Raw genomic sequence first — 115,241 nt, 5'->3', positions numbered from 1 at the left:
ATATCCTGAAGATTCTTGCAGTCCTTGGGTGTGTTTCTTTGGGACAGCTTGGGGAAGAAAAACAGGCAAACGAAATCTCATATGTACATTCTGGGAATTTTAGAGACAATCTCCCATGTTCTTTTGGAGAAATGTACAGAAACAAAGCACTTTTATGTTGTAAATACCAACTTGGAATACAGATGGGGAGAAGGACTTTTCTTTCCTTGTCTTTTTTTTTTTTTTAACAAGGATGAAAACAATTTGTTTTTACTTCTTTATTTTTTAAAGTCTAATTGATTCACAATGTTGCACCAATTTCTGCTGTATAGCATAGCGGTCCAGCCATGTGTGTGTGTATATATATATGTGTGTGTGTATATATATATATGTATATGTATATATTTATGTATATACACACACACATATATGTATGTGTGTATATATATATACACATTCTTTTTCTCATACTATCTTCCATCATGGTCTATCCCAAGAGACTGGATATATCCAATCCCTGTGCTGTGCAGTAGGAACTTACTGCTTATCCATTCTAAATGTAATAGTTTGCATCTACCAACCCCAAACCCCCAGTCCATCTCACTCCCTCCCCCATTCCCCTTGGCAACCACAAGTCTGTTCTCTGTCTGTGAGTCTGTTTCTGTTTTGTAAATAAGTTCATTTGTATAATTTTTTTTAGATATCCTATATCTGCCTCTTTCTTTCTGATTTACTTCACTTAGTATGATCATCTCCAGGTCCATCCATGTCACTGCAAATGGCATTATTTCATGCATTTTAATGGCAAAGTGGTATTCCATCGTGTATGTACACCGCATCTTCTTTATCCATTCACCTGCTGATGGACATTGAGGTCGCTTCCATGTCTTGGCTACTGTAAACAGTGCTGCTGTGAACATCGAGGTGCATGCATCTTTTCAAATTAGGTTTTCATCTTTTTTGAATATAGGACCAGGAGTGAGATTGCTGGATAATGTGCTAACTCTTTTTTTTTTTTAAGGAACCTCCATACTCTTCTCCATCATGGCTGCATCAATTTGCATTCCCTCCAACAGTACAGGAAGGTTCCCTTTTCTCCGCATCCTCTCCAGTACTTATTATCTGTAGGCTTTGATGACAGACATTCTGACTGGTATGAGGTGAGAGATACTTCATTGTAGTTTTGATTTGCATTTCCCTAATAATTAGGGATACTGGGCACCCTTTCGTGCGCCTGTTGGCCATCTGTGTATCTTCTTTGAAGCAATGTCTGTTTAGATCTTCTGCCCATTTTAAAAATTGAGTTGTTTGTTTTTTTCATATTGAACCGTATGAGCTGTTTGTGTATTTTGGAAGTTAATCCCTCGTTGGCCACATCATTTGCAAATATTTTCTCCCATTCCGTAAGCTGCCTTTTCATTTTGTTTATGGTTTCTTTGCTGTACAAACACTGGATTCCAGTCTTGACTTTAGAACCCTTTGTTTATAGGACTCCTGTTTATCATCTTGTGAAATGCAAGTATGGAATGATTTCGGACAGATCCAGCTCTAGAATCCAAGGGGTCCCACCCAAACTCCAGGGGTCTCTTCTTTCCAGACATTCTCCCTCATTCTTAGACATAGGCTATTTGCAAAATTCATTAGCCATTTCCTTCCTGTAATTTGAGTTTGGGATGCAAAGAGTCAATGAGGTTTCAGCATTCTCTATTACAACAATAATCACAAAGATCAGTGTAAGCCTTGACCACTCTCTGAAGATTATTATCAGTGCCTCAGACATCTAAAATATGTTTCGTGGAGTTCTCTCCCAGCCACAGAAACTCTATCCTTTAAGCGTAGCCAACATAATCAAGAAGGTTGCCTCTTCGGAGAAAGCCAGGTGAACTGCGGGACGTGTTCCTTCCACCCCAGCCATTCTGCTTTGGTCCCTCCGCAGAAGGTGGGGCTAAATGCTCCACCCAAGCTCCAAGCCCTGGGGCTCTCACGCTACCCAACACGCATGACATTTTGAACTAGTGCACCTGGGTGTGCAGGGTCATGGCAAAGGAAACATGGAGTTCCCATGTGAGTCTGCATCACCTTCACTACGGAGAATTCTGCGGTCTTAACTCTGCTCCTCCCTTGAGAGAGCCCATCAGGCAGGACCGTGTGGTCCTGGGATCCGTCTTACAGGAAGAAGAGAGAGCCAGAGCAGTGCACTTTGGAGAACTTCGTCAAATTAGGGGGATCGCTCTGTTTCCCTGCTCTTTCCATCCCCACCCACTGGGTCAGAGTCCCAGGACCAGACTCCCTCCCTGACCCCTCCAGGACCAGAGCCCAGTTCTACCCATCTGCTGATACAAAAAGTCTTCTTCCCGAGTATTCCCAACGTGCTGCACCCGGGTCTCCCCGCTCCTCAGCCAAGGTCGGGGGTTCTATGCCAGCAACCCCGCTGGGCTGAGTCTAACCTCGAACTTAATGCTGCACTTCATAGAGAGGTGTTTCCAGTGGCCCTTTAATGCTTAGTCCCTCAATAGTGGGCATCCTGGTCCCCGAGTCTTCCCTGATCAATGTCAGTTTCTTGATCATGATCTTGCCTTATCTTTTACCCTAGAAGACAAGGACATACAATTGCACCCACAGAGCACACCCAGGATTTTATGAGATGGTAAAACACAGAGGTTTTATCCATTTTTTTTTTTTTTTTTTTTTAAGGTTCTTACCTGTGGCACATGGAAGTTCCCGGGCTAGGGGTCAAATCAGAGCTGCAGCTGCCGGTCTACACCACAGCCACAGCAACAAAGGCTCTGAGCCACATCTGCAACCTGTGCCACAAGTTATGGCAATGCTGGATCCTTAACCTACAGAGCAAGACCAGGGATAGAACCCTCATTGTCATGGATACTAGTTGAGTTCTTAACCCGCTGAGCCACAACAGGAACTCTGGAAATATTTTTTAATTGCTGAACTCACAGTCTAATGGAAGTTCCCAGGCCAGGGATGGAATCCAAGCTGCAGCTTCAGCCTATGCCACAGTTGTGGCAACACTGGATCCTTTATCCCACCGCACCCAGCCAAGTATTAAACCCACTGTAGGAACCCAAGCAGCTGCAGCCAGGTTCTTAACCCACTGTTCCACATTGGGAACTCCAAAACATGGAGATTTTTACACAGACTCTGGCATCAGACTGCTTTGGTTCTGATTCAGCCTCTGATGCTCAATACTTAGTGACCCCTGGCATGTTACCTAGGCTCCCCAAGTTTTGATGTCCTCATTAGGAATATAAAAGAGCAAACTTATACAATAGGGTAATCTTTAAAAGAGGCTAATTGTGAAGATTAAGTATTACACTTAAAGGGATTAACACAGTGCCTAGCACAAAATACGTCCTCAATAAAATTTTAAAAGGAGGCATCAAAGAACAGGGCTTTTGGCATCCCCTTCTCTTGCCTAGGGTCTGAGCTCACAGACGCCTGAAAACAGGTTTACTGTCAATAACATCAAATGCCAGCCTTCCATTAGATCAGGGTTTCTCCAGCCTGGATGTGATGATATTTTGACCAGGCTAATTATTATTATTTTTTTAATTGGACATGGTTGCTTCCATGTCTTGGCTATTGTCGTTAGTGCTGCTAAGAACATAGGGTGCTGGTATCTTTTTGAATTATAGTTTTGTCTGAATATATGCCTAGGAGTGGGACTGTTGGATCATATGGTAGCTCTTTATTTATTTATTTATTTATCTTATTTGTTGTCTTTTTAGGGCCACACCTGTGGCATATGGAGATTCCCAGGCTAGGGGTCAAATTGAGGCTGCGGCTGCTGCCCTTCACTACAGCCACAGCAATGCCAAATCTGAGGGGCATCTGTGACCTACGCCACAGCTCACGGCAACGCCAGATCCTTAACCCACTGAGTGAGGCCAGGGATTGAACTCACATCCTCATGGATACTAATCGGGTTCGTTACTGCTGAGCCACAGCAGAAACTCCATGGTTGCTCTATTTGTCGTTTTTTTGAGGAAGCTGCATACTGTTTTTCATAGAGTTGCACCAGTTTACCCCCCACTCACAGTGTAGAAGGGTTCTCTTTTCTCCACACCCTTTCCAGCAATTACGGCTTGAAGACTTTTTGATAATAGCCATTCTGACTGGTGTGAGGTGGCACCTAGTTTTGATTTGCATTTCTCTCATAATTAGTGATGCTGAGCATCTTTTTATGTCCTTTTTGGCCCCCTGTCTATCTTCTTTGGAGCTATGTCTGTTTAGGTCTTCGAGGTATTCTGCCCATTTTTTGAATTTTTTTTTTTTTTTTTTTTTTTGTATAGAGCTGCATGAGCTGTTTGTATATTTTGGAGAGTAATCCCTTGTCACTGACCTGGCTAATTCTTTGATGTGGGTGGCTGTTCTGTTTAACAGTGTCACTGGCTCAGGGGGGTTCCCGTTGTGGCTCAGTGGTTAACGAATCCAACTAGGAACCATGAGGTTGTGGGTTCGATCCCTGGCCTTGCTCAGTGGGTTAAGGATCTGGCATTGCTGTGAGCTGTGATGAAGATTGCAGACTTGGCTCGGATCCCACGTTGCAGTGGCTGTGGCGTAGGCTGGTGGCTACAGCTCTGATTCAACCCCTGGTCTGGGAACCTCCATATGCCTCGGGAGTGGCCCTAGAAATGGCAAAAAGACATAAAATAAAAAACTGAAAAACAGCGTCACTGGCCTCGGTGTACCAGACGTCAGGAGCACCACCCTTCTGCAAGTTGTGATAAGAAAAAATATTTCCAGACATGTCCAAATGTTCCCCAGGGGACAAAACCCCTCCCAGCTGCGAGCTGCTTCACTAGAGCAGAATCAGATTGCTGAAGCTCAGACAACTGGAACCCACACATTATGATATATTTATCATCTGGCCATGTGTTTACAGAACAACCCCGTTTTTTCAATCCGTTTTTTTTTTGTCCCTTAACTGCCACAGTATTGAAAAACACTCATCACATATCAGTATAGGAACCTGTATTTACTAAGAATATTACATGTTTAATAATAACAGTAAAAGTATATATTGAATGAGAATTTTGAAGATACTTGATATTGTGAATTGATCCTAGAATTATAAAATAGTTACAGTGATTTACGGAATACTGAATTTTTAAGAAATTTTGTCATTTGTTGTTTACATTGAAATCTTCAGTGTAACTGATTTTGTATCAAGTATTGGGATGTGGATTAGCCTTATTATTTTTTCCAGATGGATAAAGATAAATTTTGCCCCAACACTATTTACTGAGTAATCTGTATTTTCTTTCCTGAACTGAAACGGTGTCGTCTCTGGTTTAAAAAAAAAAAAAAAAATGACCCCTTTTCACTGGTCTGTGTCTGGACTTTCTGGTCCATTCTGCTGCTGTCTCTTTATGGGCCATTTCAGTTGGTGACCCCTGATTTGGAGGTTTATTGAGCACTCCTGTTCTATGTTTTTAAATTTTTTTGCAATTCAAGAAATTCAGATAGGTGTTCCCATTGTGGCTTGGCGGGTTAAGAACCCCACATAGTATTGGTGAGGATGTGGGTTGGATCCCTGGCCTCGCTCAGTGGGTTAAGGATCCGGCATTGCTGTGGCTGTGGTGTTGACTAGTAGCTGCAGCTTCCACTGGATCCCTAGCCCCAGAACTTACCTATGCCACAGGTGCGGCCTTAAAATGAAAAAAAAAATTAAGGCATAATTCACGTAACACAACATTTCACCATTTGTAAGGACGCATTTTTAGTGGGTTTTAGTAAACGCAAAATGTGCCATCGTCACCGTGTCCTTCCAGAACATTTCCATCACCCAAGAAGGAAACCCGTTGTGGCTCAGTGGTCGTAGACCCGAGCAGTATCCATGAGGACAAGGGTTCGATCCCTGGCCTCGCTCAGTGGGTTAAGGATCTGGCATTGCTGTGGCTGTGGTGTAGGCCAGCAGCTGCAGCTCCAATTCGACAACTGGATTGGGAACTTACACATGCCTTGGGTGCGGCCCTAAAAAAAAAAAAAAAAAAAAAAAATAGCACTTTGGGCTAAAATGTTCATTCACCCCCAACCTTCGTCCAATAAATGAGGTTACTAAAGTAAAAAACCAGGCTCTGAGAATGAAGCAATTATTGCGAAGTAGGAGGCTCATGATCAAAATTAAAAAAAAAAAAAAATGGAGACCCAGACTCCAGCAAAGGTGAAGCAAATTTAAATGTTCATCATGCAAATCAGCATTTCCTTCCCCAGGAACACGTGCAATATACCAAAATCTCCTTTCCAACCGTCCGAAAAACAAAGCCCAAGACCTATTCTGTGCAGATCACATTAGACCTTTGATTCCAACTACCATTTATTTATTTATTTATTTATATTTATTTATTTATTTTTGTCTTTTTTGCCATTTCTTGGGCCGCTCCTGCGGCACATGGAGGTTCCCAGACCAGGGGTCGAATCAGAGCTGTAGCCACCAGCCTACGCCAGAGCCACAGCAACGCGGGATCCGAGCTGCGCCTGCGACCTACACCACAGCTCACGGCAACACCGGATCGCCAACCCACTGAGCAAGGGCAGGGATCGAACCCGCAACCTCATGGCTCCTAGTCGGATTCATTAACCACTGTGCCACGACGGGAACTCCCATTTATTTTTAATATATGAACCAAGGGGAGTCAGCTTTTCTTTATGTAAGTTTCTCTTAGGCCTTACAATTTGATATTCTGTGCCGGAATTCACTGCTCTCAAGCCACATGTGGCTAAAGGTAATGTTTATTATTTATCCACCTTATTACATGCAGCTTGAAATGCTTCCCTCCCTTTCTGGGGTTCTGCTTCCCTCCACTTAACTCCCATAGATTCATTAAATTAAATCGCAGTGAATGAAAAGCACCTGGCAGTGAAAAAAATCAACTTGGGACCGTTGGCCCGCAGTACCATTTTGGTGCTGTGTCGTCATAATGATGTTTCCAGAGGAAAAACTTTAAGTGTCTGAATTGCCATGACTTGTTCAAATGTCAGGTGAAGCTCGTGGTCAGGCTTCTGCAGACATGTATTGAGTGCTTACCGAGAGCCAAGAATATGGTTAATGACAGGCTTTCTGGTTGTTATCCGACTTAATCATTGTGATTAGCAGGTAGGTGCTCTATTAGTCATCTGTTACACACAAGGAAACAGGCTGGATGGCCTCGGGAACGTGACCCAAATTGCCCAGGGAGTCAATGATGGGGCCAGGTAGTCTCAAGTCAGGGCCTGACCATTGAACCACTGATTCCTTATGGATTCGACCCTCGAGTTTGTATAATGCTCTCTTCTTTCATTATGCACTTAACGAAGGACAATATTTGGCATTTTGTAAGCAAACAGTGGTGACCGGAAACCACATGAGCATTTACCAATCCAACTACTACAGAAAAGGAATCATTTCAATAAGCCGTTAACTCTCTACTAGCTGAGCTTGATCTGTGTGGGACCAAGTATGGAGGTCCTGCCAACATCTAGCAGCTGCCTTTGCCAGGATGGCAGGAAACCAAACTGGACTGGAGCTGGACAATGTCAGCGCGACATTGGCTTGTTAGCCACGTCTTGTAGAACTAGAAGTCATTCAACGGCGGTTGCGTTTGAGGGGAGGAGTGGGCCGACCAGGCTAGGCTAAGCTTTGGTTCCATGTTTAGAAGTATGTCCGGGTATCTGGAGGGAGCACTAGTACCAGGCTCATGGCTCTCATCCAATCCGGGCTTGAATGTGAGTGTGTGAGGAAGACACCTCCACAGCCCCGGAGACTGAGACTTCCAGGGATCGCCTGCAGAGCTCCAGTTCTGCCAGCAGGTGGCGCTCCTTCCCAGTCCCTGGGGGTTTTGGTCTCCAAAACCCAGCAGGGGCAAAACACACAGGTATATATCTTTTTCTCTTCTCTTCTCCTCTCCTCTTTTCTTTTCCTCTTCCCTCCTTTCTCCCTCCCTCCCTCCTTCTTCTCTCCTTTCTTTCTGTTCTCTCTCCCTCCCTCCCCTTATTTTTTCAGTCAAAGGATCCTAGACTTTGGAGCCAGACAGCTCTCCATTCGTCTCAGGCTCAGGCACTCGTGAACTACCTACTTTCCTTCCTTGAGCTTTAGTTTCCTTATTTGCAAAATGCGGAATTACTCCACTACCTCACTAAGCCGTCAAAGAACAGGACAGGACAGCTCTTGGTGCATCAGTTGCGTTTCTTACTTATGCTTTTCCTAAGAAAGACTTTATCCGTGTTAAACCCTAAGCCAACAGCACAGGGAACTCTCGTAGAGCACAGGGAACTCTATCCAATCTCCTGGCAGAGACCATGATGGAAAAGAATTTTATATTCTTTGTCATAAAGAATGTGTATATGACTGGGTCATTCTGCTCTACAGGAGAAACTGGCCAACTACATTTTAATTAAAAAAAGGAAAAAAAGCACGTTAATAGCAAACCCCTTGCTTTCCAATGAGGATCATTTGGTTAAACACTTACAGAGGTGTCCACAGAGGATGAGATACCCTGTTACAGGCAGCAGATCATCAGTGGAGAGGGACACGGGGACAGAGAGGATCTCAGGTGACCTGCCCAGCGTGTGAGAGGCAGCGGGGCCCAGGGGCCTGGGCTGAAGCCCGTCTGAAGGATCAGGGATGCCTGCTGCGGTGTGAGGCGTGGAGGATGGGCCGGAGTAGACGGAGAATGGGAAGAGGATGGGGAGAAGGGGGAGGAGGCAGCCAGGTGGAGGGAAGTGGCGGCAGGTGTGAAGCAGCGTGTTGCCAGCTGGGAATCCTGGTGAAAGTGCTACCCCAGAGCAAAATGTGGCCCAAGGGTGATCACACAGACAAAGGTGGTACAGACAAAGGTGGCTTTCCAGCCAGAAGGGAGCTCAGGAGCAATGAAGATGGGCCTCGTCAGAGAGAAATAGGCAGAGGGTAGATGAAGCCAGATGCTGGGCTTGGGACAGGCAGCTATGCAGGCAAGGGCAGCTGGCAGCCGGCTGAAGAGCACCCTGCTATGGTAGCTCAGTGGTACCAGGAAATTGGGGTTCATCGTCCCGTGTTGCCTGTCCATTTAATGAAATGCTCCAACATGGGGTTTAGCTCTTCTTGGACCTAAAGTGTCGGCTGTGGAAGCCCCGGAACTTGGCACAAGCAGACAGATCAAAAGTCAACCCATGAATGTCCTCAACTTCTGCTCGCAAGAGCCCAAACCCGTCGCAGAACCAGCCCTACCACCAGCCCCCCTCCCTCTAGAGGAGGAGGAGCTCTCCATCCATCCCGGGAGACGTGTCGGGTCTGTGATGAGGGCCTTCGCCTTTGCCGCTTCCCTCGTGAAAGCCGAGAGTGGAAGAGGATCTCGGAGAGACTCCTTAGGACAGACGAACGGGTGGGAGGGCGCGGGCCAGAAGGGAGCACTTGCCTTCCATTTCCCAGTTGGATTCCTGACCAGACACCGCACTTGCCGATCTGTTCAGAGGGGAGGAGAGAACGGGAGAGAGCTGGTGGCGGGGGATGGGGGGGCGATGGGAGAGGCAGCCGCACTCACATCCATTTAGTGTCAGATAGGCACGGAGTTCCTGGGGCCAAGTGCTGGGCCGCCAAGGAAGGTGCCTGGGCTGGCGCCCTCTGGGATCCCAAAGGGGGCCCTCAGGATGAGGGGTCCCCAGAAGTACAAGGCTGTGGGCTACACCGCCAATGGCAGAAATTGGATTGGACATTGTATCTTTTATGTTAAGGACCTGGACAATGGGGCCGGCTCTATGGAATTAGGAGGTTTCAAAGACAGCCAGCTCTTCTAAACCCGCCTCTCAGACAGCAAGGCGGGACAAGCAAAGAAGACGAAAGATGCATCGCCCACCACTGACGGAAGGAGAGCAGTAGAGATGCTCATCCTCCCCCAGCTGCATCCGTCCCTTCCCCAGGAGTGTGGTTCGGAGGGAGAGGGGAGAGGAGGCATTTTAGAGCTGACTCCCGCTTGGAGCAGGCAAAACCCTCCTTCAGTCCTGGGTTTGGGGTGGAAGATCTTCAAGCTTATGGAAGAAATGGCGCAATGACTGGAGGCCTTCCTATTCAGAGCTGGAAATAGTTGGACAAGGACGACTGGTGGACTGGAAAGGGGACAGTTGGACTCCTGGGCACCCTCATGGGGTACAGACTGGGATACTCACTGGGCGTCGAGTTAGGACAGCTGTGTCCTCCTGCTGTGCCGGGGACCTTTCCATCTTCAAAACATAAAGTCCTGGGTCCTGGGAGTGCCTCCTGTTGGGGGCGATCCCAGCTGGTGGCTCACCCCGTCCGTCAGCCATCCTAGAGTGACCCTTGCCAAAGGGAGCTTTGGCCCTCGGCATGTGACATCTCCGAGGGGTCGAAATGGGCCAGAGACCTCAGCCGGTGGGGCAATCACACGTGGGCCCCTGAACGCCACACCGGGACGTGGCCAGCGAAGAGATGAGAGGAAACGCTGCTTTGGGGCTTTTCGTCGCCAAAGTTATAGATGTATCAACAGCGGCCGGAAATCAGCGAACAACACCAAACATCTACCTAAAAAGTCCAGGCTGGACAAAGTGTACAAAATACTCAATCTGAAGTTCAACAGAGAGATTCTAGCAAGCAGGTATAAAGAAAGTGGACTCATTAGCAATTGCTGGGCCATGTCGTGAACTTGTCTTCACTCGCCGATGAGTAGGAAATTCCATGTTATTCGTGATTGATATTTTTGAGGCTCAACTGAGGCATTGCACAATACAAGACGTTTTATGGGGCAGTAGGGGAGCCAACGGCTTCTGCTGTATTTTCCTATCCTTTCTCCCTCATTTCAAGACAAGCATGTTAATATCACTCCAAGGGTCGTAGCAGCTGGTTGAGTAATGTGAGAGTCGAGTAATATTAGGAAAAAGTGGATCAGTAATGGCCAGACAACGAGGGGCAGAGGGAGAGAGAGAATGAATAATGAAGCCTAGCTATGGGGGTGTTATAGAATTTACAGATATTTTTTCTATTTTTCTCCCACAGAGTTAGGAGGAGAAAGGGTAGAAAGGTGGGGGAAGAAAAGGTAAAAGCAGCGAGGAAGAGTCATCAGCAGCCAAGCACCTCATCTACGTAGAATTTAAATATATGGCAGTTGGAACACTCAGAATACACATAAGAATAAGAAGCAAGCAAATACGCTTTTCCCCGTACGCTACGTTGTTATAAATAACAGCAAGTGGCAACTTTTGTATTGTAATTTCCATAAACTTGTCCACAAAGGTTTTCATATGTAATTAGAAACACACCAGAGGACTGGGTATTTCCCTTTTGTGGTTTACAGACCACTGGACAAATTTATCTTCATGATAAGTCTTAGAGGAAAACCAAAATTTTAACCATAACGTTTTGCCATTTTCTTCCCTTGCATAAATCAGAGTTGACACAAATAATTGACACTATACACGTTGTTAATTTCTCTGCATTCTTGGGTGTGGGGCAATTCTATGATGCAACCCTGGACAGTTCATTCGATTTTATAGTTCCTCCTCCCTCAAATTTTCCAGTAACAGCAAGAAAAGCATAATAAATCAAAGTTACAAAGGGCAGCTATTCTATGGACCTAGTCTCAGTACTGAGTAGCTCATGCTCACTGGAAAAAACCATGTCTCAGTATCTTCACCGCTATTCGCCACAACCAAAGGTCAGGTAACGCTCTTCGAGCCCTAGAACCTCTTTTGTGGGTCCCGCTGCAGCTGGTGTTGACCACATGGTGCCCTCCTAGCACTGGGTAGTCCATCGTTCTATGCTACAGCCACTGACTAATGCTAGAGTCCAAGATGAAGCGAAAGTCAACCTTCAAATTACATGCTGAAGGAAGAAAGATTTAATTTCGGGCTGGAAATCAAGGCCCCCCCCCCCATTTTTTTTGCTTTTTAGGGCTGCACCCACTGCATATGGAGGTTCCCAGGTCAGGGGTTGAATCTGAGCTACAGCTGCCAGCCTCCACCACAGCTACAGCGACGCCAGACCCGAGCCACGTTTGCGACCTACACCACAGCTCACGGCAACGCCAGATCATTAACCCACGAGGCCAGGGATCGAACCCACAACCCACAACCTCGTGGTTCCTAGTCAGATTCTGTTTCTGTTGTGCCATGATGGGAACCCTGGAAATCAAGCTTTTTTTTTTTTTTTTTTTTTTTTTTTTTTACCCTTCACTTATCGCTGGGTTTTGGACAGTGATGACTGGAGTAAAACAGACATCTGAATATTATTACTAACTGTAAGAATAAATGATAAAGTGAAAGTTTCTTTTTTTCTAAAATTAAAAGAAAGAAGGTAAATGTGAAACCTCTTGATTGCCTTTCCACAGGAAGACACTGAAATATTGAGGGCTGTTTTTAAAAACAAAACAAATCTCCCCCCTTGGGGCATGACATTCAAGCACATACAATACTGATGTTTTTTTTGGTTGCACCCACGGGGTGTAGAAGTTCCTGGGCCAGGGGTCAAACTCAAGCCACAGCAGTGACAAGACTGGACTTTTAACTGCTAGACCACCAGGGAATTCCCTGATTTATTTTCTAGGAGATAGCAAAGGTCCGTGCACCAGAGCTTCTTTCTCCTGCATGTAGAAATTTTTTTCTCCTGAGTATTTCTCAAGAGCAGTGTGGGTCGTTATGGATTCTGGCTGCAAAGGGTACAGAGCATCCCAGTAAGAATAGGTTTTTTAAAAAATGTACCAACACTGTAAGAGTTCCCCGTCCCTCGGTCCCAAATCACTTAGGTTGACCAGAAGGCCACAACATGGGCTCCACCTAAGTTACTGGATTCATATGTGAGATCTTCAGGTTGAAAATTGGCCGTGCTGAGCTCAAAAGTGAAGACCCCAATGATGTGCTTGGAAATGTTTAGAAAGTGAAAATGGGGAGTTCCTGTTGTGATGGAGTGGAAACAAATCCGTCTAGGAACCATGAGGTTGCAGGTTCGATCCCTGGCCTTGCTCAGTGGGTGAAGGATCTGGCTTTGCCGTGAGCTGTGGTCGCTGATGTGGCTCAGGTCTGACGTTGCTGTGGCTGTGGTGCAGGCCAGCAGCTACAGCTCCAATTAGACCCCTAGCCTGGGAACCCCCCTATGCCTCAGGGGTGTGGCCCTAAAAAAGACAAAAAAAAAAAAATTCAAGGGGGAATGCAACTGAAAAACAGAAATATGAATAATACCATTCAAAGCGACTTGTATTCTGGACAGTTTGGGTCCAGGTCATGGGGCCTGTGGACCTGGGTTGTTTGAGCAGTTTCAGGGCTTTGCACACAAGTCATTGCAGATCTCTGACTCAGAGCACAATGAATTATTTGAAGCCTACAGAACTAGAAACTAACTACCAGGAAACTGGCCACTTGTGTCATATCCCAACAACACTGAGCCCCAGCGGCCACCACCGCTGTGGACATTCCCTCTTAATGCAAGGGGGTCACTACCTTTGAAAAGTCCCTGTATCTTCCCCCCAGGATTTCAGTAAATCAAGCTCCTATGAGTGATGAACTTTCTTCTGATTCGTTACTTCATTTAAATCGAGGATTTTTCTTGGATGTGCAGAGTGGCCAAAGAAAGAACACTTGCTTAAAGTTGACAGAAGAGGGAGCCATTGCGCCTTTGGCATAACAAAAACTCTAGTTCTCCCTTTATGTAACAGGGCTTTTTGTCTATTTTTTTTTGTTTGGTTTGGTTTTTAAACAGCTCTTAAAAAATTTTTTTTTTATTAAAGTATAGTTGATTTACAATGTGGTGCTAATTTCTGCTGTACAGCAAAATGACCCCGTCATTCCTACACACACACACACACACACACGTATATACATATATACATTCCTCATCTTATCTTCCATCATAGTCTGTCCCAGGAGACTGGCCAGAGTTCCCTGTGCGCTACAGTAGGACCTCCTTGCTTCTCCATTCTAAATGTACGAGTTCGCCTCTACTGTCCCAAACTCCCAGTCCACCCCCCGGCCTCCCCCCTCTCCCTTGGCAACCACCAGTCTGTTCTCTGTGAGTCTGTTTCTGAAAAAAACAGCTCTTTCTACAGCTGCGCGTAGCAGCAGATGTTCTCGCTGTGAGGTTTGGGCACAGAAAGCCCTCTGAGGCCCAAGCACGTCTTGTCTCCAAAACGCCCACCTACTCCCTTTTTCCATATTAATTACACAGAACAATCCATGATTCTTATCACCAGGCACCCTGGAAGCCTGCATCATCCCTTAAGGGTAGAAAAGAGAAACACAGGCAAACTAGAAAGAACGTCATGGAAATAAGGTCAAGAGCCGGTAAATCCAAAAGTTGGAAAGGAAGCAACCTGTGAAGAAGGTGGAAACAGGGCGGAGGGAGGAAGATAATTGGCTGAAAAGTAAAAGAACAAACGAACCGATTTCCCCATATCCTAACGGTTCATGTACTCTCATTCCATATGCAAAACATTAAGTCTGATGGGCTTTATTTTTTCCATCAAAACAACTTATTTACAGCTTACAGATGCAAGGCCAAAGGGAAAAGACCCCAGAAAGCACCTCACAGCTTTTGGGTATTTTCTTTTTCTTTCTTTCTTTTTTTTTAGCATGCATAAGTTTGCCTTAGGAGAAAAGCTGGATACACATAGAGCTCGCCTAGCGTGTGTGTCCTTTCTTTCAAGGGTCATCCTCTACCCAGTTTTTGTCAGCTTTGGTTGTTCTTATAAATATTGTTATCAAGAGGGTTCCTCTGGCATAAAACTATGTTGTCATGATTAGATCTGGCCCACACTTGCATGGATTTAAGTTGTACACTGAACTCAGAAGAATAAGACAGGACTTTAAAATTGGCATGATAAATTATTTAGTGACAAATATAAAAGGACATCGCAATATTTTGTGTTGGAATAAGCCTCAGAGTCCAGGACTGATGCCGTTTTGCATATGCACGAGGAGATGCAAAGCGCATGGCGTGTGGACTTTTGGTTACTTTGGCAGGAAAGAGCACCACGGGGCAGCAAATTGTCCCTAGTGTAGAGCCTACGTGTATTTGTAAGCCATAATGGTGACACTGTAAAGCGCCTTCAAATCTGCAGTCATCACACTTTTGCAGTGCTCATGCGGTTGGAATGCACTTCCACCTCTGGCTTGTTGAGAAGCTTGGATCAGATTCTCAGAGAACTTGAGACATTTGCTGCCACCCAGGTGGCTGGAAATAGAAAGCAAATATTTCTGTATGAGTACAGGACCAGTGCATAGTAAGCTTCTAGAAGCATTCTAAATGGGACATCCATAAATATTTAAAAAACCAAACCAAGAGATGGCACCCTTTGAAAATTTAGCTTGGCAGACAAAAGGCAGGAACACAGAAAGTGCTCATTATTCAATTCCAAAATGCAATGCAAGCTGGGAAAAGAACCAGCATTTTACTAATGACCTTAAATGACATCTTAGTGATGGTTCGTGGGATTTTTCTTGTTAAATTGTTTTCAGTTTTGAAAAATTGGCAACAGAATCTCATGTGCTTTCTGGGAAAGTGGAAGACATGTGACAATGTTCTAAAGAAAGTTTTAAACGGAACTTTTTTTGTTGATATAAAGAACAGGATGGAATCGGAAGTGCTTTTTTAATTCTGTCTTTACTAGATTAAGAATGGCTACTGGCTAGAGAGGCAGGAAGTAAAATTAAGGCTGTAAGCCCTGAGACTTCCTGCGCCAGTATTACAGGTGGTGTAACTGACTTTCCAATACCTAGCATTAAGGTTAACGCCTTCTTCCCATCAGAACCAAGGGCGCCCGGTATGAGAACTTACTTAAAATCTTGCTATGTTTAGAAGCTGTAGCATGTGGACCTATCTTTTGCTCTCACACAGATAATCTTCATAATTTGCATCCATATCTTGAAAACACAACTGGTCGCAAACACAGGCACACAACATTTTAACAGTTACTTGGGTTGTTGTTATAGAAAATTGGGGAATTTTTTTCTCTCTTCCACATTTCCATATTCCTAGCCTTAAGGGTGCTTTTTGTTGATTTGAGATTTTTTTTTTTTTTTTTTTTGTCTTTCTAGGGAGGCACATGAAAGTTCCCAGGCTAGGGGTCCAATCGGAGCTGTGGCCACCGACCTACACCACAGCCACAGCAGCACGGGATCTGAGCCGCATCTGCAACCTACACCACAGATCATGGCAATGCCAGATCCTTAACCCACTGAGTAGGGCCAGAGATTGAACCCGAAACCTCATGGTTAGGTTTGTTACCACTGAGCCACGACAGAACTCCAACCTGAGATCATTTCTCCTTTTTTTTTTTTCCGTTTTTGTTGTTGTTGTTGCTGCTATTTCTTGGGCCGCTCCCGCGGCATATGGAGGTTCCCAGGCTAGGGGTCAAATTGGAGCTGTAGCCGCCGGCCTACGCCAGAGCCACAGCAACGCAGGATCCGAGCCGCGTCTGCAACCTACACCACAGCTCACGGCAACGCCACTGAGCAGGGGCAGGGACCGAACCCGCCACCTCATGGTTCCTAGTCAGATTCGTTAACCACTGCGCCACGACGGGAACTCCTGAGATCATTTCTAACGGTAGGGGTTCATCTTTTAGGGCACTCCACCTCACCAACCATTCTCCTGGGACCTGAGAGAAAATTTTTAAAAGTAATGTGCTCTTCCCCAATTTTGGGAACCCACCACCTCAGCTTATCATCTTGAGATACTTGTCTTTGCTCCAGAAATCCCTCTGGCTTTACTTGGAATATTATCGGCATATTGGGAAGAAGAATCTTGGCTTCATTATTATTTCTTCTCCAAATAAATTCATGTCCCTTTCACCCAAATATCTACATTTGTTTGTTGCCCGGGAGCAAAGAGTTATTTGCTCATGGTCCATAGTATGGGTGTTGAGAAAGAAGGGAATAAATGTGAAGTGCCACCCCTCCCCCCCATAAAAACCCCCAAGTTAGCCAAAACATCATTTGAACATGTAACCACTATAAAAATTGAGATTTTTACATGCTTATTTTCTACTAAGCCTTCAAAATCCAGTATTTCATACTTATAAGCAAATCTTAAATTATATCTTAAATCGTACTCAGGGTATCGTGAGAAGAAACCAAAATAGGAGTTCCCGTTGTGGCTCAGTGGGTTAAGAACCCAACAGAGTGTCGGTGAGGATGAAGGTTTACTCTAAAGATAGCATTTGCTGGGAAGAGAGTGGGGAATACTTTTTTCTTTCCCATGCATCATCAGGCAATTTTCCCAGGCTCTGGTTACTGTGTCTTTCAAACTATTCTTGCTCAGATCTCAAAGGAGGAGTTCAGTTTTGCATCCTTGAGACTTTCCGAGTATTGTTCACACGCCAGTGTCAGTGCCAGCTTGCTGCATTAGGGCTTGGACGCTCCGGTGATGCTGCATTCCATCCCGAGTCCAAGTCCAAGTGCTTACAGCCCGCCTCTCCTCCTGCAGCTTCTCTGACCTCAGCTCCTGCTTCTGTCTCCACTGCTCCCTCCGTTTCTGTCTCCCCTCGTTGTCTTTTTGTTCCTTGCATGAGCCGGGCATGCTCCCGCGACAGCATCCTCCCCTGGCTCTGGTTTCTTCCACCTGGGAGATTCCTGCACGTGATCGACTTCCTCACCTTCATCACGCCTCGGCCAAGACCGCGCTGGATTCTCTACCGCTCTGTTTAAAAACCGTGACTCCCTCTCTCTTTGCCCTTCACTCTCAATCCCCCTTAACTCGGCTTCCTGTTTTCCCCTTACACATATCACCAGCCAAGGTTCCCTTTCCTGATGACGCTTATTCAATTGACTCTCTGAAATAATTATAAAATGGTGGCAGTAATTATCCTTTTTTTAAAGTTTGATTGTAGTTGATGTATAATGCTGTGATCATGCCTGCTGTGCAACAAAGTGATTGTTATACATGTACACACATCCTTGTGTGTGTGTGTGTCCTAGGACCCCTATCACTCAGTCAACCTGAATCAAGGCAAAGCCTGCTACAGATGTGCCCAAGGCAGTAAAGGGGGCCTCCTGCAAAGACTGGCACAGTCCAAATGCCAGGGCAGACACAGACACACACAGATGCACACACAGATCACAGCATACTAGTTAAACACCCAGAGCAAGTCCTCTAAACTTTCTATCCATCTTTGAGCCCAGCACTTAGTATCATATCACATAGCAAAGCATCCCTTTACACCAAACCAGTGGCACTGGTCCATTCTTCAAGCTGCTTCTCCTTCTCTTCTCCAATTGCCCAGGTTCTGACCTTCATGCTCTTTCTTCTATTTTATACTTTGGATTTAGAGCCCATCTGTCTTTTCCTATAACTTAGAGGTATATATATATAGATAGATATATATATAGATATATAATACACTCTTTTATCATTATATTAAGTATATATATGTATCTGTATTTATATAATATAATATACAAATCATAATTATATAAAATTATAAATATATAACATACAAATATAGTATAAATTATATAAATTATATTATTTGTAGTTATATGTGTATTATTATATTATATTATATATAATTCTAAATTATATAGGAAATATATACTAGGAAAAAAGAGACGGGTATCTAAGTCCGAAGAATAAAATATAATTTATACATTTTATATATAAGTATGTATATATAGACTCAACATAATGAGCATAAAACAAGGATAACCTTTATTTGTGTCTTATATATTTATTATGATTTACCTCTAAAGGTATCTGGATCTGGGGATTTGGGGAGTGCAAGTTTTAATTATCATTTTAATATCATTAATTATTATTGTTCTATCCATTTGTTTTATTGATTTTTATGTATGTCGATTTTGGTATTTTAGATAACTTAAAATTTATGTATTTAATCCAGGGTTTCATGCTTTTCTCTTTGCTAAGAAATTAGCAATAACTCAAGATGACTCATACCTATATTTATTTTTCACTAGAGTTAAGTTTAACATTTTTATGTTCTCTCCTAAAAAAAAAAACCATCTTGACCTACTTGTACCTGGTCTCTCCTGCTCCTCCCCCTTCATTGGCACCTTGCATTTACTTCTGCAGTCTTATGAATAAACCTGCTGGGGTGAAGGTGTCAGTGTGTATTTAAATTAAAATGTCACAACAATGTGTTTAAATGGGATCTCACTTTTCATCTATCTCCTGTTTAGTGCTTTATGCACTTTAATTTTGAATCTTACATCTTTCCTTAATTCTAGAAAATTTCATCTAGTATTTGCTCAAATATTTTCTCCCTTCTCTTTTCTTTTGTTCCCCCCACCCCGCCCCCGCCGGGCTGCACCTGCAGCATGTGGAAGTTCCCAGGCCAGGGATGGACCTTGCGCCACAGCAGAGACCTAAAAGCCTGGAAGTCTGAGGTCCCGGGTACCAGCATGGATGGCTCTGGTGAGGCTCTCTTCCTGGCTTGCAGAAAGCCGCCTTTCCTCTGTGGGTCTAGGTGACCTTTCCTTGGTGCCTCCCTCTTTCTCTCCTCATTAGACCACCGGTGCTATCTGGTTAGGACCCCCTCCTTATGACCTCATCCAATCTTAGTTACCTCTTAAAAGCCCTGTCCTCAAATACATGGCATGGAGGGGGGAGGTTAGAGCTTTCACATAAGAATTTGGGGCAGGGGGACACAATTCAGCCCACAGTGCTACCTTCTACAACACGTGCAACTGGAGCCAGTACGGACAGTAAATATCTTTACAAATCACACTATATTCATTCTGTTAACCACTCTTAAGTGGTGGTATAGATCTGCCAAGTGTCATTAGTTCGAAAATTGACATATTTTGAATTGAGCTTTTTTTTTTTTCCACTTAAGATCACAACTTCATTTGTTCTTGATGTTACTTGGGATTTGGAACAGTAAAACTATGTCATTGGCAGAGAGAATCATGTTTATCTTCGTATTTGCTAGGGCAGGGTTCATGGTTTACATGTTGCAACATCTGTGCAACATCTGTGAAGCTCAGGAAATGTGAAGGGATTTGAAACTAAACAACACCCAAGTGTGCCTCTGTCACTGGGCTTTTGACTATAGGGAAAACTTGAGTGAAAACTGGTTAAGCCGAGCCTTGGTTTACTCATTGATAAAGGAGAAATATTACTCTTGCTTATTAGGTAATGCTGGTGATCAAGTACTGTAAGATGTTCTTAATAAAATATAAGCTATTTTACATTTCAGTTGATAAGAGTAGGGATCATACTTCCTGTAACATGAGAAACGAAAGGCTTCTAGCTGTGTTGACTTCCTTCATTCTTAATCAGATGTTTGTCCCTTTCCAAATCCAAACAGAGGCTGTACGACCCCTTGCTAAAGTTTTGCCATGTAGTTTAAGCTGGATTGCAGGAACCGGGCTAATAGCCTAGGACAGCCTATTGCATCATTCTAGGTTTCTTATAAGCTTATTCCATTGTTGTGCAGCCACCACCACCAACCATTCCCTGGACTCTTTTCATCTTGTGAAACTGAAACTCTGCACCCATTAAACACCAATTCCCCATTTCTCTTCCCGAGTCTTGAAGCCCAGGGGATTCAGATCCCGGACCACCGGAGACTGGCTTCTTTTTAGCTTTGTGGTCCTGAGTAAATCCACCACCCTTGCCAAACCTCAGTTACCTCTCCCATCCTCCTCGCCTGCCTGCTGGTTGCTATGGGACCCATAGCGCTGCCTTAGGAGCTCTTGGGATCCCTAGCATTCTTCACACACAGTGCTTGTAGAAGCAGTGATGGAAATGGACTAAACAAAGACTCATAAAATCTAGACTTTACTGTCAATCAAGCTATAGCTAAAAGTTTGAATGCCTACTGTGCAGATTTCAGACATGGACTGGTTGATTGATGGCCTGATTGATTGATTTATTCTTCCAGAAGAGTAAATCAATGTTCAAAGAAGATTAATAATGCAACCAAGTTCATACAACTACTAATTAGCCCAGCCAGGATTAAAACTCAGGTTGAGCCACTGCCCCCAAGCTTCCTGAGCACTCATGAAATACTGAATAAGAACACATTGGACCTGACAACCCCTGTGGAAAGCAGTACGGAGGTTCCCCAGAAAACTAAATACAGAACTACATATGATCCAGCAATCCCACTCCTGGGCATATATCTGGACAAAACTACAATTTAAAAAGGTACCTGGGAGTTCCTGTCATGGCGCAGTAGAAACGAATCTGACTAGGAACCATGAGGTTGCAGGTGGGATCCCTGGCCTCGATCAGTGGGTTAAGGATTCAGCATCGCTGTGAGCTGTGGTGTAGGTTGCAGACACGGCTCAGATCTGGTGTTGCTGTGACTGGGGTGTAGGCCGGCAGCTACAGCTCCGATTAGACCCCTAGCCTGGGAACCTTCAAATGCCGTGGGTGCAGGCAGCCCTAAAAGGACAAAAGACAAAAATAAAAATAAAGATAAAAATAAAAATAAAAAGGTGCCTGCACCCTATATTCACTGCAGCACTGTTCACAATAGCCAAGACATGGAAACAACCTAAATGCGTATTAACAGAGGAATGAATGGATTAAGAAGACGTACATACAATGGAATTCTACTTGGCCATAAAAAAGAATGAAAAATGCCATTTGCAGCAACATGAATGCAGCTACAGATTATCATACTACGTGAAGTAAGTCGGAAAGAGAAAGACCAATACCATATGATATCACTTATATGTAGAATCTAAAACATGGCACAAATCAACCTAACTACAAAAGAGAAACAGACTCAAAAGCACAGAGAACAGACTGGTGGTTACCAAGGGGGATAGGGGCTAGAGAGGGCTAGACTGGGAGTAGGAGGTAAGTAGATGCAGACTATTACATTTAGAATGGAGAGGCAGTGAGGTCCTGTCCTACAGCGCAGGGAATTCTACCCAGTCTCTTGGGAGAGACCATGATAGAAGATAATATAAGAAAGGAAACGTGTATATATGCATGATTGGGACACTTTACAGCAGAAACTTGCACACTGTCAATCAACTATACTTTAACAAAAAATAAACAATGAGAGAACACAGGGGACCTAGAAAAACCCAGCTCTTCTCCTCACTTTCCTCACGATGTTATCAAGAAGACAAATTTTAGATACTTAGCGTACATGAGGGAAGAGAGAGAGCAGGACGACACACCGTGAAATGCTTTACTGCCCACTCTCAACAAGCATGAAGTCAGCGAGAATCTAAGGAAGAAAATGCCATCATGACCCAAGCAGAACCGACAAAGCTCTGTGATAGCTAGTGAGACCTTTGAGCTGACTCTGAGGACAAGGCACAACGGGGTGGGGAAAAGAAAAAGATAATCCAGCTAAAGAGAAGCCCAAGAGCAGGTAGGAATTCCGCAGTAATAGGAAGGAAGATTTTCTCTGAGTCAACAGCAAAGCCAAAACAGAAAACATGATTCTTAGGCTAATGAGGTTGTAATCCAGGTAAGAAAAAAGGTCTTTTCGGAGTAATTCAGGATCCCATTATATCACTGAGCATATTTCTTAGATGAATGAAGTCCAGTTCCTGGTTGCACCTCTCAAAAAAAAAAAAAAAAAAAAAAAAAAAGAAGAGGCAGCTCCGGTCCTAGAACAACCTTCTAAAGATAATTGATAGAACATCTATGGAGACAATACAGTCTCAAAATCCTGCCTAAGGTAGTTGCCGCCCCGCTCCCTCTTTCTTCCACTCTCTGACCACACCCATTCGGGAGAGGCTCCAGCTGGGAGGTCTAAAGAGGCTTGTTGTGCATGAGAAAAGAGCAGTCAGAGCTTGTGCGAGGGTCTGGGTGAGGTGATGGGAGACAGAAAGTTGTCCTGGGGGGTGGGGCGATGATATGATGAGTGAGAGTCAGTCTCACATCAGATCACTGTCAGCATCCCCTTCCCTTTTTTTCTTTTTTTAGGGCCACACCTGTGGCACATGGAAGTTCCCAGGCTAGGGGTCCAATCGGAGGTACAGCTGCAGGCCTACACCACAGCCACAGCCACGTGGGATCCCAGCCGTATCTGCAATCTGAGCTGCAGCTGTGGCAACGCCGGATCCTTAACCCACTGAGTGAGGCCAGGCGTTGAACTTGCAACCTCATGGTTGCTAGTCGGATTCGTTAACCACTGAGCCATGATGGGAACACTGCAAAACTTTCTTAATGTTAATTTTGAAGCAAAATGGGGCTGTCGTTTTGTTTCACTACCTTGTTTAATCAGAGTGACACAAATTTGGATCTGCAAACTTTCAAATGGCCAGGCCGGCTGCGAGGTTAAGTTTCCTTATTACTTTCCTGTAGCACCGAGATGCAAAATATCGAGGCCGGCCAGACCTCTGGTTATTTCTTGCCAGTGTCAATGAGAAATTTTTTCAACAGCTGCAGGAAGTCAACAACTTAATAAGAAACATCACAAATATTTAATCTGTCCAGGGTGACTGCAGCACTAAATTCCCACACCAGAAAGCAGACCAACAAAATGTTTTTTGACTCAAGCATTGTGAATCAAAGCAGATGCTGGCCTCTGCCTTTCAATTCATTCAGAGATTTAGGCCTCAGGGCCAAGCTGAGGCGACTCTTGGTTGTATATCCATCTTGCCAAGTGAGAGAGGCCAAGGAGTTCATTTTTTTCTTGCAAGATGGAAGCAAAATTTAACCCTAACCAATTTCTGAATCTAATGAGCCATAGAATCTTGTGTTCCCTGTACTTCCTCCTCTTTCTCTCTCTCTCTCTTTTTTTAAGCTCTGCCGCCACGGCATGCGGTTCCCCGGCCAGGGATTGAACCTGGGCCACAGCAGGACAACACCAGTTCCTTAACCTGCTAGGCCAAGAGAGGAACTAGTCTTCCTTCTCTTAAGCAAATACTTCATCATATCCCAAAGCTCAACTATAACTGGATTCACATTTTATTTTTTTATTTTTATTTTTTTCATTTTTTATTTTTTTGGCTTTTGGGGCCGCACCCAAAGCATTATGGAGGTTCCCAGGCTGGGGGTCTAATCAGAGCTACACTACCAGCCTATGCCACAGCCACAGCAATGCCAGATCCGAGCCAAGTCTGCGACCTACACGACAGCTCACGGCAACACCAGATCCTTAACCCACGAGGCCTGGAAAGGAACCTGCATCCTCATGCTAGTCACATTCGTTTCTGCTGCACCACGATGGGAACTCCCTGGATTCACATATTAGTAGAGAATATTCATTGTGGATGGAGTGAGAGGAAGTATTTTCTGTGCAACAAAGTATCAGGTAGCGTTAGCTTAGTGCTTCAAAAGAGAAAGAATAAGTTACTAAGAAAGAATGAGTTAATAGGCGAATGAAAAATATTAAAAAAATAGGAATTATTATAAAAGATAGCTTATAATAATTGAAGTACCTATATTTCATGGGAGCTGGTAGGTAACTTTTTAGGCAAAAACTACAGATAAAATTTCAGAATGATCATATCTGGTAGTAAAATTATTTTACCTATTTGCCCCAAATGATGTGGTGATTTAAAAAAAAAAAATCCTGAGTTCCTGTTGTGGCACAGCAGAAACAAATCCAACTAGGAACTATAAGGTTGTAGGTTCGATCCCTGGCCTTGCTCAGTGGGTTAAGGATCTGGCATTGCCATGAGCTGTGGTGTAGGTCGCAGATGTGGCTCGGATCTGGTGTTGCTGTGGCTGTGCTGTAGGCTGGCAGCTGTAGCTCTGGTTAGACCCCTAGCCTGGGAAGCTCCATATGCCATGGATGCAGCCCTAAAAGGACAAAAGACAAAACAAACAAACAAAACCTAGGTGAATAGTTCTCAAAAATACTTGCATAAATAAAAAGTAACCTTTGAATTCACCTTTTCTTTTACTTTGGATTATTATAAAATTGTATTTAAGAAGAGAACATGTAATCAGATTGACACTCTCCTTCGATACTGTGGCCACTTATGGGAAAGAGAGGGTGGGTGGAGGGTGGAAGCGGACAGGCTCCCAGGAGGAATTACTGGCTTCTTCTCTGTGTTCGCAACACACTAGATGCACGTTAATTATGGCATCCATTCTATTTTTCTGGAATCATCTAATTTGTCTCTGTCTCTCCCATTCCGCTGAGTTTCTTGAGGGAACGTAGCATATCGTATTCATCTTTATGTCCCCAGAATAGTGACCCAGTAAAAATTAATTGAGCAGATGAAGGAAATGATTGAAACACTGAAGTAGAAATATTGGCAGATGTGCTTATAAGCATAAGTAGAGAGAGCCGCAATAGGAAGAGAAGCTTTCATGGACTAAAAAAAGCATAAACGTTTCTTGATATATAAGACAGCAAGGCTTTTATTTTACTTTTGTCTTTTTAGGGCCACACTCGCAGCACATGGAGGTACCCAGGCGAGGGGTCTAATCAGAGCTACAGCTGCCAGTCTACACCACAGCCACAGCAACACCAGATCCGAGCCACATCTGCGACCTACACCACAGCTCATGGCAATGCCAGATCCTTAACCCACTGAGCAAGGTCAGGGATCGAACCCGCAACCTCATGGGGGTTCCACTGAGCCACGACGGGAACTCCCCACCAAGGCTTTTAAAACCGTGCTCTGGTTTTGCAAAAGTAGGCATAGCTGACATTTATATACTGTACAAAGACTGAGGCTGCTTTATGTGGTGTGGTTTCCCTCTCCCAGATTTGTTAGGAAGCTCGTGAAAGTTAAGGCATCATGTGGACCCTCGGCACTGTCCCCAGTGCTGTCCAAGGTCCCCCAAGGATTGCTAATTCTCTGTCTTTCTGGGCCTCCATTGTTTATTTAGATGCTGAAATAAAATCGCTGCATATACAATTGGACTATTAAAATTGGTAAATATTTTCAAATGACTATAATTATTTGATAAAGTTATTAAAAATTAAATTCTCTTTGCCACTGTAAAGAAAAAAAAATCTTTATTCATAGTCTAAAAGACAAAATGAGGATAATATTCTTTTAGGAAGGGACCCAGAAAACTTTTGATGTGTTTTAAATACTTAACTAAACTACAGCATTGGATATTATAATATATAATTTATATTTTACTAAAATTCAAGTTCTTCTATAAACCACACACTAAGACAGCCTAAGGCAATTCATTAAAACCTAAAGAATATTTGGCCATGCTAATGTGGTCACTTAATATTCCACAACCTAAATGGTTTCAAAACAAGTGAAGGGCTCAAATTCTTTTTTTTTTTTTTTTTTTTTTTCAGGGCCACACACAGAGCATATGGAAATTTCCAGGCTAGGGGTTGAATTGGAGCTACAGCTGCCAGCCTATGCCAGAGCCACAGCAACACAGGATCTGAGCTGCATCTGTGACCTCCACAGCTCATGGCAACACAGGATCCCTGACCCACTGAGCAAGGCCAGGGATTGAAACTGCATCCTCATAGATACTAATCAGATTCATTTGCACTGTGCCACAATGAGAACTCCCAAAGGGGCTCAAAATTCTTGATGAAGCTAAGATAATGCTTAGACTGTATCTGTGTAGACACAGAACATGAGTTTAATTTTTTTTTTTTTTTTTGGTCTTTTTGTCGTTTTAGGGCTGTGCCCTCGGCATGTGGCGGTTCCCAGGCTTAGGGTCTAATCAGAGCTGCAGCTGCCAGCCTACCTCACAGCCACAGCCACACCAGATCTGAGCCGTATCTGCGACCTACACCACAGCTCACAGCAATGCCGGACCCTTAACCCATTGAGTGAGGCCAGGGATCGAACCTGCAACCTTGTGGTTCCTAGTCGGATTCGTTTCCTCTGCGCCACCACGAGAACTCCGAGTTTACTTTTTATAATTAAAAGAAAAACTACTCACCAAGTTCAGTTATGGTGCATGGGATCAGCAGTGTCTCTGAAGCCCTGGGACCTAGGTTTGCTCTCTGCCCGGTACTGGGGGTCACAGGGTCAGGCGCTGTGTTGTAGGTCACAACCGTGGCTCAGATTTGATCTCTGGCAAGGGAGCTCCATATGCTGCTGGGCAGCCAAGGGGAAACAAAATAAAACAAAACCACCTCACAATTTAACTCTAACAGCTCTAATCTCAGAAATCAGTTCCTCTTTGATCAGGATACTTTTTTACATCCTCAGGAAAACCAGCTTTTAAATTATTCTTCAACTGCGCAGGGTATGGATTACGTTTATTATGAACTCTAGATTGCCATAATTCTAACCTTTTTTTTTTCTTTATCTTTTTTAGGGCTGCATCCGTGGCATATGGAAATTCCTAGGCTAGGGGTCCAATTGGAGCTATAGCTGTCGGCCTACACCACAGCCACAGCAACCCAGGATCCGAGCCGCATCTGCCACCTACACCACAGCTCACGGCAACACTGGATCCTTAACCCACTGAGCGAGGCCAGGGATGGAACCCTTGTCCTCATGGCTACTAGTTGGGTTTGTTTTTCACTGAGCCATGATGGGAACTCCTCAAATCTCTTTTTAAATGTCACAATTGATATACTAACTGAAGCGAATGCATTTGATCCAAATACTGCATCTGCTATAAGTGATTTCTTTTTTTAGCATAGCTTTGAAATCACATCCAGTGCCACAGTTGACACTGGGTCTTTGCAGCTCATTCCTCTCCTCTCTGTATATCCCTATAGTTACCATGTTTCAATCTGTACCCTTGTGTTTCCTGAGTCTGTTAGGTATAAAGGATTCCAATCCCCGGGAATTAACTTCCTGGGAATTTGCACTGTTGAAATAGGAGGCAGAGATGCATGGCAGAGAGTGTGAGCCACTGGGGACAGCAAAGCCAGAGATACTGGCAGGCAAAATGGTACTCCGTGAGGTCAACAAGTCCAGGGCAGGAAGTGGTGTGTCCTGAGTTGCCTCCTTAGAGAAATCCAAGGCTGGACCATCCCTGATGAATCAAACATCCTTGATAAATCAGACCTGATTTAGCTAAAAGGAGAGAGAATTCGGCTGGGGAGAGAATTAATGACAAAGCTTAATGACTTCCATGGGGAAGAATTTATTGCTGACGTAGCATCAATGACCCACTGTTGTGGAGAACAGATGTCGCTTCTTTTAAGCAAGTACCGAAGGAAGTGAGACGCTCTCAGGAAGATGTGTTCAGGACTCGTCTATTAGAAACATAGTTCGGGTCCCAGTATATCCTTCCATTTCAGTCTTATTTTACTATCCGTTGCCTTTTTTTCTTGACTAGTCCCCAGCCATATTGGACAAACACTGTTGATCCAAACACAGGGTGTTATACAGGGTCACGGTTGCAGAAAATCGTCTGTAATTTGGCCTCGGGCCCCTGTTACTCCCAATACTCACCCCCCGCGAAGTGTGGCGTCTGTATGACTCCCACCTTTCTCATAGTCCTTTATCTGCACTTTGGGGTGAGTTTCCTTTTTCAATGTGCTCTCGAGAGCTTTTGTGCCCCCCAGTCATTCTTCCTAGTTTTGGGTCCACCACATGCCTTTCTCGCTTTCATACTCCTTATGCATTTGTTTTTCTCATTTTTTCTCACAATCTCTTAAGTTCAGGAGGGAGAAGGATGTATTTATCTTGAAACAGAAACCTTCCATTTAAGGATGAGATAGAAAATAACACGGAAACAAGCTTCCTTCCTTTCTCCCCTTCTCGCTCACACAAGCATGTTGGAGAAAGGATGGGTAGGTTACTCTACCTAATGACGTCACTGACCACTGGGGCAGCCCGGGAGAGGAGAGTGGCACTGCCCCTGCCCTGTTGAAGCAAAGCCTTGAGTATGTGGGAAGAGTTCTTCGAGTCGGCATAGGGTGGGGTGGTGAAAACTGGATGTACTCGCACCAAAGTCTCAGAAACAAGCAAAAAGGTGAGATGCACTTTATCTTCATTGATCCTTTAAAAAAAGATAATTTATGTGAGAGTCCAAGTTGTTTTGTTTTCTTGCCAGCATGTATCAAAGATAAATAGGTTCAGAGATGAGCCGATTCTTCTGACTTGGAAAAGACACGAAATCAGTCATACTCAGTCCTGCGGGACGTGCCTCCTGACTTTCCCAGTCAGCAAGTTTAAAGCAAACGGTACTGTGAAGATTTCCTTTCATCAGTCTCTAATATGATCCAAAGTTTGTGCAATTTTGAGTTCCTCTCTTGACCTTGAATAGCTTCACTTGACAAACTGCCCAAACTGTAGAACACCCCTCGTTGAAGAAAACACTCATTAGTTGACTAAAAAATGGACAGACACTGCCAGTTTGGATTTGATAAGAGGGAAAAGCCCCGGGGTACAGCTTAAACAGAAAGTTGGAATCCAATAAAATTTTTGGTGGGTTCTGGAGAGTCTCAGCTCTGTCATTATTGTTTCAGGAAAGAGTGGCTCAGGAGCGGAACCAAGGGGTCATCAATCTTGTCGACATACAGGGAGTTATTTAAAATCTTTGGGATGCTTCAAAAGCAACTAGCAAAATGGTTTACAACTATTAAAAGCAGGTGTAACTACTGACGTGGGTCTTGTGGTCAGTGTTTCGGGAACTATCAATCAGCCCAAGGAGTCAACCACCGACATGATTTTGTAATTCTCATCATTTTACATGTAGGTACACGCACACACACACACACACACGTATGTATGTATATAGGTATTAAACTAGGAAGGTATCTGAGACTAAAAGACTATGTTTAGTAAGAATTTTGTCCAGGGTTTTTAACATTTATTTATTTTTCTTGCTTTTTAGGGCCACACCCTCGGCATATGGAGGTTCCCAGGCTAGGGATCTAATCGGAGTTTTAGCTGCTGGCCTACACCACAGCCACAGAAACACCAGATCTGAGCCATGTCTGTGACCTACACCACAGCTCATGCAATGCTGGATCCTTAACCCACTGAGTGAGGCCAAGGATGGAACCTGCAACCTCATGGTTTCAAGTCAGATTCGTCTCTGCTGAGCCATGATGGGAACTCCCAGGATATTTTATTTGGACATGGAAGTAAATCTCATATGGAATCCAAATAGATATATATTTAGGGCTACGCCTGTGGCATCTGGAAGTTCCCTGGCTAGGGAGTAAATCAGAGCTACACTGCTGGCCTCCACAGCTCATGGTAACGCCAGATCCTTAACCCACTGAGCAGGGCCAGGGATCCAACCTGCATCCTCATGGATACTAGTTGGGTTCATTTTTGCTGAACCACAGCAGGAACTCCTGGAATCCAAATATTTAAAAGATTTAAATTTAAGATAGATAATGATTGATGAATATCAAGAGGCGTGTTCTTGGTGCAGTGACAAAAAACAACCCAAAAAACCCAACCCAATAAATCATCAACAAAAACACAACAAAGGATAGAATAAGAAAATCCTGTGATACATCTGATTTTGTTGGTGTGTCACTGAGTGATCTCTCTCCTCTTATGCGTCCATGGCTCCCCATCTTCCTGATGTTCTCTCTGCTGAAGCTTTGTCTTTTTACAGGTACACATGCTTTCCATGATGAGTCGGTGCTTTCCATTCCCCAGAGCATTGCTTGCTCAAACCAAGCCATTGTTCTAATCTTCATACAACCTTTCGCAGACTGAGTACAGCTCTTTCAAACACTAAATTGAGCAACTGATAAAGATTAGGCTTCGGCGGAAGGCCAAATTTGGCCGCCCACTCACTATGGAGGCCAAATAGACCCATCTTCCCTCTCAGCCCATCCAGCTTGAGTCTTTGAGCCCAGAGTGAATAAAGATGAAGAGCCAGCAGAGACGTCCTCATGGGGGAAGTGCATGGAGTCCAGCAGGAGCAACAGTGACCTGGGACCACTGCTGCTGGCATCAACAATCTTGCAGTAATGGTGCTGGTATGGTGACCCCAATCCCCAGATGGTTTCTGAGGTGTGACACCTACATTTTCCTGTTGCCTGGCTTCTTCTTGTTCCTGTCCATTTCCTGGGACCAGGTCTTTAGCTTTTCCAGCATTTCTGTGAGTTCCCCAATCTCTTGACAATAGAGCCTTGTACAGTTGCCAGATTTGACCTCTGTTATTTCAAAGGCTGTTAGATTATCTTCAGAACAACTCCCTGAGGCTTTGGCTTGTGAGTGGGACCCTTCTTGAGTTTCTCATGGTGGCACAAAGCTGTGTATGTATTTATCCATGGGTCATCACAAAATAGGAGTTGGAAGAGAATAGAGGAAAGGAGATCAGATGTGTCCGTGTAATTGGTTGTCTCAGTTGAGGTCTTTTTTCTATGAATTTCAGTACTTTGGTTCAAGGGCATTTGGGAAGGCAGGCTTTTGCTGGTACCTGACTCCAACCAGGAGCTCTTCAGGTTTAAAGAGTCCTCTGCCTTTTTCTTTCCAAATTCCTCAGCAGACACAGTTACACATTCCTCTCTGTAGGGTGAGAACTTATCTTGCTTTATTCTCTGTGGCGCCTACTGAATGCATTTTTTTCTGACGCATGTCCATTGCTACCCGATCCCCAGCTCCTGCTTAGGCTACGGAGCTGTGGTTTATAATAAATGACGCTGTTCCTCGTCCCCGAGGGCCCCAAAGATACCTGAAAACCAGTGGTGACCTAGGACCGAGGGAGCAGTGGGTCCCAGGACAGGGGAAAGCAGACGTGTAGACTATGACTGGCTTCTTAGGGGTCTCCTGGCTTCTCTGCACTGAGATCAGATGATGACTTGGGCAGAGACTGTGCCCTAGACCCTCAGAGCCTGTAAGCTTTCCTCCTTCTGCCTGAGGAACGCAGAGTTGAAGAACTCATCCTGAGACCTAGCAAGTTCTCAAATCTCCCTTAGCTTTCAAGTTTTGGCCAGGTTTTCATGACATTTGGAAGTCTGCAGACAGTCTTGCCCATCTGTGAGGCGTTTGTTTTCTTGATATTTCTGAGACTTGCTAACTTCTAGGATCTCTCCATTGAATTTCTAGCTGCCCTGAACTGAGTTCTCTGCTCTTAACAGAGTTGCAGGTCTTTGCTGGCAACTCCGAACTGAGCTCACCACCTCCTTTCTCAGGAAATGTAGTGGGTTCTGCTGCCGGAGTATGTGTGGAAGGGACAGAAACACTTCCAGGCAAGGATGCCGCCCTACGCATCACTGTTCTACCAGACACAGGAACACTTTTTTTGGTCTTTTTGTGGCCGATCCTGTGACATATGAAGAGTTCCTGGGTTAGGGGTCGAATCAGCCACAGCCACAGCTACAGCAACTTGGGGTCTGAGCCTCATGTGTAACCTTCACTGCAGCTGGTGGCAACACCGGAGCCTTAACCCACTGAACGAGACCAGGTATCGGAACCTGCATCCCCACAGACACTATGCTGGGTTCTTAACCTGCTGAGCTACAAGGGAACTCCCAGGAACAATTCTTAATGAGGAAAATCTTCACAATTTGTTGTTTTCTCTTGGCCATTTTTCAGCACCTTGAAATGGTTGTTTTCTGCAATTCTGTCCAGTTTTATACTTGTTTTCTATGAAGGTGAGACATCTGATTGCTCCATGATGTTTTTCCTGGAAGTCATCATCCAGTATCTCTTGGGTTCGTGAAACAAGACAGATAAATTTTTATGTGATTTCAGTTTTCGTACATGAGTGTTTATGCATTTTATAGATAAAAGTAAGTTTTTCTTAATAGAATGTCACCATTAAGGAGTTATTGTTTTATTACCTGTGGAGGCTATTTTTTTTCTTTCTCCTTTGTTTTGTGAAATATTCTGAACTGATAGATAGCTCACTCTCTTTCCCAGAGGGCTTCTGCAGCTGCAGTATTGTCAAGTGTTCGTTTATTGTGAAATCTGGCTGGCTAGATTGGACTAATTCCTTTGAGATACAGCTGTGGTCATTTTAATCATGAAAAATAATTTCATTCTCTTTTAAAGTCATTCTCATAAATGGTGTATCATTTTACACGTCCCTAAATTTTTATCCATGTTTTTCTTCTTCTCGATCATGTGTCTTCTTGGTATTGTTTTTGTTTTCATTCTTCTGTTCTTTCATCCATGTCCTAATAGTCTGGTTCTACTTTATTTTTATTGTAAAAAAAAACCCTTTAATCAAGATGAGATGGTATGAATAATAAATGAAAATATAATATGCAGTAATTTAGCTATTTTCTTTTAAAATCCCTGTACATTTAAAGAGCACCCATTGTAGCTCAGAGGGTTAAAGACCCAATCTTGCTTTCATGAGGATGTGAGTTCAATCCCTAGCCTAGCACAGTGGGTTAAGGATTCAGCGTTACCACAAGCTGGGTACAGAAGTGGCTTGGATCCGGTGTTGCCATGGCTGTGGCATAGGCTGCAGCTGCAGTTTGGATTCAGCCCCTAGCCCAGGAACTTCCATATGCTGCAGGTGCAACTGAAAAAAAATCCTTGTATGTTTAAGCTAAGAGGCATGTTCATTATATGGGGGAAGTGAAATCTAACGAATAACCCACGTTATGCTTTCTGCATCTGATTCTTACAAAAATCCCAGGAGAAGGGATGCATGGGAAGGAAGCCAGTGATCCCCTTGAAGGGGTTCAGGACAAAGCTCCCTGAAACATGCCTCCTTGGCACGCGGAATATCTTGAGCGGAAGGCAACTGAGACCCTGTGGTCTCAAGAGACATGTCTGCTCCTCCCTCAACTGCCTAGAAGAATTTAAAAAGAGGGTCTTTCCAGGATGAGAATAATTACCAGAGATATTTTTTTTTTCCGAGAAAGACCCTCCTGTGTGGCAGGGCAAATCTAATCATCCAACATCGGCTCTTCCTCAGTCGTCCTGAGCCTTGCCCTGCCCCCCTTCGAAGCCCTGCACCCCCATTCCTTAGCTCAGGAAGGCGTCTCTCCCTCCTTTTACCCTCTGTCTTTGAACCTCTCATGTATGTGAAATTCTCATACGAATACAATTAAACTTGTTTTTCTCCTGTTGATCTGTCTCACATCAATTTATCAGACCAGCTGAAAGACTTTGAAGGGTAGAGGAAAATTCTTTCTCCCCAACAGCACCACCCTTGTCATCACAGAACTCAGGTCCGCCTTCTCTCTGTCCTTTGCCCTGCGGGGATTTCTTAAAGGAGCCGCGCTCTTCGACTTTGGGAAACACAGAGCATGTCTTCTTCATAACGTCTCTCTCTCTCTCTTTTTTTAAATATAGTAGATATGCAGCATAGAGTGTCAGAAATCTGTGTTTATCTGGAAATAGCAATCTCCCTGTATTTGTTTTTAAGGATCTCTGCTATTCAAAATCCGTTGTCAGAGGAAAGAAAGGATATGGTCATTTACAAAGGAGCCCACAGACTGTACAACGAGCAGGAACTGGATGTGACATTGCTTAGACAGCTGCAACTAAACGCTCAGCAGCTGCAGTTTGCATTTTGCAATAAGTTCAATAGCCTCTCCCATTGAATGGCCACAAACCACGGCCATACGCATTATATAAAAATGGTTCGGGTGACAGTTCTGAAAAGTAGGGGCTCTGGGAAGTTTTTTTGGTGTCCACCCCCCCATCCCCCATCCTCTGATTCTCTAGGCAGTTAAAATAATGATCTTACAGTTTGTCGGTCTTGGACTTCTCCAAATTGGACTGGGAATTGGTTTAGGTGTTCTCATGCCTCCCTACCTCTCCACCTGCTTTTCATACTTTCCCCTTGGTGGATTTTGCATATTCCTACCCGTCCTGTGGGACCTACATTCAAGGAAACCTACTGCTGAAGTCTTTGCTTCAAACTTGACACTCACTACCAGAAAGAACCAAGAGTCAGTTACTCGAATCTGCTACCATTGGTGTATTATGTAATTATGCTTGCACTCAGTTTTCCTGGGTATCTCCCATGTACATATGCATTATTACACTTCTGATTGTTTTTCTCCTGTTAAATATGTCCTTTATTACTACAAGGGCAGGGAGAAAATTACTTTTCATCTCCTATACCTCAAGAAGTGATCGTCTCAACAGAGAAAAAATATGACACAGTAGTAAGTGTTAGAACAAAGAGAAGCAGGGGTTGTATTTAGTTAGTTAATTAATTCAGTAACTGTTAGCTGGTTGCCATTATGAGACAAAGACTGTTCCAGTCCAGGGGAAAACTATGGGTAACAAGACAGACAAGACCTCTGCTCTCAAGAAGACCGCCTTTAATTAGGGGGAGACGAGGCATGCACAAATAAACGAATAAACTAGAAAACTGGAGAAGAACAGGCAGGGCAAAGAGAGGGATGGGGAGCTACTTCTGACTGGGTGGTCACGGTGATATTTTTGAAGAGGAGACATTTAAGCCAAGACCTGAAGGATAATCGGGAGCCAAGCAGATGAATGTCCGGGGGAAGGAAGTTGTTGGCAGAGGCAATGCGGATGAAAAGATCCTGTGGTAGAAGCAATCTTAGTGCATTTAAGAAACAGAAAGAAGATCCATGTGGCTGGCGTCTCGAGAGATGGGCAGAGGCCGCATCATATAAGGATCTGTGAGCCTGCACAGCACAGGGAGTTTGAATTTTCTTTTCATGCAATGGTAGGATTTGCAAAGGATGCTGGAGGACGTGATAGGACTGTGGCTGCCACACGGAGCATGAAACACAGGGTGTACGAGTGGTACAGGAACAACCCAGGGGAGGCTGATGCAGAAATCTGGATGAGAGACAGTGGCAGGCTTGGGCTCTGGTGACATCTGTAGATGGAAAGAAGTGGATGGACTGGGGGTGTAATTTAGGAGTAGAGTCAATCAGCTGAGGGGAAGGAGGGAAGAGAGAAAGCAAGGCAGCCCATAGGCTGACAACTGAGCTGGAGAAGGCTATGGGCAATATTAAGTGCTGATCTGAGACACGTTTTGTTTGAGATGCCAGTTAGGCATTGAACCAGAGAAATTAAGCAAGTGGTTGGATACGTGAGTGGAGCTCAGTGGAGAAGCAGGGGCTGAAGATATTTGAAAGACTGGATTCCAACGTTTATTCCACCCTCTTTCCATGTGCCCATCAGTACTGGAGAGGCTAGGAGTCTAAAACGCTACCTTCTCCTCTCCTTCATCTCAGAACCATCCCAACCAGACTGGCGAGCCGTGTTTCAAATAACCAGGGTCAGAAGAACTCCTCGCACTTTTTGATGTTCTGATCTCATTGATTCGTTTGCAACAGCTCAGCAGCAACCTACTTAAAACCTGGAGACGGGCTCCCTCTCAATTCCAAATCTAAGACACACCCCTCAGGTTCCCAAAGGCGAAGATCTCACCTCTAGAACCTCCATTTAGTTAGGTCTTGTGGGTTTTGTTTGTTTGTTTTTTAGGGCCGCACCTGTGGCATATGGAAGTTCCCAGACTAGAGGCTGAATCGGAGCTGCAGCTGCCAGTCTACACCACAGCCAGAGCAACACCAGATCTGAGCTGCATCTGCAACCTATGCTGCAGCTTGCGGCAAAGGCAATGCTGGATACTTAACCCACTGAGCAAGGCCAGGGATCGAACCCACATCCTCATAGATGCTATGTTGGGATCTTGACCTGCTGTGTCACAATGGGAACTACAGGTTCACAGTGTTGTTTTGTTTTGTTTTTCTTGGATGTGAAGAGAAGAAGGAAGACCCAAATTCTAAATGACTACAAAAAACAAGGAAATTCTGGGAGTTCCTATTGTGGCTCAGTGGTAACCAACCTGACTAGTATCCATGAGGACACAGGTTTTATCCCTGGCTTCACGCAGTGGGTGAAGGATCTGGCAGCCAGCTGCAGTGTGAGTCGCAGATGCTGCTGGGATCTGATGTTGCTGTGGCCGTGACATAGGCCAACACCTGCAGCTTGGATTTGACCCCTAGCCTGGGAACTTCCATATACAGCAGGTGTGGCCCTAAAAAGCAAATAAAATAAAATAAAACAAAGTAATTTTTTTTAAAAAGAGGAAATTCTAGAATTTATAAAAAGACTATTCTAAATATAACAATGTTCATAATGTGGCTGTTTGCTCCGTGTTCTGAGATGGGGAGGGTCTGACCTCTCCCTCGATTCTTCCACAGCTGCAGTGTTCTCCTGCTGTGGTGTAGATGCAGGATGTCTCTTGAGATACTCGGCTCCCGGCATGTTAAAGAGGTTTCATGTTGTCCCTGGTCCCTCAGTCTCTTGTTCAGTGTAACTTATTACTTTAGCCTCTCTGGGGTCTTGGAGGACTGCACATTTTTTTTCTTTCTAAATTATGGAGGGAAATCTCCCCCATATATTTGTTCAACAAGGTCTTTGAAAAAGTTTTCAAAGTGGCATGGGTCTAAAGAAGAGGAGAGATAACAAGCATGTGAGCATAAAATGAATCAAAAGCCTAGAAACTGGAATATGAAGGGAACTGGGATGGGGTAAAGAGTCATGTTCCCCTGACACTGTAAATGGGGTTGAAAAATGAAGATGCTGGTCACTAATTAGTAGAGAAATGCAAATCAAAACTACAATGAGGTACCACCTCACACCAGTCAAAATGGCCATTATGAATAGTCTACAGATACCAGATACTGGAGAGGGTGTGGAGAAAAGGGAACCCCCCTCCTTCACTGTGGGTGGGAATGTAAATTGGTACAACCACTATGGAAAATAGGATGGAGCTTCCTCAGGAAATTAAAAATAGAACTACCATAAGATCCAGCAATCCCACTCCTGGGCATATATCTGAACAAAACCGTAATTCAAAAAATACATGCACGTCTATGTTCATTGCAGTACTACTGACAATAGCCAAGACAAGGAAACAACCTAAAGGTCCACTGACAGATGAATGGATAAAGAAGATGTGGTACGTGTATACAATGGAATACTACTCAGCCATAAAAAAGAATGAAATATAATGCCATTTACAGCCACATGGTTGCAACTAGAGAGCATCATACTAAGTGAAGTAAGTTCTGATTTAACTTTAGAGAAAGACAAATATCATGTGGTGTCACTTACATGTGGAGTCTAAGATATGGCAGAAATGAACCTATCTATGAAACAGAAACAGACTCCAGATGTAGAGAACAGACATGTGACTCTCAAGGGGGAAGGAGAGTGGGGGAGGGATGCACTGGGAATTTGGGGTTCGTAGAAGCAGACCATTACATATAGAATGGACAAACAACAGATGATACTATATAAGACAGGGAACTATATTCAGTATCCTGGAATAAACTGTAATGGAAGAGAATATTAAAAGGAATGCATATGTGTGTATAACAGAGTCACTCTGCTGTACAGCAGAAATTAACACAATATTGTAAATCAACTAAACATCAATACAACATAAATTCAAAAAATCAAGATGCTGGTGCAGTAGTCAGAAGGATGGTTTCTACTATGCCAACAAGTTTATTTAATGGAATGTCTTCCCTGAATACAATTTTGTCAGGTCTCCATATAATGAGAGAAAAGGCAAAACAAAGGAGAGTTAGAAGAATATTATAGAACATAAGTGAGATGAGGAGAAAAGGAAAGATGGCTACAGTGAGATTGATCACAAGGAGCAAAACGAATTACCTTTTGCACAGCAATAACACAGCTGACTGTGACATGCTCAGGGTAAAATCTGCAGAGCTGATCTATTCCTTTAGTCCCAGGTTTACTCACTGGCCTCAGAAATGCCACCATTTGCCACCTGGTCATCAAACACACAGTTCCCTATGCTTTGTGTGTGGCACAGGGTTTGTGATGATGGATTTCCTTTGCAGGTACATCGGATGAAAGCAACACCAGACTGTGGTCCCACATGAAGCCGCATGAAGAGCTGGCCAAACTTTTCCTTGCAAAAGAGCAGGTGTAATTTTTTTTCTTCCCATACCTGCAGCGTGTGGAAGTTCTGGGCCAGGGGTTGAACCTGCACCACAGCAGTGACAATGCTGGATCCTGAACCCTCTAGGCCACCAGGTAACTTGAGAAGGAATAAAACTAAAGCCAGTTTTGACACAGTTGCCAGTTTAATTTTTTCCAAAGACCCAGTTGTCTATGATGTCAGAGCTGGTCTGGTCCATAGGCTGAGTAAAAAGCCACTTGGGTGCAAAAACTCTGCTTGCCCAAGACAGCTATCACACGGATCTGTCCTGTAACTTCAAATAAGAACTGACCTAGTTTGTATCAATCCTTTGGGTCACGATGGAAGTCTTCTATTGAAATAAATACGTTCAGTGTATTATTTGCAGACGCTTCAGCCTGGTCCTTGAGAAATTTGGTAAAAACAGGTACCTTTTGATGTGTCAGTGAGAAGTAAAAAGACACAAACAAGAAGGGAGCTGGCCAGGGTATGGGAGGTTCTTGGAGTCACTTGGCTCTGATAATAGCCAGGCAGCAGCTTGGTGTCCTTCAGTGCCTTTGTCACTTGCGGTTGCCATGGTAACTCTCTGACGTGGGTACCAATATCTCCATTTTACAGACGAGGAAACAGGTTCTTCACTGACAGTAAATGGTAGGTCCAAGATTGAATTTAGGTCAAGCTCTGAATCACTGTGGGGGCACAGAAGTATTTGCTGAAGGTAGGAACAGAATTTCACTCATCTTTTTGTCCCCAGCAGATGAATGAATGGACCTCTGGACATCCTGGGCTGCAGAAGGGGGTCAGGGGAGGGCTGCCCTCCAGAGCAGAATTTTCTGGGCCACTAAGAATGATTGGCGGCCGAGAGGGGCAGGGATTTCAAAAGAGAAGAAAGAATATGCAAAGAATTTTCAGGGAAAGCGCCGAGGATTATCTTCACAGCTCAGAAAACTCAAGTTTAACCTACAATATATTTTATTTTATTTTATTTTTTGTCTTTTCTAGGGCCACACCTGCAGCATATGGAGGTTCCCAGGCGAGGGGTCGAATTGGAGCTGTAGCCACCAGCCTACGCCAGAGCCACAGCAATGCCAGATCCGAGCTGTGTCTGCGACCCACACCATAGCTCACAGCAACACTGGATCCTTAACCCACTGAGCAAGGCGAGGGATCAAACCTGCAACCTCATGGTTCCTAATTGGATTCATTAACCACTGAGCCACAACGGGAACTGCTTAACCTACATTTTAGACATGATAAGCACAGCTGGTATTTCTAGAAGATTGGTCTAGAAAATATCTCTGCCAGCCCCCACTTTTTCTTCCTTGATTATGGCATGGTGTTCTCTGTCTTGACATTTTGACATAAGGTCGATTAAAGCAGCAAACTAGCTCTCATTAGAAATTATTTCCTGGTTCTGTTTGGCTCAGTGGTAATGAACCCAACTAGTATACATGAGGATGGGGGTTTGATCCCTGGCCTCGCTCAGGGTGCTAAGGATCTGGCATTGCCGTCAGCCATGGTGTAGGTCGCAGACACGGCTTGGATCCTGCGTTGCTGCAGCTGTGGTGTGAGCCAGCTGCTGCAGCTCCAATGTGACCCCTAGCCTGGGAACTTCCACATGCTGTGGGTGCGGCCCTAAAAAGCAAAACATCTTTGAAAATTACACTGTAAGATTTATTTTATATTTTCCACCTCCTTGGTCACTGGACCTGTTATTACATTTATCTATTTTGAGACCAAGTGGCAAATATCCACAAAAGATCAGTTATAATACAGTCATCTCTAAAGCCTAAATTTAAAAATACAATGGCTATGGGACTCCATTGGTTTACAAATTTAAATAGTACAGTAAATTTCCTAATAGCAAGTTTTTACTTTTCATTCTCTGGTTATATTATTGAGGGTGTAACTAGTGGCTATATTATCAAATATATTGATATCGGTGTAATGGCCAATGGTATTTTCACTATTTTTAGCCATAAGAAAATACATTAAAATCTATTTCAAAACGTATAACACTTCTTGATTTGGTCACTTAAATTCTTTTTTTTTTTTTTTTTTTTTTAATAGCTGCACCTGCGGCAAATGGAATAGGAGTCAAGCTGGAGCTGCAGCTGAGGCCTATGCCACAGCTTACGGCAACACTAGACTCCTAAGCTACTGAGTGAACCCGCATCCTCACAGAGACAATGTTGGGCCCTTAACCCTTTGAGCCACAATGGAAACTCCACTGGGTACTTAAATTCTTACTAAAATATCAGCTTTATAAATATATCAAACTTCCAGAAGAGTAACTCTATGGACTTTTCAGTCTAGGTTAGAAAAAAATGTTTCAAGGTTTTAATAAAAGAAAAAAAAATTGAACAAAATTTATCACACAGAAACTGAGTTTTGTGAAAGTACCTTTATTCAGTATTATACAGAAAAATGGAATCAGGATGCCCTGCAGAGACACAGAGGCTGTGCCTGGGACATGGGCTCAGCCACGTGCCTCTATCCACATTGTCACTGCACCTGCCCAACACTCGCGCCTCCTCTCCACCAAGCTGAGAGCCACACCAGTGTCAACAATATACTCTTTAACGATATGACATCGATGCTATAAAAACAAACGTCTTGAAAAACAACAAGCGTGCATCGGAATGTAGGTTATTTGGGGCTTCACGGCTCTTCCTGAGGAAGGAGCTTCCACTTCACTGAGGGGTGAAGTTCCTCTTTTAAGTCATCCAGCTCCTGCTCCTTGGAAAGCTCCAGGAAAACCTGAAAGTGGGGCCGGAAATAAAGAGACAGGGCTGTCCCACTGCCTCCTGTGGCTCCAAGTGCGTGCAAAGCGTAGGCACACATTGTACCTTTCTAGTCCTAGGATGCTAGAGAATCCCTAACGGACCCACCTGCTCCAGGGTGGACTGTGAGAGGCTGTACTCCTCCAGGTCGAAGCGCTGCTTAACTGCACAAGGACAGATGTACGTCAAGGGCTCATATATTTTTATATTCAGATGGTCTAAGTCAGCATATGATACAAATAAATTTTTTTAAAAAACAACTAAAAAGGTTAAGATAGACAATCATCCTTCATGGTTTAAGCACAGCGCTCGGTTAGAAATACACCAAATGCATTCGCTTAGGTTTGGGGCAAAAGCTAAGTGCTGGTGTTATGCTTGTATGTTGTGCAGTTACTGAGATGTGTGTTTAAGGGAGAAATGATGCTGAGAAGGCTTCCTTCCCTGCATGGGAGCCAGGAAGAAGGAGGTGGAAGCAAGTCACCTTTTGAAAAGGGTCATATCAGAAGAATATAGAGAAAGATGTTTGTAGTTTTCTAGGGAAGAGACATCCCTGCCCACTTGCCAGAAACCATGGTGGCCCACCCCTGACTGGGTGGAAAACCCTTCTTGTTGGCCAAAGTAGACCGAGAAGGGTAGAGAGAGCTCTGATAGATGCCCAGCAGCCCAGCAGTATCTCACCAGCAGCCCCAGGCCAGTACTGGCCACGGTGCCCAGCAGAGGAGAGCTGTGCATGACCACAGCCCATAACACTGGGGTACACAGCTCAGAGAATGGAAAGCGAAGGCATCCCGGACCATGGATGCTGTGAACAGGAGGAAGAGTGTTCCAGGACCTGGAGGGAGATTCAAATCTCTTCCTCCGGAAGGCTGAGAAGCAAGCGAAGATGATCTCGGTGCAGCGATGGTGAAGAGAGCATGAGAGGGACTCTGGCCAGTGCAGTTCAGAGCAGCAGCGTTAACGGGCTCGGATGAAAGGGAAGCCTGGGCCTGGGGGACCGCAGATGCGGTGTGGTCAGGTTTAAAGTGAGACGGATGAAAAAAGAAAAAAGGAGTTTCCGTCGTGGCTCAGCAGAAATGAATCTGACTAGTACCTGTGGGAACGTGGGTTCAATGCCTGGCCTTGCTCAGTGGGTTAAGGATCCGGCATTGCCGTAAGTTGTGGTGTAGGTCGCACACACAGCTTGGATCTGGCGTCAGCCGGTGGCTACAGCTCTGATTCAACCCCTAGCCTGGGAACCTCCATGTGCCATGGGTACCGCCCTAAAAGATTAAAAAAAAAAAAAGTGTGATGGACAGATTGTTTTAGTGACCAGACAGGAGGTCAGTTCCTTAATATACAACCTAAGGCAATAAAATATTATGCAAATCCACTTAAAATTTAATGTGAAATACATACGCATCCATGTTTCAAAAGGAAGCATTCTCCTTAAATGCATGTATAAATGAGTTTTGACCTGGGTTGTATTATCTATCTATCTATCTATCTATCTATCTATCCATCCGTCTGTCTGTCTGTCTACCTACCTATCTATCTATATGATACATGAAAAATCCCCACAAAGCAAAAAGTAAAACTCACTCCCATAGACCCCCAAAGACACACACAGCACCCCCAACCCTTGATTTGGTGCTCCTACAATTTGATTTGAGAGTTTAGCTTTTAAATTGATCGTGTTACCTCATATCGCATTTCTTGTCACGCTGATGGTTTATTTTATGATTTGGAAGATCTGCTTTCTAGAATCTTATTTCAAAGCTTCAAGCGCTTACCATTCTCTAATTTGAAGAAAGCCTGGGCTAAAGGTCGCACATCTTCCACTGGCAACTTGTAGACCATCAGAGACGAGAACCTGAGAGGAGAGGAGGAGAGAGTGAAGCTGGTGCCCTGTGGCAGATGGAAACCAAACTGCGACCATCGTGCTGGTGTAGCTGAAATGAATGAAGAAATGAAGGAAGGAAGGAAGGAAGGTGAATCCACAGTAATAAAAAGAGGCAGATTACAGGAGAAGCAGGGGACAGGAGAGTAGGACTCAGACCTTTTACTGTCCTTGTCTCCTTGGATGGAGAGCAGCAGGTGCAAAGGAAATGTTGAGATTTGTGCAAATTAACCTCCCACCTATTTTTCTAAGCTGAACACCTGCTCCTCAACTTCAGCCTCCAACCAGGCGCTGCCACCATATAGTTTCCTAAAGTTTCCCAAGTTGGGCGGAAACCTAGGTCTACCCTCCAGGGAATCCATGCCTCTCCCACCTTCCTCCATCCTGCTCAGGTGCCCTCCTAACTCAGGGTAATACAGTGGAGTCTCTGGCTGGGAGACCAGAAATCTCTAGGAATTCAAATAATATTCAGCAAGACTATTTTGAAAACATAATTTGTTTCTCGGGTAGATGTTTGTCTTTCCATCATTTGAAAATCAGGGAGATTTGGATTTCGACTATTTCTGGGGCTCCCACTCCCATCCAGCTTGCTCATTCCCTGTACCTTCATGAAATATCTGAACTGTTTGTAGTCAGCCATGGGCCACACAGGGAGTCACAGCATTGGTTTGATATTTCCATTCCACTGTGGAAATATATTTTCCTGCCTCGTCATTATGACCCATTTCTCCTTACTATCTGCTTTCTCCCCTAAATCCTAAATCATTTGTCTTTTGCTGTACATTCTAGGTGTTAAAAACGACTCTATAGTTAATCTTTGATTTTTACGGCATTGCTTGCAGGAGAACTGTGCCATTTTCAGACTTTATGTAAAACTGGAAAAAATAATAGACTTAAAATAATCAGCTTCACATCCTACATCTGCTGCTGGTTAGCTCCTCCACGGCATCTAACCTATCTATCGATTTATTCTTATTAAAAATAATCAATTCTATCTGTAGGGCTCTGGTAAAGGTCAGATTCTCACCGTGCTTTTTTTGCTATTTTATTTTTCACTGGCGTGATGGCAACTACTTTGGAAAGTCTTGGTGAGGATTAAATACGATGAGATGAAACGAGACCAGAACAGTCCCCAGCCCTTAGTAGGACCACAACACAGGCTATATCAGCTTTCGCATCAGCTCCCTCTCTTCTAGTTTACTGCCTGCTGCATCGCCGACAAATCCTGTCTTTCTTCGAGGTTTCCTTTGGGGCTAAAGGTGGACTCAAATGACTACAAATCAGTGAAGCTGTCGGGAAAAGAGACGTTTGGTTTCAGGTGAGAATCAGCAACCACCTTTACCTTTCCTGCCGTGCGGCCTGGGGGAAAAGCCTGAGAATTTCGCTGTGGAGAGTCTCTTCCTGTGTGGGGGTCTTCACTTTCATCTCCAGCAGGTAGTCCTTGCCAAACTTGTTCTTTAGGTGCTGGATGGCCCCAATACATCTGGGGGAGGGGGGGAGGGGGTGGTAAGAGGAAGGAGAAAAAGACTCCGCATGCGCTGTTGTTGCCTCCAGGGCCTCCCTGTTGGACTCAGATGCTTTCACAGCCACAAACTCTGCCAGCTGTGCCCCGGGGGAACCAGCGTGGGCCTGGACGGGCACCCACCTCAGCCTTCCGGACACCATGATGGCCACGCGGTCACACACGGCCTCGGCCTCGGCCATGTAGTGCGTGGTCAGGAGGGCGCCCCTCTCCGTGTTTTTGAAGGTGGCCCGGATCGCCTGCCTAAAGTGTCAAGAGAATGTTTGCAATTGAGGACGGCTTCTCATCAGTCAGAGGTGGACAGCACGAAGGTGAGTAAATAGCAAAAAGAGACCAAGCAAGGGAGGACGCTTGAGAGGGCAGCGGGGTTAAGGAAGGGCAAGCCAGGTGAGAGCTGCGGGACAGGGGCAGGCGTCGGAGGAGGGGCGGGTGCAGGATGCAGGTGATGACAAGGCTGTACTGAGGGAGAGGCTGATCCGGAGATAAGCTGGGGAAAGGCTGTGCGAAGGGGAACAGAATGACACAGGTTTCCACAACACAGGGGTCACAGCCCTAAGAGGAAGATAAATGCACAATAAACACGCAGGGCATCCAGAATCCACCCCCCGCCCCACCTTTACTGCCTAATGAGAATTACCAGTCTCATGGACACCATGGGGTCCGTAGAGACCCCTAAAGATCACTCGAGCCATTAAGATGCTCAGTGAGTACATTTGGGCCCTGGCTATCCTTATTTTTTCCTTCCATGAGGCATGGTTAGGAAATATTATCAGGGAATAATTTTCCTTTTCTGCAAAGTATTGGTTTTATTAATGATATTAAGAGTTTTTTTCGTTTCTACAGTTAAAAGCAGCTCAAGGGACAATTTTTACAGAAGTTACACAAGTCAAAGATTTCCTGCAAGCTTCTGCAGGGCCCTGACCAAGAGGCACCCCTCACCACATCTGCTGCTGCCCCTCAGGGTCCATCCCCGTGGACGGCTCGTCCAGAAGCACCACTGACGGGTTTCCCAGGATGCTCAGCGCGAAGCACAGCTGGAACCAGAGGAACCACGTCGGGCACCGAGTTGTGGGGGCGCAGAGGAGCCCCAAGCCCCGCCCCTACCTTCCTCTTTATTCCCTCGGACAAGGCCTTCGTGGGGAGCTTCAGCTGGTCCTGCAGCTTGAGCGCATCCACCAACCTGAGGGATACACAATGGAGCCCTACAAGGTTTCTAGAAGCAAGGAAAGCTGATGGGAAGAGCGGCCACGCGGGACAAGCCTGGGGACTGGAGTTCAGAGACGCGGTTCTAAAACAGGTGCCGGGCGGCCTTTAATTGGCCGAAAGATAATTTTTCCTCTTGATAGAACAGAAACACATTTCATGATACCTAAATAGTTGTCCTGTGATCGTTTATATTTAAATTTTAGTATTTTTATGTTTGCTTAATAAATCCTTTTTTTCCCCTATATTTAATATGCAAAAAACCAACTCCTTGAAATCTGGGAAACTAGTTTCTAGTTGTAGGTCTACCCGACGTGGCCTGGGTTTGTATTCACAGCACTTCACCCGGAGTTTCCCAGAGGGCCTCACTCCCAGCCTCTCCCTGCCCCCTCAGGTAAGAACAGGTGCGGCTGGCTCCTCCATGTACCGCGCGATGGCCGCGGCAGCGTCCGCTTTCCTCAGCCCCTTCACGGCGGCGAACACCTCCAGATGCTCCTTCACCGTCAGGCTGGGCCACAGCGCGTCCTCCTGGGGACAGTACCCCAGGAAGCCCAGGGGGTCCCCTCCGCTGCTCCCTTTCAGGAGCACCTGCAGAAAAAAGTTGCCTCTCAGAGCCTTCGCTCTGGTTTTATTTTTATTCCCTGTGTCTTTCTCTTTACAGACCTACAAAAGCTACACAATCTCTAGTCCCTGGTTGAGTGTAATAATCTGCACTCACTTTGCACTTGCAGAAAGGTCGTCAGAGAGTAGAAACATGAAAACTGTATGCACCACCAAAATCTAAGCTGAAAAATCAAATACCTCATAAATGTGGGGTCTTGCCGTCGAAGCCAACAGTTTTTCTTTTTCTTTCTTTCTTTCTTATTTTTTTTTTTTTTTATCTTTTTGCCTATTTCTAGGGCCACTCCCGAGGCATATGAAGGTTCCCAGGCCAGGGGTCTAATCGGAGCTGTAGCTGCCGGCCTCCGCCACAGCCACTGCAACATGGGATCCGAGCCGAGTCTGCAGTCTTCATCACAGCTCACAGCAATGCCGGATCCTTAACCCATGGAGCAAGGCCAGGGATCGAACCCGCAACCTCATGGTTCCTAGTTGGATTCGTTAACCACTGAGCCACGATGGGAACTCCGAGGCCAACAGTTTCTATCCATTTTCCCCCACTATTGTCAGAAAGAAGTATGTTAATTTAATTACTCTCTACTGAACTCTGGCTCATGGATCCAAAGTGTTTTGAGAGCTGCCTGCATAACAAATGCGGCTCTGCCTGCTTTGAATACAATGAGCAATGGATTAGCCAGCAGCCCTGTTAACCGAGAGTTTTCATTGCACTGAGTGGATCAGGTAACCAGCAAGCAGAAGACCGAGCCAGGAGCATACAGACAGATCACACTTAAAATGGGGCCCTTGGGGGGGCTGGGCTGCAGAATACAGAACTCCACGTGGGGTGATTGGAGGAAGTCTGTCTGCTGAGGGGCCCTTTCAGCAGAAGAGCAGGAGGGCACCTGCTGTGGCAGGACCCAGAGGAAAGGAATTTGGGGCAGAAAACCGGAGACAAGCCCCAGGGGAGGGGCGAAGCCTCGTGGTTCTTGACCCAAGGCCAAGGCAGAGTGAGGAAGGAGAGCCAGTCGGTGATGTCAGGAGGGCCTTGGAAATGAGCTCCCACAGCTGCCTGAGGGTGAGATGGGGAGGCCGCCTTCCAGTCACAGTGCAGTGAGAGGTCTTGAAAGTTTTTAAGCAGGAAAAGACATGGTTTATCAAGAGGAGTTCTTAGGCTTCCGATCTTCTGTCAAGCAATTTGGTGAAGAATGCTTTTTAAGTCTGAACTCTTTTCTGTTGACCTAACCACCTTGTACAATTAAACTGCATGTACTCAAGTGGTTCAGTTTTGAGCCATTCCTTGAAAACACTCCCAAGAAAGAGTATATCTGTACAAACAACATATGTCCCAGGAGCTAAGCACTTTGTGAAGGACAATCAATAAAATTGCTTAACAAAGGTTTTTTTTTTTTTTTTTTTAAGAAACTGTTTTTCATTCAAGATCAAAGCATTATGTACTGAGCAGATAATGCTGATTCAAAGTGCAAATCCATGTGTTTCCGGCACTATAAATAAAATCTGTATGGAATCTGATACTGATTTCTGATCTGACACTGAACAGTCCCTCTGAATGCTTTTAAAGGCATAAATAATTATCCCCTCTCAGTGACTCATTTTTGTGTGTATTAATGTATTCATTTGTGAAGGTATTACTCTGCCTCATTAATCATTTCAGTCACCTAATGACTGAACGGCATTTTGCTGTTTACAAAGTTTTGATGTCTTATAAACTTATTTTGAGCATCACTAGATAATACATCTTTCACATAACTCACCTACCTGCCCAGCAGTTGGTTTTGTGTCTCCAGTTATCACTTTAATGGATGTACTTTTACCAGCTCCATTGTGTCCTAATAATCCTAAAACCTCACCTGAAAAAAAAAAAGTTACTGTTACTTGATTTTTGTAGTAAAACTGAGAACAAAACCTAATCTGAAGTCTTGCTACCTGACAAGCATTGTGCCATGTGCTTTATATATGGTATCTCATTTCATTGTCCCCGCCACACCTGCTCCCAAGGTTAGCATAATCCCTTCTTATGTGTCTGGGGACAGAAGCTTCCAGGGATGAGGTTAGTTGCCTACAGTCACATTGATGGGAAGGGGAAAGGCCACTTTTGGGACCCAGGTGCCTCAGCCTGTCTCCTGTGGTCCTAAGCCCTGCGTGACAATGACACAAAGTGAGGTCACCTTCACCTTGCCAGTCAAGCCTTGAGCTATGTACTGGCACTTCCCCAGTTAGTTCTCTTGTGAAAAATAATGAACATTAGACAATCCATCATCTTCATTAAGTAGAAATATCATGGTTTCACTAGTTCATTTTAAGAGAGAGCTTTGGCGTTCCTGTCGTGACACAGCAGAAACGAATCCAACTAGGAACCATGAGGTTGCAGGTTTGATCCCTGGTCTCACTCAGTGGGTTAAGGATCTGGCATTGCCATGAACTGTGGTGTAGGTTGCAGATGCGGCTGGGATCTGGTGTTGCTGTGGCTCTGGCGTAGGCTGACAGCTGTAGCTCCGATGAGACCCCCAGCCTGGGGTCCATATGTCCACGGACCTCCACATGCCTCAAGTGCGGCCCTAAAAAGAAAATAATAATAATAATAAATTAAAAAAAAATAAGAGCGGGCTTCTGGTTTCTGTGTAGTTGGGACCATGCGCCCATCCATGGGGCGAGTTGATGAATTTCATTAAGAAGTGAGACATGGAGACGGTCCCGGTCACCCTGCCGACGGGTCTGTGCAAACCCAAGGGCGGTGCCTCCAAGATGCTCCTCAAGAACCATGACGCTCTGAGGGGGGCCCTGAATCGACAGAGGAAAAGCCACTGGGTCCAACCTTTCCTAACACAGAAAGAGACATGTCTTGCGGCTATTTTCTTCTTCCTCTTGGACAAGCAGCGTTTCCTTTTCCCTGTGTACTCCTTGCGTAGACAGCTGGCGATAATGACAGGTTTCTGTAAATGGCAGATACATCATGTCGTCAGACCTTAGCTCACTCCATGAACTCTGCAAAGCTCTGTCCTCCCACTGGGCTGGCCCCTCACTGCACGCGCCATGCATCGAAGAAGACCTTCGGCTAGGGGACGCGTTTACCGTCCACTCTCCACCCCAGCACTTCGTCTTGGAGAGAAGAGACCGTCCTTTTCCTTCCCCTAAAGGCACTTGCTCAGGAGCCCATTATTTTCTGCAGCCAGCCCTTCTCTCAAAACAGGAGCAAAGAGACTTGAAGAAGCACCAAATCGTCCTTAACAAGCTGTGGACCAGACTTGGGCCTGACTTTTGTACAGGGCACTTTCCCCAAGAACAGGGATTTGCTTCACCACTTTGCTCTGTTTCTAAAATTCACAAGTTCTTTCTTGACGTTTGCAATTTCAAGTACACTCCACTTTTTTTCCCTCTTCAAATAGACCACGTGAGGGAGTTCCCGTCATGGCTCAGTGGTTAATGAACCCGACTAGTATCCAGGAGGACGCAGGTTCAATTCCTGGCCTCACTCAGTGGGTTAAGGAGCCAGTGTTGCTGTGAGCTGTGGTGTAGGTCGCAGACTTGGCTTGGATCCTGCGTTGCTGTGGCTCTGGTGTAGGCCCCGCAGCTACAGCTCTGATTTGACCCCTGGCCTGGGAACCTCCATATGCTGCGGGTGAGGCCCTAAAAAGACAAAAGACAGAAATAAAAAATAAAAATAACAGACAAAGCAAATTAACGTGACTTTTAATCTGTTCATTTCGATGTAAAAAAGACATTGAAATTTAGATCTAAATGACCTAAATTAGGTCTACCTGCTAAAATAGTGATCCTCATTTGTATGGACTAGAGAAGCCCAAAATCATTTAAGAATCAGACTTACAGCCTAGCCCCTTTCTTATGTGATGAAATTCCTACTTTGCGAGTTTTACCTCATCGAAATTCGTGGAATTCAGGGCATCTGCTGTTCTCCTTCTTTCCATCTGAACATCTTCATCTTCCCCTTCTGGCTCTTCTGGATTTGGACACACATCGCTCCTTCTTGGAGAAATTCTAGAGTCAAAGCCATCCATTAATAATTGACTGTGGGTTTTCATCCTTGGGTCAGAATACCGTATTCTGTAACTCTTACCCTTGAGTAGACTGGGTAATGAGGTCATGACAATCTCCCCCAGGGCAGCCAGCCTTTCTCCCTTCCCAACCTCCTTGTGATATTTAGTGAGCATTGCTTTTTATGTACCTTTTATTCTACTTGCCTATAGAAACACTTTTTCAAGATCAGTGGGCAACTTAATACCATGTACCTAGAATCTTTATATCACAGCTTAACGAAGTCATTTTCCTGGGAATGCTAGCTTTAACACCAACACAGCATTATTAGATTTTTATATTTTTAAGGGGTGAAAGGGCCAGAATGTTTGGAAGCAGGATGGCCTCAGAAAATACAGGTTAGATGCTTGTTCTCCTATTAAGCCTGGCCATTTCTTTGCCATATGTATCATATTCACTCTTTTTCTTCTGAGTCTGGCCCTTGATACTTACAATATATCTCATTCTTTTCTCTTCTCTTGACCTTAGCCCCCACTACTGCTCTGAGATGACTTTTTTTTTTTTTTTTTTTTTTTTTTTTTTTGCTTCTTAGGGCCACACCTGCAGCATATGGAGGATCCCAGGCTATGGGTCTCATCGGAGCTGCAGCCACCAGCCTACACCAGAGCCACAGCAACGCCAGATCCAAGCCGAGTCTGTGGCCTACACCACAGCTCACGGCAACACTGGATCCTTAATCCACTGAGCGAGGCCAGGGATCGAACCTGCAACCTCATGGTTCCTAGTCCGATTCGTTTCTGCTGTGCCACGATGGGAACTCCTTAGAGGATTTCTTAAAGGTCTTCTTTCATCTGAGAAGTCTCTAGCTACCTGTAATCACTAAAGATGGAGCTGGTGCGGAAGGGGAGACGAAGAGGGAACAAGATGCTTATGGTTGCATCCTCGTGTGGTGCAAAAAAAGGTCTCGGCTTTTATATCTCATTAAAAACTGAAACAGTCTGTGATCCCAGTTGGGCTTCTCACTACTACACACACACACACACACACACCCCACACACAAAAAAAAACACAGTTATTACTGTCTTTGGCCTCTTGATCATTTTATTCTTCCTCCTGGACCAGGAGCTTCCCTTCCACTGCCAACCTCTTCAAACTGACTGCTATTTAAACAGAACTAGCTGCACGTAACTTTCCCTAGTCCTCCCTTGCACACGGTGTCAGACAGCGCCCTTAATTTTCAATGTTTCAGGTCTGCTTCCTCCACCATTCACAATTTTCTTTGATGTAGGCACTTAGATCTCTATTATTTACATTGGCATATGGTTCCTACCCCAGCCTATCCTGGCACATGGTACCTCTCCATTAATAGATTAGTTTATGCATGAAAAACTATCTTACAATATTGATCACTGAAATAAAAAGAGAATCTGATTTCTCCCAACCTAAAGAAGGGATCCTTTCTCATTGACGTCTTCCCAAACTTCCATTCCAGACATCGAAGAATAAAAAGAAAGGTGATAAAATGAAGGAAAGGCTAGGAACAAAGAGAGAGATGTACCATTAGAAACACCGAAAGAAAACTGTCCAGCATCTGAAGTGAATTACAAGTAACTGGACTTTCGCAAAGCTGTCTCTGGCAAAATCATCACAAAGTTCCAATAAGCTACTTGTCGCCTTATGAAAATATCAAATTCACTTTCAAATCCTGTTTAGAGAAACCTTGGAAACAAATATAATTATGTGATGCCATTCCTTTATGCCATGTCCCCTACCAGCTGTGCACCGTTCTTAACATTTGGGAAGCATATTATCTGATCAGTTGATCCTGACCAAAAAAAAAAATTCCTTATTTAACACGTATTACAGCTCCCTGGGCTACAGGGATCCACATATTCACCATAATGAAAAGCATCACCAGTGTACAGGATTAAAATGCTTGATTATACAGCCATAAAAAAAGAATGAAATGATGCCATTTGCAGCAATACGGATGGAGCCAGACATGACCAAAGTAAGTGAAGTCAGTCCGACAAAGACAAATATATCACTTACATGTGGAATCTGAAAAAAAAAAAGGTTCAAATGACATTATTTACAAAACAGAAACAGACTCACAGACTTCAAAAAGAAACTTATGGTTGACAAAGTATGGTGGGGGGGGGCGCCGAGGGGGCTTTGGGATTGGCGTCTGCGCACCGCGGTGTGTGGAGTGGGTGGTCCGCGGAAACCTGCACAGGGAACATTACTCAGTGTTCCGGGATAACCTACGTGGGAAAGGATACGTATACAGGTCTGGCTGAATCACTATGAATCTGGCTGAATCACTTTGCTGTACAGCAGAAATGAACACAACAGTGTAAATCAACTATTCTTCAAGAAGGTTAAAGTAAAAATCATACAATGGTCGAGCATAGTAAATGAGACAATTATGATTAAAGAAGAGTGTGTTCTTACGATCAGGGATACCAAAAATGGCTCAATGGTTCTTGATTCTTCATCAAGGTAATAAAACATGGAAAACTGCAAAAAGGAAAGACAATGGTTAAATAGGAAGCGATTTTGTTTCATAAATGTTAACCACATAAATGTGAACTGGCCCACCAAACAGCCCTTCTAACATGTCCCCTGAATTCCCTGTGAGCTGCAAGGGAATGTCCATTCCAAAATGTGTCGCAAGGGGCTGTCTTCCTTCCTTTAAGAGGCTACAGGCCACTGTGCTTTTATTTGAAGCCACAGATTTTAGCAATTATTCATCTTCTGGTAGGAGATCTTGAGGACTGGTGCTAGCTTCCCCACATGATGAGAGAGAGAGAGACTGGGTTTATCCTTATTACGCAGGGCTTTATACACCTTCCTGGGCCCATTATTTCTTTCAAAAGGCCCCTTTCTCCCTCTTCCCTTCTCATGGGTACCTCTTCACTCATGTACTCCAGTTTCCTTCCTTTCATAGAAGTATAGGTATCAGTTAGCTAGGAAGAAAGGGCTGTTCAATCCCACTCCTGGGCATATATCTGGAGAAAACTCTAATTCAAATACATACACCTCCAATGTTCATTGCAGCACAACATACAATAGCCAAGACATGGAAACACTCTAAATGTCCACTGACAGAGGAATGGATTAAGAAGATGTGGTGCATATATACAATGGAATATTACTCGGCCATAAAAAAGAATGACATAATGCTGTTTGCAGCAACGTGGATGGACCTAGAGATTATCATCTAAATTGAAGTCAGTCAGACAGCGAAAGACAAACATCATATGGTATTATTTATACGTGGAATCTAAAAAAGTTATATAAATGAATTTATTTACAAAGTAGAAACAGACTTATGGGCTTCCAAAATAAACTTAAGGTTACCAAAGGGAACAGGCTTGTGGCCGGAGGTGGGGGGGAAGATGCGTTGGGGGTTTGGAATTGGCATACACAAACTATTGCATATGGAATAGATGGTCAACAAGGACCTGCTATATAGCACTGGGAACTCTACCCAAAATTCTGTGATAACCTATAAGGGAAAAGAATCTGAAAAAGAATGGATATGCTTATAACAGAGTCATTGAAATGATCAGCAGGAATGAGCATAACATTGTAAATCACCTATAAAACTTTAAAAAGTGAAAAAATGGCTGTTATTCATACCAAGAGCTTGTCTAAAACCCTGAAATCCTAAAGATGAGGGACATTTCACGAGTCTCCTTCTAAAGCTGAGCATGCCTAGGGGTACGTACAGGCTTCTCTAATTCTCCCCATCCATTACCCTTCCTTCCCACACACTAACCAAAACCAGAAAACCGAAGCCAGGTTTTCTCTTACACATCATCTGTGTGTGTTGTCTAACTGGGGAGAAGTGCAACTGGAGCCCACGACGTAGAAATCCTCACGAGTCACGCACAGTCAACCTGATGCAGAGTCCCAACCCTACGCAAAGCTCTATTTCCAGGACACGGGACAGATGGTGGCACTACTTACATGGAAAACTAAGAACAGGTAGCCAATTAATGTGGCCTGCGGTATTAAAAAGGCAACGGCGTACAAGGCACTGTGCTCACTGTCATCAAACAGAAGTCCAAGCACAGCGAGGATGGTGATCTAAAGAAAACACAAACGTGCACATTAACCACTCCGCACTTCAGTCTGTGTTCCGTGGACACGGCTTGCCTTGGACAAGGCCCCAATTTCAACTCCAACCTCAGAAGCCAAGTGGAAATCAGCATCTCCGCTGACATTCTCTCTTGGTGATTTAGCCAAATTCCTAAGGCCTGGAGTAGACAGCACTTGATAGAATAATCTAGGACCCAATATATAGAATATTTTAATTTTGGAAAAGGAACAAAATTGGCACACATTTTGTTTTGGGGGGAGCAGTATTCAGAATAGTAGATAAGCAATAATCATAGGGAAAAATTAAAAATGACGTCTAATAGGAATAAAACAACAACTGCAATGTAAAGAGACTTCTGTTCATCACACCTATGGAGAAACAGAAGCATTTAACAGCCTGGAGTAACTTAAGCAGAAGTATTAAAATACAAAATTCAGGAATAAGACATAGATCTAGATATACCTGAAACCCTCAGACTTTCTGTTTTAAACAAATGAAATGACTTCCTAAACAGTGCATTTCTAATCTGCACTTCTAATTTCTCTGTATTACAAACCATCATTTTTGTTGCTTGCAGAACATTCTCCTAGAAATGTATCTCTAATTATATTTCTCTTCGGCACTATAACATTCTATGGCTCCTTACATCCTATGGAATAAACTCTTAAGCACATCATTGAAAAGCAGCATGGTTCCAGCCACTTTTTTTTTTTAACCTTATTAAGTGGACATTGTTTTCCATCCATATCCATGCCAGACTGTTATCGGTTCCTAGGAGAAGCCTGGGCTTTCCCCACTCTGCATTTCTATTTATCCATCATTTCTTATGTGCATCATCATTCTTCTCTAGCTTTTGAAATCTTTTTTTTTTTCCCCCCTCTTTTTGCCATTTCTTGGGCCGCTCCCACGGCATATGGAGGTTCCCAGGCTAGGGGTCGAATCGGAGCTGTTAGCTGCTGGCCTACGCCAGAACCACAGCAACGTGGGATCCGAGCCACGTCTGCAACCCACACCACAGCTCACAGCAACCGGATCCTTAACCCACTGAGCAAGGCCAGGGATCGAACCCGAAACCTAATGGTTCCTAGTCGGATTCGTTAACCACTAGGCCACGATGGGAACTCCTAGCTTTTGAAATCTTACTCTTCTTTATGTTTTCCTTCCTAGAGGAAATCTCTGCTTTCATTTTCATTTATGAATCTCTCCCTTCTCTGGTTTTCATACACGTTTTTATACCCAGTTTTATAATCGACTTTTTAAAAAGATTTTTATTTTATCTATTATAGTTGATTTACAATGTTCTGTCAATTTCTGATGTACAGAAAAATGACCCAGTCGTGTGTGTGTGTGTGTGTGTGTGTGTATATATACATATATACATATATATATATATATATATATAATATACACATATTCTTCTTCTCACATTATCCTCCATCATGTTCCATCACAAGTGACTAGATATAAACGACTTTTAATGATAGATGATTCCTCAACAATCTTTTCCATATCACTCTGTTTTAATAAGTAGTTGTTTTACTTATCTGTTTACCCTCTGGGCTGCCTTTCGAGGTTGAAACTATTTCTCTCCACTGTCAATCTTAGTTTATGACACATGGACGCCACCATATGTTTGCTGAATTAATAATCTACCTTTTGGCATTTTGAAATGACAGTAACTTAGAATAGAATCACATAAATTGCACATATTTTCCCCTCTAATTTGTATAAGTGTTGCTTTGCGGAAATAATTATCAGTAGAGTCTGGAGAAGTATCTTCTAATTTTAAGTATTAGAAACTATATTTGTCATCTTACATAACTTTGTGGAGGACTTTGAGCTAATTTCCTGCTCAGTAAAAAACAACAAAAAAAGATAAAGATGGTTTCTTTCTAGTAAATATTTTATGATTCTAGAAACAATTTGGCTACTTTTAAAGAAATGTAAGGGTAGGACCAGGAAGAGAAAAAGATGCAGATTTTGAAGTTTCCATATATAAGGCTAACGAAATATTTTAGGCTGTAATACTAATTTATTATTCTACCAAGGGCAAATTTTAAAATAGGAGCTCAGAATTGTATATTCAATATGGAAAACAAAGGTTCACAAGAAACAGACTTACAATATAGAAGCAAAAGGACCAAATGCCACTATTTTTTTTTCCCTTGCGGAAAATGAACGAAATCACGTATGTCAAAAAGATAAGTGAGGTGGCATAACCAAGAGTACACGGGATCTGAAATCAACAAGAAGGCTAAACTTAGTTAAAGACAAAAGCAAGCTGGGAAAACCTTCAGTCCAAAACATTGTCAGAGCACAGAGTTTTACATCATTTAATTTATGACAATAAATAAACTACATCGAGGAAAACAATTCGCATTTTCAAAATTTTTAGTTAAATCATACAATGATATTTGTTCTACGAATATCATCACTTACTTGTATAATCCAAATTATAACTCCGAATAAATTATAGATGTTTAAACCGTCTTGGAGGCTTAAACTGTAGCTCATTAAATACATAAAAACGAAGATCAGGCAGTACATCGGGACATCGACGAGCGCCTGCCCAAACCAGTAAGCAGAAGGCGAGAGTCCAGAAATCCGGAGCTGAGACCGAGCTTTGTTCTGAGTAAGAGAGGGCAAAGAGCCAAAGGGATATTTCAATGTGAGGTTTAAGGATGTGCGTGGATCGGGTAAGAAACCCTTCCAACGAAGTTCTTTATTTGTAATAACAAATGCTATCCGGACCAAGGAGGACGGATAGTTCCAAACGCAAACAATCAATTTGCTGCCTTAATGGGCAACACGACCTTCATCACACACCTGGCAGAAAGGAAGACAAAATAATCAAGGAAGTCATCCTGCAGTAAACAAAAGGGGGATTCGTGACTTTTGGGGGGGCGGGGGGAGTAGGGTGCGATGCAAAGTACCTACGCAACTGCTTTCCCATCAGAATGATTCTGCTTTGACTCAATATGGAGCTCAGTCCCACTTTTCCAGGTTACATATATTACAGATTTTTATATATACACACTTGTGTATGTATTACACATGTATAATGCATATGTAATTTACTAATCGCTCTTTAATTTATATGTCAGAATATATCTATATCTTAAAACACAGACTCTATGCATAAAATTACTTTATCCTTTCCCTCCAAGTACATGATGGATTAGAGGAGTTTTACAGTGGCACACATTCAAATACCTATTACCCACCCAAATATTTATGTACATGCACCTAAGTATAAATACATTTTAAAATATAGATGTGTTTTGTATTTCTTGTCATTTTCTAAATAAAAGTACTAAATTACTTTTGGAGGGTGGGTGCCTGTGCCCACGGTACACGGAAGTTCCCAGGTCAGGGATTGAACTCACGCCACAGTAGCAACCAGAACCATAGCAGTGTCAACGCTGGATCCTTAACCCACTGAGCCACTAGAGAATGCCCCATTTTACATAGTTCAAACTCCTTATCAAGTGATGTGGTTTTGGCACAAGCTATGCATTAAACCATTCTGATAATTTTGAATATATGTATATTTTAAAATAAATTTAAATTCATTTGTTAAGAGTCTGTCTCTGTTCAACTAAAGATGCTCCTGCCTGAGATGTAATCTGACCTAAGGACTCATATTAAAAAATCTCCCAACACAGGTCCATTCAGGTAGTAGACTGACTAGATTGTAGGTGAAGCCATGAGAGGAAAGAAGGATGGTTTTAGGTTCCTGACGGGATAACCAAGTGCCTCGCGCTGTCGCTGGTGCAGTTGGAAAGTATGAAAGGAGGAATGTATTTAAGAAAACCCTAAGTTCAATCTTGGAGGTACGGAGTTTGAGAGCCTGTGATGTCTACAGCAGAAATGCTGAGGAAGGAATCTGGATCAGCCCTGGAGATGAAAGCAGAAATTAGACATCTGAGCTAGAGTCAGATCTGTGGGTGACCAGTAGGGAGAGCGGCGTTAGAGCCCTAAGGCTAGATAACGTTTGCCTGGGAGAGAATGACATCTAATACACAAAAAAGAAGTGGAGGGTTGAGATCCAGGATTTCTGAAATTCAGAGACCGCCTAGAGGAATAAGGAACTCCAAAGGAGACAGAGAGACCCTGGCCAAAGTGCTGGGAGAAAGGTGGTGCCATGGGAGCATCACACAGGCCAAAAAAGAAAGTATTTGTGTTTCTCATGGGAGACGTTTTAAGCTCGGGGCTATGCTAGCCAGAATGACTGGTGGTTACATCAGGCCCGTCAAGGCATTTCCCAAGATTCCTGGAGAGTCCACCCTCGAAAAGGAACATTCCATGGACAGTCTTCTCTGCGCCCGGGCAACAGAGTTATTTTTGGAGAGAGAGGAAGGAAAACAAATGAAGATGGTACTGAGTAAAAAGAGATGCTTTTGTAGGGTTTCATAGATTTTGTGTGATAAAGCTACAAGCATGGAGCCAGGAAAGGGTGTTCTATTGCAATTTGCAAGTAAAACTAAAGCAGGTTGGCTTGGGTTGATTAGTCGTCTAACTTCACCACCCTGTGGTTGCCACTGTCACCACTCCAGATTCACTGAATCAGAATCTTCACTTTAACAAGATGCTCTGATAATCTGTAGACACATTACAGATTCATTTGGATTAATGGAAGAGTGTCTGTGAATGAAAATTTGTAGTCAGTTAAACGTTGGAATTTTTTTCTTTCTCCACATTCTCACATGCTAAAAATATCACTTCCCCTTATTTCAACAATCTTTTTAATTAACTTTTTTTAAAACTGTAATTTTTAAACAATAAAAAGTACCCATATTAAATGCACAGTTGTATAAGAATCGATGAATGTATATATTTCTTACCACGATCATGATCAAATCACCCCCCAAAATTCCCATGCTCCTTTGCAGTCAACAGCCTTTACCGTTGGTTCCATGAAACCACAGGTAGGTGTGCCTTCTGTCTCTATAGATTAGTTTTACCTTTCTGAGAATTTCATACAAATGAATTCATTCAGCATTTACTCCGTTGTGTCTGTTTTCAGCCTCTCAGTGTAATGGTTGTGAGTCTTATCCATGCTGATGCATTTATTGGTTATTCCCTCTTTTGTATTGCAGAGTAATATTCCATCTGCGGCTATTCCAGAATTTTTCCTTTCACAGCTTGACGGATGCTTGGGGTAGTTTCAAGGTGTTGGCTATTAGGCCAAAGCTGCTTAAGCATAGGAATGTACAGTTCTGTATGTGGAGAGATGTTTTCTTTTCTCCTGGGTTAATACTTAAGAGGAATTTCTAGTTCACACAATAAATGTATTTTTAACTTTATAAGAAAGAGCCAAGTAGTTTTGCAAAGTGATTGTGCAATTTATATTCCCACTAACGATGTATGAATGTTTAAGTTTTTCCACATCTTCATAAACTCTTGATATGGTCCATCATTTTAACATTATTAATTTTAATTGCTATCTAGAGATATCTCACTGAGATTATTTTCCTGATTACTCATGACATTAACCATCTTTTCATAAGAGTATTTTCCTCCTACACAAAAATAAACTCCAAATGGATTAAAGACCTAGATATAAGACCAGACACTACCAAACTCCTAGAGGAAAACATAGGCCAAACACTCTCTGACATAAATGACAGCAACATCTTCTCAGATCCACCTATCAGAGTATTGACAACAAAAACAAAAATAAACAAATTGGACCTAATCAAACTTCAAAGTTTCTGCACAGCAAAGGAAACCCTAAACAAAACGAAAAGACAACACACAGAATGGGAGGAAATCTTTGCAAGTGATTCAACTGACAAGGGATTCATCTCCAAAATTTATAAACACCTTCTGCAGCTCCATACCAAAAAAACAAACAACCCCATCAAAAAATGGGCAGAAGATCTAAACAGACAGTTCTCCAAAAAAGACATACAGATGGCCGAGAAACACATGAAAGGATGTTCAACATCACTCATTCTTAGAGAGATGCAAATCAAAATCACTCTGAGGTACCACCTTACACCAGCCAGAGTGGCCATCATCCGAAAGTCTACAAACAATAAGTGCTGGAGAGGGTGTGGAGAAAAAGGAACACTAGTACACTGTTGGTGGGAATGTAAATTGGTGCAGCCACTGTGGAGAGCAGTATGGAGATTCCTCAGAAAACTAAACATAGAACTACCATTTGATCCAGCAATCCCACTCCTGGGCATCCACCCAGAGAAAACCACGACTCGCAAAGACACATGTACTCTGATGTTCACTGCAGCACTATTTACAATAGCCAAGACATGGAAACAACCTAAATGTCCATCGACAGAGGAGTGGCTCAAGAAGATGTGGTACATATACACAATGGAATATTACTCAGCCATTAAAAGGAATGAAATACCAGCATTTTTTGCAACATGGATGGACCTAGGAACTATCATGCTAAGTAAGTCAGCCGTACAATGAGACACCAACATCAAATGCTTTCACTGACATGTGGAATCTGAAAAAAGGACAGACTGAACTTTGCAGAATAGATGCTGACTCACAGACATTGAAAAACTTATGGTCTCCAGAAGAGACAGTTTGGGGGGTGGGGGATGTGCTTGGGCCGTGGGATGGAAATCCTGTGAAATCAGATTGTTATGATAATTATACAACTACAGATGTGATAAATTCATTTGAGTAATAAAAATAAATAAATAAATAAATAAATAAATAAATAAATAAATAAATAAAAGAGTATTTTCCTCCTGTACTTCTTCTCTGGGGAAGTATCTGTGCTTCTTCTCTGGGGAAGTATCTCTTGTCCACCTTTAAAACTGGGCTCTTCGGGAGTTCCCGTCGTGGCGCAGTGGTTAACGAATCTGACTAGGAACCATGAGGTGGCGGGTTCGGTCCCTGCCCTTGCTCAGTGTGTTAATGATCCGGCGTTGCCGTGAGCTGTGGTGTAGGTCGCAGACGCGGCTCGGATCCCGCGTTGCTGTGGCTCTGGCGTAGGCCGGTGGCTACAGCTCCGATTCAACCCCTAGCCTGGGAACCTCCATATGCCGCGGGAGCGGCCCAAGAAATAGCAACAACAGCAACAACAAAAAAAACAGACAAAAAAAAGACAAAAAAAATAAAAATAAAAAAAAAATAAACTGGGCTCTTCTATTACTGAGGTATAAGCATTTTTTTATATTCTTGAAACAAATCTTCTGTTAGATACATGTGTGTTGTGAATATTTTTCTCCCTGCCCATAGCTCTTTATTTTCTTATTGGTGTTTTACAAAGAGCAACAGGTATTAACTTTGGTGAAGTTCAAGTTAGCACTTTATTTTATGGTATACGCTTCTTCTGTTCCACCTAAGAAATGTTTACTTATCATAAGATCTATAATTCCTTGAAAAATGACTTTGTGTATGGAGTAAGGTGAGTCTTAAAAACATTTTTCCCCCCATACCACTATCATATTGTTCCAGGACAATCTGCTAAAAAGGTTCTTCTTACACTATTTGAACTCCCTGGCAGTTTTATTAAAAATCAACTGATGATATGCGTGTGTATTTATATCTCAGTGTCTATGCCATTTCCTATATCCATATGATCATCCCTAATTAACACAACACATTTTTTTTAATTTTATGGCCTAACCTGTGGCATATGGAATATGGAAATTCCCGGGCTAGGGATTAAATCTGAGCAACATCTACAACCTCTACTGCAGCCACGGCAATGCTGGATTCTTTAACCCACTCTGCAGGGCCAGGGATCAAACCTGCGCCTCTGCAGCAGACCAAGCTACTACAGTCAGATTCTTAACCCACTGTGCCATGGTGGGAATTGCAACACATTCTTAGTTGCTATAACTTTGTAGTAAGCCTTGAAATCAGAAGCATACATCTTCCAGCTTTTTCTTTTTCAAAGTGGCTTCATCTATTTTAGGTTCTTTGCATATCCACATACATTTGAGAATCATTCTCTACCCATATCCTATTTACTTATTTCTATATTTATATTTCCATTTATAAAACTCCCCTTTATTTGTATAACTTAGGATTCATGGCTGAGTGGGTTACAAGATTAAGCATGTGCACAAAGCCTCATGAAAAATCTTGTAATTACATTCCCTTCAACCTCTAATCATACAAAGTAATGGAAGTTTCAGTTACTCACTCTTACCTTATAATCATCAATGCTGCTCATGGCAATATAAGGGGCACAACAGGATGACAAAGTCAACCAGAACATGGTATATCCCAGGGATTCAAATGAATTATCCTGATCCTTCTGAAAATGCAAAGAATGCAATGAGCCGAATGAACAAATTCGAAATACCTTTTCAAAAATATTAAACAGATTATATATAACTTGCCTTTTGAGGTCCCCAAATATATCCATCCTGTTTGTTTGTTTATTTGTTTTAGGGCTGCACCTGCAACATTTGGAAGTTCCCAGGCTAGGGGTTGAATTGGAATTGCAGCTGCTGGCCTATGCCATGGCCAAAAGCAACACCAAATCCGAGCTGCATCTACAACCTACACCGCAGCTTGCAGCAATTCCAGTTCCTTAACTCATTGAGTGAGGTCAAGGATCGAACCCACATCCTCCTGGATCCCAGTTGGGTTCTTATTCCACTGAGCCACAACGGGAACTCCCTATTCATCCAATTTTGAAGCTTGGAAAGTGATTCTAAGAAAGTGAATGAATTGCTAATATCACACAGCTGAAAAGCCATAAACCAACCTTTTTCATTTCCTTACTTGATGACTCTAAAATTTATTGATGCTAAATCATAAATAATGACAATTCACAGTTGAAACATGCCATTTCCGAACTGGTCTTTAATTCTCTCAAATACGATAGCTTGACTCAAAGATCATATTAGATGTAACAGGCACAGTGACGTTATCTTTTTAGATACACCAGGAGACTAGGTAAATATTGGCTGAGAATTCAAAGGTAGGATGAAATCCTAGGAGGGGAAATGAAGTCTCCAAGGCAAACCTCTGTCTTTACTTACACAAAATTTGTAACAATTTTTAAGGACAGAAGATTCACAAACTGTCTTGAAAGCAGTTCTTGTGTTACTCTGATGATTTGCATTGTTGTTTGATGAAGCACTTTACTGAAAAAAGTCATAAGCCAAGCCTGTTTTTTTCCCAGCCTGCCTATCAGAGACACACTTCTTTCTTTCTTTTTCTTTTTTTTTTTTTTAATATGAACACTATATTTGGATGTATTTGGGTTTTTTTTTTTGTTGTTCTTTGTCTTTTTTTGTCATTTCTAGGGCTGCTCCCGTGGCATATGGAGGTTCCCAGGCTAGGGGTCTAATCAGAGCTGTAGCTGCCAGCCTACGCCAGAGCCACAGCAATGCGGGATCCGAGCCGCGTCTGCAACCTACACCACAGCTCACGGCAACGCCAGATCGTCAACCCACTGAGCAAGGGCAGGGATCGAACCCTCAACCTCATGGTTCCTAGTCGGATTCGTTAACCACTGTGCCACGATGGGAACTCCAGAGACACACTTTCTACCACAGAAGCTTAGTGTTAGAATCTTTCCAGAACACCTGTATGCTGGGTGGATTATTCAGGGCAAATACATTGACTTTGGGCAAGATGGAAGTGAGGTCTGAAATTACAGAAACTCTTCTTTGAGTAATGAGTATATAAATTTAAATAGAATACAAAATGGGAATTCCTGCTGTGGCTCAGTGGTAATGAAACTGACTAGTATCCATGAGGATGTGGGTTTGATCCTGGCCTCACTGAGGGGGTTTGGGATCCAGTGTTGCTGCGAGCTGTGGTGTAGGATCTGGTGTTGCTGTGGCTGTGGCGTAGGCTGGGTATAAGATAAGCTCAAGGATGTGTGGTACAAACAAGGAATATATCCAATATTTTATAATAACTGTAAATGGAAAGCAGCCTTTTTAAATTGCATTAAAAATTAAAAAAAAAATACATGGTCCCTGTGCTCAAGGAATTCTCTATGAGGGAGCAATATACTTAGCACATAATCAAAAAGGAATAATTGCAAACTCTGATAGGCATTCTGGTTTCCAAGCTTAAAGGGCTGTATACATTCCAATCACCTAGAACTTTTTGTTTGTTTGTTTGTCCTTTTAGGGCTGCACCCACAGCATAGGGAGGTTCCCAGGCTAGGGGTCTAATAGAAGCTGTTGCTGCCGGCCTACGCCAGAACCACAGCAGCACAGAATCCAAGCCGCGTCTGTGACCTACACTACAGCTCACAGCAATGCCGGATCCTTAACCTGCTGAGTGAGGCCAGGGATCGAACCCAAAACCTCATGGTTCCTAGTTGGATTTGTTTCCACTGTGCCACGCTGGTAACTCCTAGCACTTTTTTTGAGAGGATGGGGTTTTTTTTTGTTTGTTTATTTGTTTTGCTGCACATATGAAAAAGTTGGTTTGGTAGCTGTATGGCAGGCCCAAGGAATTAATTTTTTTGACAAGGAGCTGGAGCTGGAGTAATTCTAATATAACTAGTCTGCAGGTCTAGCCTGAACTTTGTGCCCAATTTTTTTCTTTAGTAGCATTTCTACAAGTCACAATAAAGGTTTCTATTTCTTTCTTTCCCCCTTCCATCCTTCCTCCCTTCCTTCCTCTCTTTCTTTCATTCTTTCCTTCCTGCTTTCATTATTTTTGTTCTGGTCACAGTCCTGCATGATTTCACTTTCACTGCCTCATCTTCTCTTTGGAAAAAATTTTGTGAATTATATTTTGCATTTAAAAAATTGAAGCTCTGGGAGTTCCCATTGTGGTTAAGAACCCGACCGGTATTCATGAGGATATAGGTTCAATCCCTGGCCCCACTCAGTGGATTAAGGATCCAGCATTGCTGCGAGCTGCGACACAGGTCACAGGTGCGGCTTGGACCTGACATCGATGTGGCTGTGGCATAGGTGGGTGGCTGCAGCTCCGATTTGACCCCTTCCATCTGCCACAGGTGCCGCCCTACAAAATTGAAGCTCTGAAAAGTGTATTGATTTCTCAAAGCTAGCATGAATCAAAAGTTAATTTATTATGCAGAGGTTTACTCAATAAGACTTCAGCACTCAAGAGAGTAACCTGGGAGATTCTTGATGGAGGAGAGTCCATAAGATTTTATACTTACCTCCAAAAAAGTACTTCTCTCAGTCTGGATATGTGCTGATGGCTCAGCCAGTCCAAGTAGCCCATTACTCACAATATCCATAAGAACTGGGAAACAAGTCAGTCTTTTGGTATTGCATGCTAATGAAAAGCTGTAATTCTAAAACATAGAAAGCAAGATCAGAAATTCTCAAAGATTGTATCTTTTCTTGTAAAGAGGCCCAAAGTCAATATTTTCATGAAAAAAAAAATCACGTATTTAAATGATGTCAACTAATTAAAATAAAAACAAAAACAAAAACACAAATACAGTGTAAATACGCCAAAACATGCATAGAGGCTCTATCTGAGTCTCAAGATACCAGCTGTCTGGCTTAAGGCTAGAATCAAGTATTATTATTGTTTAAGAAGAAATCAAAGTTTCAGAATATATGTGGTATAAAATCCTTGAGAGTAAATATAAATTATTGGACTTAACTATGTACTTGACAGCTGAGTATTGTAGAGTATTATTTTGCTAAGGTACCCAGTGCGTGTTGGTAGGCAATGATTTTAAGGATTGCATCATATTCGTGACTATAGTTGACTGAGCAATAAATGAAAGCAGTATTTGTTTTTTATTTTGCCTCCTAAATTGGAGACCTGAGCATATTGATACTGTATTAGCTTTCACACCTCTGGGAAACATTACTAAGTAGAGACCAGCATACCTTTTCACTACCAGACACTATAATGGCTCCATTATAAGATGGGTCGTCCAGGCCATTTCTAGTTCCAAGTACATCCACTTCCAAAGCTATGTTCTGATTCTCCACAGCATGTATAAAGTCATCAATGCTTGCCCCTAAGATGCAGTGAAATATCTTAGTTATCACAAAACTAAGAAAAGCAAAGGCAAGCTGTGCATGGAAATTATAATTAATGCCATTGTGTGATATTTACTGTAATATGATAATATACTTGCTATTGTGAATTTAAAACCTATTTACTTCTCCTGGTATTTACATGTTTATTTGCTTTTGATGTCTGTTTATGTGAAAAACATTTTGGCACCATATGGCATCTGGAATAGACTTTTGCCCCTCTAGAATTTTGCAATGAGTGACCATAACCAATAAGGTTTTAATGACACAGGTAATCCCTACTAATTAACCAGAAAACATGCTAAATCTCTCTTTACTTGCTAGATTCTTGATTTTCAAAATGTTTCTTGATACAGGAACACAACCTCGAGAATGGCGATGCGATGAGCTCCAAGGACATTCTCCCCAGAAAACCAACCCACGACTTGTGAAAATTACCAAAAGAAGCAGTGAATTAAAAATCTCTTGACTATCTTAAGATTAAGAGAAAAGGGAGTTCCCGTCGTGGCACAGTGGTTAACGAATCCGACTAGGAACCATGAGGTTGTGGGTTCGATCCCTGCCCTTGCTCAGTGGGTTAAAGATCCGGCGTTGCCATGAGCTGTGGTGTAGGTTGTAGACGTGGCTCGGATCCCGCATTGCTGTGGCTCTGGCGTAGGCCGGTGGCTACAGCTCCGATTCAACCCCTAGCCTGGGAACCTCCATATGCCGCGGGAGCGGCCCAAGAAATAGCAACAACAACAACAACAAAAAAGACAAAAGACAAAAAAAAAAAAAAAAAAAAAGATTAAGAGAAAAGGAAAATAATTTTATTTAAGAAAATCTACTAAATCTGGATAAGAGAAACTGTGGCTTTTGAGATGGTTGGCCGTCTCCGAAAGATTACTGGATATCCGTTGAAGCTGCCTCCCTTCCTCAGGCCATTACACAAAACTTAACTCAAAAACTGGATCACAGAGTTCCCATTGTGGCTCAGCGTGTTAAAAACCCAGCATAGTCTCTGTGAGGATTCAGTTTTGATCCCTGGCCTCGCTCAGTGGGTTAAGGATCCAGTGTTGCAGTGAGCTGCAGTGGATCTGTGGTGTTGGCTGGTGGCTATGGCTCCCAGATTAGACCCCTAGCCTGGGAACCTTTTTTTTTGTCTTTTCTAGGGCCACACCTGCGGTATATGGAGGTTTCCAGGTTAGGGGTCGAATCAGAGCTGTAGCCACCAGCCTACGCCAGAGCCATGGCAACATGGGATCTGAGCCTCGTCTTCAACCTGCACCACAGCTCACGGCAACGCCGGATCCTTAACCCACTGATAGAGGCCAGGGATCAAACCTGCAACCTCATGGTTCCTAGTCGGATTTGTTAACCACTGCGCCATTACGGGAACTCCTGGGAACTTCTATATATAGCAGGTGCGGCCCTAAAAAGACCAAAAAAAAAAAAAAAAAAAGTCCCTGTCGTGGCTCAGCAGGTCAAAATCCAACTAGTGGAGTTTCCGCTGTGGCTCAGTGATAATGAACATGACTAGGATCCATGAGGACAAGGGCAGCTCCAATTCCACCCCTAGCCTGGCAACTTCCGTGTGCTGCTAGTGCAGCCCTAAAAAACAATAAACAAACAAACAAACAAATAAAAGAATCCAACTAGTATCCATGAGGATTCAGGTTTGATGCTGGTCTCTTGCAGTGGGTTAAAGGATCTGGAGTTGCCATGAGCTGTAATGTGATGTAGGTCGCAGACACGGCTCGGATCTGGTGTTGCTGTGGCTGTGGCTGTGGCCTGCAGCTGTAGCTATGATTCGACCCCTGGCTTGGGAATTTCCACATGCCACGGGTGCAGCCCTTAAAAAAAAAAAATGCATTAGAAGGAAGTCGAGCAGTAAAACTCTGTGATTGGGATTAGTCAGTAGCTCCTGAAACATGACCCCGAAGCACAAACAAGGAAAAAAAAATTAGTTGGACTTGCTAAAAATGAAAACACTATGGCTTCGAAGGACACCAATGAGAAAGTGAAAAGACAATCTGTAGGATGAGATAAAATGTCTGTAGAACATTTACAGGGGATTCTTATTATGCAAGGTGGTGGGTTCTACAAATCACCACAAACACAGAACGAGTGAGCACTGACCCCCAGATCCGAAACGAAACACAGGGTTAGGTTTCTGCGAGCCGCTGGCCGCAGCATTTTCTTTGGCCATTCAATACTCACCTTGTTTTAGACATATTTTTGAATATATGTTTTAATTCATTCGCATTGATCTCACAGTCAACAGCACTATAACTCATTCCTGAACAAAGCTTATCTAATACATATATTTTCTCTTCTAAACCCTCTTGATATAGAAACACTGGGTAGTACTTCAGCTCTACCCTTGGGGGCCATTTTAAACAGCAAAATTACCAACAAAAAGCACGGAAATGTGAAAAATGTGGCACTCAGTACTAGTTTAGGAGTTCCCATTTTGTGGCTCTGTGGGTTAAGACTCCAACTAGTATCCATGAGGATACAGGTTTGATCCCTGGCCTCGCTCGGTGGGTTGAAGGATCTGGCGTTGCCAAGAGCTGAGGTGTAGGTTGCAGTCATGGCTCAGATCTGGCATTGCTGTGGCTGTGTGTAGGCAGACAGCTGCAGCTCCAATTCGACCCCTAGCCTGTGAACTTCCATATGCCGCAGGTGTGGCAGTAAAAATACAAAAAAAAAAAAAAAAAAAAAAAATTAGTATACGGTATAAGAGCTGAAACAAGAAGCCAGAGTATCACCTTGTTCTACCCCATCTGAAAATGTGTGCATCAGATGACTCAAAATTTTCACTTCTCTAAGCATGTCTGTGAGTAACCACAAAAGTGCCCTGAGTATTGGTTTTGGAGTTACAAATAAATTTTAGTGAGTAGACAAGTTTGCAAATACAGTGATGTGTGAATTATGGTATTATACTAGATATTATATCTAGACTATGTAAAGAACTCTTAGAATGCAATTTTTAAAAGACGTAGGATCCATTTTTTAAATGGATGAAAAAAAATGACATTCTCCGAAGTAGACAGATATACAAGGGGTTAGTAAGCACATGAAGAGATGCTCTGCATCATTATTAGCCGTTAGCAAAATGCAACTCAAAGCACAGAACCCTACTTGACACACACTAGAATGGGTATGATAAAAAGGACAGAAAATAATAAGTGTTGGCAAAGAGGTGTAGAAATTTGAACCTTCACAAGTTGCTAGCGTCTGTGTAAATTGGTGCAATCATTTTAAAAAAGTTTTGGCTGTTCTTCAAAAGGTTAGTCACTATATGACCCAACAATTCTATTACTAGGCTTATACCCTCCAAAAAGAAAAACATTTACACAAAAACTTGTCCATGGACATTTATAGCATTATTTATAATAGCCATTGGAAGAAACCAAAAAAACCACCCTTTCATGAATAATAAATAAAATGTGGTCTATCCATACAATAAATATTATTCAATAATTTTAAAAATGAAGTAGTGATACATATACATACAGATGAAATGCTAAAGCATCATGCTAAGTGAAAGAAGCTAGTCATAAAAGATCATACACTGTATAATCATATTTATATTAAATATCCAGAGTAGCAAATCTATAGAATATAAAACGAATTTGTGATTGCTCAAAACTGGGGGTAGTGTGAATGGGAGTGACTACAAATGAGCATGGGATTTCTTTTTGAGATGAAAATATTTTAAAATAAACTGTAGTGAGAGTTACACAATTCTCTGCATACCCTGAAAAACTACTGAATTGTACACTTTAAAGGAATAAATTGTACGGCATGTGAATTACATCTCGAGCTCTTAAAAATGTTTTTTTTTGGGGGGGGGGGTTGTTCCCGCCGTGGCACAGTAGGTTAAGGATCCAGCCTTGCCTCAACTGTGGCTCGCATTTGATCCCTGGCCCGGGAACTTCCATATGCCACAGGTGTGGCCAAAGAAACCCATGTCTTTTGGTACAAACTCATCTTGCAAACTGCCACCCGATAATTTACTTCTCCTTGACAAATACTTCCCCTAATTCCTGTTCTTTGGGGGGCTTGTATTCATCATCCCCAAGCTTCCTGAATTCTTTTTAACACAGGCTGAGAAAGTCAAAGGCTTATTTTCTCTCTCTCGTGTGGATGTTTTCTGAGCCACACCCTGAACAGCAAAGGCACCTGGAAACGACATATGCACCACATGGTTACCTGTTTTATTGATGATTAACAACTGAGTGAGAGGATCACGTGGTTGTTGTCCAGGAGCAAGGAAGTATAAATCAGGAGAAAGTTCCCAAGTGTAACTGTTTTGGTGTATTTTCATGATGATATACTCCAAAAGAAGAGGGCAAAATCCAACGACTAGAATCAACAGCCTGCGGGGAAGAAAACTGCTGTGGGGAATACAGTCATTTCCAAATCTTGTAGAACTGTCTGAGCCGCTCACCATGTAATGAGATCAAGGAATTAGGAAAGTTAAACATACAGCTCTGTGACTCATTTCTTGACCCTTTTGTCCTTTTCCCACCTCTAAATTAGAGATGGTACGTGCAGATTTACCCATTGTTCATTTCTTTTGTTGCTCTCTGGCCATTGACTAGCTCACACAATTTCATGGGACATGGGTCCTTAAACGCTGTGTCCAGATTCTGTCTCCTGGGATGTCACTGTGATGCTCGTGTTTTCCTGCTGCTTAATTCACCAACACCTCACACTCAATTTTACGTCCACCTCTCTTCACGCAGTCCCGATTTCTGTTAGTGAGTGACTGCATGATTTCTTTAGTTCCCTGGCTCAAATTCTCAATGACGTTTTGTTCTTTATTCTTCTGTATTCCCCACTGCAAGTAAGGTGACACTTTTAATATCTTCGGAAATTTTCTCCATTCTTAATTTCTAATTTTACAATATTACTTCTTCCTGGAATTCTTGTAAATATCTGGCATCTCTCCAACATATATAGACTCTACTCTATATGCTGTCAGATTACTATTAAAGGTGTTTTCTCAAATCATGCGGATCTTCTTGTCAAAGATTCTCAATGAACTCTCATTACTTATTTATTTAGCAAATATTTATTGCCATGCTATTATGTGCCAAGCTTCCTCTCTCTTAGATGTGTACTCAAAGTGTTCAGAGACAAGGCACTGATTGACGGCCGAAGTACTGTGGACACTAGGGTGCTAGTGAGAGGTGAGGCGTTTGAGATAATGCTCATTATGCACACAGTAGGGATGGCGAGTGAGCTACCATCACTTAGGAGGGCTGGAGGGAAGCTATGACATCTGGGTCAGAGCAAAGAGGATATAATGGGAGAGTCAGAAAGGACTCCAGGGAAGAGTGAGTAGCATCGCTATACAGCATCTAAAATAGGGCACCGGTATGTGGATTCTGGAAAAAAAAGATCCAGATCCAATGTTTCTGTCACCTACCACACTGGAACCTTTGAAGGAGAGGGAGTATTACGGGAAAACTTATGTTGCTTTGACTTTTCCCATAAAATTGGCTTTGACACATTATAACTTCCACCTGCTAGCTGGCTAATAGATAACTACCAGGCCCACTGACTAGAATGGGTAGTCCACTCTGTCCAGTTCTGTACATGCAGACATTTATTTTTGTTTTCTCTTGTTTTTACATCTTAGCTTTTTTCTTAAAGCACCGACTGAAAAAAAAATCTATGGCGCTCTGATACTCACAGTGACAAAAGAGCTCTCCTTTCATGCTTTAACTTTAATAAGCGGACCCTTCCGATTGCACGGATTTGCTGTCCCCAGAGAGCCAGGCCACTGATTGTCTGTCTCGGCTCATTGAGTAAAGAGAGATATTGTTCCATCTCAACAAGCCTTTCTGTGTCTCCAGATCTTTCTGCTGGTACCTCTCCCAAATTGGCACTATCTGCAAAACACACAAAAGAAGAAATTCATAATATCCCACTTCAAATGTACTTTATGGAGCTGACTGTAGGCATTCGTTTTACCAAGAAGGTCAGTATCTTTTGCGTAACTGAAGGCTTTATGTGGTGTTATTGGCTACTGCCATGAACTAGAAAAACAGATGAAAGATTCATTTCTTGGACAGAAGGAGTAGAAAGGAGATCTTAGATAATTCAGATACAGACAATACATTCAATAGGTTAAGATAAATACGCAAGATCGTTATCGTACCTAGGTGTGTCTATGAAACTTGATAAAGGGAATAGTTATTTTAGGGGTTCACTTAGAGAAACAAGCTACAGATGGACATGCTACAAACTGGTGGCTAACTGTACATTTTTATATCCCTTTCTAGTAATTTATAGAAAATGTAGGGTAAAAAAAAGTCAATAGAGTATTTAAACAACACTCTCATCTTACTTCACCAAACTGACATCTATATAACTAGTCACACAACCAAAGTTCTATAAATATATACTCTGCATGTACATAATTCTGTAAGTACACACAGATATGCATTTATGTGTATGTATACATATACACTTTTTTAAAATGGAAAGGAAATATTCATCAAAATAGACCGAATGTTGATTCGACAAGTCTCAATAAATTTAAAAGAAATAAAATCATAGGTTATGTTTTATGGCACACTAAAAATGTTAATGTCAAGAATAATAATAATTTTATAAGAGTCTACAAATATTTGTACATTGAATAGCCAATGACAATGTCTCATCAAATTTGGCATATCATTAAAGATGCAAAAATTATTTAAAATAACCAAATAGAAATTTTGGAGTTGAGAAGTACAATAATTGAAAGAAAAAAAAAAAAAGAGTCATTGGAGAACAAAACCTCAACAGATTTTCCCAGGTAGAAGAAAAAATAAGTGAACATGACAAAAAATAAATTGAGATCATTAAATCTAAGGAACAGAAAGAAGGAGTTCCCGTCGTGGCTCAGTGGAAACTAATCTGACTAGGATCCACGAGGACACAGGTTCGATCCCTGGCCTTGCTCAATGGGTTAAGGATCCGGCTTTTGCCATGAGCTGTGGTGTAGGTCGCAGACATGGCTCGGATCTGGCGTTGCTGTGGCTGTGGTGTAGGAAGGCAGCTATGGCTCCAACACAACCCCTGGGAATCCTCCAGACCCCACAGGTGCGGCCCTAAAAAGACAAAAGCAAAAGAAATAAATGGAGAGAAAAAAGAACAAAGAAAAAGGAAGCCTCAGAGAAATATGAAATACTACTCAGCATACTAACGTACGCTATCACACATAATAATGGGAATTCCAGGAGCATACAGAAAGAAAGGGTCAGACACTATAGCTGAAGAATTATGGCTAAAAACTTTCCCAAAGTGATGAAAAATACTCATCTACACACGTAAGCAGCTTAACAAACTCCAGCAGGAAAATTCAAAGAGATCAACATCTAAAGCCATCGCAGTCAAACTGTCAAAAGCCAAAGACAGAAAGAGAATCATGAAAAAAGCAGAAAGAGAAAAACAATTCATCACGCACAAGACAGCCTCAGTAAGATCTTGAGATGACTTCTCATCAGAAACCATGGAAGCCAGCAGGCAGCGAGGTGACATATTTGGAGGGGAGAGATTTAAAACAACGGTTTTGTCTGAAATTACTCTTAGAAAATTGGATGAGTGCAGCCAGCCTTGGATAAAAGAAAATGGGCCATATTTAATAATGAGGCAATACTGGCAGTAGAGGTAAGAAATGTGACAGAGCTACATTTCACACACACACACACACACACACACACACACACACGTATATATGCTTAGCTAAGAATGGCCCTAATCATGGAACCCCACGTTTTGCAATCACATCTTTGGGACAGTGTCTTATTGAATTGCATATTCCACGAAGTACTGTGAATACATTTACATGGTAATTGACATGCATTTTACTTACCTGATTCATCAAGAGATGATTTTCCTTCTAGTTTCAGGAACACCTCATTCAAGGTTGTCATGGAAACACCATAATTCTCAATTCCCAGGCCAGGACATCTATCAAGATCCTCATAAAGTTCTAAAGAACACATACACAATAACAAATCAAAACAACAAAATCACGAGTGAATTTAAGACATCTTTTCAAGCTGAAAAACACAGATATCTGAAATTACACTTGCAATATCTCAGACATTTTAAACATGAAAAACCAACATTTCATAATAAGTAGGCTTATTCTTCAAATTCTGTATATTATTTATTTAATTTTATACATTGTGTTACAGCCCCTACATTTTGTTCAAATATTAGTATATATTCATTTATGTTTCTACTAAACTTCATTTTAGTTTTTTCTGACTTGCAGAAAAAGATACAAATGAGAGCCATTTGTACTTAACCAACAGAAGTGAAAGAACTAATTTTTTGAGACTCAAAAGTTGGATTGTGCAGAACTTTCTTCAGTTCAGAAAACATCTGTCAAGGGAAGTACATAGGACATAAAGAATTTTTTAAAAATTTCTGCTTTTGACTAAGGAAGAAAAAAAAATCACAAGACTTCATAGCGAATGAGGAGCTGACTCAGGGAATTTTCTTGGAATAATAGGAAACTGTGACCGTTAATACTTTCTCTAGCAATTCTGTATCCATTCATTCCTTAGTTCATTCACCAAAAATACATTTGTGTCAGACCTTGTTCTTGAAACAACAAATGATATCTTTGCTTGCTTGGATCTGAATTACAATGACTAATTAATTACACAAAACTTAAAAAACCTAATTTTAATTCCTAGTGTGATTATAAAAGTCCTGAGGCTACAACCTCTTTGGGCAAAAGGGTAAGTTGAAAGTTTTGTCTTGATTAGAGTACTATATCCAGAAAAGCAGAAAGAAAGTAACATTAACACTGCTAATAGGAGTTCCAGTCCTGGCTCAGTGGTAACGAACCCGACTAGTATCCATGAGGTTGCGAGTTTGATCCCTGGCCTTGCTCAGTGGATTAAAGGATCCGGCATTGCCATGAGCTGTGGTGTATGTTGAGGACCTGGCTCAGATCCCGCATTGCCGGGGCTGTGGTATAGGCCAGCAGAGGCAGCTCTGATTCAACACCTAGCTTGGCAACTTCCATATGCCGTAAGTACGGCCCTAAAAAGAAAAAAAAAAAAAAAAAAAAAAAAAAGCTGCTAATAAGCATTATGTATTAGTCTTCATTTTACTGAAAATGTTACAAACCACCTCTAAATTATTACTATTAAAATACATTAATTCAGGTTCAGTTAACACTTTGCTGGATGATTCTAAAGAATCCCTGTCACCATAAAACGCATGTGTGAATGACTCTGGGGAGTAATCTATGTGCCTTTATTAACCACATATCTGGCAAGGTTTAACTGCCTTCAACGTCTACGCAGGCCCTCATCGTGCCCCATTACTAGAGGGCAAATTCTCTGAATGACAAACATCATTTGTAAGCTTATTTTTCTTTTTCGATTAAACTCTTCATTTTGAGATAATTTTAGATTCACATGCAGTTGTAAAAAATAATAATAATATAGAGAGATCTCTACACCTTACTTGATTTTCCCCGATGGCAGCAGTATCTTCAAAAGCCGCAGTTTACGCCATCACAACCCCTGTATTGTCACTGATTCAGTCAGTATATAGAACATTTTCATCACCACAAAGATCAGGCTACCCGTGTACAGCCACACCCATACCTCTATGGATCTTGTCTTCTAACCCACGACAACTATTAATCTGTTCCCCATTCCTACAATTTTGTTATTTCATGGATGTGATATGATATAAATTGCGTCATATAGTATGTAACCTGTGGGGACTGGCTTTTTCCACCGAGCATAGCTCTCTCAATATTCATCCAGGTTGTTGTGTATACCAGTTGGCAGCTTGCTCCTTTTTATCGCTGGGTGGTACTGCATGTCTTAGGCGTGCCCCAGTTTATTTAAGCACTCGTTAGTTAAATGGAGCGCTTTCAGTTTTTGTCTATTCCAAATCAAGCTGAAATAAATACAGACAGGTTCTTGTATGACCGTGTTTTCATATCTCGAGGATAAACGCCGAGGCGTGTAATTACTTGGTGGCATGGTAGTGGCAAATTTAGTTTTAAAGAAACTGCAAACTCTTTTCCAGAGGAACCGTGTTACACCTGCACTAACAACGTGCAAGCGGTCCTTTCCTCCACATCCCATCCAGCCTTTAATGTTACCACTACTTAAGAAAAACCCCTTTTTTTTGTCATTTTGATAAGTACATAGTGACATCGCCTAGCGGTTTTAATTTGCATTTCCTTAACGGAAATTAAACACTGTTGAACATCTTTTCATATGCTGATTGGCCATCAGTCGATCTTCTTCAGGGAAAGGTCTCTCCCTATCTTTTGCCCATTTTCTGACTGGATTATTTGTTTTTCACAGTTGAGCTTTCAGCGTTTGTTATACTTCCTGAATACGAGTCCTTTGTGAGCCGATGTAGTTTGCAAATCCTTTCTGCCAACCTGCAGCTTTTTTTTTTTTTTTAACTTCTTAACAGGATCTTTCACAAAGCGAACTTTTAAAATTTTAATAATGTACAATTTATAATTTTTTGTCTTTTAATGGATTGTGATTTTGGTGTCAGCTCTAAAAACTCTTTGCCTAGTCATAGATCCTGAAGATTTTCTTCTATTTATTTTCAAAATTTTTAACGGTTTTCCATTTTCTATGGAAGTCTCTGACTACACCGAGTTAGTTTCGGTACATGACATAAGGCTTAGGCAAAGCTTCGTTTTTAGGCCTGGGGATCCACCTGCCCTAAGACCATCTGATGAAAAGACCAGCTTTCATCCACCGAATTGCCTTTCCACCTTTGTCACAGATCCCTTAGGCATTTTACACGGGTCTATTTCTAGATTCTTTATTTTGTATTATGTGTCTGTCACTCTGCCAATAGCACACAATCTTGACCATTACAGGTTACATAACCCCAGAGCTCAACTCCCTGGCTCACCGCAGAGTGACCTGACAAAACCCACAGCCTCCTGCTTCTCCCTGGGGAGCAAAAGAGTTGATAGAGGCGTCTAGAACTGCTGACCCACAGATTGGTGGGTCTCCTGAACAAACCCAGCCTGTGAAGAATGAGAGAGCTTTATCGAATGTGAAGACATCAACGCAGAGAGTCAAGAAAAGTGAAAAATCAGTTGAGATGCCCTAAAGAAGAAACACGCTAAATTCCTAGACACCAACCCTCACCAAATGGAACTGTATATTTCACCTGGCAGATAATTCGAAAGAGTTGTGACAGAGTACAATTTTACGTATTGGCCTGAAAAACCCACGGTGTTCACAGAAGTCTCGTCAAGAGAAGAAAGAGCCATGCTGTGGGGATGTTTAACATGATGGTTAAGCCAAAGGTTTTCAATAGTTTGCATAGCTACCCAGTTTTGAATACTAGAATTTCTGCTACACCCTACAAAGGGAATGCATGACTGAAAAAGCTCCCTAAAATCCCCAAACATTAAAATGCAACTACTAAACTATAACATTTCTCACTATAGATACAATAATGCAGTGATGGTACTATTCTTTGCATCATGTTTCAAATACCTGAACACATCGTAAGCTCTTGATAAACATCAATTATAATAAATATGATTTTTTTAAAAAATCTTTTTAGGGCTGCACCCATGGCATATGGAAGTTTCCAGGCTAAGGTCAAATTGGAGCTGTAGCTGCCAGCCTACACCACAGCCACAGCAACATGGGATCCAAGTCACATCTGCAACCTACACCGCAGCTCATGACAACGCTGGATCCTTAACCTGCTGAGCGAGGCCAGGTTTGTTACTAGTCAGGTTTGTTAATGCTGAGCCATGACGGGAACTTCAGTAGTTATCATTATTATTATTAATACTATTATTTGTGCATTTCATTTCATTTCACAGTGTTCATATACTTTACCTGGAAATTTGTGTGTTCTTTCTAAGGGCAACGTATAGACAAGTTTTCCTTCACTTTCTGCTGACAGTTTGGCGTCAGGGATGTGCTGTTTTACAAGGGATGTTATTTTCTCCTGGACACACATTTCATTCAACTGCAAACTGGTGTTCAAAAAAAAAAAAAATACAGGTTATTTGCCGTTATATCTGATAGCATGAAAAAAAACTATTAGTCTCTATGGGACAATGAAAAAAATCCAATGCAAGAAACAGACCACCTAAAATGTGAAATAAGAGGACAAAAAAAAAAATCAGATTGTATAAAAGTGATAGGAGAAAAGCAAAGAATGATCTAGTAAGAACTGCTGGTCCGGTTCCTCAGGGAAATGCCTAGAGAAGATGGATGTTGACTCAGGTCCTTAAGGAGAGAACAGTTACAGAGTAGAAACACACAGGGACATAGCATAGCAAAGATTAGGATTATTTAAAATGGAAAATGCTGAAGATTTTGCAAAGGGAGCTGAAGTTGGCTAAATAGAATTGTTGCATTGGGCAAGAACAAGGCACTTTTTTTTTTTTTTTTTTTTTTTGTCTTTTTGCCATTTCTTGGGCTGCTCCCTCGGCACATGGAGGTTTCCAGGCTAGGGGCTGAATTGGAGCTGTAGCCACCGGCCTATGCCAGAGCCCCAGCAACACAGTATCCAAGCCGTGTCTGCAACCTACACCACAGTTCATGGCAACCCCGGATCCTCAACCCACTGAGCAAGGTCAGTGATCGAACCTGCAACCTCATGGCTCCTAGCCGGATTCATTATCCACTGAGCCACGACTGGAACTCCAAGAACAAGGGACTTCTGATAGGCATAGGCAAAAGAAAGTTTCAGCTATTCAATTTAATCATCTAATGCAAACTTATTAAGTTCTTAATATATGACAAAAATTAAACTGAATGCACATTGTACAATGATGAATAAAACAGCGTAAGTCTGCTCTTATGGAGTTGACTGTCTAGGAGGAAAGGCATAAAACAAGTAAACAGATAAATAAAATAATTCCCAATAGTAGCAAATGCTATGAAGAAAACGGGGTAATGGGAGTTCCCGTTGTGGCTCAGTGGTAAGGAACTAGGATCCATGAGGATGTGGGTTCAATCCCTGGCCTTGATCAGTAGGTTAAGGATCTGGTCTTGGTGTGAGCTGTGGTGTAGGTCGCAGACACGTCCGTCTCGGATCTGGCATCATTGTGGCTGTGGTGTAGGCCAGCAACTACAGCTCTGATTCATCCTCTAGCCTGCGAACTCCCATATGCAGTGGGTGTGGCCATTAGAAAGAAAGAAAGAAAGAGAGAGAGAGAAAAGGAAAAAGAAAAGAATAAAAAAAGAAAGAAAATGGGTTATAGATAGAAATTAATTATGGATGAATGTGGGTTTGAATTTCTGGGATCGCTAGTTTTTGCTTTCTTTGTAGTATTAATCCTAGAACTTTGAGAACAAAGGATCATTGAGAAAATCAGTCTATCTATTTTAAAACGGATATTTTCCAAATGCAGAAAAAATAATTTATTAATCCAGGTTATAAAGTACACAGTAGATAAAATACCAATAGTGACTTACCTTTCAAACTTGGTCTTGCCATTTGAAATGTGTTATTTTACCTACATGAATGGTTTCTTCATTAAATACTGTAATGATTCCTAATACGTAGGGCTGTTCTCAGAACTAGATAATGGTGATGTCTGCACTTAGCTAGTCCTTAAGAAAAGGTAGATATTTTATCTAATCAAATGTTTATGTCATAACTATTCTATTTACATATAAGATTATGAACAAACAAGAAAGATGCCATTTTTAGAAGCAGGGAATGAAGCAAAAAATCATAATTGTTGTTCGTAATGTGGCTTTCCTGGAAATAAAAACAAGTCAGGGACTCTTTCTTGGCCACTTACAAGAACTTGTACTGGATGCTACAGAGGATTGTCTGGGCAGGACATATGTCACCCTTGAGTTTAGGGTTTGGAAGTGAAGGTCAGCAAACTTTCTCTGCAAATGGCTAGACATGGACTATTTTAGGCTATTCAGTCCAGCAGTTCTCTGCTGCAACTACTCAACACTACTGTGACTTGGCAGCAGCCACAGCCAACACCTAAACGAATGGGAACAGCTGTGTTCCAATCAAACAATTTGCAAAAACAGGAAGTAGGTTGGGATTGGCTCAAGGGCCATAGTTTGGTGAGTCAGACTGAGAATAAGAAAGACAATTATACACAGTGCTGTCCAGGAGCCCATGAGGAGATTCATGAATGGGGCAGCAATCTTGACCAGCATTTTTTAATTGTAAGACTATGCTTTATGGTCATGCAGTGGGCTAAGTGCCATCTCATTTATTTTTCTATCCTCTTTCCTTGAGATTAGGCATTATTATTCCCACTTTCCAGGTGAGAAAACTGAGTTTCAGAAAGTTGAATTCATTTCCAAGAAGAGATTCAAAGTGCCTCGAGAAATAAAAATATTAGGACAATACACAGAGCTGGAAACTTAATAAAGGCCTCATAAGGTAGCATTCAAATAACTCTTCAGGACTCAAGCAGGTAGAAATGGGCTCAAGAAAACTGCCAGCCTGAGGAAATAATCTCCAAAATGGGAAATGTGATGATGGTTGTACAACTATAAATATAATAAAGTCCACTGAAATTTTTTTTAAAAAAATGGGAAATGGGAGTTGGCTTTGTGGCTCAGTCGTTAATGAAACCAATTAGGATCCATGAAGATGTGGGTTCGATCCCAGGCCTTGCTCAGTGGGTTGAGGATCTGGTGTTGCCATGAGCTGTGGTGTAGGTCGAGGATGCAGCTTGGATCTGGCATTGCTGTGGCTATGCTGTAGGCTGGCAGCTGTAGCTCCTATTCAACCCCTGGCCTGGGAACTTCCATATGCCATGGGTATGGCCCTGAAAAGCAAGAAAATAAAAAATAAAAAAGGGAAATGTAGGCCAAGATATGGCATGTGCAAGGAACAATGAATAATTCATTTTAACTAGAGGGTACTAAAGGCAGGTCATGTGGTATTCACGAGTGGATGGGCTATACCAGCCTTACCTGGCTACACCATTTGGACTCATTTGGTAAAATGGAATTGAGTTTTTATTTGTTTGTTTGCTTGCTTGCTTGTTTTGTCTTGTTATTGTCACATTTTTTTTTTCTTTTTAAAGTTAGTACAAATCAGAACTGTACCTTAGACAAAATGAGTGATTCATGCATAAATTAAAAAGTAATTTAAAATATGGATTGGGATACTAGACTTTGAAGTTAAAAATATCCAGGTTCAATTTCTGGCTTTACTACTTATTAACCTAGGGAGCTTATAATTTCATTTTATGTAAAGTAAAAGTAACAACGGTTCCTACCAAAAAAAAAGAAAAAAAGATTTAAATGAAATAATGCTAAATATCCTATCTCTTAATCACTCAGGATATAACAGCTAGAAAAATAAAATGAAGAGGATGGAAAGGATAGGAAGACCAAGAAAGAAGAGGAGTAAGAGGTAGGCAAGGAGCCTACCTAAGACATTATGTTAACACCTGGGTGAGAGAGAGGAGGAGATGTGAAATATAACAGGTCAGTTGAGAAAGTTCCCTTAATACACCTTGTCCTTAACAAACAATATGTTGTGAGTTAGAGGCTCAATTGCTAAAATCTACCAAATCAATATCTCTTATAGATACATTTTCTTTCTCCATATAACATACATATATGGATATATACACACAAACATCTCAGTAAGAATATGTGTATGTGTATATACAAACATCTGTGTGCAATAGTAAAATATTTTCTCCCGTGTTGTAATGTTTTGCTGCAAGGATCATGCCTTACTGTAGCCAGTTTCTCCTTTCTCCCCAGCCTCCTCTGGTGTCTATACCTTAAGTGATATCCAATCCCCCATTTCTTCTTTAGAAACAGGGAAGAGCCTGCACACTTCAGCCTCCCTTTGGAGAGAAACACTTTCCTATCTGAAAAACAAGAAGCAAAGAAGAAGGTTACAATTTGCCCATTCTTTCCAGAGAAAAGACAGATAATCATCTACATTATCCAACTCTTTTTTTTTTTTTTTGTCTTTTTAGGGCCGCACCTGTAGCATATGGAGGTTCCCAGGCTAGGGGTCTAATCAGAGCCACAGCTGCCGGCCACAGCCACAGCCATACCAGATCCGAGCCACAGCTCACGGCAACACCGGATCCTTAACCCACTGAGCGAGGACAGGCATTTAACCCGCAACCTCATGGTTCCTGGTTGGATTCCTTTCCGCTGCACCAGGACGGGAACTCCCCACTACCCAACTCTAATTCAGTGCTCCTACATTTTCATAGACAGGGCTTCCTTAAGACTCATTAGATCAGACACATTTTAATCTTATGTATATACTTTAGGTGACAGTGTTGCCATTCAACCAGGGCAGGAGGTTAAATTAAGTGGTGTGGATATATCTTCTAATATAGAGAATCATTACATTATAAATCGTAAGGGATCAAACATCGAAATTACACATCTACTTCAGATATACCTCAATTTTGAGTAGATTCATGTCTTAGAACACTGGCTCTCAATTTGCAATAACTGATTTTCACAGCAGATCATTGCTCCTGTGTAATTAAAGGATGCAAATTCTAGGCGATACATGGAAATGGTTGGGAGTAAGACTCTTTCAGCCCAGTTTTATCATGACCGGGGTTCAGATTACCAGATGCAGCTAGATGACCAGATTACGAAATACGGCTGTTCGCAATGCCAATCCATATGTCTCAAACCTCATACAGCCCTCATCATGGTACTTAAAAGAAGCCAGCAATTACCAGCCAGGATGTCAGCCTCATCCATGAACTGGGTACTGAAGAGGATCACGCGGTCTGTTTTCCGCTCTTTCAGGATGTTCCACACTTGGTGCCTTGAAAAGGGATCCAATCCAGCAGTTGGTTCATCCAATAGGAAAATCTACAGGGCAGGGACGTGTATAAAGGGGTTTTCCAGTAAGGGTCAGTTCTTCCAGAAAACATGTAGAAACTATTTATTTATACTTCAAAGGATATGGTGATTCTGGTTCTTCCTTTATATTTAGTGCTCTATCATAAATATTTTATCACAGATGTCCTTTGTGAAGAAATGTTTTAAACTACCACCAAAAGTTTCATTTTTAAAATTTCGAATTCAACTCTAAATTTAGTCTGACTCACCTGAGGATCTCCTAAAATGGCAATCCCAAAGGTTAGTTTTCTCTTCTGTCCACCACTTAAGTTTTGAGCAAGGATGTCCTGAATATTTTTCATTTCCAATTCCAGCAAAACTCTCTGAACCTAGCCAAATGACAACATTTATGTCACAAACCAATATGTCTTTCTTTTTTATTTTTAAATGTATAAATATGAGGCTGAAAAATGTAATGATTCAAAGCATGGGTACTAAACCAGACTGCCTGGATTTGAATACCACTCCATATTAACTAGCTGCATAATCTTGATCAAGTTACTTGTTCTCTTGAACCTCAGTTTCCACATGTGTAAAATGGGTATAGTACCATCATCTTAGGGCTGTTTTGAGTAATAAATGAATTATTATATTTAGAGCTAAGAATGATGCTTCGCATGTTGTACATTACATATAAAGGTTAGATGTTATCTAAATTAGATTTTTTGGGTCCAACGTATGTACAACGATTTGTACAGAGATAATTTAATGAAGTCATAAAAGCTCAGTGCAAACAGTTAATCTCATTTTGACGAACACATTATATCCAGCATATTTAGATACCTCTTTATCAATTTCATGTGGCTGAATTCCTTTTATTTTTGCAAAGAGCCTGAGATTTTCTCTCACAGTAAGGAAGTCAAACTGCACATTGATTTGTGGACAAACTCCAGTGAGCTTGCTGATGTTTTCTAGGTATGCCGTTTGTGAGAGTTTATTATCATAGATGGTGACTGAACCTATAACAAAGATCTCAAGTTAATATCAGGATAATGCTTAAATTAAGATATTTCTAAATGAAAAACCACTATTTGTTAATAGGATATTAGATGATTTTTTATCTTCAAGTTGTATACAATTCAGGCATTATGAACTTCCATTTTAGTTGTGCGGGTATACGAAAAAGAAAAAAAGAGGTCCTATCTGCAACTCTTCCCATTAAGATGTAGTCTATTTTATCCACTCCTCACATTTAGGCTTGGCTGTCTCACATGTGGAATCTTAGCAAATGTGATACAAGAAGAGACCGTGAAATGCCTCTGCCCTGGGATTTACCCTGTCCTTGCTTCTGGGGTCATGAAGACCTCTGGGTGAAAAATCCAAGACCAGCCTCCTGGAAGAGGGATGTCCATGTAGAAAGAGAAGTACAGCAGTCCAAGCTGAAGCCTACATATGTGAGTGGACCTGTGTTAAAATATCCAGCCCCAAACAGTTTCGTCCAGACAGAGAAACTGCCAGTTGACCCATAAAATCATGAGAAAAAATAATATATTTTTATTCTAAGCCATTGATATGGGGGATGCTTGTTGTGCAGCAAAAGTTAACAGATACACACTGGAATGTCAAATGATGATTAATGACTCTGAAAATAATTATCATGAAATACTCAAATTCCTTAAATATCAATTAAATACGACATACTTGAGAATAATGCCACAATTTAACTCGTTTTCTGCTACTTGCCTGTGTTTATGATTAATGATCAGAAGGAGTTTATATTAATAGCTAATTTATTTATCAATCTGACTTTGGGAAAAACCCTTTTACCTTTGGTGGGAACAGATAGCCCACTAAGAATGTTTAACAGTGTGGATTTTCCAGCTCCACTGTGACCAAGTATTGCAGTGATTTGGCCTTCATATATGTCAAATGCCAGATCTAGGAAGAAAAAGCAAAGAAAAGGATGGGCGAGAATAAGGAAGGAAAGGATGTAAAAAGGAAAACTATTAAAAGCATAAATAACATTATGGAGCTAATTAATTGTTTGGGGTTTTTTCCCCCCTTGAATGTCCATGCTTTTTAAACATGAACATACTGGGTCGTTAAATTCAAAATAAAAATAATAAGATACTTTTCATAAATTTACTTTTTAATCCTACTTTTTTTTCTTTCTAGGGCCGTACCAGTGGTGTACGGAAGTTCCCAGGCTAGAGGTCAAGTTAGAGCTGCAGCTACAGGCCTACACCACAGCCACAGCAACTCGGGATCCAAGCCACGTCTGCGACCTACACCATATCTGGTGGCCACACCGGATCCTTAACCCACTGAGTGAGGCCAGAGATCAAACCCACATTCTCATGGACACTACGTTGGGTTCTTAACTTGCTGAGCCACAATGAGAACTCCTTTAATCCTATTTTGAAACATAAAAATTACTTGGTTTAAAGGAAACATGTGTTACACTCTTAGGCTCAGTGAAACTGCCTGGCATTTGGTAGATGGATGCCAATATTTATTGACTGGAAGAATAAATCAATAGTTTAGTAAATTACTATGTGGCTGGAACTCCTTTGAGGTAAATGACTTTTATGCACAGAAGAAAAACATATACTATTTACAACAGCTTTGGAATTACAGAAGAGAAATTTAAGTTTACTGAAAAAAAAACCCAGAATATGTTTAGACTACATTGTAAATCTTTAAAATACATGTAATTCTAAAATATGCTCAATTTCTTCTAACTTTTATACAACAGAAGTAATGTGTTGGAAGGAAATTTATCATGTGGTTCAAACAATTCATTTTAAATCCGAAATACAACCACTAATTGCTCACCGAGAACAAAACAAATTGAATTAAAATCAATATCAATATAATAAGCAACTTTTTACCTTTCAAAGCTTCTATTTTATCAGGTTTTCCTTTATATTCTTTTGTAACATTTCGGATTCTGAAAAAAAAAATTAAAAGTACTTCAAGTGGTGACAATTTTCTTTAGTTTGTAATCCTAGGTTTGGTTGACAATATTGGATGAATCTTATCTTCAGGGAACAGGAAGTTTGGGATTCCATTTGCATGCAGTTGTGTTTGATTTTTTATGTTTGTTTGTTGCTTTTTAGGGCCGTACCTGTGGCATATGGAAGTTCCCAGGCGAGTCATCGAACTGGAGCTGCTGCACCTGCTGGCCTACGCCACAGCCACAGCAACACGGGATCCAAGCCATGTCTGTGACCTACACCACAGCTCACAGCAACAACAGATCCTTAACCCACTGATTAAGGCCAGGGATCGAACACACACCCTCATGGATATTAGTTGGGTTTGTTACTTGAGCCACAATGGGAGCTCTCAGTCGTGTTTGTTGAGAGAGTAACTGGAGTACTGCTTGCCAGCTCTAGCTGCACCCTGGCATTACCTAAGGCGTGTTCAAAATGTACCTATGCTTGAAACCCATCACCTTCTGATTCTGGAAGCTTAGCATTAATATTAGGAACCAGAATCATCTCTGAATTGCAAAGTCAAGCAAATTAGACCAAGATGTAACAAAGTCATCTGATACTAAAAGGCTCATTGTGAACGACTGGAGTGGACTGGAGATATCTTTGAATATTTTGCATCAATATAAGAGGTTGCTTAAGACAGACGAGGTTGGGGTTAGGAAGAGAGGCAAAGAAAATAGCGAGGGCATTGGTTCCCTAGCCCTACCTGCCTGAGTTCATCCCATCTATACCACTTAGCAGCTCTGTGACCTAACTAACGTACTTGTTTTAGGTTTAAGCTTTCCAACCTGGAAACTCGGAGTGCTTTCGGGTTGTCTTGAAGGGCAAGTGAAATATTCCATCTTGCATTGTGCTTGGTTCATGATAAATATTCAATAAACATAAGATGATATTGGTTAGATGAGGATGATTATACAACTAGAAAGGAATAGAATTAACATATGCTGGTTGCTATTATAGATCTAGAATCCTAGGCAGTTTATCTGTTTTATTCTACCAGGTAAATACATAATTCATCAACCGAATTGACTTCATGTTTCTTATTTTGTCATCTCCTAGTCAACAAATGATTCAGGCTCCATTCATAATGAACTCATTATGATTTAATTAGATTTTTCCATCTGTATTTTAATCCCATTTTACCATCATTCCAGAGCACTTATAATTGGGTGAGGTGCTAAAGAGACAGAAGACAAACAAAAGGAAGACGCAAACAGAGCAAATCGTGCCATTGCTCTGCCCCAGGCTGCCCTGATGGAGGCTAAACCTAGATTACATCACAAGACAAATACAAGTATGAAAGAGAAATGGAACAGGCTAAAATGAAAACATGAAATGGGCTCCAGAAGCTCCAGAAACTAGACTCGTCTGAGACCATTCATGGAGGACTGACATGTGCGGCCACTGATGGACAAGTAAGACTTAAACAGGGCTCAAGGACTTTCTTCTTATTTTTTAATTTGGTAATAAAAGTTACCAGCACCAAACACGATGCCCACAGAATGAGGATATGTATGACTTTAAAGGGCACACCTTCCTTGAGTCCTTCTGAGTCTACCTTTAGGTCTTTCCTCCCTTGCCTTTCCGTGCTCTTTCATCCTCTTTGGAAAGGCAATAAATAGAAGATGAATGAGAAGTCTAAAAAACTGAGAAGAAAAACACGGGATATGTAATAAATGAGGTGCAGGCAAAGTGTGAAGAAATGAGACCCAACAAAGTAATGAGTGAGGGTAAGAATGGAGAAGAGAAACAGTAGGTAAAAGATGGAGAATCCAGACAAGGTTTCCTTGAATGATCTTTGTTGGTGAAATCTAAATTTGTACTTATTGTGAAAGCCAACAATACAGGGCAGCAAAGGTTGAGGGCAGTTTTCTTTAAACTTGAAGTGGGAAGTGATGGATGCAGTGGGTGAGGTTAGGTGGGAGCCATCTGTGGAGCATAAAAGAGAACTTTGCTCCCCTTCAGGTGCTCACTGCTAGCTTCTCAATTTTTGGCCTCTTCTCCATGTGCCTCCTTGTTACCTGATGGCTTCTTTCCCATGGAACTCTGGAGACATTGGTTCAAAAGAGTCATTAGATGAAGGATTAGAATCCAGTTCGTCTTCAAGGGCTATATGATCAGTCCTCTGTTGTTTTGACCGAAAAGAAGACTTCAGGAAAAACAAGGGTGAATATCGATGTCCATATTCACCTACAAGACAAATACCGGGTCAATCACCACCGGAAGGGAGAGAGCCACCCTCTTTCAGTACAGCAACGCACACGCTTTGCCAGTAAACTGGAATGCACAATCAACACAAGGAAATGCACATGCTGTTTTTGATACGTGTACCTTCATAAGGGAAAACAATCACTAGCATACCTCTATTTCAGTAACTGCTCCTACAGGAAGAAATAAACTTGTGATTAAAAAAAACCCAGCAGGGAACGTGGACATGCAGACAACCAAGAGGCATATGAGAAGATGTTCAATATCGCTTATCATCAGGGAAATGCGAATCAAAACCACAATGAGACATCACCTCACACTGATCAAAATGGTTCTCATAAAAAGAACACAAACATCAAATGCTGGCAAGGATGGGGAGAAAAGGGAACCCTCAAACACTGCTGGTAGAAATGTAAATTGATGCAGCCACTGTGGAAAGCAGTATGGAGGTTTCTCAAAAAACTAAAAATAGAACAATCATATGACGCAGAAATTCCATTCTTGCATAATATGAGAAAAAAATCCACTAATGCAAAAACTACAGGCATCCCAGTGTTCATCACAGGATTATTTATAATTGCCAAAGCATGGAAGTAACCCAAAGGTTCATCAACAGATGAATGGGTAAAGACTACTACTCAGCCATAAAAAAGAATGATATTTTGCCATTTGCAGAAACATGGATGGACCTGGAGGGCCTTATACCAAGTGAAATAAATCAGAAAGAAAAGACAAATACTCTATGATATCACTTATAGGTAGAGTCTCAAAAAATACAACAAACCATGAATATCACAAAAAACAATCAGATTCACAGATAGAGAGAACAGACTAGTGGTTACCTGTGGGGGGGGGGCAATGTAGGAATGGGAATTATAAACTATTGGGTGTAAGACAGGCTCAGGGGTATATTGTACAAAAGGGGAATATAGAAAATACCTTGTAATAACTCTAAGTGGAAAGTATCCTTTAATAATTACATTATTTTTTTTTAATCTAGGAGGATCTTAAATGTTAAGACCTCTTAACTTCAAAAAAGACAGATATTGGAATACACTGAGCATGCTGCAGTCTACCTAGGAGTCCAGGTGTCATTACACTGGCAAAGGAAGAAGAAATTGAGAAGTTATTATTGTATATATAAAACAAATAGTCCAAGAAAAACAGAATAGGATTCAATAAAAATAAGTGTAGGAAAGGGAGAGAGTAGGGCAAAATAATTGAGTGCAACTTAACACAGAGTAGAATTTTAAAATGCTACTTTGTACTTATGCTTTATCTCATCCCCAAATAGTAACTTTCCTCTCAAGCAAATGTATTACTTGCTCTAAGAATATATTATTCATGAAGCTCTTTCCGGAAACTAATCAACAGTGTATCTGCATGTAGTAGTCACTTCTGTTTTCATGCCTGTTAGGAGATATGATGAACTGAATAATTCTATTATTCTAATATTTTGAAATTGACCCCTACTGTACAATTGATGGGTTTTCAAACTTATGCGTACTTTTCACATGTTAAGTCATTCACCCATAAAAACATATTTGCTGAGCTCTCTTTATATACGTGGTGTTGGTATATTATTAATTGGTACCCATTTCTTCCCCTTGATTAGGAAGTCTAACAGATAAAAGCGTGTAGCTATAATTGAAAACATTCCACCACTAAATTTACTAAACATGATTTTGTCATTCTGTCTAGTTAACTTTCCTTTCTGTTATTCATATTTTTAATATTTTTAGAAGAATTTTGAACAGGTTGCCTCTGATCTTAAATTTAGGCTTCATGAATAGGTCCTACATTAGGAAGAAAATTAAGCAAATCAGTTTAGATTAAAGAAACTTTATAGTTATATTAATAAAACGAAATGGTTTTAAAACTGGAAAAAGTATACACGTGAAAAATACCTTTGTGATTAGAATAAAATGTTGAATAAAAGAATAAAGTTAGAAAGGGGGTTCCCTGGTGGCTTAGCAGTTAAGGACTTGGCATTGTCACTGCTGTGGCTTGGGTTACTGCTGTCATGAGGGTTCGATCCTTGGCCTGGGAACTTCTGTATGCCATGGGCATGGACAAAAATAAAATAAAATAAAGCAGAGGCATGAAAATGTAACAATATCTGATATAGGAAGAGACTGATGGGGTTCAGAGCAAGCCACCCCAAAATCCTTTACTATGGTGTATTGATTATTTTGAATTAAAGTTACTTAAGAAACAGGAGTTCCCATTGTGATTCCATGGTAATGAACCCAACTAATATCCACCAGCACTAGGGTTTGATCCCTGGGCCTTGTCCAGTGGATCAAGGATCCAGCATTGCCCTGAGATGCGGTGTAGGTCTCAGACACAGCTTGGATCCTGAGCTGCTATGACTGTGGTGCAGGCCTGTAGCTGCAGCTCCGATTCAACTCCTGGGCTGGGAACTTCCATGAGCCAGGAGTGGGGCCCTAAAAAAATAAAAGCAAAAAAAAAAAAAAGTTGCTTAAGAAACAGCCAGTACAAGAACCCTCTGACCCTGCTTTGTAACTGCTGAAAGCAGGAAATGAGCTCTCAATGTGAGGGGTCCCCTCACTGCAGAGTGAAAGGCATTCTCACCTCCAGAGACAGGGATTCAGGGCCGAGAGGGCTTTGTAAATAAACTTCATTACTTCTGCACGGGTTTGCTAGGCCAAGCCCAAACCCCCAGGTCAGTTTTTCACAAACAACTGTTTCTTTGTTCAAAAGGTCTAACACGGCCTACTTTGGACATTTCTTAGAATCTCATATATTTCTATGTGCTCCCATGCATATGACGTTTAATTTGTTCTTCTGTTCATTTGTCCTTATGTCAATTTACTTCAGCCAACCAAAGATTCCAGAAGGGAAGAAGGGAGAAGTTTTCTTCCCCTACAAGATTAAAACATCATAAAACTAGAGTATTTAAAGTCTTAGTATATGAATGTGTTTGAAACAAAGCCTGAAAAAAGGAGAAATACATCACATAACGCACATCAACAGGAAATTTAAATTGACGAAACACGTGCCTAAGAGGATCCTATGAAGCAAATGGAATATAGTGACCTCTGCTTGTGGATACATTGGAGATAAATACATTGGAAAAACAAACAAATACGGAAGAAAATATTAGAATCTTTTAAGAAGTAGGGGAGAAAAGAGAAGAATTAATGGTTATAAGGGTCACAGAAGTGGCCCGAACTAAAGTTCTCTAGGAATACAGACTCTATGATGTAAACATGAACAAAGCTTGTTGGGATTTTGCCATGAATGCAAAACCACCAACATAGAACAGAGAAGAAACTGATAAAATATAATTCATACAGAAACAGTATTAACATAGGGCAGAAGAGCTTAGAATATTAATGGGTGAAACAAATTTTTCAATATAGCTGCATAATTTTTACATCTAACGGCAAAAATAAAGCGAAAATGTATTATATGTATTCAAATAATTATAATTGTATAATCAATGTATTAGCCCAAAACGGTAGATCCTAACATCAGGCTTCTCTAAAAGGCAGAGACAGTTACGGTTCTAAGGCATTATCTAAAAAGAACATGGGAGTTTCCGTCTTGGCATAGTGGAAACGAATCCAACTAGGAACCATGAGGTTGAGGGTTCCATCCCTGGCCTTGCTCAGTGAGTTAAGGATCCGGCGTTGTTGCCTTGAGCTGTGGTGTAGGTCACAGACGCAGCTCGGATCTGGCATTGCTGTGGCTCTTGCAGCAACAGCTTCGATTAGACACTGAGCCTGGGAACCTCCATATGCTGAGGTTTCGGCCCTAAAAAAGACAAAGACAAAAAAATACATTAAAAAATATAAAAAATAAAAAGAACATGATCAATTCACTGCTTCCAGACCTTGTCACTCTTTCTCTTTCCCCTTCTCCACTTTCTGCAAGCGCTGAGTCATTTTATTTAACCTACTCGGTGTGTGTATTTCATCAGTGATTTCCATAGCTTTTCCCAGTTTTACTGAATCACTGTTAACAAATAAAAATTATATACATTTAAGATATATGTCATGTTTTGATATGTGTATACATTGTGAAATAATTACCACCATCAAGCTAACTGATATATCCGTCACCTCACAGTTGCCATCTGCGTGTGTGTGTGTGCGCGTGCGCGCATGGTGAGAACCCTTGAGATTTACTGTCTTAAGTTACGAACATATGAGACATCATTATTATTATTATTATTTTTTGCCTTTTCTAGGGCCGCTCTCGCGGCATATGGAGGTTCCCAGGCTAGGGGTCTAATCAGAGCTGTAGCCACTGGCCTACGCCAGAGCCACAGCAACGCAGGACCCGAGCCGCGTCTGCAACCTACACCACAGCTCACGGCAACGCCGGATCGTTAACCCACTGAGCAAGGGCAGGGACCAAACTCGCAACCTCATGGTTCCTAGTCGGATTCGTTAACCACTGCGCCACGACGGGAACTCCGAGACATCATTAACTACAGGCACCATGCTGTACATTAGGTCTTCAGAACTTATTCATCGTATAAATGAAAGTTTATACCCTTTTGCATTTCCTATTCTTTTGTTTATTTGTTTGTTTGGCATTTCCTGGGCCACTCCCGCAGCATATGGAGATCCCAGGCTAGGGGTCCAATCGGAGCTGCAGCCACCGGCCTACGCCAGAGCCACAGCAACGTGGGACCCGAGCCGCGTCTGCAACCTACACCACAGCTCACGGCAACGCTGGATCCTCAATCCACTGAGCGAGGCCAGGGAACCTGCAACGTCATGGTTCCTAGTCAGATTCATTAACCACTGAGCCATGACGGGAACTCCTGAATTTCCTATTCTGTCCTCACCCCAGCCCCCAGTAACTACCATTCTATTCTCTGTTCCTGTAAGTTCGACAGTTCCACATATAAGTCAGATCATGCAGTATTTGTTTTTCTGTGTCTGGCATTTCAGTTAGCGCAGTATTCTCTGGGTTCTTTCACCCATGCTGTTGCAAATGGCAAGATTTCCTTCTTTTTTAAGGCTAAATAATGTTCCATTATGTATATACATACAATGGAATATATATATGTGTGTCCACACCCCCCCACACACACACATATTCTTTCTTCCACCATCCCTTGATAGACTCTTGGGTTGTTTCCACATCTTGGCTGCTGTGAATAATGCTGCAATGAACAGATATCTCTTTGAGATAGTGACGTTATTTCCTCTGGGTATATACTCAAAAATGAGATTGCTGGATTATAGCATGTAAGGAAGGGCACTTAGCATTCTGTTTTGAATGGGAAATGCAGACGTGGAGGACACAGACCCTGCCTTTGATTAAAAGAAGGGAGGGAAGAAAATGCACCAGCATTTTGGCCACAAGTACTCCCAGGGCCCCTAGTGTTCATTAGACACTGAGGTGTCAGTTGGGGTGCATTTATGAACAAAGCAGATCCTTGCTTTTGTGGAACTCAAATGCTTTTAAGTCGAAGAGTGTTAAAAATATAACCTGTTGCCTCTGGGTGACTTTTAAAAATATAGATACCCTGGCCCCACTGCTGATTAACTGAATCAGAATCTCTCAGAGCTGAGCTGGGTTTGGTATCTCTCTCTCTTTTCTTTTTTTGGTCTTTTTCGTCCTTTTTAGGGCCGCACCCAAGGCACATGGAGGTTCCCAGGCCAGGGGTCCAATCTGAGCTGTTGCTGCCGGCCTACACCACAGCCACAGCAACACCAGATCCGAGCCGCGTCTGCAACCTACCCCACAGCTCATGGCAACACCAGATCGTTAACCCAGTGAGCAAGGCCAGGGATTGAACCTACAACCTCATGGTTCCTAGTCGGATTCATTTCTGCTGTGCCACGACTCCGGGTTTGGTATCTCTTTAACGTTCCCCAAGTGGTCTGGTGTACATCCAAGGCTTAGAACCACTGCGTAAAAATAGACAGGCAAAAGCAGCTGTAAATTTCCATGATTAAGTACCAGGCCAGACCCATTCGGGAACTAGCTTTCTAAGCATCTCTCTCTCTCTCTCTCTCTTTTTTTTTTTTTTGCCACACCTGTGGCATGGAGAAGTTCCTGGGCCAGGGACTGAACTGCACCACAGGAGTGACCTGAACCACTGCAGTGACAATTCCATATCCCTAACCCACTGAGCTACATGGGAACTCCTGAGCATCTCTTTAAAAAGAAAGAAGCCAGACACTTGAAGTTAGTAATTCTATAAACAAAATTCGGCTTTAAATTCTGACCAATCCAGAGAAACGTAGAGAGCGAACTTGACCAGTGACAGTGACCTCCTCTATTTCCTTCCCAAGTGGGTTCTTAGAATATAAATAACATGTGTCAGGAGATTTGCTTTCAGAAATAAAGGTATTAAAATGATATTCAATTTCAATCGCATCACTACTCACTTGATAAAATTCTGTCAAAATAAATCGCCAGTGCCAGATAGAAGAAAATATCAAAAGTTAACACAAAGTTTGTTGCTATTATTAGATTCGAGCTGTCCAATGCGTCAAGAAGTGCATTTGAATTCAAATCATAGTCCGAGCGTAAAAGCTGAAAACAAAAAAGCAGTTAAGTAAAGGCGTTCAGGTTTATGATGAATTTTGAACAGTTAGGTTTAGCATCAAAATAAAAAAGCTGCTTTTTTGTCTCATATTGGGAAGACAAATTTGAATGAGACTGCCTGCTTTACAATTCTTACATCTAAAGAAAGGCATGAGCATGTGAACAACTATAATGCAATTTAGTAACTGCTCTGATAAAAATATGTTCCCAGTGAAACTGAAGCAGTAGGAAGAGGAAAGGGAGTATAGGGGAAAATGCATTTTAGCTCAAACTTAGATACATTTTTACTAAATATGATACAGGAAATGGTGTGATGTTCCTTAAAAGTGTCTGCATGAAAGACCATTTATGCTCTTGGAAAAAAACCACTGGTGTGCTTAAGGAGAGAACAGTGAAAAAAGTGGGCTTGTCTATCATGTTTAAGTTAATGAGTACTTTATAATTAATAATCCTTTTGTTAAGCACTAAATAATGGATATGTAATGATTGACATTACTTTTTAGTTGGAGGGATGGCAAAGTAAATTCAATGGGAGACTCAGATAATGAGAAAAGACATTTTAGGAACAGAAATGTACTAATCAATTAACGTGTTTTTAAGGTGTTTTCAACCGTGAATTTTCTCTCCTTTGTGCTTTTTACGGTCATGTGTGCTATTCAATTATTAAGTCAATATGTGCACTCAAATAGTTATTTATTTTTTTATTTTTATTTTTTGTCTTTTCTAGGGCCGCACCTGAGGCATATGGAGGTTCCCAGGGTAGGGGTCTAATCGGAGCTGTCCCTGCTGGCCTACACCACAGCCACAGCAAGGCCAGATCTGAGCCGCATCTGCAACCTACACCACGGCTCATGGCAACGCCGGATCCTTAACCCACTGAGCAAGGCCAGGGACCGAACCCGAAACCTCGTGGTTCCTAGTTGGGTTCGTTAACCACTGCACCACAACAGGAACTCCTCGAGTAGTTACTTAGAATTAGATTTTGACCTTAAGTCCATTATTTAATAGCCAAAGAAAAAACTTTCTGTCTCTAAAGAATTCTGTAATACATCCTCCATTTCCTCACATACCAAACGGCTTATTTTGCAGGGCTAAATACTTCTGAAGCTTTTAAAAGTGCATCTTTGCAGTCTCCCAATAGTCTTCCCTAGGGCTTTAAGCCTTACAACCATGAGCTACAGATGACTGAACTCCAGAGGGGAAAGATGTTTCAGAAATGTCATTATAAACAATCTGATTGCTTCTCACCTGGGTCATTCCAAGCGTGAAGGCAAAGGGACTCAGAAAACTTAAAATCCACTCCAAGGATGCAGGGAGGTATCTGTACAAAGCCATGAATCCCAGACTCCCGCAAAAGACAGTGAGAAGGAACACTGTCAGGCCAGTGAGGAAAGACTTCTTTACCAAGACACTCATCAGAAAAGTCAAAGCGATCTAAAGCGAGAGAAGATTCAGTTGGCTTACAGTCCTCTGAGAGTTATTATTACCATAATAAAATAAAGGAGATAGTATACAAAAGCAATTATACTTTTTTTTTTTTTTTTGCTTTTTTAGAACCACACCTGCAGGATATGAAAGTTCCCAGGCAAGGGATCGAATCAGAGCTGCAGCTGCCAACCTACACCACAGCCACAGCAACTAGGGATCCAAGCCACGTCTGCGACCTATGCCACAGCTTGTGGCAACACCAGATCCTTAACCCAGTGAGGGGGGCCAGGGATTGAATCTGCATCCTCATGGATAATAGTCAGATTCTTAACCCACTGAGCCACAACGAGAACTCCCCCGTTACACTATTACTTTGTTTTGCAAAATACAAAACTATGTTTTGCAAATTGCACTACAAATTGGCATCACAAAACACTACAAATCAAATGCTACCAGCCTACAGATTTTTCTCATGCAAACAAGAGCAGACAGAAGAGAAAAGGGATATATGTAAAATTATAATCTAAATGGAAAAAAACACTTGATCCTTAGGGTAAGAGCTGGATGGGAAGAAATTAAATTCATCCACTCACTAGAGACAATCCATAGAGGAGAAAGAGGGCGAAGATCACCACGAAGCCAGACAGGATGATAAACTGGGCAGATTTTACAATGAGCGTCAAGAAAAGGGCCATGGTGAAGATGAAACCAGCATAGAGCAAACCCCAGGAGAGCCTAATGTGGAAACAGAGCGTTATTTTAATTTTTCATGTTCAACTGAACCTGACATCATTTGTTCATTCGTTTATTCATGCAGCAGCCATTTATGGTTTTAAGCATATGTGAATACAGGGAAGAATTCTTTAGGAATTAGGAACATTCTTTTTCCGGAAATTAATTCCAGAAACACACATACACACACACCATTGTGACAAAAAGGAAAAAAATAGGCTTCCAGTCTAATAGATTTTGTTACGCACATTTTCTGCTGCATTTTTTTTTTTTTCTTTTCTTTTCAGGCCTGCACCTGTGACGTGTGGAGGTTCCCAGGCTAGGGGTCAAAATCGAGCTACAGCTGCCAGCCTACGCCACAGCCACAGCAACACTGGATCCGAGCTGCATCTGCAACCTGTACCACAGCTCACGACAACGTGAGATCCTTAACCCACTGAGGGGGGCCAGGGATTGAACCCACCTCCTCGTGGATACTAGTCGGGTTCATTACCTCTGAGCCACAACGGATACTCCTCTGCTGCATTCTTAATCTGTGATCTTGGGCAAACTCTGTAACCCCTCCAAGTTCCTCCTGCCCTGGACGATAAGAATAATACTGCAGTGTGGACTGGATGAGGCCATGTCCACGGAGGACCTGTTCCTAGTACAAGGCAGCCCCTCGGTGAATCTCAGACCCTTTTCTATCTCTGAGGGCTCCGGGATGGGGAGCTTCATGGATTTCCTTGGAGATAAGAAATTCTGTCACTTCTCCCTTTTTCTGGAAGCGGTTTTTGTTGTTCTCTGGATGTGTGTACCAAAGAGGTCACACGCTTGCCTTAACTCCATTTTCTGTTAAGAGAGAACAGCTCACTCGCTTCCACAATTCCCTTATTTTGTTTATTAACATTCTCTGAAGGGTATAATGAAGTAATAATAAAAACAAACCAAAAACAGCTGCAAAAACCAACAAAGTAATAGGCACATAAAACAATTAGTATGTGCTACAGAATGTTTTAAGAATTTAGGAAATATGAAATCATTTTATTTTCACAATATGCTATACGAAAATACCATTATTCTCCTCATTTTAGAGACAAAGGGCCTACTAAAGAGGACCTTGAGTGCTACTGTTCAAGTCCAGGCATTTTGGCTCTGGAGTCTTTAGCTTTCACTCTTTGGCTAGCTTCCCTCCACTATTAATTCAATAGAGATTTATAGGATTTGCTTCTGGACTCCTAAGCTGCTGGCCTATGTGGATTCCACCTGGCTCCTTAGCTTCTCTGTTGTTTTACTTCCTTCTCACTATCAACATCACCTCCACACTTTTTCAATTATTCACAAGCTTTCCCACAGGACTCTGTCCATACTTGGAGTCACTCAACCTCTGATATTTTACATTCAAACTACCCAGCACCTATAGCCAATCTTGTTCTGCCAGCTTATTCCCTCAAATATATCCATCATACGTGCTCTTCAATCTCAAAAGGGTTCCTGATCCTTGACCTCTTTCTTTTTCCCTTTCAGTCCCATCCTGGCTTGAATTCCACTTCCATCTGCCTTAGACACCAAAGTCTATCATTTTTTCCACCCTCTTACCTGTGGACTCTATGGTCAGCCCCCAATATCCATGCTTCACAATCACCCAGCAAATCACCCACTTCAGACGGAGAAGCACAGTAACACCTAACCTGAGTCTGGCCAGAATGACACCAAGGATAATTTATTCCATACATAGGGACAGAGGAAAAAGGTAGAAAATCAGTTGATCTTAATCACGATGTTTGGAATAAGCCCACTTTTCCTGGAGTCCCCCGTTTCTTTACCAAGACTACACTTTACTCACCAGAATGCTGAGTCTTGAAGACCCATCATTGTCATCAGGCCCTTCATCTTCTTCCGCTCTCTTGTGACATTAATAGAAGCATAGTAAGTGAACGGGGCAAAGGAAATAACACAGAAGAAAATGAAGACATCCGTGGCGATCCCCCCTTGACTGATGAAGGGATGTATCTTCATATTTTTTCCGGTAACTGACATCAGCTGCTCCATCACTGACTGATTTGTTGTGAACTGAAGAGAAACATCAATAAACAAAATGTGTGTCTTTTTTTTTTGTCTTTTGTCTTTTTGTTGTTGTTGTTGTTATTGTTGCTATTTCTTGGGCTGCTCCCGCGGCATATGGAGGTTCCCAGGCTAGGGGTCGAATCCGAGCTGTAGCCACCGGCCTACGCCAGAGCCACAGCAACGCGAGATCCGAGCCGTGTCTGCAACCTACACCACAGCTCACGGCAACGCCGGATCGTTAACCCACTGAGCAAGGGCAGGGATCGAACCCGCAACCTCATGGTTCCTAGTCGGATTCGTTAACCACTTCGCCAGCCACGACGGGAACTCCCAAAATGTGTATCTTAATGAGTGTCATGCTCTGTTTTCTTTCAGTTCCTCTCTCTTTTCCTGGGAACCCGGAGGAGCCTGACTGGGTCGGATGCTAGCCTACCTCTGCACTTCGTGTCGGGCCACTGGCCCACCTGGAGCCTCAACTCAAGACATTCCGAGCTACTCACGGTGTCTCATCACCGCCTCACCTCCCTGGCCACCACTGCCTCGTGATGTGCTTGCGATGCCTTTACGACCTAACAAACGGTAGCAAGCCCCTCACCTCAGGCTTCAGTTTCAAATGGGATCTCAGTTAGGAATTCTTCCACGGCATTCTCAGTCGAGAGCCGTTTTCTTATTTCCGTGTAAGGACTTTAGGGTGTGTCCTCTGATCCGTGTTTGGCTGCGTCTGTGGCTGTGGAACCTGCACATACACAACCACAGAACCCGCAGGTATGGAGAGCCAAGCGTGAGGAACTTGGCATCGGCAGAGATTTCAGTGATCAATATCCCACAAACAACGAGGAACGTTATTTATTCCTCCGTGGTGGCCTACTTCTACTTTAATCATTTTCTTATCATGGGTCTGGCTTCCTGACAAGGTCGAGTCCTTGAAAGGGAAAATTTCTCTTCTGTCTGTGTCGATGTCTCGGGTGGCATAGCGCAATTTAGTAAACTTTGTTTTAAGGAAGCTAGTGAGTACCTGAGCAAACAAGGTTGTCAGTTCTTTTTTTGGGAAGGGGGGTGGATGGCAGGGCTTGCGGTTGGAAAAATGATTTTGTAGATTTTAATTATTTTGGTTTCTCGACTATAAAATGCCAGCACTAACGTAGCAAAAAAAAAAAAAAATATATATATATATATTATTATGCATACCCAAATGTTTCCTAATAGAAAATAGAGACTGAACATTAAAGGCTGTCAGTTCTTTCAGGAAACTTTTGATGCCCCTAATATTGTGAATGTGCCTGGAACACGGGTTTGCCTTGGATATTTTGTACTCACTTCTATAATAGCAGCATTAATGGCAGCTTGAACAGCCACAAAACCTTTCTTCCAGAATTCTGACACCTCGCAATCAACAGCTTCGTTCATTTCATAACAGTGAGCTTGACGATAGGAAGCAAACCAGAATTATTTCAGTCCCAATTATAAGCAACAGTGGACTTCACAAGGGCCCCAAATTCCAAATGTTCTTACTGTGACACACAGGCTATGAAAATACAAGTTCTAGTCACAAGTCTCAAAGTTGGGCAGGCAGAGCATGCCTAGGAGATGTTCTGCATAAAATTATAATACACGCTCTCAGCTTTCTCACCCTGTCTTCCGTGCTTCTTTTGCCAATTAAGAATTTGGTTGAGCTCTTCTCTTTTCTTATTTTTCTACTGTGAAAACAGTATCTTCTGTTTATTAAGAGTTAGCAGGGCCTAGCATTGCTTGATTCACATGGAACTAAAGCTTTATCTAACATCAGATATAACACAGGCATAACAGGTGAACAGAGGTTAGGATGACCCAACTCACTAGGTTAAATGATGTCAATTGGAACATATCTTTCGAAGAAAAAAAAATAATTTAAAAAAAGCCTAGCAATCTACTGAATATTACACTACATTGAAGAGTTTTGTTTTTGTTTTGTTTTTGGTCTTTTCTAGGGTATATGGAGGTTCCCAGGGTAGGGATCTAATCGGAGCTGTAGCCGATGGCCTACACCACAGCCACAGCAACGTGGGATCTGAGCCGAGTCTGCAACCTACACCATAGCTCATGGCAACGCCGGATCCTTAACCCACTGAGTGAGGCCAGGGATCGAACCTGCAACCTCATGGTTCCTAGTCGGATTTGTTAACCACTGAGCCAAGAGGGGAAGTCCTAAAGAGATATTTAATACAAAAAAATTAAATTTGAGCACAGGAATTAAAGGCATGTTTCATTAAAGTGTTAAATATTTAAGAATTATTTGGAAATATTTTAGATATACAGATGATAGATGACAATGCAATAAACACATGTGTACCTTGGCCAGATTTTAAAAAGAAATCATCAAGAATGCATTTGGCACCCTCTGTGTCCTGTCTATAATTTTATCACTTCCCCTAGCAGCAAGCCCCTAACTGGCTCTTTCCCAGACTTTGTGTTTATATGTAAGCTTTTAAACTTTCCCTGTGTATCCCTCTTCTATGTATGTAATTTTTTAAAATGTCTTAACCTTATTTAAACTTTATATCTCATTGTAGTTACCCTTCTGCATTTTGCTTCATTTTTTCTATGTTATGATTTTGAAATTTATACCAATGACCCTGTTTTTTTCTTCTTCTTTGTATTTGTATAGAACCCCACTGCAGGAATGTAATTCAAAGTATTTATCCCTTCTCCTACTGATGACAATTTGCTTAAGTCCCTTTTTTCTCTTTACTCTCTCTCTCTCTCTCTCTCTCTCTCTCACACACACACACACACACACACACACACACACGCAAGCTTCTGCTACGAAAGTCCTTTTACATGCCACATCTTTTGATCATTATATGTATATGTCAGGATAGTCTACATTATGCTATCACAAAAAAAACAACCCCTGAATCTCCAGGGTTATCACAGCAGAAGTTCACTTCTTACTCAGACTACAAACTCCGTAAAAGTCTTTGGTAGGAGGGGTGGAGGGTCCTCTACTCCACATCAAAGGAGGGGCCCCAAAGTGATGGTGTTTCCTCCAAGGGCAGCTGCACTGCCTGTGAGGCAGGGCTACCTGACTTGCAGAAGCAGGTGAGAAAGGGTTATAAAGAACTTGCACCTGCTTATCAGTGCCTGGAATCCAGGTATCTGCTTATAGCAACAAAACTCAATTATCCTGTGCTCTCTGGAAGGAGAGGAGACTAGGCAGCCAGTCTTTGGTTAACACAGGCACGAAATGTTCCCCAATAAGATGCTGAGTTATGGGTTCCACTTAAAAATGAAATGTCTCAACTTTTGTGGAATTTAAAATATTTTGTAATATTGGGTTCTCTTTGCCACATACACTTGTCAATATTGCGTATTGTTCTCTTGACCACTTTCGGCCAATCTGATAAATGTGGAATGATATCCCTTTGGTTTCAAAAGGCATTGTCCTGATTGTTAATGCAGGTAAGCATCTCTTCACTGGTTTACCCTTTTTCTTCTTTTTTAAAATTTATTATGATTTATTTAATAATCTGTTTTTCTCTCTTTTTTTTATGGCTGTGCCCACAGTATATGAAAGTTCCCAGGCCAGGGTTTGTATTCGAGCTGCAGCTTTGACCTGTGCTGCAGATGTAGCAACACTGGATACTTTTAACTCACTGCACAGGACTGGGGATTGAACCTGCACATCCGCAGTGACCTGAGCTGCTGCAGCTGGATTCTTAACGCACTGCTCCATGGTAGGAACTCTTGTGTTGCTCTTTTTATGAAATTCCTATTTATGTCTTTTCACTACTTTCTCATTTCTAAAGTTTTTCTTATTTATTCAAAAGAAATCTTTATCTAGGATGGATATGAATCGTTTGTTACCTATAACTATCTCATCACAAGTTTTGCTTTTGTGTTTCACTATCTCTATGATGTCTTTTGATACAGAGAATTCCTCAATTTTGATCTAATCAAATTTATCAATATTTTACAGTTTACATATTTGCGTTTTGTTTAGGAAATTATTTTCTATCCCTCAGTAATAAAGGTATTTTCCTATACTGACTTCTGAAAGGTGTATAGGCTTGTTTTCATCACTTAATTCTTTACCTGCAATTGGATGTTCCATATGAGATCATTTCATTTTATTCTTAGGGAAAGGAAATTTTCCTAGAACTGGTGTGTAATGTCTTTTCGGTCACTTGCTAGTTTTCACGTTTATATAAGAGCTTTCCAGGGCTTGCTCTTCTGCTTCATTTGTCAATCTGTGCATTTCTATATGTTACTATGGCAACAGCATCTGTCTTAGGGACTTATAACACCATTCTTTTTAAAGAGCACCTTGGCTATCAAAGCTGTCAATTTATCTGAAGATTTATTATGATTTTGATTGGAATTACATCAGGTCCCTGAGAAATTTGGGCAGAATTCACATCTGCAGCAGGCAGATTTCTAAAAATAACCCCCACTGGCTTTCGCTCTGGTATAATCCCCTCTCCTACGTGTGTGGCTGGAATTTGTGAATATTATGATATGTCACTCCTGTGATTATATTTTAAAGCAGAGTTAACCTTATGTAGGGAGAATGTCCAAGTGGGCTAATCTAATCACCAAGCTTTTTAAAAGTAGAGTGCTCAGGAGTTCCTGTTGTGGCTCAGCAGGTAAGAACCCGACATAGTGTTTTTGAAGATGCAGGTTCGATCCCTGGCCTTGTTCAGTGGGTTAAGGAGCCATAGTTTGAAGACACAGCTTGGATCCCACGTTGCCGGGGCTGTGGTGTAGGCAGGCAGCTGCATCTTCAATTTGACCCCTAGCCTGGAAACTTCCATATGTTGCAGATGCAGCCAAAAGAAAAGAAAAGAAAAGAAAAGAAAAGAAAAAAGAAAAAAGGAGAGTTCTCTCCAGATGACAGCAGAAGGGGGAAGTCAGAGAGATCTGAAGGAAGAAATTCATTGCATTACTGCTGGCTTCGAAGATGGAGCAGTTTGCATGCAAAAACCAGAGAACTGCCTCCAAGTACTGAGAGTGAACGCCACCTGCTAGTCAAGAAAGACAGGAGGACCTCAGCTGTACGGCTGCAGGGACTGGATTCTGACAGCAACGTGAGTGAACTTGGAAATAGATTCTTCCCAAGAGGCTCAAGATAGGAACTCAGTGGTCAATCCCTTCATTTCAGCCTCGAGAGACCCTATGCAGAGACCCAGTCAAGCCTGCCCTCACTTTTCACTTGCAGAACTGAGAGCTGACCCCTGAGTCTTGTTTTAAGGCACTGCTTGTGATAACTTGTCCTGCAGCCATGGGGACTAGAGACAGAAGTTACTAGGAATGTGGTATAGCCTTGCATTTATTTGGGTCTTTTATAGTTAAGTTTTACACTTTTTTCATAATAGTGATCTTTATCTTTCCTAGGATTTTTTTCCCTACAAAGTAGATCATTAGCTGCTCTTACCTATTTCTTATTTAGTCAGTTAGCTGACTGTATCTTGTAAAAATGATACTTTCCAAATTATTTCTTAAGGCATCTTTTTTCCTTTCTTGTGTTTTTGTTGTTGTTTGTTTGTTTTTTGCCTTTTTGCCTTTTCTAGGGCTGTTCCTGTGGCATGTGGAGGCTCCCAGACTAGGTGTCTAATCAGAGCTATAGCTGCCGGCCTACACCTCAGCCACAGTAATGCAGGATCTGAGCCATGTCTGCGACCTACACCACAGCTCATGGCAACGATGGATCCTTAACCCACTGAGCAAGGCCGGGGATCGAACCCGCAACCTCATGGTTCCTAGTAGGATTCGTTAACCACTGGGCCATAATGGGAACTCCTTTTCTTGTGTTTTTGATTCTTTTATTCTTTAACCTTTTAGACAGGCTCATTTAATCTTCTCAGTTTTATAATTACACTAGGAAAGATATTCTGCTTTGTTCCTTCTCCTGATTCTTGCTAATGACCCCTTGGGTCTTCTCATGCTGGACTGTACATTTATATTCAGAGATATTTTATCTTTGTGGCCTGAGCTGAGGTTGCACTTTCCTATAGAGGATGTATAATTTCTTCTGCTAAGCACCTCAGTGCCTGAACAATCCAGGATCACTTTATTTATATTTATAGTTGGGGTTTCCATGAATATGAATAAGAATCGACATGAATAAGAATCCCAGGCCCCAGGGAAGGTGAGCTACAAATTCTCCAAGGGGAATTTTCTTGTTGTCATCCAGAGCCCACGGTGAGACAAACAAGCCTCCTTCCGTTCTTCCTTTGCCGACAGGTGTTTTCTTCCTTGTCTGCTCTTTCACTGAGTACGCAGCCTCTCCAGGTTCCAAATTAATACAGGAAACTTCACCTTATGTAAACCTAAGATCTTCTCACCTGTCTTCATGCAGCTACTAAAACCCAAATCTCTTAGTTACTGAGACTGGCAAAATCATACAGCGCGGATAACAATTGAGCCCTTTGGATTCAGAGCCTTCTTCATTTTGGGTCCTTGGGAACTTTTCTTTTCTTTTTTCTTTTCTTTTCTTTTCTCTTTTCTTTTCTTTTTTCTTTTCCTTTCCTTTCCTTTCCTTTCCTTTCCTTTCCTTTCCTTTCCTTTCCTTTCTTTTCTTTTCTTTCTCTCTCTCTCCCTTCTTCCCTTCCCTCCTTCCTTCCTTCCTTCCTTTCCCGTTACACCCTCAGCATATGGAAGTTCCCAGACTAGGGACTGAATCCAGGCTGTAGCTGTGACCCACGCCACTGACCAACACTGGATCCTTTAACCCACCATGCCAGGCCAGGGATAGAACCCACACCTCTGCAGTAAGAGGAGCCACCGGAATCAGCTTCTTAACCCAGGAACTCCCCAGTTGCCCTTATTTTCATGTAAACTTACTCAAACATTTAAAGGGAAGTTTGTTGTATTTTATCCACAAACAATTTTATTTTTAACAATAATGTCTTATAACCATGTATTACATATAGTATATATGTATATGTATACATGCATGTGTATAATACACATATGTATTTGTATATATATAACCATATAATGTACATATGTATATATTCCAATCATGTGTAACAACCACATGATAAATATGTTAATATACCCAAAAATCAATGTACGTTCTTAAAATGTGTTGATTGGAGTGCCTGTTGTGGCTCAGAGGTAACGAACCTGACTAGTATCCATGAGGTTGCGGGTTTGATCCCTGGCCTTGCTCAGTGGGTTAAGGATCCAGTGTTGCCATGAGCTGTGGTGTAGGTCGCAGACGAGGCTCAGATCCTGCATTGCTGTGGCTGTGGTGTAGCAGGGCAGCTGCAGCTCAGATTTGACCCTTAGCCTGGGAATGTCCATATGCCAGAGGTATGGTCTTGGAAAGCAAAAATAAATAAATAAATAAATAAATAAAAATAAAATGTGTTGCTTGGTCTGTTGACACTGTAATGGAGCAGGACCCTGTGGGGCTCCTGGTCACAAAAGCCTTGCTGTGTCCCTCATTTCCTGTTTTTAGGAAATGGGCCTCATTCAGCCTCCACAGCCTTCCCTGAGTTCCAAGGGGCAGGTTCAGACAGTCGCTGGTCAGGGAAGAAAGGAGATGCAGAGACAAGGGAGCAACAGTCAAGCACCAATAGTACGTCCTTGGGGCAGGATCCCGGTTGCTCCTCAAGGGATACACATCATGACACAGGCACCTTATACAGCTAAGTGAAAAGTTATGCTTTAAACATAGTTTTCTTTATGCTGCTTTTAAAAATGAATACTTTAAAACTGAACCGCTTGGAGCCCTTCCTTGTAATTCTCTCTCATTTGATTGCATCCTAAACATGATCACCCATAAGCTAAAAATTAGGCACCCTGAGCACAATTGCCTGTGGGTTAAAGATTATTAGCACTTGATGTTTTTCCTTCCTAGTTTGTTCTAATCTCTGATCAATATGCCCCTTTTTTTCAAGTACTGGTATTCTAGGCAACAACCCAGAAAACGCCCACCAGGATCATGGCGCAATCTCCTGATGCCGCCTGCTTCGATAACCGAGATTCTCCCAAAGAAAGAAGAATGCAAGTTTGCCCCAATCCTGATTTTTCCCTCCTTTAGGCTATAGAACTCCCTGCAATCCCTCCCCAGAGGAGGGTGCAGACTTTATGGCATTAGAAAGCTGTGGCCTCCTTCGCCTGGCAAAGCAATAAAAACTACTTTTTTTCTCCTTCACCCAAAACTGTCACCACATTTCTATTTGGCGCAGGGGGATAGAGGCTGAGTTTTGGCAACAACATCACCATTGCACACAGGGATTTTTTTTTTTTTTTTTGGTCTTTTTTTTTGTCTTTTTGTTGTTGTTGTTGTTGTTGTTGCTATTTCTTGGGCCGCTCCCGCGGCATATGGAGGTTTCCGGGCTAGGGGTCGAATCGGAGCTGTAGCCACCGGCCTACGCCAGAGCCACAGCAACGCGGGATCCGAGCCGCGTCTGCAACCTACACCACAGCTCACGGCAACGCCGGATCATTAACCCACTGAGCAAGGGCAGGGATCGAACCCGCAACCTCATGGTTCCTAGTCGGATTCGTTAACCACTGCGCCACGACGGGAACTCCCAAACAGGGATTTTAATAATTGCTGTACTAACATCTGTGCTCATACATGGCTTGTGATACAACTGAAATAGAGCAGAAGTATACATCCGGGGCCTTACCTGTGTGGTCCATGTGTTCCTTCCTTACTGGGATTCTGTGTCCCGGCGAGAATTTCAAATGATATGCGAATGTATCAGTAAAGACGACTCCTATGATCTCCTCAGGGTGATCTGCTGTTAGCTTTTTAATACTTTCTTCATTGGACAGTCCCAAGACTTCTGTATCTGTCATTATAAGAAGGGTATCTCATCGTTAGTAAACTACCAGGAGACCAGCATCAGGATGTCATGTTCCACTGCCTTTACTAGAGTTCTTTATGGAAAGACAATGAAATAAAGTATTAACTTCCAATATGTTAGGCTGGAGTATAGGTTAGGAAAGACATTTCTAAAGCGCCCTCTGGATACAATCAGAAGTAATATCTGAAAATTATTTTGTTTTCATATGTTGTAAGTATTGAACCAATTTTAGTCACATATAATACTGCACAATATACCATTTAAACTATTTACAGAAGAAGTAGCATTGCAGTAAGTCTCCAAAGATAGTAAAAAAAAAATCATTAATAAGTAATAAAAATAAATATATTTAAACCACAGTCACTTGTTTCTTTCTATCAGGTGGAAATAACTATGTAACTTCATTTTCTTTCTTTTTTTTTTTTTTCTTTTTGCCTTTTTCTAGCACCACACCCATGACATATGGAGGTTCCCAGGCTAGGGGTCTAATCGGAGCTGCAGCTGCCAGCCTACGCCAGAGCCACAGCAACGCGGGATCCAAGCCAAGTCTGTGACCTACACCACAGCTCACAGCAATGCCGGATCTTTAACCCACTGAGTGAGGCCAGGGATCGAACCCGAAACGTCATGGTTACTAGTCGGATTCATTAACCACCGAGCCATGATGGGAACTCCATAACTTCATTTTCATTGAACAGTCATGACGGCGTGGTTAATATGTGAAAAAAGTGAAAAGTTTTAAAACATGCTGAGTGACTATATTGTCATCACTATAATAATCCCTCTTTTCTGGAGATAATGTGTAGATGTTTTATTAAGGCCGAAAAAAATGAGAAGGAATATGAGAAAAGTTCTGCCCTTCGGTGGGAGCATTGGAGATGCAAGTGGAGACAGCAGGCTGCACGTATTTTGATAGAATTAATTTTTTTTTTCTCGAATCTATTCTTTGAATCTTTGTGATCATGAGCAAGTCACATAACTTTTGCTACTCAACTTCCATATTTGTAAAATAAACTTAGTAATATCTATTATTAGTAGTGTAGAATACTAATACAGAGTACAGAAAATTTTAATGCAGAATAATATTATTACAAAAATATTCTATTACTACAGAGCATAGCTCCATAGAAATCTATCACATGGTAGCATTTAATAAATATTTATTATCATAATTGCAATAATTCGTAAAGATAATAACATGGTCATTGTGGGGAAAAAAACTTGAGGTAAGACCTTGTACATGGTAGTCATTTAATGACTATTTATTATCACAATTGCATGCGATTTTGGATGAGGGTGTTGTTGAGAAGCACAAGTTCGTAACACTGTGGCACCCGGGAGGACGGCTGTGAAACAGACGGTGAGAGCAAACACGTCTCAGCACAGATTGGGAGACGGGGCCTTAAGTGAACAGCTCAGATCCCGTTATGAGTATGAACCAGAAGTGGATTCAGGAGTTCCCACTGTGGCTCAGTGGTAACGCACCCGACTAATATCCATTAGGATGTGGATTTGATCCCTGGCCTCGTTCAGTGGGTTAAGGATCTGGCATTGCCATGAGCTCTGGTGTAGGTCGCAGATGCAGCTCAGATCTGGTCTTGCTGTGGCAGTGTGTCATCAGCTGGCAGCTGCAGCTCCGATGTGACCCCTAGCCTAGGAAATTCCATATGTTGCAGGTGCAGCCCTAAAGAGACAGAAAAAAAGAAGAAGAAGAAAGAAGAGGCCGGGGTGGAGAAGAGGGAGGAGGGGCGGGTGGAGGAGAAGTGGATTTAGCCTCTGTAGTCGAGATGCACGGTGGAAGCCGTGGTGTGGGATGGGGGTGGAGGAGAGAGGCCCCACGGTAAAGTGAGTTTGGGTGGCTTACACCCACCTGGCTTGGCAGTGTGCTGTGAAGCACGGACAGGAAGGTAAAATCCAACATAACCCGGGGACTGTGGCCACAAAGACTCCAAGTAGCAAGTGCCCACATACACACTACGGAGAAGGTGGACCTCTGGATACTGAATTCAGTTAAGGGGTCAGAATCCAAGCACAAAATTAATAATTACCTAGGCTGGGTGGAATTATGGACAGAGGCTGACAAAGAGAAGGAAAAATTTCCAGTGACCGAGTGGAATAAGATCCATAGGGTTCCCTTACAATAAAACTCCTGGGAGGGAATTACGGTGCTTAAAATTAATACTGAGTATCTTCAAAATCACATTTATATATCTTTTTAAAAAATGAGATATAAAAATTTATTATAAAATTCATCCTTTTAAAAACTTTTTCCATGCCATTAAATATTCTTATAAAAAAACAAACATTATGGTTGTGCAGTTTTTGGTGATACCGACGTATTAAAACCTCCGATTGATGGACATTTTTCCAGTTTTGTTGAGATATAATTGACATACAGCACTGTATAAGTTAAAAGTGCATGACACAATGATTTGACTTACATACTCATGAAATGATTTCCACAATAAGTTTAATTAACATCCATCACCTCATATACACAGTGAGAAAAAAAAGAAAAGATTATTTTTCTCCTTATGACAGACTTGTTGAAAGCCTGTGTGCTCCAAGCGGCAATCTCTTGCAGGCAAGAAACAGATGCACAGGAGTTCCCGTCGTGGCGCAGTGGTTACCGAATCCGACTAGGAACCACGAGGTTGCGGGTTCGATCCCTGGCCTTGCTCAGTGGCTTAAGGATCCGTCGTGAGCTGTGGTGTAGGTCACAGATGCGGCTCGGATCCTGCGTTGCTATGGCTCTGGCGTAGGCCAGCAGCTACAGCTCTGATTAGACCCCAAGCCTGGGAACCTCCACATACCTCGGGAGTGGCCCCAGAAAGGCAAAAAGACAAAAAAATAATAAATAAAATAAATAAAATTAAAAAAAAAAGAAACAGATGCACAGTGTTGGATTGGATAGCGAGTGCCAACCTCTTACTTCCAACCAAGGGAAAGTAGATTTACATTTCATGTAATCTAGACATATTGACAACTGACACAGTTTATCAACTGAAAAGCAAACATCTGCAGTCAAATGAACCAAATATTGACATCCAAAATTCTTAGGTTGCTAGAAAACTCACCTTTCATGAAGGAGGCTGAGGCTACTATATTCATTATCTGTAGGGTTGTATTGGTGACGGGTGTGTATGCAATTTCAGATTGAGATGCATTAAATGAATCTACCTGTCCCAGGTCCATGGGAGGCAGTGAAGAAAAATCATTAACTTCATGAACATGAGGATATAGATACAAAGCAAGTAGCAGGAACAATGCAATCAACCATTCCTATACAATCCAAGAGAAAGGATAAAGAAAATTAGGATTTCAAATTGGTCATCTGTAGTCATTTGGTCATACGGTTTGTCTCGTTGGGCACTTTTTATTTCAATGTATCTTGGAATGTATCATTATAACTTTAAAATATGCGAAGTACAAAATTCAGCAGGTCTGAGTAATTCCAATGAACTTTTCTTTTTTGGCCACACAGTGGCATATGGAGTTCCCCGGCCAAGGATCAGATCCAAGCCGCAGTTGTGACTTATGCCGTAGCTGCAGCAATGCCAGATCCTACTAACCCACTGTGCCAGGCCGGGGATTGAACCTGCCTTCTTGGTGCTGCAGAGACGCCAAAATCCTGTTGCACTGCAGTGGGAACTCCTCCAATGAACTATTGATAAGAATTCAAATTTACTGATCCACAGCACCAGCCTGAAGCACGCACTGATCATAAAACTATGAGAGGCAATAGTGGCAAGCTATAATAATTTATTATCAGCTGCTATTACCTGGTATTTGATTCTGCTGAAAGCCTATTACATGACATGGTTCCAAGGCACTGTTCACTTAATAATATACTGGTTACATGCCAAGATTCTGGTATTGGAAATGAAATATAATGCAGGCCACCTGAGAAATGCGGTCTCGGTTATTTATCAATACTGGTCACTTGCAAACTTCTAAGAAGAAACCACTTTATTTCCTAAATGCATGATTGCAGGAAAAATTCACAATAGATATACAGCAAAATTCCAATTTAGTTAAAAATGCTATTTTGCTATATCTCTGATTTTAAAAAGGCATCAAAGTTCATGACCAAGATTTTTGTTATATGCTAAAATCATAGGAACAAATGCTAATTTTTTTCTTGGCACTGATTACATTTCTATTTTATATTTATTTTTACTATTTTGGAAGAAAATGGTTTATTTTTAAAAAGAGGAAGAGATTTAAAAGAGAAAATGCCAGTTACCTATTTCTGCAGGTTGGTTTGTTGACTATACCTTCAGAAAACCAGCATCTTAACCTGAGCGGCCATGCGTGGGCACATTAGTAAAAGGCATGACCATTGGCTTTGAAAACATTCATTAGATACTCTCCTGCTGACCAGCCTCAGTGCTTTGAGACCTCAAGTTATGGGCCTGTGTCAGCGGAAACATCTTCAGATAGATTAATGATGGGAGGAATAGCTTCTTCTGTCGTATGAAGGTATTTTATTTGTCTGGAGGGGAGAGAAAGCATAGATGCCCCCCAAGGAATATGCATTTGTTATCACACATACGAAGCGACACAGATATTGAATCATACCATTAAGGGCTCTCTCTTCATTCTCCATTTTTTAAGAAAGTTCTTGCATAATAAGGCCCCAGTTTGCTGACACACACTCATCTCTCTCTTACTCATTTTGCCCTGTTTAATAAGGAAGAAAGGGAGAAGATACAATAAACACAAAGGTGGTAATGAGAAAAAAATGCTCTGCAAACCCCAAATACCTGAGTTCATAATAATAATAATAATAATAACACACTTTTCCATAGCCCTAAACAACCTGTACGACACAAATACGATTTGCTGAACCTCTCCTAACAACCTTGAGACTTGAGAGTTCGCCAAAGGTCTTCACTGCAAGAAGAAACAGTGTGTCTCAGCTGAATTAGAGAAAGCAAAGAGATTCGGGAATAGTCATCAGTTTTCTGGGAAACACACTAAGGATGTGACTTGGAGGACTGGGTCAAGACTTTGGAGCAAAAAGCCAGCAGCTCCATCCTGAATGTGGTCCTTAGGTTGAATCTGGACCAAGGGGTCTGCTACCTCTAGGCGTCTGTCACATTGGCCAGGCGTAGAAACCGGATGGTTGCCACAAACTCATCCACAGCCCCTGCCTGAAGCTCTTACTCCATTCGTGGAGCAGGATGACACTTGGGGCTGTGCTATTTCCTGGAGACAAAGCTCAGGTAAGAGGTGCAGGGGCCAGTTGCATCAGGAGGCGTATTAATCACGACAGCCTCAGAGGAAGAACCTCCTGTGGCTGCTTCACGAGGCTGAGAGGCAAGTCTAGACAGAAGCAGACTGAGTAAAGAGTCTGGAAAGCCCATGCGGTGACAGCTGGAGGGAGGAAGAAAGTTCCCGGAAAAGAAGCAGTAAGTCAAGAGTACAGTGAGAGGGAAGTGAGGAGCCTCAAGCTGGTCCTAATGCAGAGAATTCTGTGTAGACACGTCTGTGTGCAGGAGGCTGAGCTGGCTGAGAGGGGGATCTCCTCCCTGTGGAGTCAGCCACAGCCCAACAAAGCACCGAAACTTCTGTTTGGCTCCAAGCCCTTCGATTCTTCCCACTGTAAATTAATACTGCCTCCTTTATTTTTCCCCAATTCATGTATGCGCTGGAGTTTCTCCAAAGGCTAGCAATCACTGGAATTCCATGTTATATCATTCTTTCATTATATTGCAAAGGAGACGGTTTCAAATGGCAACGACTTATTTTTCATCTCTCACGTAGTTGTTAAATCAGAACAACATGTTTACGCTACAGGTGCCTGGAAGTTCTGTTTGTTGCAGAAAATGTGCATTTGAAATAAGACTGTGATAAGGAAAAGCTACATAGTTCAACACATGGTGTGCGCAGGATGAAAACATCCTGGAAAGCACCTTACATTTCTAAAACTGTTAAAGCCTGAAACTGAGAGATAGGGACAATAAAAATATTTCTGTAAATGCTTTTGGTAAACAGTCTCGAAGTCAGAAAAACGGTTTAACCAGAATGCCACTAAGTTATTGTGCAATAAAAGAAAATATCTCTAACTTCAAAAACAATCCACATTCTCAGTTCTCAAAATTCTTTGTTCTCCATTATCAATTTGTTAGCAAATTTCCACTCTCAGTGTCTGGCTTCAAACCAGCTTCATAACTTAAAAACAAACAAACAAACAAACAAAACTCTTATGTTTTAACTCATTGGTTTCACCTTTATAATATCAAACACCAGATATCCAAACCCATCAAAAACAGCCCTTTAATTTTCAAATTAATTTCTCCATAGACATTGGCATTCATTTCTTAAAAAGTCTTATTTATCCTTTTGTGATAGGGAAAAAAAAAGAAAAAGAAAAACCTCAAAACAAAACATATAAAACAAAAACAGAAAAACTACGATGAACTTACTTCTGAGACGTCTGAAGCAAGAAGGCTGCTACAAGCCCAATGGATCCCCTGGTCTCCCTATTTAGAAGCAAAGGGTTCACACTCTTTTTCCTGGTTTCTACATCTCTAGAACTTGCTTTAACTGTTTGACTTCTGTGAAAAGTTCCTGTGAAGACCGCTGTCAGAAGAGAGTTAATGCTCTCGATTCTGTTGGCCCTGCTAAAACATCAGATGCACGTGATCTCTCTGAAACTGTTTGTCCTCTCTTTGATATCCAGCCAGTTCCTGCTGAGCAGTGGCATTTACACTCGGTTGCCAGGCCGTACTGTAACCTAAAGAGCAATCTCACAGGGGCAATCCAATATTCATGAGCTTTTCTCTGTTATGACCAAGATGATGTGGCTGATACCAAAATTTAAAGCAGTGTCTTTAAACCACAAGAAAGTCAATGGGTTTAATTGGGGAAAAGCACTTTTCTCCACATAGACCACTAGCCTGCCTGACTTCATCACTTGGATAAAAAGAATTTTCATTCCTTTCTCCTTTTCATTCAGCTCAGAATATTGTCTCACCTCCCTTGAGACTTACTCGATGACCCATGAACGCTTGAGCAGTGTGTTGTTTAATTTACAAGTGTCTGGAGGCGCTCCTGTTATCTTTTGGTTATTGATTTCTAGTTTACTTCTGTTATGGGCAGAAATTTTATTTCGAATATCAC

The 115,241-nt window shown here is 42.1% G+C and overlaps 1 protein-coding gene across 13 annotated transcripts; it reads right to left on the bottom strand.

Annotated features, from left to right (window-relative positions):
- Positions 1 to 40,927: 40,927 nt before the first annotated feature.
- Positions 40,928 to 114,749, bottom strand: ABCA8 (ATP binding cassette subfamily A member 8). 13 transcript variants are annotated; one of them, XM_084983861.1, is made up of 40 exons: positions 114,545 to 114,749; positions 112,695 to 112,796; positions 112,360 to 112,608; positions 111,191 to 111,395; positions 107,934 to 108,098; positions 100,630 to 100,733; positions 99,092 to 99,318; positions 97,128 to 97,269; positions 96,355 to 96,540; positions 94,947 to 95,094; positions 88,383 to 88,551; positions 86,254 to 86,312; positions 85,190 to 85,300; positions 84,206 to 84,381; positions 83,632 to 83,751; positions 83,254 to 83,392; positions 82,323 to 82,413; positions 78,431 to 78,570; positions 74,434 to 74,553; positions 72,265 to 72,463; positions 70,776 to 70,942; positions 66,426 to 66,559; positions 65,738 to 65,875; positions 62,783 to 62,890; positions 57,085 to 57,273; positions 56,768 to 56,881; positions 54,513 to 54,632; positions 52,992 to 53,057; positions 51,980 to 52,071; positions 50,420 to 50,540; positions 49,360 to 49,477; positions 48,303 to 48,394; positions 46,354 to 46,514; positions 45,828 to 45,903; positions 45,663 to 45,757; positions 44,847 to 44,966; positions 44,544 to 44,684; positions 43,095 to 43,174; positions 41,434 to 41,489; positions 40,928 to 41,302 (listed from the first exon to the last, which is right to left on the bottom strand). In XM_084983861.1, the coding sequence occupies exons 4-40, from the start codon at positions 111,306 to 111,308 to the stop codon at positions 41,204 to 41,206; spliced, it is 4,701 nt and encodes a 1,566-aa protein (XP_084839987.1). In that variant the 5' UTR covers positions 111,309 to 111,395; positions 112,360 to 112,608; positions 112,695 to 112,796; positions 114,545 to 114,749; the 3' UTR covers positions 40,928 to 41,203. The 13 variants fall into 13 exon arrangements, 9 of the variants coding, with proteins under 9 accessions (XP_084839987.1, XP_084839990.1, XP_084839984.1 ...); XR_014820874.1 differs by lacking the exon at positions 45,828 to 45,903 and having other exon boundaries at positions 62,783 to 62,887; XM_084983864.1 differs by lacking the exon at positions 100,630 to 100,733.
- Positions 114,750 to 115,241: the final 492 nt, after the last annotated feature.

This window comes from Sus scrofa, chromosome 12 (genome assembly GCF_054392235.1).
Source record: "Sus scrofa isolate SSC_HxYL_T2T_F1_AM1 chromosome 12, Sscrofa_HxYL_maternal_Yorkshire_Landrace_v2.0, whole genome shotgun sequence".
Taxonomy (NCBI): Eukaryota; Metazoa; Chordata; class Mammalia; order Artiodactyla; family Suidae; genus Sus; species Sus scrofa.
This window is presented reverse-complemented; position numbering and strand designations above follow the sequence as displayed.

Excerpts from the sequence above, each read along its gene's own strand:
- ABCA8 (XM_084983858.1), bottom strand. The coding sequence starts at position 112,790 with ATGAGTAAGAGAGAGATGAGTGTGTGTCAGCAAACTGGGGCCTTATTA. Across the intron at positions 56,882-57,084 it reads TTATAATTTGGATTATACAA|ATCCCGTGTACTCTTGGTTA; the intron begins GTAAGTGATGAT and ends TGTTGATTTCAG. Across the intron at positions 45,758-45,827 it reads CCGAGGGAATAAAGAGGAAG|CTGTGCTTCGCGCTGAGCAT; the intron begins GTAGGGGCGGGG and ends CTCTGGTTCCAG.